The sequence below is a fragment of the Pelodiscus sinensis genome, chromosome 31, assembly GCF_052426305.1.
Source record: "Pelodiscus sinensis isolate ZL-2025 chromosome 31, ASM5242630v1, whole genome shotgun sequence".
NCBI lineage: Eukaryota > Metazoa > Chordata > Testudines > Trionychidae > Pelodiscus > Pelodiscus sinensis.
Window position 1 is genome coordinate 2,047,473 of NC_143082.1, and position 135,257 is coordinate 2,182,729.

Consider the following 135,257-nt stretch of genomic DNA (forward strand, 5'->3'; position numbering starts at 1 on the left):
CACCCCAAACCCCCTCCCAGAGCCTTAGGCAGGTGTGCGTGGGGGGGGGGGGGACTGGACCTATTCTGGGCACCACCTAAAATGATCCAGACCTGCCGCCCCAGCGTTGCCTTGGGCAGGGTCGCCCGCGGGCGCCGGGGGTCCAGCCGAGATGACCCCATGGGCCTCCTAGCGCAGTGCCAGCAGCAAGGGGCACCCCGGTCCCCGGCAGGCTCTGGAGTGGGGTGTGGGGGGGTCTCTCTTGGACAGAGGCTGCAGACTAGCTCGGAAAGTGGTTCTCAGCCTGTCCCACGCGGGCACCCCCCCCCCCCGCAGCCCTTGTGAGCCCCCTCGCCCTGCGCCAGGCCCGGCCGGTCGTGGCAGGCCCCCCGGGGGGCTGGCAGGGTGGCCCGGCTGGACGGCGCCTCCTTGCAGCGGGGTAGGGGTCCGCGCTCCCACCGGCCGGGTGGCGGAGCAGGCAGGCGGCTGAGAGGCAGCCCAGGAATGCTGGTAAATAATTCAGCTGATAGCGGCTCTCGCCCGGACCCAGGCTCGCGGGCAGGGGCCCGGGCTGGGGGGAGCCGGGGAGCTCTCAAGGGCGTCCAGACCCGGAACCGCTCCAGCGACCTCCGGGAAATCCATCTCCCTGCCTCTGCCTTTCGCCCGAGCCCAAACCGGCCTAACCAGCTCTCCCGAGCCGCCCCCCCACCTGAGCCGCGCCGGGAGGAGGGAGGGAGTCAGCGATGCCGCGCTGCTGACTTGGCGAGCCGGACGGCGGAGCGGCGGCAGTCCGGCCTAGCAGTGCCTGCCGGCTGGACGGGGGGAGGGGACCCCCGCCCGGAGACCCCCTCACGCACACCGGGGAGAGCCGCAGCAAGCGTAAGTGGAGACGGGGGGTCTGAGGCACCTGTTCGCTGGGCCGGGGGCTCCGGAGCCGCCGGGGAGAGAGCAGGGCGCGGGGCCGCGCTGGAGGGACCGAGCTTTCCCTGGGGCGCCCTCCGGGGCGGGGACCTCAAGGCCCGATGCAGCCCAGGGCCAGAGCGAGCCGCCCTCGGGGCGTGACGCCGGCTGGTCGGGGCTCCGGCCGCGTCCCAGAGGCCACACAAGGGGAGTTCACCCGGCCAAGGCCAGAGCGCCCAGTGGATCACGGAAAGTGAGCGCATGCCCGGGGGGGCGCTGGGGGCCCATAGCAGCACTGGCCAGGGGGGTAGAGGCAGGCAGAGTATTCCATTGTCCTTCGAATGCTGTAGAGTCCTGGCCCCACCATTGCCTGCTGTAACCACTGGGCCCCGCTGCCCTCCCAGAGCAGGGAAAGAACCCAGGAGTCCTGCCCCCCACCATTCCCTGCTGTAACCACTGGGCCCCACTGCCCTCCCAGAGCAGGGAAAGAACCCAGGAGTCCTGCCCCCCACCATTCCCTGCTGTAACCACTGGGCCCCGCTGCCCTCCCAGAGCAGGGAAAGAACCCAGGAGTCCTGGCCCCCACCATTCCCTGCTGTAACCACTGGGCCCCGCTGCCCTCCCAGAGCAGGGAAAGAACCTAGGAGTCCTGCCCCCCACCATTCCCTGCTGTAACCACTGGGCCCCGCTGCCCTCCCAGAGCAGAGGTTAGAATCTAGGAGTCCTGCCCCCCAACCATTCCCTGCTGTAACCACTGGGCCCCGCTACCCTCCCAGAGCAGGGAAAGAACCCAGGAGTCCTGCCCCCCACCATTCCCTGCTGTAACCACTGGGCCCCGCTGCCCTCCCAGAGCAGGGAAAGAACCCAGGAGTCCTGCCCCCCACCATTGCCTGCTGTAACCACTGGGCCCCGCTGCCCTCCCAGAGCAGGGAAAGAACCCAGGAGTCCTGCCCCCCACCATTCCCTGCTGTAACCACTGGGCCCCGCTGCCCTCCCAGAGCAGGGAAAGAACCCAGGAGTCCTGCCCCCCACCATTCCCTGCTGTAACCACTGAGCCCCGCTGCCCTCCCAGAGCAGAGGTTAGAATCTAGGAGTCCTGGCCTCCCACCATTCCCTGCTGTAACCACTGGGCCCCGCTGCCCTCCCAGAGCAGAGGTTAGAATCTAGGAGTCCTGCCCTCCACCATTGCCTGCTGTAACCACTGGGCCCCGCTGCCCTCCCAGAGCAGGGAAAGAACCCAGGAGTCCTGCCCCCCACCATTCCCTGCTGTAACCACTGGGCCCCGCTACCCTCCCAGAGCAGGGAAAGAACCCAGGAGTCCTGGCCCCCACCATTCCCTGCTGTAACCACTGGGCCCCACTGCCCTCCCAGAGCAGAGGTTAGAATCTAGGAGTCCTGGCTCCCACCCCTAAATCCGGAGCGGCTCTAAGGAGCAGCACTGCCTCCCAGGAAGCGCAGTCCCGCCCGCTGCCACGGAGCCACGTGGGGGAGACAGAGAGCCACGGTGCCCCCCAGAGACCAGGCCTCCAAGCGGGCGGAGGGGGGGCAAATTCCTTCTCCTCTCTCGGCTCAGGGACCCCCGATGTTTGCTGGAGGGTGCAGGGGGAGGGTGCCGAGCTGGGAGAGGGATGCAGCTAACCTCCAAAGCCCCCTCCGCGGCCAGGCAGGGAGGGGGAATCGGGGCTGGATCCCGTAATCTGGTTCGGTTCCCTGGGCCGGGCTCCTGCCACACACGCTCCCCACAGGTTGCAGCCGTTGGGCAGGAGCAAATCCAAGGTAATTAGTCGGCCTAGGCGGCCTGGCTCCGTGCCCTGCAGGGGCTGGCGGGAGGGGCGGCCGGCTGCCAGAGCAGGCCCGAGTGGAACAGGTTTTGGGGGACACTCCCTCTTGGTGTCTGGGGCGCCCGGGTGGGAGCTGCCGGATGAGATCTGACACGTCAGGGCTCGCCCTTGGGTTGGGCTGTCTGCTGACAGCGAGCGGGGGGCGGGGGGGAGAGCCACGGCCCTGCGAGTCACTGCAAGGATCCCTCTCCGACTGGTTAAACCTGTGGAGTGGTTCCTCATTGATCGGATGGGGGAAACCGAGGCACAGAGCGGCGAAGAGGCCTGCCCAGCCTCATCATGAATGAGCTGGGAATAGAACCCAGGAGTCCTGGCTCCCATCCCCCACTGCGCTAGCCACTAGACCCCACTCCCCTCCCGGAGCTGGGGAGAGAACCCAGGAATCCTGGCTCCCAGGTGTTTCCTTCGGGCACTCGGCTGGGCTGCCTCCCAGCCCCTTTTGCCCTGAAGAGCCTTTACTTCCAAAAGGGAGGGGCGTGGGCCAGCGCCATCCGGAGCTGTCTGGGCAGGGGTCTCCCATCGATGCCCCAGGAGAGAACCCACCCGGGGTCCCTGCTGCGCTCAGCGGCAGTTGCTTGAACCACAGAACTGTGTGGGGCTAGCTGGAGCGAGTTTGGCAGGCCTCAGCCCAGCTCAGCAAATCGGCGGCGTCCCAGGCAGCTCTCAGACCCTAGGATCCTCCAGGGGTGGGACACGGCAGCTGTATAACAGCCCACAGCAACCCCGCACCGGCACAGCTTACCCAGCGCTGTCAGGCAGCCACCTCTGGGGTGGGACACGGCAGCTGTATAACAGCCCACAGCAACCCCGCACCGGCACGGCTTACCCAGCGCTGTCATGCAGCCACCTCTGGGGTGGGACGTGGCAGCTGTATAACAGCCCACAGCAACCCCGCACCGGCACAGCTTACCCAGCGCTGTCAGGCAGCCACCTCTGGGGTGGGACGTGGCAGCTGTATAACAGCCCACAGCAACCCCGCACCGGCACGGCTTACCCAGCTCTGTCAGGCAGCCACCTCTGGGGTGGGACACGGCAGCTGTATAACAGCCCACAGCAACCCCACACCGGCACGGCTTACCCAGCGCTGTCAGGCAGCCACTTCTGGGGTGGGACGTGGCAGCTGTATAACAGCCCACAGCAACCCCACACCGGCAGGGCTTACCCAGCGCTGTCATGCAGCCACCTCTGGGGTGGGACGTGGCAGCTGTATAACAGCCCACAGCAACCCCGCACCGGCACGGCTTACCCAGCGCTGTCAAGCAGCCACCTCTGGGGTGGGACACGGCAGCTGTATAACAGCCCACAGCAACCCCGCACCGGCACGGCTTACCCAGCGCTGTCAGGCAGCCACCTCTGGGGTGGGATGTGGCAGCTGTATAACAGCCCACAGCAACCCCGCACCGGCACGGCTTACCCAGCGCTGTCAGGCAGCCACCTCTGGGGTGGGACGTGGCAGCTGTATAACAGCCCACAGCAACCCCACACCGGCAGGGCTTACCCAGCGCTGTCATGCAGCCACCTCTGGGGTGGGACGTGGCAGCTGTATAACAGCCCACAGCAACCCCGCATCGGCACGGCTTACCCAGCGCTGTCAAGCAGCCACCTCTGGGGTGGGACACGGCAGCTGTATAACAGCCCACAGCAACCCCGCACCGGCACGGCTTACCCACTCTGTCAGGCAGCCACCTCTGGGGTGGGACACGGCAGCTGTATAACAGCCCACAGCAACCCCGCACCGGCACGGCTTACCCAGCGCTGTCAGGCAGCCACCTCTGGGGTGGGACATGGCTGCCCTAGGATGGAAAGAAGGGAGGAGCCAGGTTAGCCGGTTGGTGGGCGCGCAGGCGCGTCTCACGTGCTGCCTTTGTGGCTAGCTCTGTCTGCGTGGATACAAGGGGACTTCGCTCCCTCGGGCCCCTCCCTTGCTCCCACCCCGCTGGCCTGCGGCTGGGGACTGTCAGGAAGGCAGATGGGTTGGCGCTCAATTAGCGGCTGGGGACAGGACAAGAGTAAAATGGCGGGAGGTGGCGGGAGGCAGGGCGAGCCAGGAAGAAAAGGATAAGGAGAGAGAAGGCTGAACCCGGGCCAGGACCTTATGTCTCTGGAGTGTTATCTCGGAGCATCTCTCTGTGGAGATGGAGGCTGCTTTGTGCAACACTGAAATGCGGCCACCTCTGGGGTGGGGCACGGCAGCTGCGTGACAGCCCCCGGCAATGACACACGGGGCTTGCTTCCCCAGCATCACCGTACTGCCGCCGCCACTGGGGAGCGTGCATGTGGAAATGGACCCTGTGTGCAATTGGAGTGAGCGGGGGGGGGGGGCTTAACATGCATAGACCCCGCACACATGGGGGGGAAATGGACTTGCATGGAAGATGGACATGTGGGGGTGGACATGCATGGGGGGGATAGACACGTGTGGGGAATGGACACGCGTGGGGGAGTGGATATGGATTTGGGGGGTATACGGGTTGGGATGGACACACCTAGGGGATGGATAAGCGTGTGGGGAGGTGGATACGTGTTGGGGGTGGACATGCCTGGGGGATGGATACTTGTTGGGGGGGTGGATACATGTTGGGGGGTAGACACGCGAGGGGGTGGATACATGGGGAGGTGGACATGAGTGGGGGTGGATACATGTGGGAGTGGATATGTGTTGAGGTGTACACGCATGGGAATGGATACGTGTTGGGGTGGACACGCGTGGGGGTGGATACGTGTTGGGGGGGTGGACATGCGTGGGGGTGGATATGTGTTGGGGTGGACACGCGTGGGGTGGATACGTGTTGGGGGGTGGATATGTGTTGGGGGGCGGACACGCCTGGGGGTGGATACGTGTTGGGGTGGATACATGTTCAGGTGGATACGTGTGGTGTGGAGATGTGTTGGAGGGGTGAACACGCATGGAGGTGGACATGCATGGGGGTGGATACGCGTGGGGGTGGACACGCGTGGGGGGGTGGACACGCGTGGGAGCCAGCCCGTGCAGGGGGTGGAGGCGTTAGGTGGGAGGAGGGAGTGACTCCCTGCCCCCTGCTGTCTGCGGAGCCCCCGCCTGCCTCCTGGCTCGTACCCACGGCCCCTCCCGCCCTGGGTCCCTCCGGCCCAGCTCCCTGGCTGGCAAGCGCCGGGCTCTGTCCCCTGGTGCTGCGGTTTGCCAGGGTCCATTATTAACCTGGCTGTTGCTGGGGGCTGGACGAAACAACCTCAAGTAACCCCAGGGGCAAAGGGGCCCAGCTCCGATTGGCAACTGCACTTCCCCGGGGCAAATCCCCCACCCCTCTCCCTGCCGGTGCCTGCCCTGGGCCACCCTTCTGGGGGTGGGGAAAGGGGGCGGGACTGCGCCAGCATGAAAGCCCTGCCAGGATGACTTACCCACGCCGGCTGCTCACGCCCCAACACTCCCCAGAAGCAGCCGCATTTCGGAGCTGTGGGAGCGCTCCCTGTCCCGTGCCGCCGTGCACCGGGGTACAGCTCTCTGCACAGCACAGGGCGCATGAGGGGCTCTGGGTTTCCTCCTCCCCCACCCTGCTGATCGCTGCCTCTGGGGCGGCCGGGGAAGCATCACAGGGGGGCAGCGGATCGGTTAGTAGACCCGGGCACTCAGCTGCAATTTCAAGCTGCCAGTCCCGGCCATGGGGGGCCAGGAGCACCCTGCTCTCTGCACTGCCCCCTGCTGGAAGAAGCCAGGACTGAGTAACCCCCGCCCCCCGTAGCCCCTCAAAACCAGCACCTCCTGGCTTTGCAAACATGAAGACTTAGATTTCACTGGGGAAAAAAAGCCCCCGAAAAACCCCAGGGGCAGAGGGACCTTTTCGCACCGGAAGGCCTGGTGGGGGGAGTGGTGACCCCCCCAAACTCCCGGCCACGCCCGGAGCTCCAGAGCGACTCCGCAGCCCCCCGGCCCTGCCCGGACTTGCTGCTGAGTCCCGCCAGGGCGCCGGAGCCAAGCGGAGGCCGGCGCAGGGGCCGGGAGCCACGGCGAGGGACGGGGAGCGGGCGGGAGGCGAGGGAGGGAAGGAAAAGCAGCACGTGAAGGGCCCGCTGGCCCGACCTTTGGCCACATCCCCAGCCTGCCTTTGCCTTTCAGAGGGAAGATGGCCGAGAGCTCCCTGTACGCCCAGCGCCTGGAGGCCATCGTGGTGAGTGGAGCCCTCCCCACGCCCAGCCCAGTGCCCCCGGCCGGTCCCCCGCCCCGCGCCATCCGGCCTGGGGCCTCCCTTAGTGCTCCTTGCACCCAGAGCCCCAGGGCCCCACAGCTGGTGTCCCCAGGGGTAATATCCGGAGCCTGGCAGCAGGCACCTGGCCAAAGGGCAAATAGGCATTAAGTCCCGAGCGTCGCCCCGAGTTCCCTCCCGAGCCAACACGCCTGCCCCTCACAGCGCCCCCTGCGGGGAGAGACTGGCCCGGCCCGGCTACGTGCCCCCCGCCACGGCCAGCCAGGCCTCGTGTGCTGGGGGGGGGGTTAGCCCCCTTTCTGGGCACTGGGCTGAGCACTGGCCCGTTCATCACGGCTGTGAGCTCCTGTGTGTGCGGGCCCCGGGGCTGGGCTGAATTCCAGAGCCAGGAAGCTCTGAGCGGCGCTGGGGCCCAGCAGCCTGGGGTGTAACATGAGCACTGGCTCCCCCCCCCCAGCGCCTGGCATTAGCAAATCAATTATTCAGCAGGCTCCAGACGCAGCTTTTCTTCCGGCCAGGCCTGTCAGGCTGAGAGAGGGACCTGGCCGCCTGCCCAGCCCCCGCGCCACAGCAGGCCCCGGGAAGGGGGGTGGGGCCCAGGCGGGCGTGTGCACGGGCCCAGGGAGCATGGACATGGGTGTGAGCAGTCTCTGTAACACGCGTGTGCACTGGGGAGGAGAGTGTCAGGGACACACGTGCGCACGGAGCTTGGGATACAGAGGTGTGTGCGTGGGCACCGGGGGCCTGAATAGTGGCGGGGACACACATGTGCACACAGGGCGAACTGGGACACGCATGTGCATTTGGGAGTGAACAGTGTCAGGGCAACATGTGTGCCCAAAGGATGACCAGTGTCTGAGATACACATGTGCACAGAAAGTGACCAGTGTCAGGGGCGTGTATGTGCAGGGAGAGTGAATAATGTTGGGCACACACATCTTCAGGGAGGGTGAATTGTTTCAGGGACACGTGTGCACACTGTGACCAGTGTCAGAGACACACGCGTGTTCACGGACATTGACCAGTGTCAGAGACACACATGGGGTGGCCATGTGGCCAGTGTCAGGGATACACGCGTGTGCACACTGTGACCAGTGTCAGAGACACATGCACATGCACATAGGGTGACCAGTATCAGACGCACAAGCGTGTTCAGGGACGTTGACCAGTTTCAGAGATACACACATGTGCAAGGAAGGTGGCCAGTGTCAGAGACACACGCACGTGCAGGGAGGGTGGCCAGTATCAGAGACACACACGTGTGCATGGATGTTGACCAGTATCAGAGACACACGCACGTGCATGGACGTTGACCAGTGTCAGAGACACACGCACGTGCAGGGAAGGTGACCAGTGTCAGAGACACACGCGTGTGCAAGGAGGGTGACCAGTGTCAGAGACACACGCACGTGCAGGGAGGGTGGCCAGTGTCACACACGCGTGTGCAGGAGAGTGGCCAGTGTCACACACGCGTGTGCAAGGAGGGTGGCCAGTGTCACACACGCGTGCAGGGAGGGTGGCCAGTATCAGAGACACACGCGTGTGCAGGAGAGTGGCCAGTGTCACACACGCGTGTGCAAGGAGGGTGGCCAGTGTCAGAGACACACGCGTGTGCAAGGAGAGTGGCCAGTGTCACACACGCGTGTGCAAGGAGGGTGACCAGTGTCAGAGACACACGCGTGTGCAGGAGAGTGGCCAGTGTCACACGCGTGTGCAAGGAGGGTGGCCAGTGTCACACACGCGTGTGCAAGGAGGGTGGCCAGTGTCACACACGCGTGTGCATGGACAGTGCCGGCGGGCGGGGGAAGCCGGTGACGGGCCGAGTCTGTCCCGGGCCAGCCCCGCCGGGCCCGCAGCGCGAGGGTTAAGTCCGGGCCGCCCGCGGGCCGCACGTGGCTCCCCCGCCCCGGGCCCTTTGTCCGCGGCTCGCCGGGGCGGCGGCTCCAGCCTCACTAGGCGCTCCCGGCTGCAGGGGCGGCGCCAGGTGCAGGAGCGGATCCTCCGGACGCGCCGGGAGCTGGAGGAGGAGAAGCTGCGAGCGCAGCAGCTCAAGGTACCGGGGCCGGGAGCGGGGGGCAGGGAGTTGTGGGGCCGGGGATCGATCCCTTGACGGGCTGGGGGGCTGCGGGGCCTCGGGGACCCCTTGCCGGGGGGGGGGAACCTCGGGGATTCCTGGCAGGGCGGGGAGGGGCTCGGGGACCCCTTGCTGGGGGGGGGCTCGGGGATTCCTGGCAGGGCGGGGAGGGGCTCGGGGACCCCTTGCTGGGGGGGGGGGGGCTCGGGGATTCCTGGCAGGGCGGGGAGGGGCTCGGGGACCCCTTGCCGGGGGGGGGGGGACCCCTTGCTGGGGGGGGGGGCTCGGGGATTCCTGGCAGGGCGGGGAGGGGCTCGGGGACCCCTTGCTGGGGGGGGGCTCGGGGATTCCTGGCAGGGCGGGGAGAGGCTCGGGGATCCCTTGCCGGGAGGGGGCAGGCGGGGAGAGGCTCGGGGATCCCTTGCCGGGGGGCGGGGAGGGGCTCGGGGAACCCTTGCCGGGGGGGACGCTGTGGGGGGGGGGGCCGGGGAGGGGTTGGGGGATTCCTTGCCGTGGGGGGGCGCTGCGGGGGGTCGGGGATCCCTAGCTGGGGGGGGCACGCTGCAGGGGGAGCCGGGTGGGACCAGGGAGCCCCTGCGGGGCGGGGGCAGGTCCGAGCTGGGCTTTCCAGGGGGAGACCCAGCTGCACCCTGACACCCCAGCATCCCATGTGCTGTGGCTACATAACCCCTTGGCAGCTGGGCCCCCTGGCAGGGCTGCTGGGGGGCATTTTGCTCCAGGGGGCAATCAGCTCCCACCTCCCCCATCCTGGGGCCACGGGCTGGCGGGCGCTGAGCCTGGGGCGGAACCGTGTGCCTCCGGCTGGCTCCAGGACACCCTGCTGCGGTGACACACACGTCCCCGTGTGGCCAGGCACACGCGTGTGCGTGCTGTGGCTGTAGGGACACGTGCCTGGAACCCGTGAGCCAGGCCGGGTGCAGACTGCGTGTCGCCGTGTGTGGACCCGTGGGGAGGCTGATGGAGGCCTCTGCCCTCTCCCCCAGAGGAAGTCGCTGCGGGACCAGTGGCTAATGGAGGGGGCCGGCCCGCCCCCGGAGAACGACCCCACCTCCCCGCTGTGGCAGACACAGTCCCGCATCCAGGAGCTCGAGCAGGATCTGGCCAGGTAAGGAGCTGGCGGTGGGTACGTGGAGGGGGAGGGCTCCCCCCAGCACGGAAAGGCAGCCACCTCTGGGGCGGGGCTTGGCAGCTCTGGGACAGCCACACAGCACTGCAGCACTGGGGATTACTCATTCGGCACTGAGTGGCAGCCACCGCCCTGGGCCACTCCCTCACCCCCGCCTAGCAAGCTGCCCGGGGTTGCGCGCTCCTTGCTGAAATGCAGCCACCTCTGGGGTGAGGCGGGCAGCAGCAGCTTAGGGCGGGCAGGGGGCGCCGAGGGGGGATTTTAGGGGCACCACGGGGAAGCAGCCAGATTTGGAGCCGGGGAGTCCCCCCCCCCCCCGCCCCACAGCCCGGGAGTCTGCCATTTACGAAGCCGGCGAAACGTCAGGAACCCCATAAGCTGTGGGGCCGGCGAGGCGCTGAGGGGACGGGGAGGTGAGCGACTGCCAAGTCAGCGCAGGATTAAATCACCGCTCAGAACCGCGGGCAAGATGAGCCGCAGCCCAGCTGGGAGCAGGGATTGAGCTCAGAAGGCTCCTTGTCTCATGCCCCTGGGGGACCCCCCGCCTCGGGGTAGGTCCGTCTAAGGGGGATGGGGAGCTCTGCCCGATCCGAGCTGTCCCAGAGGAAAGCGAGGGACGGAGCGGGGGCGGGGCAGTGACTGCAGACTGAGGCAGGTACAGTGCTGGGAACAGACCTCGGGAATCCCGGCTCCCAGTCCCTGCTCTAACCACTAGGTTTGACCATCACTCGAACCAACGGGGCCCTTCCCCAGCTCCCCCTTCCCCATCGGGTCAGATGTGCACTGCTTGTCTCCCCCGGAGCAGTCCTCTCTCGGTCACTCTTGAACTGCCAAGTTCCACCTCTGTCCTCCAGTGCGCAGCCGGCCCCCGAGCCCAGCCTCCAGTGCGCAGCCGGCCCCCGAGCCCAGCCTCCAGTGCGCAGCCGGCCCCCGAGCCCAGCCTCCAGCGCCCTGCCGGCCCCCGAGCCCAGCCTCCAGCGCCCTGCCGGCCCCCGAGCCCAGCCTCCAGCGCCCGGCCGGCCCCCGAGCCCAGCCTCCAGCGCCCTGCCGGCCCCCGAGCCCAGCCTCCAGCGCCCACCAGGCCCCCGAGCCCAGCCTCCAGCGCCCGGTTGGCCCCCGAGCTCAGCTTCCAGTGCCCGCCCGGCCCCCGAGCCCAGCCTCCAGCGCCCTGCCGGCCCCCGAGCCCAGCCTCCAGCGCCCGCCCGGCCCCCGAGCCCAGCCTCCAGCGCCCGCCAGGCCCCCGAGCCCAGCCTCCAGCGCCCGCCCGGCCCCCGAGCCCAGCCTCCAGCGCCCGGCCGGCCCCCGAGCTCAGCCTCCAGCGCCCGGCCGGCCCCCGAGCCCAGCCTCCAGCGCCCTGCCGGCCCCTGAGCCCAGCCTCCAGCGCCCTGCCGGCCCCCGAGCTCAGCTTCCAGCGCCCGGTTGGCCCCCGAGCTCAGCTTCCAGCGCCCGCCCGGCCCCCGAGCCCAGCCTCCAGCACCCGGCCGGCCCCTGAGCCCAGCCTCCAGCGCCCGGCCGGCCCCCGAGCTCAGCCTCCAGCGCCCACCAGGCCCCCGAGCCCAGCCTCCAGCGCCCACCGGGCCCCCGAGCCCAGCCTCCAGCGCCCGGCCGGCCCCCGAGCCCAGCCTCCAGCGCCCGCCCGGCCCCCGAGCCCAGCCTCCAGCGCCCACCGGGCCCCCGAGCCCAGCCTCCAGCGCCCGCCAGGCCCCCGAGCCTAGCCTCCAGCGCCCGCCCAGCCCCCGAGCTCGGCCCCCGAGCTCAGCCTCCAGCGCCCGCCCGGCCCCCGAGCTCAGCCTCCAGCGCCCACCGGGCCCCTGAGCCTGGACACGTAACACACAAGGGACTTGGCAGTGCTGCGATTTCAACATGCCCATTTACACGGAACCCACTTCTGCCTGCTGGTTAGAAAAGCCAATGAAACAGGCACGCACATGGGAATAAACTGGCTGGGACATGTGTGTGCAAATGAACATGCTGGGGGTGAGACACCCCCGCAGTCTGGCTGGTGGATTCAGAACTATTTGCCTATGTGTCTTAGCCCCTATACTGCTCCTAAATAAAGGAGATTTCCCTTTAGATTGTTATTAGTATGTGTAAATCAATCAGGGTCCCCTTGCGTTAAGTGCTGCCTAGACATTGTGGGGGATGGTCACTGACCCAGGGTATGTCTACACTACCCTCCTAGTTCGAACTAGGAGGGTAATGTATGCATACCGCACTTGCTAATGAAGCCCGGGATTTGAATTTCCCGGGCTTCATTAGCATAAGCGGGGAGCCGCCATTTTTAAATCCCCGCTGCTTCGAACCCCGTGTAGCGCGGCTACACGGGGCTCGAACTAGGTAGTTCGGACTAGGGTGCCTATTCCGAACTACCGGTACACCTCGTTTCACGAGGAGTAACGGTAGTTCGGAATAGGACCCTAGTCCGAACTACCTAGTTCGAGCCCCGTGTAGCCGCGCTACACGGGGTTCGAAGCAGCGGGGATTTAAAAATGGCGGCTCCCCGCTTATGCTAATGAAGCCCGGGAAATTCAAATCCCGGGCTTCATTAGCAAGTGCGGTATGCATACATTACCCCGCTAGTTCGAACTAGCGGGGTAGTGTAGACATACCCCCAGAGATGCATAGTCTCAATACAGAAAGGATGGGGAAGGGAAACTGAGGCACCATAAAGGGACACGTCTTGCCAGGGGCAGAACCCAGATGTCCTGACTAGCTTGGGCCTGTGTGTTAGTTTTTGCTCCCAGGGGCCCGGGGAAAATTCTACATGGCCGAGCTGAGCTCAGCTTCTCTGCTCTCCTGCCTGGGGAGAAGGGTCAGCCTGGGATCTTTTCTCTCCATCTCTCTGCAGCCTCCAGTCCCAGATGCAGCAGCTGGAGAACCCGGAGCGTCACAGCGGGCCACGGGCGGGCTTGGAAGAGGTGAAGCAGCCAGCAGGGGGCGCCTGTGAGGTAACGCAGTGGGGCAGGTGGGGCCCACGGGAGTGGGAGGTGGGGGAGCTGGGAGCACCAGCCTAGGAATGGGGGAGCTGGGGGATCCGGAAGGTGGCACCTCCTGGCTTGGTAGCACAGCCTGGCAGCGGACACGCTGCATGTGCAGGTCCCCTGCCCCCATCCCTCCAGGGTCTGATCCCTCTGCTTCCTGGCCGGCGCCGTTCAGTGAACCTGGCGGGTACAAATACAACTCTGGCTGCTCCCTGACATGGAAAAAATTCTGGCCACTGACTAGACGGGACCCTGCCACCTCTTGAAATTACTCTGAGACTGGCAGCACCGTCAGGCCACTTGGTGGAGAAGGCGGGCAGCTTTCAGCCTCGCCAGTCCGGCTCTGCTGAGCGGGCCACGTTTTCTCTCTCCCCCTGCCCCGATGGCCTTGTCTCTACCGTTAGTGGCCTGAATTCCTCCCCCCAGTCCTATGGCTGAGCCCCCGTTTCCGGACTCCTGGGTTCTCTTTGTGTTTCCTTTCGGCGTCAATCGCTTCTGTCTCAGGCCGAAAAAGAAAAGCCGCCCAGAGGAAGCAAAACTGACCAGTGTTCCCTGCAAGCTGTGCGCCTGGGCCCAGCCCATGCCCGCCTGCATGTGTTTCTCCTGGTGGTGCACATGTGCACGTGACAAAATGTATTCCGCACAAAGGTGGTCAAAATTAGAGGGGACATTGAAACTGACCCCTGGAAAATGGGGGCCAATGTGGGTCAATATATTCTCCCTCTCCCACCATACCCCTGCCCCCTCCCCCAGCAGTTGCTCCCTCCCCCTGAGGCTCGTGTGTCTCTCTTTCAGGCCCCGGCGGCTGACTCTGCTGCAGCAGGTGAGTTGTCTGGGAAGGCAACTGGCCCTGGTTTCCCTAGCAGGGGAGGGGACGTGGGGGGTTGATCCTGAGGCTGGGGCGGGGTGTGGCAGGGGCAAGGCGCGAGGGGGGGGCTCAGGGAAGGGGACAGTTTAGTGTCCGCTGCAGGGATGCTACCGCAGCCGGTGGGGTGGGAGCCAGACCCTGCTGCACAGGTGTGGCGGGGCACTGGGAGCCGGGGGGAGTACCCAGCTGGGCCCTGCGTGCCGGAAGCTGACCACATGGGCAGGAGAGGGGAATGGCCCAGCTCTGGGGGCCAAGGAGGCTGGTGACAGGGGAGGGGCACCCCAAAGTAATACCCACGTTCCTCCAGCGCCATCAGAGGGGGCAGGGGCCGACTGTGCCGGGCGGGTCCCCCTGGGGCAGGCGAGATGAGGGCGGGTGCAGGAGAGTCTGTCTCAGCCACCGACCCAGCCTCTTCTCTTCCCAGGTGGGGGGGCAGGCGGCAGGGAGCCGGAACCTGCCCTCCCCCGGGCCCCGGGCTCCCCCAAAAGGGCCACACAAGGGGCAGCCCGGGAACCCCTGCAGAATGGGCTTGTCTTGGACGCAGGTGAGCGTGAGCCGTGTGATGGCACCGTCATGCCGGGAGCCAGCCCTGGGAAGGGCACGGGGCCTAGTGGTTAGAGCAGGGGGGAGGGCTGGGTTCATTCCAACCACATCGCTGGGGGGCCTTGGAGTGGTGTGAGCCAGTCACCACGGGGCCCGGAAGGCCGCCATGCACTTCCCTCTGTACTACCCCCCCTCCGCCCGACGGCCAGTTCCCGAACCCCCGAAGACTGTCTGTGCATCGCCCCCGGCCCAGAGCATCCCTGAAACCCTCCTCGCGCGTACCCCACACTGGCGGCTTCCCCGAACCCGGGTCCTCCCTTGGTCCTCCCCTGGCCCCCTGCCAGGCCCAGCCCCGCCCCCCCGGGTCCTTCGACGGCCTCCTTCCCGGGTCTGGTCCCTCTCTCATCCTTCTGGAGCCCTTCAAGCCCCATGGGCTGCCCCGGCTTCTTGGTTGGCCCAGTGGGGTGCAGCTGCACCCCCATCGCAAGGCCCTTTAAAGGAAGCAGGGCCTCTGTGCCTCAGTTTCCCCACCATAAAATGGGACCAATCTCCCTGGTGCCCAGTGTGGGGAGGCTCAGTCCGAGGGGGGGGGGTCTGTAATGGGGGGGCGGAGAAGGGGCAGAGTCCACCACTCACTCCTGTAGTCATGACCAGCTCCAGCAGGGGACCCCCTGTTTGGGGGGTGATGCTGTTGCCTAGAGACCAGTCCCTCCTGGGGGCAGGAGGAGAGGTCCAAGGGGCTGACCCATGTTCTTTGCCTTGGCAGCGGACGGGCCGGGGGCTGCGGAGGCCTCTGCCAAGCCGCCGGGCAGGCTGGGCCTGGGGAAGGCGGAGCTGATCATCCGGAACCACCTGGGCCAGGAAGTGGGCAGCATGGACGCCGTGGGGCGGGTGTCGCCGGAGACGGAGGGGGCCTGGGCCAGCGGGTCGGCGGGGGAGGAGAGGACGGCGGGGCCGGAGCCGAGTGTGGCGGGGGAAGGCAGCAGAGAGGGGCCGGAGGGTGAATCCAGGGGGCCGGAGCAGGCCCTGCCGGCTGAGAGCTGCTGTCTCGATTCCCCCAGGCCCGAGCCGGACGGGGAGCTGACGGGGGCCGAGGGAGAGGGGGGGACCTCGGCCGAGCCTGCGGGGGCAGCCCCGGGAACGAAGGGGGAGGCTGCCCAGGCGGGTCCAGCTGGGGCAGCGGAACCAGTGAGGCCAGAGGAGCAGGGACCCGCCCAGGGGACAGGCCCTGCGTGGCAAAAGCCTGCCCCGGAACAGGAGCGGCAGGTGCCCCCTGGAGCAGAGCAACCCCAGGCTGCAGGGCGGGGGGGTGCAGAGACAAGTGCCCCCCTGCAGGGCCAGATCCCCTCCCCCCAGGAGGCTCAAGCATCTCTCCAGGACCAGACCCCTCCCTCTCTGCAGGAGGCTCAAGCATCTCTCCAGGGCCAGACCCCTCCCTCTCTGCAGGAGGCTCAAGCATCTCTCCAGGGCCAGACCCCTCCCTCTCTGCAGGAGGCTCAAGCATCTCTCCAGGGCCAGACCCCTCCCTCTCTGCAGGAGGCTCAAGCATCTCTCCAGGACCAGACCCCTCCCTCTCTGCAGGAGGCTCAAGCATCTCTCCAGGGCCAGACCCCTTCCTCCCTGCAGGAGGCTCAAGCATCTCTCCAGGACCAGACCCCTCCCTCTCTGCAGGAGGCTCAAGCATCTCTCCAGGGCCAGACCCCTCCCTCTCTGCAGGAGGCTCAAGCATCTCTCCAGGGCCAGACCCCTCCCTCCCTGCAGGAGGCTCAAGCATCTCTCCAGGGCCAGACCCCTTCCTCCCTGCAGGAGGCTCAAGCATCTCTCCAGGACCAGATCCCTCCCTCTCTGCAGGAGGCTCAAGCATCTCTCCAGGGCCAGACCCCTTCCTCCCTGCAGGAGGCTCAAGCATCTCTCCAGGGCCAGACCCCTTCCTCCCTGCAGGAGGCTCAAGCATCTCTCCAGGGCCAGACCCCTTCCTCCCTGCAGGAGGCTCAAGCATCTCTCCAGGGCCAGACCCCTTCCTCCCTGCAGGAGGCTCAAGCATCTCTCCAGGGCCAGACCCCTTCCTCCCTGCAGGAGGCTCAAGCATCTCTCCAGGGCCAGACCCCTCCCTCTCTGCAGGAGGCTCTAGCATCTCTCCAGGACCAGACCCCTTCCTCCCTGCAGGAGGCTGACATGCCTATGCAAGATCAGCTTCCAGGTCTCCAAGACCAGCTCCCATTGCCTTTGCTTGAAGTTAAAATATCTGCTCAAGGCCAGATCCCCTCCCCACAAGAGGCTACAGCAGCACTCCAGGGCCAGATCCCCCCCTCCCTGCAGGAGGCTCAAGCATCCCTCCAGGACCAGCTCCCATCCTCCCTGCAGGAGGCTCAAGCATCCCTCCAGGACCAGCTCCCATCCTCTGTACAGGAGGCTCAAGCATCTCTCCAGGACCAGACCCCTCCCTCCCTGCAGGAGGCTCAAGCATCTCTCCAGGACCAGACCCCTCCCTCCCTGCAGGAGGCTCAAGCATCTCTCCAGGGCCAGACCCCTTCCTCCCTGCAGGAGGCTCAAGCATCTCTCCAGGACCAGACCCCTCCCTCCTTGCAGGAGGCTCAAGCATCTCTCCAGGAGCTCCTCCCTTCACCCCAGGACACTGAACATTCACTCCACAGCCAGCTCCCCGCCCTTCATGGGCAGGCACCGTGTCCCCACGGGGAGGTGCCCTCTGGCGGAGCAGCCGAGCTGGAGCCGAGCCCGGCGCTGAAAGGAGGCGCTCAGCCTGGCCCGCTTCCATCCTCTGCAGCAGAAGCCACAGAAATCCTCCCCCCGGAGCAGCAGCCTCTGCTCCCGGCGGCCCCCGGGCTGCGGAGGAACCAGAAGGAGCCGCTGGACCCTGTGGCCAGGAGCCCGCAGGCGGGAGCTGGCCCTGGGAAGTCCCGGGCCCCGACGTACACCACCACCTCCGCCAACACTGCCTCCCCGGGCCAGGGCCGGAGCGCCAGCGCCCCCCGGCCGGGAGCCGGGCAGGAGCCGGGCAGACGCAAGCAGAAGACCTGCCAGTGCTGCTCCGTCATGTGAGCCAGGCCCCGCGGGCGCTGCCAGCCCTGGGACGGGGCGCCCGGAGCCCCAGCCGGAGACTGGCTGAGCGGGGGGTGGCAGCTGCAGCCACTGGGCAGCCCCCTTGGTGTTTTAATTCCCCTGGCCAGGGAGGCTGGTCACTGGGGCTGCCAAGCGTTTCCCTGGGGAGGGGGCTGGGGCAGGCGGGTCGTTGGGGGGGGCACCTGTCTCCTGCGGGTAGGACGGGGCTGCTGCGGCAGGGCTGAGTTCACGCCTGGCCTGTTCTCCCCATAGCCCCTGCACGGGGGGGGGGCTATAGGGCCCCCTTCCTGAGCTCCTGGGGGATGAGCAAAGGGGGCACAGGGATGGGAAGAGGGGGCAGGAGAATGTGCAGAGGGGCAGGGGCTGGGCAGAGGGGACGGGGGGGCCCTTTCCCGGGTGCTCAAGGCCCCAGTGCACACGCCTGCGTGACGGCGCGTCGGGTCCCCCCGACCCTGCACCCCCGTCGCAGCAAGAGCAGACTCGGCCAGCAGTCGAATGGGGGCGTTTATTGCTGCTCCCGGGTACAGCCCAGCACAGCCGTGATGTGGGTTCAGGAGTCAGGGCCCGGCTGCCTCAGACCCCTTGGGTTGGGGGGGTCCCTTGCTCCCCCCCAGACTCTGGGCTAAGGCTGCTTCCTTCATGGTTCCCAGCCAGCCACCGACCCTTCCCCCGACACCCCCCTTCCCTTGTTCCGTCCCCCCCTCCACTGGTCCGACAGGTTGGGTCTTTGCCTACGTCCTGCTGGGCAGTGCTACAGCTAGCGGCCAGTAGGGGTCACCCGTAGCCCCCACTGGATACCCAGCGTACACCACAGCCGTACACACCCCCCCATGGCTGCACACACCTGTGCACACGCAGCTGCTCGGGTACAATCCGCCGCGCCCAAACACGCGGACACGCGCCGGGCCTCATGCACACCCCTGGGGCCGCAGACAAGCTGCCAGGTGCAAACAGGTGCATGTCACGCTCCCAGGCCCCTCGCCCCGCCCCGGTACATCCCCACCCCCACGGCTTACACGGTACGCACGGACCCTCCCCCCCAGCGGTACACTGCCTGCACACGGGCTCCCCGGCAGCTGCCAGCCGGGAACCCCTTTGGCCTCTCCTGCAGCTGAGCTGGGCCAGTACCCTTCCTGGGGTCAGTGCCGCGCCGGGAAGGGGCACTCAGCTGGTGGATGGAGATGCATCAGAAGCCACCCCCTCCCCCCACGGGCCACAGCCCGCCCCCCCCGGGCAGTCTCCTGCAGGCTGGGGCCCAGCTTGGACTCTGGTGCCCTGCTCCCTTCCAGCTGGTCCACAGGCGGCCAGGAGCCAACTGGGTGTCACACAGGATCGGGGCCTCACAGCTCCGGTGATAGGCGTTAGCAGGAAACCCTCGTTCCCTCTCTGTTGGCCCATCCGTGTGCGGAATAAATTGTGCGCGCATGGAAGCCCGTGCAGATGTGCACCACCAGGAGACACACATGCTGTGGGCTCTGCCAAGTAGCGGGGCAGCACCTGGATCTCCTGGGTGGCTGCCCAAGCGCTCGGGCTAGCCCCCAAACCAGGTCGTGCCTCTGGCCCCTTTTTGGCTTGTGCCAGCCGGGCCCGCGGGTTAGCCCTGGCCGGTCCAGCCGGGGTCTGTACAGAGTCTCGATTAAAGTCGGTTTCAAAGGGCAGCCGCGTGCCTGTCGAGGTGGAATTGTCCCAGTTGGGGGTGTTACCGAGTTTTTTTTATCGCGGGGGCTCAGGGCTGCCATGTTCCACGCCCACCTCTGCCATTTAACCGGGGGGGGGGGGGGGGGGGGGGTGTAGCCTGGGGGAAGGGCCGTGCCCTCTCTGGCCTCAGTTTCCCCGCCCACTGCAGGAGCTTGGCAGTGCAGGGGGGAGGGCAGTGCCCTGCACAGCAGGGGTCTCTGAGCTCAGCCAGGATCTGGGCAGCACCCAGGGGACTCAGAGTCTGGTTTAATGAGATCCAAGCGGGTGGGGAGATAAGCAGCTTCTTGGGGGCAGCGAATAGCTGCCTCCCCGCCCAGCAGCACACCCTGGGCACAAAGGCGGGCGCACAGAAGCTGCCAGGAAACATGAGTCATTTCCTGCCCGTGCCTCCCCTCCTCCCCCACAAAGCATTGTGCACAAGAGGCTGCCTTCAAAGCCCCAGGCCCAGCGCTGGCAACGGGGCGCCTGGGCCCAGCTCTGGGAGGAGAGCGGGGTGCAGTGGTTAGAGCAGGCCTGGCCTGGGCCCTTGTGATGCCAGTTACACCCCAGAGCATCCGGGGAATGTCTGTGCAGCAGCTCTGGGTTTGCAGCCTTGAGCTGCCCCGGCGCGGCTCGGATGCCGAGTGTTTTACGTGCCGCCTGGCAGGAGCCACTGGGTGGATGGGGCCAGATTCCCAGCGTCGGTAGACCAAGCCGGCTTCACTGTCCATGGGGCTGTTTGACCCCTGCTGCGGCTCTGGCCCTTGCTGCTAAATGAACTTGGGCCGGGGGGGGGGGGGGGTTAGGCCCTTAGCAGGCCTCTGGCCAGCTGGATTCAGGGCTGTCACCTCCCTGTGTGACCTCGACATCGCTGCATGCCTCAGTTTCCCTTGGGGGTAGGGCTTGTTTCAGGGTGTGCATCCCTGCAGCGCCCGGCCTGACAGGGCCCCGTAAACGCCCGTCATGGCAGCTCCAAAGCACAGCCCCACCTCTGCCGATTCCACCCCTCCCTTCGTGGTCAGGGCCAGAGCCAGGCACGGAGGGGAAGTGGCTGGCCCACGGGGGGCAACTGAGGGTGCCAGGGACATACCCTCAGTCTGTCTGCTCAGGCAGCCTGTCGGGGGGGTGCCTAAGAAGGATCCTTCCTAGCAGCACACACAGCCCAGCCAAGGGGGCCTGGCCCAATGTAGGCTGGATTAGAGCCAGTGGAAGCTGTGTCCCCATCCTGGCCACAGAGATGGCCTGAGCTTGGAGCTGGTGCCCCCTATGGGGTAAAGCCCCGTGTCCCAGTCTCTGGGCTGTCAAGCCAGGCAGGCCCCCGCCCTGAGCAGTGCTCCCTTTACCTCGCTCCCATTCATGTGCGGAATAAGTGTTGTTCTGCGCACCGAGGCATGTGTGGATGTGCACCACCCACAGACCCACCTGCGGCTGGCGGTGGGCGCTCGGCCAGTCAGCTGGGCGGCATTTGAATCTCTCCTGGGCGGCCGACCACGCACCCAGCTTAGAGGGAGCGCTGTCCCAGTCTCCGGCCCATGGGCCAGGCAGCCCGGACTGTTCGCCTGTGGCAGCGCCGTGCCAAGCTGGACGCCGGCACCCGGCCTCCTCCCTCAGGCCAGGCCCAGCACCTCCTCCAGGGTGGGCATGAAATGCTTCTCGTAGCCGGAAGTGACCGGCGCTGGTTCTTCCCAGGCCTCCTTCCCGGCAGAGCTGCTGGGCCCCAGTTCCTCGGGCCGGGCGCTAGCCCCGCTGCCATGGGGAAGGGGGGGCAGGGGAGACTCCAGCTGAGGCAGAGTGGAGTAGTCCTGGGTCCCGGGATCCGCAGGCTCCTCAATATCCAGCAGGGTGAGGGGCGGCTCCTCCAGGTCTGGGCCCGGAGCCAACGGGCCCTGGTATCTGTAGGGATCCTGGAGGAAACAGCATGAGAGCAGCCAGCTCGCAACCTAGCAGCAAGAGCTGCTACAAGAGGAGTCCTGGCCCCCAGGCCTCCTCCCCGCTCTAACCACTAGACCCTCCTCCCCAGAGAAATAGAACCCAGGAGTCCTGGCTACCCCTCCCCGCTCTAACCACTAGACCCCCCTCTCCAGAGAAATAGAACCCAGGAGTCCTGGCCCCCAGCTCCCTCCCTGCTCTAACCACTAGTCTCCCCTCCCCAGACAAATAGAACCCAGGAGTCCTTGCCCCCAGCCTCCCTCCCCGCTCTAACCACTAGACCACCCTCCCCAGAGAAATAGAACCCAGGAGTCCTGGCCACCCCTCCCCGCTCTAACCACTAGACCCCCCTCTCCAGAGAAATAGAACCCAGGAGTCCTGGCCCCCAGCTCCCTCCCTGCTCTAACCACTAGACCCCCCTCCCCAGAGAAATAGAACCCAGGAGTCCTGGCTACCCCTCCCCGCTCTAACCACTAGACCCCCCTCCCCAGAGAAATAGAACCCAGGAATCCGGGTCCCCCGCCCCCCGCTCTAACCACTAGACCCCCCTCCGCAACTCTGGTTGCCCAGGCTCGGCTTGGCCAATGTGCCCCAGTGCAGAGGGCCGGGGGGGCCAGGCCCCCTAACCCAGGGCCCCCTCTCACCCCGTCCCCCTCGTGCAGTGGAATCCTGCTGAGGGTGGGGTCCGGGACCTTCTCCCAGCACCACCGGGGCAGCACCTTCCGGCACAGGTCCAGCAACCTGCGGGCAAGAGGGGGCAGGGGGTGGGGGGAGGGGCCGCAGCTGTGGGCCAGGCCCCCCCTTCCCCCTGGGGTTATGCAAATCACGGCATGCCTTGCTTTGCCCACCTGAGGACACCCATGGGGGGCGGGGCCTCATTTGCATACATTCGATCCTTGCACGAATCAGAGCCAGGCGTTACTTCATTTGCATATGTCACCTCCCGCAGCGGTGCCTCCTCCCATCGCTTTCTCCCCCCCCCCAGGTGCTCCCTCTTCCCGCTCGGTCCTCCTGGGGGCTGGGGAAATGAGTTTGTGGGGTCTCGGCCCCCCGCTCTGCACGGTGGCGGCTCTGGCTCGCCGGCGGATCGGGGGGCTCAGACCCAACCGTACAGAGAGGGGAGGACTCTAGCCCACCCGGGTGCTGGGAGGGGTCTTTCCCCCACTGGGGGGGGCGTGGTGGGCAGGGGGTTGATTCCAGAGCCACTAGGTCTAAAAGCTGGAGGGGCTCCGGTGCCTAGCCCTACAGCAGGGTAAGCCACCCCTCTCGGTCCCTAAACGCTGCCGTCCGGGGTGACCCAGGACCCTGCGTGGGGCCCGCCCCCCCCAGCCCTCTTACTTGGCATGGAGGACGGCTCCCACGATGCAGGCGAGGAAGAGGAGGAACCCCACCGCCAAGAGGGCAGCCAGGACGGCCTCCCAGCGGGAATCTGCCGGGAGAGGGGGCAGGGTTGGGGGACTGTCCCTGGATCCCAACCCGCCCGCCCCAGCAGGGAGGGCCACGGGCGGCCCAGAGAGGGCAGGACCCCCCAGCCCTAACGCGGCACCTTCCCGCAAAGGCTCGGAGCCCCGCACACCTGTGCCCCCCCCGGCCACATGACAGGGGCATGGGAGGAGACCGCGGCCCCGCTGGAAGGTGGCGGCTATAACTTCCTGGATCCCGGAGCATGAAGCAAATAGCTGGGTATGGGGGAGGGGAGTCGCACTGGGATGCAGCCACCTCTGGGGTGGGGCACGGCCGCCCCAATTGCTTTGCCAGTGCTGAGCTGCAGCCACCTCTGGGGTGGCACCCAACCCTGCACCGGCCCCACGAGCCCCCGGCGGCCCCCACCTGGCGTGTGGAAGAGGTGGATGGTGCTGGCGTTTCCTTCCCCGATGGAGGTGGAGCCGGTCATCCAGAGCCGGTAGGAGGTGCCGGGTTCCAGCCCCTGGAGGGTGTAGGTTGTCTCTGTAGCAGCAACTGCAGCGGGGAGGAGATGGGTGAGCCAGGAGGTCTCAGGCTCCCCCGTTTCCCCAGCCCCTCCTCTCAGCCAGCAGGGGAAGGGGCAGCTATCGCCCCTTCTCCGCTCCCAAGACTTGGCTCCCGTCTTCACCAGCCCCAGCCTCCCCGGAGGGTAACAGTCTCACTACTGCTGCCGGCAGAGGGAGCGACTCCCTTCGCTCAGACAGCCCCCAGGCCCAACTCCAGCAGCCCCACGGCTGGCACTTACTGGGTCTGGAGGCCCGTGGGCTCCCTGTGGGCGCGGCGAGGTAGAGGGTGTAGTGGGCGAGGTGCCCGTTGCGCTGCGCCAGGGGGATCGCCTCCCACGAGATGACGGATGCCTCCTTGGAGATGCTCCGATCCTGCAGGCCCTGAGGCCCTGCCGATGGCACTGGGGGGATGGGGACGGGCTGTGAGCAAGAGCCTGTGGTCCCCACCCCCCTGCCCTCGCGCCCAGCGTCTGTCACCTACCTCCCTCCTGAGTGTAGGCTCGGACGGGGGCCGAGGCGCCAAAGCCCTGGGGGTACAGCCCGTAAACTCGCACCTGGTACGGCACCCGGGGTCTGAAGTCACCTGGGGCGGGGGAGCAGCGGGAGACAGCCTCAGTTCCGGGGGGGGTCCCAATCTGAGCTGTTGCTGCCGAGTCCCGGCTTAGACGTGCAAAGCAGAAATTCCCTGCCCCCCGGAGGCACCGGACAACCACGCCCCAAAGTCCTGGGCCTCCACCCCCCCATCCCTTGGGGCAGCTGGCTTCTGAGTCTCATCTTACCAAAGGGGAAACTGAGGCACCCAGCAATTTCAGGCAAAGATCCAGGAGTTATGACCACCAGGCCTCCCAGCTAGCCCCTGCCCTAACCACTGGACCCCACTTCCCTCTCAGAGCTGGGGATAAAACCCAGGAGTCCTGGCTCCGAATCCCCGCCTCCTCCACTCTAACCGCTAGACTCCACTCCCCACTCCGAGCCAGAGAGAGAACCCAGGACTCCCAGCCCTCCTGCTCTAACCACTAGACCCTACTCTCACTTGCAGAAGGCCTAACAGTTGCCCAGGCCCTTTGTTTTCCCAGCAGTGCCAGGGGCTGGGCGGGGCGAAACAGCCCCCTCGCCCCAGAGTGCGGCGTGCAGGGCGTCTGTAGCTGGCTGCCCAGGTACCTGTCAGCCGGGTGCTGCGGGTGCCAGCTGGGCTGCGCACCCAGCGCAGCGTGGCCGCCTTGGCGCTGCCGCACTCCTCTGCCCACTCCACCAGGTACTCCAGGGGCTCCAGCCGGTCCTCGCTGGGGTCCCAGGTAACCCAGAGAGCCTGGCCCTGCACGGCCACCGCCCGGACCTCCGTGGGGGCGGGCAGATCTAAGGGGAAGCCACAAGATCCATCACTTGGCACAGCTTTCTCTGGGCCCCCCTACGCCGTGCTGGGGACGCGGCGGGGGAGGAGCTGGCTGGCTCCAGGAACAGGGCAGGGAATGGGACACGGATCCCTTTCCCAGTAGGGGGCGCCGAGCCGGCCAGGCCCCCCCGCGGCCGTACCCTGGCGCTCCAAGCTGAGGTTGGCGGGCGGCGTCCGCCCCACGTTGTTCTTTGCCGAGATCCAGACGTGGGTGGTGCTGGCGGGGAGACTCGCGCGGCAGCAGGGGGCGTCCAGGGAGCTCTCGGCGCGGTTGCTCCCTGCCCGGAAGGTGATGCTGTAGCCGCGAACGACTCCCCGGGCTGCTCTGGGATCCAGCGGCTGGGAGGGAATCGCAAACGGATGAGTCGCCACCATCCCCCCACCCTCCCTCTGGCCCCCCAGCATCACCAGGGCCCCGGTGCCTGGGAATAACCGTGGCCAACCCTGCAATGCAGCCACTTCTGGGGTGGGACGTGGCCGCGGATTAGCCGCCGTGTGGAGACGTGACCCTTCGGTTTAGGGCAGGACGTGGGGGCGAAGGCGTGTCCGGGCAGGAAAGACAATCAGAATGGAGCCTAACACCAGAGTGCCCACCGCGAGTCACGTGACAGCGGAAAGTAGCCAGACGACACCAACAGGAAGCTGCCTGCTGTACCCCTTTGGTACCCAGGGGATACGCCCCGGGAAGCCTCAACCCTACCACGACAGACCCGGACGGGTCTCACCTTCCACAGCAGCAGCAGGCTGGGCTGTCCGGGCTCCGGGGGGCTGGCCGCTTGCCACACGTCCACCAGGCCCTGCGGGGCTGAGGGCGACAGAGAAGCTGGGATCGCTCTGGCGGGGGAGGGTGAGCAGGGCAGGACAGGGGCTCTCAGGAAAGGGGCTTTCCTGGATCCATGCAGGGTCCTTCCCCGACTGCCCAGGCCAGGCCTCTGCATTGAGCACTGCAGCGAGACAGTTAAGAGTTGTCCCCGTTTAACGGAGAGGGAAACTGAGGCACGGCGCCATGGAGGAGTCACCTGCACAAGCTCACGTGGCAAGTCAGTGGCAGAGAACCTAACCAGGTAGCGGCTCCGACCACTAGACATCACTCCTTCGCCAGGGCTGGGAATAGAACCCAGCAGGCCTGACACCCAGTATTTTCATCTTCCTCCCCTCGCTAGCAGATCCCACGCCCCTCCTGCTGCCTCCTCATCCGACAGCGCCCCCCCCGGCCCTGCACAGGGCAGGCGGTTTGCCCCGGCTCGCTCAGAGCCAAGCGTACCGTCCTCGGGGGTCCGGAAGGTCAGGGGCGGGCTCCAGTCGCTCCAGAAGCCCTTTCGGTCCTCAGGGATGCAGCGAATCTGCGCCTCGTAGGCCGAGAAAGGCTCCAGGCTGGAGAACTCGTAGCTGTTCGGCTCCATGTCCTCCTCGTGCACCTGCCAGGGAGAACGGCGCAGAGAGAGATGGAGCCACGGGGCTCTGGGGACCCTCTCGCAGGTGGGAGGGAAGCAGGGCCCAGGGGTTAAAGCAGGAATCTTGGAGCCAGGATTCTTGGGTGCTGTCCCCAGCTCTAGGAGGGGAGTGGGGTCTAGTGGGTAGGGCAGCGGGGAGCCAGGACTTCTGGGAGGAGCAGGGTCCATGGGCAGGCCCGGGAGCCATTCAGCAGCTGAACCTGTGCGCCAGAGCCAGCCTACTGGAATTGTCAGGCGACCAGCGGCTCCCCATTGGTGGGCTAGAGGAGCCAGGGACCTGCGCCGCTTGAGCTGGCAGCGGTAGTAGGCTGCTATCCCAGAGGAAGGGCCCTCCCCCTCCTGTCACGCAGGCTCACCCTGGTCCAGTTGGGGGCCCCAGACATCCGGTAGCGAAGGTCGCAGGCCAGGCCCAGGGGGGAATGCTGCGGCCAACGGGGGTTTGTCCAGTTCACCGTGACCACAGGGGTGAGCTCCACTAGGCCCAATTCGGGGGGATCTGGCTTCACTGGAACCGACACAATAGATCAAGGCAAAGCAGGCGCCAGGCGCCCTGGCTGTCGTGTCTCACCACTAGCCCCCACTCCCCTCGCCCCCACTCCCCTCCCAGAGCCAGGAACAGACCCCAGGAGTCCTGGCCCCCCTCCCCCTAGTCTAACCCCGCCCCCACAAAGCAGCTGGGCCGGCGCTGGAGCATTCTAAGTGGGACTCGTCTGCCGAAAGCGACGCCCACTGGCAGAGAGTCCCGACAGCCCGGCGGGCCGGGCGCCTACCGATCTCGTGCAGGGTCAGGGTGAGCCTTGGGGCGATCTGGGTCCCGCCGCCGGCCTCCACCCACACGGCGTACTCCTCGTTGTGCCTCAGCCTGCCTCTTTCAATCACCACCCAGCGCCGGCCGGCCGGGGCCTGGGAACTCCGGCTCTGGTCGCGTACGCTGGCGGGTGAACCCAGGAAATACACTGGTCAGCCACGGAATATGACAGGGCAGAGCTAGGAACACACGCCAGGAGTCCTGGCTCCCAACTCGTGCTCTAACCACTGCACCCTACTTCCCCCTCCCAGGGCTGGGAATAGAACCCAGGAGCCCTGGCTCCCAACTCGTGCTCTAACCACTGCACCCTACTTCCCCCTCCCAGGGCTGGGAATAGAACCCAGGAGTCCTGGCTCCCAGCTTGTGCTCTAACCACTGCACCCTACTTCCCCCCCGGGCTGGGAATAGAACCCAGGAGTCCTGGCTCCCAGCTTGTGCTCTAACCACTGCACCCTACTCCCCCCGGGCTGGGAATAGAACCCAGGAGTCCTGGCTCCCAGCTTGTGCTCTAACCACTGCACCCTACTTCCCCCTCCCAGGGCTGGGAATAGAACCCAGGAGTCCTGGCTCCCAGCTTGTGCTCTAACCACTGCACCCTACTCCCCCCCCCCCCAGGGCTGGGAATAGAACCCAGGAGTCCTGGCTCCCAGCTTGTGCTCTAACCACTGCACCCTACTTCCCCCTCCCAGGGCTGGGAATAGAACCCAGGAGCCCTGGATCCCAGCTTGTGCTCTAACCACTGCACCCTACTTCCCCCTCCCAGGGCTGGGAATAGAACCCAGGAGCCCAGCTTGTGCTCTAACCACTGCACCCTACTTCCCCCCCCCCCCCAGGGCTGGGAATAGAACCCAGGAGTCCTGGCTCCCAGCTTGTGCTCTAACCACTGCACCCTACTTCCCCCTCCCAGGGCTGGGAATAGAACCCAGGAGCCCTGGATCCCAGCTTGTGCTCTAACCACTGCACCCCACTCCCTTCCCAGAGCTGGGGCAGAGCCCAGGGACGGCTGTGGGAGCCTGGGGCTGGCTGAGCCATGGAGGGGGAGGCCCCCACTCCTGGGGGTCATACTCACAGCTTCAGGCTCTGGTAGTGCAGGGTGTAGGTGGTGTTGGCCTCAGGGCCAGGTGGGCTGGGCCAGCTGCAATTCATGCCCCCGCTGGGGCCCATCTGGTAACACGCCATCCCCGGGGGCGCCTCGGGGTCACCTGCACCCAAGCACATGGCAGGTGGCAGCTGCTGGGGGGCTGGGCGACTGGCTTAGCAGGAGTCGGAGCCCCCGCCCCCGCTGCCTGGCATAGGGAGGTGCCCCTCGCGCACTCACACGCCCCCTCCCCAGCTGTGACCTAGCCCAGCGCTTCCTGCCCAGCTCGGCTCGGGCGGGGCCTGGAGCCTTCCTCTCTCAGCCTGCAGCCGCCGCGGTGCCGTTCCCGAGAAGGCAGGAGCAGCAGCCTCTGCCAGCGCCCTGCCCCCACGCCAAACCGTCATAAAGCACAGGGTGCCAGCGCCCCGAGCGCAGCATGGGGGGGACCTCCATCCCCTTTTACACCCCCCCATGCAGCTCCTATGCGAGCAGTCAGGCCTGCTGGATGGGAAAGTCCGGGGGCAGGGTGGAGGGCGTGCTGGGGGGCAGGGTGGGGGGCGTGCTGGGGGGCAGGGGGGGGGCGTGCTGGGGGCGTGCTCCCCTCTGGATGGAAAGTCAGGGGGCAACAGGGGCAGGATGTGGGCTTGCTAGGGGGCAGGATGAGGGGGCGCGCTCCCCTCTGGATGGAAAGTCAGGGGGCAACAGGGGCAGGATGTGGGCCTGCTAGGGGGCAGCAGGAGGCAGGATGGGGGGGGCGTGCTAGGGGGCAGGATGGGGGTATCTTGAGGGCACTCTCCCCTCTGGATGGAAGGTCAGGGGACAGCAGGGGTAGGATGGGGTGTGTGCTAGGGGGCAGCAGGAGGCAGGATGGGGGACTTGCTAGGGGGCAGGATGGGGGGGCTTGCCAGGGGGTACTCTCCCCTCTGCTCAGTGCTGATCCCAATGTAGGGGCTGGGGCACTGCTGCGGGGGAGGGGAGGCTGGTGCAGCTCCTTGGGGTAGTTGCTGTCTGGTCCGACCCCCAAATCCTGGCTGGGGACGGGGCCTGAGGCAGAGCAGGGGTCTGATTCTGACAGCACCCGGCCTGGCTTTCCATCCCCGCCTAGGGACAGACTTCTGAGGAGTCCCTCCTGATTCACCCCCGTGTAAACGCAATCAGAACCAGGACGGGGACACCGAAACGGAGCGCTCACCTTCCTGAAACCCAAAGGTCTTCAGGGCCAGCAGCAAGAGCCACGCGGCCCGCCCTCTCCTCCGCATGGCGCCAGCTCTGCATGGGAGCGCAGAGGCAGCGGGTCAGCGAGCAAGGGTGCGAACACCGTAAGCGCCTCCCGCATCTCTCCACCCAGCAGATCTGGCCCCCTCCCTCTGGCTTTGCTGGAGCCCTCCTGGGAATTCCCGGGTCGAGTTCCTTGAGGTTTTCTAACTCTCGGATCATTCTGCCGGCTCTTCTCCAGCGGCCCCACCCCCTCCTGGAAGCATGGACCCGGGACCTCGCCCAGCAGCGGTCACACCAGGGTCAAACGCGGAGGGCAAATCACCTCTCGGCTCCTGTTTGCAGTTCTCCCGTTTCTGCGTCCTAGCATCGCCATAGCTCTTTCGGCCACCCTGTCCAAGCCCCAAGTCCTCCTCCACTTCCCCAGGGAGAGTCCCTGTCCCACTGGCATGGCTGAGTTTCTGTGCCCCGAAGTGTAACAGCCATTCAAAACTGGACACTTTGCTTCCCTCCCTGGTTTAGCAGTCCTGACCGCCCTGGCCCAGTGACCTGCCCCCGTGTTATGTGTCCGTTCATGGGGGAACTCTACCAGGGATTATTTGGGTTTTTTTTCCAGATCATTCATAACATTAAGTAGCACAGTAGGGCCAAAAGCTAGAGAGTCCGTCGGTGTCAGTAGTTAATTGCAGGGTTTAACCCAAATCATTTTGCTCCTAACTGCTCCTTGGGCATTTGAGTTAAATAGGCACCGTTTAAATAAACAAATCAGCCTTTTCCCTGCTCAGTTCACCCGCATCTCTGAGGGCACAGGCTTCCTAGCCATCGATAGAGTCTTCTCATGGCAAAGTGGGAGAGGAAATCCCAGAGTAGAGATTTGGCCCCACCGAAAGGGGAAGGGCTAGAGACACTAGGAAATCCAGACGGACTATGGGTTTAGTGCGGGAGTGGCACAAGTTCCACGGGGAGGGGCAGCAGGATCAAGCTCTGACACGAAGGTGAGATCTGGACGTGTGCAGCAAAAAACACTCCATAAAAAAGAGAAAAAAGCAACAAAAAAAACCCAACCCCAAGATGGGGGGAGACTGATGGGAAACAAACGACGCGGTGACAGAACAGAGGCGGCCTCTGACTCATGCCTTTCCACAGCCTCTGCTCGCTTTCACGCAGACAGCGCAGCCAAACAGCTGGACCGGAGCAGGGAGCTTAACTAGCGGTTAATGGAACAGTCGAGCAACCGCACGAATTCCTAGCGGTTACTCGACTATTCGATAGTCCCCGGGGGTGGGGCCGGCAGCCAGTGCGCTCCGGCCCCACTGCCGAGGAGCCCCCCGCCTCTCCGCACTGCCGCCTCTGCCTCGGGGTGCCAGGCGGGAGCTGGTCTGTGTTGAAAAACTAACTCCCCTCGCAGACCAGCTGCTGTTGCCCTATGCTGCTGCCTCTGATACAGAGGCATGCGAGGCAGCAGTGCAGGGTGGCAGCAGCCCCTGTCCAGGGGGCGTGTCTGAGCTCCTGGACCTGGCATGAGCCGGGCTGCCTGCCCCCTAATACACTTGAAATGCAGAGCTGCAGCAGGGGTAGGTCCCGGACCCGTCGCAAGCCAGCACTGAGCCGGGCTGCTGGCCAGCCTGCTAACAAATTTGCTGGTGGGGGTGGGCAGAACACATGCTGTCCATAGCATTAACCTATAGGCTTTTGCTTGTGGGTTAATTGACTCCACTGTTACACCCCTAGACTGGAGCCCGCTCGCATGAGCCCACCCCAGCGGCACTGGGAGGGGATCACTGGCCCATGGGAAAAGTTCCTTCCTGACCCCTAATCGACTCCAGCTGGAGGACTGCAAATGTCTTGGGCTAACGGCCCATTGGCCAGGACGGCTCCCTGGGATGCTCTCCTTACCCATATGTCCCAGCTGGCAGTTTGGACCCACCTTGGCTCCAATCGCCATTGTCTGATTCCCGGCCCCCCGCTGCTCTAACCACTAGGCCCCTCTGCCCTCCCAGAGCTGAGGCAAGAACCCAGGAGTCCTGGCCCCCAGCCCTCCATGCTAGACCCCACTCCCTTCCTTGAGACAGGGGCAAACTGCAGAAATTCTGACTCTCAGGCTGTTGCGCCTCTAACCATTAGTCCTGACTCCCCCTCCCAGAGCTGGGAATGGACCCCGGGAGACCTGACTTCCGGCCCCCCTCAGCTCTAACCACTAGTCCTGACTCCCCCTCCCAGAGCTGGGAATGGACCCCGGGAGACCTGACTTCTGGCTCCCCCTCAGCTCTAACCACTAGTCCTGACTCCCCCTCCCAGAGCTGGGAATGGACCCCGGGAGACCTGACTCCCGGCCCCCCTCAGCTCTAACCACTAGTCCTGACTCCCCCTCCCAGAGCTGGGAATGGACCCCGGGAGACCTGACTTCTGGCTCCCCCTCAGCTCTAACCACTAGTCCTGACTCCCCCTCCCAGAGCTGGGAATGGACCCCGGGAGACCTGACTCCCGGCCCCCCTCAGCTCTAACCACTAGTCCTGACTCCCCCTCCCAGAGCTGGGAATGGACCCCGGGAGACCTGACTTCTGGCTCCCCCTCAGCTCTAACCACTAGTCCTGACTCCCCCTCCCAGAGCTGGGAATGGACCCCGGGAGACCTGACTTCCGGCCCCCCTCAGCTCTAACCACTAGTCCTGACTCCCCCTCCCAGAGCTGGGAATGGACCCCAGGAGACCTGACTTCCAACCGCTCCCTTTCTCATGCCACATCACCCCCGTAACGTGGGCTTCCCGCTCGGGCGCCTCTAACCACTACTCCCCACTCTCCTCCCGGCGGCTGTTGCCCCCCTCTCCCGCGGCCGCCTCCCTCGCAGGACGAGCCAAACGAAGGAGCATCCGGAGAGAACTCCCCCCCCCTGCAAAGCCCCCCCAACACATCTGGATGCGGGAGCAGATGCCCCCCCTTAACCCTCCCCCTCCATCCTCCCTCCGGCTTGGTCCCTCCCTGCGCCCGGGGCTGGGACACCCGCGCACCTACCTGCGCTGGGAGTCCGGGGCCGCGTTCACACGACACCGGAAAGTCAGGCGGAGGACCGGAGCCGAGGGGGAGGGGAAGCGAAGCTGCCGGAGCCGAGCCGGGCTCGGAGAGAGGCGGCCGGCTGGCGGGGTCAGGAAGGAGCCTGCGCCTGAGCAGGAAGCGCGGGGGCCGAGCACACGCGGAGCGGACGCACCGGAACAAGCCCCCGGGCAGAGTCTGCGAAGTTTGCAGCGGCCCGGAGCCGGCGGGGCGTTTCACTTGCTGTGGTTCGCCCCTGGACTAGTGACTCCGCCCTGCTCTGCCCACTACCCCTCTCTCCCCTCCCCCCGCGAGTCCTGCTCGAACCACGCGCCTGCTCTAACCACTAGAGAACACTCCTTTCCCATTGCGGGAGCCAGAACCCAGGCGCCTGGCTCCCTGCTCTAACCATTAGCCCATACTCTCTCCCCACAGCGACCCGTTGAGTCCGGGACCCGTGCCGTACCAAACCACTTCAGGGCCACACAATGTTCCCGGGGCATCTCCTGAAGGGGAGTGGGGTCAATGGTTAGAGCAGGAGGCTGGTGGCAGCCAGGGCTTGGGGCTTTTATTCCCAGCTCCGATAGGAAGCGGGTGTCGTTACTAGAGTAGGGATTTGGACCCCAGGACTCTCATGCTCTATCCAGGCAGCAGGAGCAGAGTGGGGCTGAGTGGTTAGCGCAGGAGGTTGGGTACCCAGATGCCTGGGTTCTCTAACTGACTCCATCAGCCTCGCTGTTTTAAGTTTGATTCTCTAGAATCAAGTTGATTTTCAAGTTTGGGAAAAGTTAGTTCCCAAACTTTTCGGCATCACGCCCCCCTTTTTGATTTTTGAGAAACCCTCCCGCCCCCCCCCAATAGCAGCCAAACTTGTTGAGCACAACTTGGGGGGGCTGGGTTGCCTCGCGCCCCCCCTGGAATTTCTTCACGGCCCCCAGTTTGGGAACCCATGCTCTAGAAAGACCAGTGTTTCTCAACCATGGTACCAGTACCCTGAGGGGTACTCGAGAGACGTCGTGGGTGGAGGGGGGAATACGTCAACACAGCTGAAAAGTGGAAAAAACCGAATGTTTGTATTAACTTTTACAGCACTTCCTTCTTTTTGTGCTTTTTACGCCCAAACATTTCATCTCCTGCCCGGCTCCAATGAAGTTGTTTAAACAAACGTGTTGCAATGGGAGAAAAAAAATGTGTGTGTCTGAGAACTGTAGGTACTGGGGGTACTTCTAATTTTTTGAAAGGGGGCACTTTATAAGAAAAGGTGGAGAAACGCTGCTCTAGGCCGCCAGCCGGAGAATCCAAGCTCTGAGACCCTGCCCGGACCCTGGGGTCTGACTGCGCCTTCCTTTGAAAAGTCCTGTCTTTTCTCTGAGCCCAGCCAAGAGCCGCGGGGCCCCCAGCTTGTGGGGGGATATGTGGGGTGCATCGTGCCTAGGTACCCCCGTCACAGAGCAGGGCACCGCTGGGCGAGGGGCAGCGTGGAGGGCATCCCCGGAACATGGCTTTGTGTTATCAGCCCTGCTTAACTAAACACCCTCTGAGAGCCCGGCCAGCGTGGGGCTTGCCAGGGTTACCCAACCCGCGCTGGGTGCATCGATTGCCAGGGCGGGCCAGAAGGCAGCAGGCAGGTTTCAGGTAAGAGGAAACTCATTCCTGGAATTTGCCACAAAAAATCCCCCTGCAGGGATGCGAGGAAGTGTCCCCCAGGGCTCCCCATGCCAGGAACAGCCAGGGCACTGGCTGCCCCACTCCCAGCCCCTCCCTGCAGCGGGCACCACAGGAATGGAGCAGGGGCACTGGCTGTTCAGGGAGCGCTCGGGTGCTCCAGTCCCAGCAGGAGGCGCTGCAGGGAGCAGGGCAGAACAGCAGAGGGGGAGCTCAGAGCCCTCTCCCAAGAGGGCAGGAAAGCAAGTGTGGGCAGCTGGGGGAGAGCACCGGGCAAGGCCAGCCCCAGCAGGGGGCGCTCTGGGGGAGAGCCCCTGGCAAGGCCAGCCCCAGCAGGGGGCGCTCTGGGGGAGAGCCCCTGGCAAGGCCAGCCCCAGCAGGGGGCGCTCTGGGGGAGAGCCCCTGGCAAGGCCAGCCCCAGCAGGGGGCGCTCTGGGGCAAAGCCTCTGGCAAGGCCAGCCCCAGCAGGGGGCGCTCTGGGGGAAAGCCCTTGGCTAGGCCAGCCCCAGCAGGGGGCGCTCTGGGGGAAAGCCCTTGGCTAGGCCAGCCCCAGCAGGGGGCGCTCTGGGGCAAAGCCCTTGGCTAGGCCAGCCCCAGCAGGGGGCGCTCTGGGGGAGAGCCCCTGGCAAGGCCAGCCCCAGCAGGGGGCGCTCTGGGGGAAAGCCTCTGGCAAGGCCAGCCCCAGCAGGGGGCGCTCTGGGGAAGGGCCGGCCCCTGCAAAGTAGCTGGGATTTCCCAACCTGCGGGAACTTGCAGCCCAGAACCCTCAATCCAAGTCCAGCTCACGCTCTTAGTTTCTTTTGATCTTTTATTGAACCCCGGCTACAACCGCAAGAGGAGGCAAAGTGGGGGTGACCCAACTGGACGCGCGCGCGCGTGTGTGTGTGTGTGGTGTGGGGTTTGTCATCTGGTTCCTCATAAATCGAAACTCAGCCTCCAATCCCAGCATGCCCCAGGACCCTGGAGTTCATCTCTGCCCCTCCCCGGGGTGGGGGGCACCGCCAGCATGACAGACATTTCCACAGCCCGATCCCTGCAGTCCTCACTCGGGCAGGGCTCCCAGGTTGCTGAGCAGCTGCAGGGCAGGGAACTGTGGGTTTCTACTTTCAGCCACCATCCCAGGGCTGGACCCTCCGTGGGTGCCAACCGGCATGGCCCCGACGCCCGCTGCGGGTCGAGTGCCAACCTGCGGCGCCATGCGCTGCCCCCTGCCCGCCTCTAGCACAGGGAGCTGATCTCGCTCTTGCTGCACCCCCACTTGCAGCAGGAGGTGCTCAGCCCCGTCGTGACGTCCCGGGCGGCGCGCTCCAAAGGCCAGCTGTCCTCGGAGAGGCTGCGGCCCGGTCTGCCTCGCCACCTCTCGTGGTAGTCGGAGGAGAGGGGCAGCATCCCGGGCAGGCGGCTGACGTCCCACTCGCTGGAGGCAGCTTCTGTGGAGTCTTCCCCGCCAGGGGGGCCGCTCAGGATCTCGAGGTCACCTGCAGTGGGAGGGAAGGGGTTAATGTGCAAAGAGCAAGTGAGGAAGACCAGGGACCGCACCCAGGAAGGTTACAACTTCCTGTAGACGGCAAGGCGAGTTCCCCCTACTCCGGGAGCATTGACCTCTCTGCTTGAGTTGAAGGGAAAATCTCCCTCTTACTGGTAGCAGTATGGGGCCTATGACTCACAGGTGAGCCGTGCGGAGTCCAGCCAGCAGGGGTGGCCACACACCACTGACACTATTTCAGTCTCTGCCTTCTCGTTCTGATACGTGAGGGATTCTTACATTTTGGGGTTTTTTTTTGCCCCCTTTGAAACTATTTCAGGCTGGTCCTGGGTCCCCCTAGCAGGGCCAGTGGCTGAGCTGGAAATAGCAGCCAAGGCTCAGGCTAGTGCCTGAACCACCTGCCAACCCTTCGAGTCCCGCGGCTCACTGGAGGGGACAGTCCTGGCCAGCTACATCCCAGTCCTGCCACCTTTGCTGCCGGGGAAGGTAGCAGGGCTGGGTGGCACCGGGGCTCACAACACCCCCCAGCACCTCCAGTCGGCTGCAAAGGCCAAGAGGGGTTAGAGCGCCCCCTTCTGGCAGGGCAGCACCTGCCGCGGGAACAGCAGAGAAGTTCCAAGTAGCAAATCCAACCCTAACCCCCATATCCCTTGCTGGCCTCAGCCTGGCTCCTCTCACGGAGCAGGCAATAGGGATCAGCTCCTCTTCCTCCAGCTGACTGAGCCCATGAGGCATGGCAACCCCCATTCCTGGCCCTGTGTGCTCCCCATTGCAGATCTCCCTGGCCGGTGGGCGACGAGGGGGAAAGGGGCAGAAAATTCCCCAGGGGGAAAAAATTGCTGTTAGCCGCTGACTTCTCGCTGGAGCAACTCTGATCTGGGAGCTGCTGGGGGGGGGGGGGGTGTTAAGGTGGGACACGAGACCTGCCCTCCTGGGCGACCCAGGCTCCCTGTGCTGCCCCTACTAACTGAACGGTGACCCACAACCCACCCCTGCAGCGCTGGGGGAGCAGACAGTCACTTCTGGATGGTGCCTAAACAAAGCATGCTGCCCCCAATGTTTCCCCATGTCTCATCCCCTTCCCCACTTGCCGGGGAGTAAAGGAGGGACATGGAGCCCTGTTTTCCAGAGGGGGAAACTGAGGCACGGGGCAGGGGAGTGAGCTGGCAAGCTGCAAGCCAGTGGCAGAGCTAAGACTAGAACCCAGGAGTCCTGAGGCCCAGCTCCCCGCCCCGTGCCAACCAGAAGACCCTGCTCCCCTCCCAGTGGGAATCCAGGCAGGGACCCCCCCATCCTTCTCACCTGTCCGTCTCCAGCGGGAGCCCCCACAGGTGAAGATGACGGCCCGGATGAACTCCCGGCCGCACAGCTTGACGCCATAGGGTGGGTTCCGGCCCTCGGCCCCCAGCCTCAGTTCCCAGAGCAGCGTCCCGAACGCCAGGGCCAGGAGGAGCTTCGGCATGGCTGCTTGGCGTGGCGAGACGGGCGCCCAGGCCAGAGGAGCTCCCAGCTGCCTCCGGAGCCCTGCCGCGCCCCCCTTTATACCATCCCACCCGCTCCCCCGCCGAGGAGCCCTGCGGAGAGGCCGCACGTGGGGTGGCCTTTGGCCGCCGGCTCTGGCATGCTCTCCCCTGATTAGGCGGCTGAGTCGCTCGAGTGGCACGGCGAGACCTTTCCGGGGGTGCGGGGGCAGGGCAGGGGGCAGCAGCCCCGGGTGCCAGGGAGCGAGACGCTGATAACCTTTTCGCTGGCTATCGCCGCGCCGGGCGGTGGAGGGACACGGGGGGGCGGTGAGTGACAGGCAGCCCCCGCTGGCCCTCCCTGCGCTGTCTCTCCCGCTCGCACACTCCCTCCCTGCAGGGATCTGCCGTTCGCACCCCTCTGCTGTTCCCCCACTCCTGCAGTGAGGGCGGCCGGGGTCGGAGCTGCCCAGGCCGCACTGCCCGGAAAGTCGGACGCTTCCGAGAGCCCCGCTCCTTTGGGCTGGATTCTCCCCCCCGCCCACCTCCGGAGAGGATCATTAACCCCACTCTACTATGGGGGAAACTAAGGCACAGAGCAGGTCAGGAACTCTCCTGAGGTGTCTCAGGCAGCTGGGATGGAGCCAGGAGTCCTGGCTGCTTTGTCCCTCTCCATCCCTGGGGTCATTATGGGGACTTGCTGGTTCCCCTAGGCATGTGCATGGCAGACGGACCATTCCCTATAGGGAGCGCTGGAAGAAAGCGGCTTGTGAGGTGCTCACAACTGCTGCAGTCCCAGCCTCTCCCTGCAGGGGGCGCTCTAGGGAGCAGTGCAGGCTCCCAGCGGTGGGGGAGTGGCTCATGGCTACTGCAGTCCCAGCCTCTCCCAGCAGGGGGCGCTATAGAGACAGGACAGCAGCGCTGGCTGCGGGGGGGGGGGCAGATCCCAGGTTCTGCAGTCCCAGCCTCTCCCAGCAGGGGGCGCTATAGGGACAGGGCAGCAGCGCTGGCTGGGGGGGGCAGATCCCAGGTCCTGCAGTCCCAGCCTCTCCCAGCAGGGGGTGCTATAGGGACAGGACAGGAGTATTGGCTGGGGGGGGGCAGATCCCAGGTCCTGCAGTCCCAGCCTCTCCCAGCAGGGGGTGCTATAGGGACAGGGCAGGAGTATTGGCGGGGGGGGGGGGGGCAGATCCCAGGTCCTGGAGTCCCAGCATCTCCCAGCAGGGGGCGCTATAGGGACAGGGCAGGAACACAGCAGGGGGCGCTATAGGCAGTGGGGCAGGAGTATTGGCTGGGGGGGGCAGATCCCAGGTCCTGCAGTCCCAGCCTCTCCCAGCAGGGGGCGCTATAGGCAGTGGGGCAGGAACACAGGCAGCCACAGGCGAATCACCCCACTCTCTCCATTCTCCCCAGCAATCTCATTCCTTCAGCGCATCCCCCGGCGCAGGCGCCCGCGCAGCGCCCCAGACAGCAGGAGCGGCAGCGACCTTTGCTTATCTCCTTTCAATTACGTCCTTTCTCCCGTGGGCGCGCGAGGCCTGGGGCCGTGCGGCAAATGCCAGGGGCCAGCCTGCGGCGCAGAGATAACCCTGCCTGCAGCGCGGCACCGGCCCTGCCCTGCCAGGTGACACCTGTCACCATTTCAAACTCCCGAGCAGCCCGCACCCTCCCCCCTCCACCTGGGCCACGAGCCGCAGCTCCCTGCACGTGGCTTATTCTCTGGAGACCAAGGAGCCAGCCTCAAAGTTCCGCTTTCCCCAGGCTCGTGTGCCGTTCGCTCTGCAGCAGGCTGGGCGCATGGGAAGCTTTTGGCACGGGGGCTGGAGCGGGGAGGAATCAGCCCACATACCCTGGGGGGTAACGACAGGGGTGTGTGAACGGATGATCCATGCACAGAGGGAGTGGGGGGTGGGCTGGTGCACCCCAGTGCACTATACCGGTAAGAAGATGGCAGTGGGAGGGCGATGCAGGTGGAGATGCACATGGGCCCCAGGCAAGCGCCTGCCAGCAGCGTGGGTGGGGTTCCCAGCCTGTCCTGGACTGACGGCTGGGCGAGGCAAGCCCCAGCACCGTCCCTGCCACCTGAGGTCCCACCTCTGTTGCCCAGGGCCCCCGTGGGAGCCAAGCCGCCCCCCTTCAGAGGGAGGCGCACAGCCCTAGCCGTGCCCCTGCTCTACCTCCAGCACAGGGAGTGCAGGCCGTACGCAGCCCCAGCTCTCCCTGGCCCCGGGAGCATGGGGATGGTGCGTGGAGTGCAGCTCCAGCCTTCCCTGCAGCACAGGGACGGTGGGCGTCTTCTCCAGCCCCAGAGCATAAGTGGTGCCTGGTCCCAGCTTCCATGGCAGGCCTGAAGCCCCAGGAGACTTCGGGGGTGGGGGGGAGACAGGCTGGCAGCTTAGGAAGTCATTGCCTTCCCTTGCCTCTTACACCCCCACCCCTGCCTGCAGGCACTGTCCTCCCACAGCCATAGCCCCCATTGGGCCAGGAGCAGGGTGGGAGTGGGAAACTGACGGGGGACTGGCCCAGCCTCTCCTCCCCCTGCACACAACCCCCAACGCTCTGCCCCACAATGTGACAACGGCACCTCTTAGAAGTTTCAGTTACTTTTACCCCTGGGAGGAACTCTACCCCGCCCACCCCACGGAAAACACCCTTGAGCCTCTGCCCTCCACCGACCGCCTGAGACTCGACGTCTAGAGGCATGTTGCACACAAGCTGCAGACCAAGTCAGCCCTTGCCCCAGCAGAGCTACGGCCACTCCACAGCAGCCTCTTTGGATTTACACCCCCTCGCCGAGAGCGGGGCTCACCGAGCAGCTCAGTTTTCAGACTGAAGGCAAGAGCCAGAGCGGGGATTTGAACCTGCGATGGCAGGATGTGTCACACCTGCTACTGGCATGCCCTGAACCCGCTCCTCCCTTGAATACTAGCCATGCTGCATGCATGAGTCAGGCCTTAAAGTATCAATTCAGGATTCATAGGCTAAGTCTACACTGGTGCTTTCTAGCGCTATAAATTTCTGGCTTGGGGCACAGAAAACCAGCAAGTTACAGGGCTGTAAAGCACCAGGGCGAGCCAGGCTACAGCATGGAGAACCACAGTCCCCACAGTGTTAGCTGCTCCCTTCCTGGAGGTGGTTCACATGCAGCGCTGGGAGACTCTCTCTGTGCTTGTGCTTTGGCCACATTTTCAGCTGTGCTCTAAACTTTTAAGTGTAGACAAAGCCTCGGAAACAGCTTCAGAGGGGGAGCTGAGTTAGTCTGTAACAGGAAAAACTTCAACAGTCTAGTAGCACTTTATAGACTAACAAAACACTTAGGCTGCGTCTAGACTGGCATGATTTTCCAGAAATGCTTTTAACGGAAAAGTTTTCCATTAAAAGCATTTTCGGAACAGAGCGTCTAGATTGGCAGGACGCTTTTCCGCAAAAGCACTTTTTGCAGAAAAGCCTCCGTGGCCAATCTAGACGCGCTTTTGTGCAAAAAAGCCCCAATCGCCATTTTCGCCATCGGGGCTTTTTTGCGGAAAACAAATCTGAGCTGTCTACATTGGCCCTTTTGCGCAAAAGGGACTTTTGCCTGAACGGGAGCAGCACAGCATTTCTGCAGGAAGCACTGATTTCTTACAGTAGGAAGTCAGTGCTTTTGCGGAAATTCAAGTGGCCAGTGTAGACAGCTGGCAAGTTTTTCCGGAAAAGCGGCTGATTTTCCAGAAAAACTGGCCAGTCTAGACACAGCCCTAGATGGTATCATGAGCTTTTACGGGTACTGCCCATTTCTTCAGATGACGGGAGTGTTGGATGTCCAGAACCAAGAATAAACGGAGGAAGAAGGGGGGGGGGCGGGGGAGGAGAGGCAAAAGAGGCAGTGGGTAGAAAAGTTTCAAAGGGAAAGCAGAGCCAGTCTGTAACAGGAAAAACAGCTTCAAGGGGCAGCCAAGTTAGTCTGTACAGGTAAACTGAAAAAAACAACAAATAGTCTGGTAGTACTTTGTAGACTAATAAAACATGGAGATGTTATCATGAGCTTTCATGGACACAGCCCACTTCTTCAGATGACTGGAGCGTTGGATGTCTAGGAACAAAATAAATAGGGGGGGAAGGAGGAGGAGAATGGAAAATTGGGGGAGGAGCGGAGACAAGAAAAGGCAGTGGGCAAAAAATATATCAAGGGAAAGCAGAGTCTATAAGCACCTAAAGACTAGATAGTCAAAGGGGAAGATAAGAACCATTAATTAGCAAACAGAGTCAGGAAACACTTAAAGACTGATGAAACAATGATATTCTTCAAAGACAAAGAACCATTGTCACTCTCATTGTTTGATAGGTAGGTAATGACCTAGTAGTCTATTAGCACCTCAAAGACTAGATAGTTCAAAGAGGCTGATAAGAACCATTAGTTTGCACTTGGAGAGGAGGAGTAACAACAGATTCTACACAGAACCATTGGTGTCAAGAACCATTGGCACCTTCATTGTGTGCTTGGTTGATAATGTCCCAGCCATCCAATATGGTGATTTAAACCATCTGCACAAGAATTAAACGTGTGAATGAAGTGGAGTTCCAGTCCTTCTCTGTGTATTTGGCTTGTGGAATTGGTCTGTAACAAAACAGCAACTTTTGGAGATCCCTTGAGTGTCCAAGGAGGTTAAAGTGTTCCCCAACTGGTTTTTGGGAGTTCCCTTTTCAGATATCTGATTTGTGTCCATTAATTCTTTGCCGTAGGGACTGTCCAGTTTGCCCAATATATATCGCAGTGGGGCATGGCTGGCATAGACCACATTACTGGATGTGCAGTTAAATGAGCCTCTGATTTGGTGGCTGAGGTGGTTAGGTCCAGAGATGAATTCCTTCATTGTCCATTTCAGCCGACAGGGACAGGATGGAAAGGGCTCAGAAACGAACGTTGACAGAGTGACCGGGGTCCCTACGGGCCAGGCTAAAGCACACAGGCAGAAAGGACCTGCCATGCTCAGTGGGAAAGTGGCAGGATCACTCTGTTTTCTGGAGGCCCCTATTGCCAGCCTCAAGATTTCAGCACTGGTGTGGTTTAAAACATAAATGATTGCAGAGAGAAGCCTTTGGAATGGGACCCAGCTGCAGATGACCAGACACTAAGGCAAGGGGCAGCTGCATAGAGCCTTAGGAAGGAAAGGATACGGTAATGACTGCAGAGAATCTTATTGTCCACTGTCGACCATTTGTGTATTTATTCTTTTCTGCAGGCCAAGTCAGCGTAAGACGTTGCCAGGTCAGTGCAGGAGCATAGCCCTCACTCTGAACAAGGCTTAATGGTGGCACATGGAGCAGGGAAGCAAGAGTCCGGCCCAGCGGCTTGGAGAAGTGCGTGTATCTCAGTGGATTGTTCCCTCTGAAACCTAATGATGGCTCTTAAAGGGTCAATATTGACAATAATTGCAGTGCTCACAAAAAAAGGGAGATACTGGAACCTGATACTATCTCATGTGTTCCTTTGACTTGAGAGAGAGAATACACATTCTGGGGCAGGAAGCATCTTTCTGGTCTCTCTTTGTATAGGGCCCAGCATGATAAGTTCCTGGCCTACGGCTGCAGCTCCTGGGGCTACCATAACAGCAGTCTTTCTTCCCATTGTCCAGTTTGACTCCTGACTATGCTAGGACAGACCAGAGGGCCAGCTAATAGCATCTGCCTTGCAGCAGAGCTTAATAGTCGGAGAGTCTCCTATGGGACCCTCTTTATGACAGCGACTGAATGCCTTGCAATCTCTTAATGCATTGATCTCGCCAAGCCCCTGCGAGGGAGGGCAGTGTGAGTAACGCCCTGGCACAGATTGGGAAGCGAGTCCTGGCCCGTTGCCAGTGGTCACACAGGGAGGCTGCAGCAGAGCAGGAAACGGAGGCAGCAACGCCCAAGTTCTCAGGTAGCAGCCTCACCCCTGCACCGTCCTGCCTCTTCATGCAGGCGGGAGCCGTGACGAGCATCCCAGGCACACGGGATCAGAGCAGCAGCCTGCCTCGAGGGGCCCCATCGCCCCGGCCGGGCATGCCGCAGGCACAGCTTTCGGGCTCTGCACTAGTTTAGGGGCACACCAGTGAGTGACATCACCACGGCTGCCATTACATCACTGTGGAGTTTTGCAATACCCGCAGGAAGCGCGGTGTGACATCATACCACGAGCAGTGACGTCACGGGATCAAGGCAGGAGAGGGACAGCGGCCCCTCCAAGCCGTAGCAGAAGCAGGCAAGGTAACGCTTGGCCTCTGGTAGACAAGGACTACATTTCCCATCACGCCACGGGCGCAGAGCGCGCACGCGCACTTGTCCCACCCTGGGGCGCGGTTCTACGATCCCCAGACGTTGCTTACCAGACAGCTGATTGACGAGGGCTGTAACCAATCGCAAGCCGCCAACTCCCTGACTGGCCAATCCCAACCCGCCTCCTCACCCCCCCCGCCCTTTCCCCAGACAGACGGCGGAACTGCCTAATCAGCGTGGAGTCAAACGTGGAGAGGAGCCAATCAGTACGCGTCCTGCCCAACAGGCCAATCCCATCCAGCGTGGGAGGCGGAACGTGATCTGAAGGGCACGGCCTCCAGCCAACCAGAGCGAGCGCGGTGCAGAGCGACAGCTAGGCCACCCAATGGAACGGCCAGCTCCGACCAATCACCTCAGGGGCCTCCCTTCTCCCCCCCTTCGGCCCCGCCCGCAGCCGAGGTGGGTAGCAACAGTTGCCCCGGTGAGGGAACACGGAGGGCGCCATAGCCACCGTAGTCGTGGCGACCAGGAAACCCGGCAACAACAACAACAACCGCCGCGAGCGGACCCCCTCCCCCCCGCCGGCTACGCGAGCCCCGCCAAAATCCCGGCCCCGCCGCGGCCGATGAGCGGCGGCTCCGCCCGAGCCCGGCGCGTCGGAGCCTGAAGCGAAGCGGCCTCCGCGGGGCGGCGGGACCGGGCCGCGGGGAGGGACCGTGAAGGTGGGTCCGACTCGAACCCCCCCCTCACAAAATGGCTGCTGGGGGGGGGGGGGCGCGCCCCGGGGGGGGGGGCACGCGGCCAGGGGGAGCCTCGGGGCCGCCCGCGCCGGAGGCGCCGCCCTCGCTCGACTGAGGGCCGGCCGCTGCCCCGGGATTAAGAAGGGCCCAGGCCCGGTGGGCGGGGCTTGCCGTGCTCCCCGGTGATTGGTGGGCGGGCGGGCCAATCAGAAGAAGCGGGGCGCAGGGGGCAGCCAATGGGGTCGCGGAGAGGGCGGGGCGCCGCGTGGGGGGGGCTACGATGGAGACCCCCGTGCCCGCCGATCTGGGGAAGGGGGCGGGGCTTCCCTGTGATGTCACGGCCTGTGTGACGTGTCAGGCCGATGATGTCATAATGTGAGGTGGGATGGTTTCCTCACCACTGTCTCGTGGTGACCTTGCACGGCCGCTCCTGGTGAACTACCCCCCCCCCCCCCCCCCCCCCGGCTGGCCATGGTGGGTCCCTGGTGTCGTCACGAGGCCTTGCCTGGCCAGCCGGGGGGGGGGGGTAGTGCCGATCGAATCACGGGGCGCCGATGCCACGGGGGTCACGAGGCCGGCCCGTGGCATCTGAACCGCTGTGCCCCGTGCAGAGAGGGCGGTGCGCCCGCACGGGCGATGGCGGCAGAGCACCAGTGTCGCAGGGGCAGACGATGCAGCGTCACATCCCGGGGACCCATCTCGGAGGGGTCCCCGTGCTAGTCTGAGTCTGCAAAAACAGCCAGGAGTCCTGTGGAGCCTTTCAGACTAACACATTTGTTTGGGCATAAAGTCAATCTCTTGGTCTTTAAGGTGCTACAGGGCTCCTCGTTGTGTCCATAATATCGCTGTAAGTTATCAAACCCCTCCTGGCCAAAGGGGGACTTGCCACAGAGCAGCATTGTGCCACGAGAGGCGACGATGATATCTTACCTCGATAGCCATCGTGTGGAGTCAAAAGGGGACAGGCAATGACAGTGCCCCTTTGGAACATCCACTCCACGAGGCAGCAGGCTGACGTCCCAAAGCGCTATCATGCCGTGGGTGACAGGTCACTCTTGTGTCAAAATGCCATCAAAGCTGCCGTTGCTCATGCTTATGTAAAATGTCATTGTGACTGTGTTAAAGCGTTATTGTGCTGTCATACTGTGGCACTGGGAGATGACAACATAGCATCAAAATATCACCGAGGAGAGACATCATGATCACATTTCCCAGGGCCCGGAAACAATTTCCAGACCCAGAAATGTTCTCAGTAAATTGAATCCTGTCAACAAAAGTGGAGCAGTTCACGAAAATTACGGCTAGGGACCATTCAACAGGGAACTTACTTGCTCTGTGGTGCTAAATTACCCACTCCCTGGCTTTACATATTCAGTAGGGGGTGGATTTGCACCTTTTATATGTTTTCCTGTGGTTCATGTGACTGCTTCATAACTTTATTATGATGCTGCGTTTATCTTGGTGTGTCTGTGAGTCCTTTGTGTGACTTGCCCATTGGCTTCTTTCTGGGCATTTCTCAAATAAATTGCAAGGGGACAAGTAAACAGGGAGGAGGGAGATGAGATGAGGCTTGGAGGCAATAGCTACTAGGAGCTGTATAGATATTGTTCAGTTTAGATTGAGTGAGAAGGAAGAGGAGGATCTTAAGCTGCAAAAGGTGAGATACAGGAACTAATCTTGTGAGGTGTTGAGTGCCCGCAACGTCTTTTGAAGCCATAGGCAGTGCTCAGCACCTTACAGGATTACACCATCTAATCAGAGATCTTTGCTGTAGATTTGTCATTCCAAAAGCCGAGAGAGTTTGAATCCATTCCTGTCATCCATGCCCTTTTGTATCAAACTGGCCCCAGCCAGTGTTGACTGGTCCCTTTTAAGCAAATCACATGTTTTGTGAAGACATTCCAGTACTTTATACAATGCATGTAGAGGGGAATCTAACTGGGAAAACAAAGTGCTGCTTTGATTACCATGCTGCTGTGTCAAACAAGAAAAAGAGACAAGATGGAATAGACCATTACTTTGATCTTGGGTGAAACAAATCTGTCGCTATAAAGGGTCAGTGGAGGAGCTGTGACCCTTTGTGTCATTAAATACTAAAATGAATACAAATAAAGGGGCACACACAGGTTAAAGATAATATGTTTTTAAGTGCTGTTGCCTTCCTTTGGAAAGGAAGGGTTTTGTGATCAAAGTACTGACTGTCTAGAGTTCTGGCTTCTATTTCTAGCTATATGAGAGACTTCCTCTTTGACTTCAGGTAAACCATATTAACCTCCCTGAGCCGCAGTTTCCTCCTTTATAAAATGAATATAATGACACCCACTTCCCAAAAGTGTTAAGAAGTTTAATTCATAAATGGTTACAAGGGATGGTGTGGTAGAAGTACAGAATATTATTTCCAGAGGCTGTGTTACTCATCACACCTTCAGTGAATAAAATGAAGATAATTTACAAATCAGATTCACTTCTCACTATTGATGCTGGGTCCAGGGCTGAATCTGGCCAGTGAAAACAGACTGGCCGCTTTCACTTTTATTTCTTCACCAATTTCATTTTCCGGTTCTTATGTCAGAACTGTGAGGAGGGTGGCCAGTGGAGCTTTTGCTGGGTGGTCCCCTCCTTTGTGTAGCAGAAAGGTTCTCGAGCATCTCTGTGGGACTTGTAAGCACAAAGAGCCCCTTGAGACCGGTCCCCCACCGTTATGAAATATGAGATTTAATCTTGAGGCTCGGGCTGCTAGCCCAGGGTCCTGGCCAGATTCCTGCTCAGGTGATTCCATGCTGCCTCCGGCATTTCAGCTGGATATGGGCTTCTTCGCTCCTCCTGTAGCCTTGCTGTGTGCTGTTAAACAGCTGCCATGTGCCCCCTTCCCCCAGCGATGGCTGCATTTTAGTGATAATGCCAACGTATAACGTGCCTGCCGGTTTGATAAGCTCCTTGGCATTCAGGAGAAGGAAAAGGCCTTACAGGCACATGAGATAGTTTTGTTGTTTGAGCTCACTTGGATCAGTCAGCTGAAGTTTGATACTTGGAAAGATAGTGGAACAAATTATTTAATAATCAGTTCGTAAGCACCTGGAGGACAATAGGGTAATGGCCAGCATGTATTTGTCAAGATCAAATCATGCCAAACCAACCTAATTTCCTTCTTTGGCAGCGTCACTGGGTTACCGGATGGGGGATGCAATAGACATGATATATCTGTATTTTAGTAAGGCTTCTGACACAGTCTTGCATGACAGTCTCATAAGCAAACTGGAGACCTGTAGTCTATCTGAATTGTACTCAGAGAGTACTTATCACTGGTTCATTGTCAAACTGGTAAGAAGGGGGGACGTGGCACAGGTCTGTCTGGGGTCTGGTACTGTTCAATATTTTCACTAATGACCTGGTTAATGGAGGGGTGTTTATGCTCATAACATTGGCAGATGACACCGAGATGGCAGAGATTGCACGCCTGAGAGGAAGGGATTAGAATTCAAAATGGCCTTGAGAAATTAGAGAATTGGCCTGAAATCCACAAGATAAAAGCCAGTAAAGACAAGTGCGAAGCACTGCGTAGGAAGGAAAAACCAAATGCACAGGTATAAAACGAGGAGTAAACGCCGAGGTGGAAGTACAGCTGAAAACGGTCTGAGGGGTAGAGTGGATCACAGGCTGAAATATGAATCAACAGTGCGATGCAGTTGCAAAAAGCTAATTCAGTTCTGGGGTGGTGTTAACACAAGTGTCCCATGCAAGGCACAGGAGTTAATTGTCTTGCTTTGCGTGACACGGGTGAGGCTTCACTTGGAGGCTTTCACTTTAAGAAAGATGCCACAGGAAAGTAACAAAAGTTTAAATAATCTGACCAGTGAGGACAAAATAGAGACCAGTGGACGTTCTTCGTTTTGGAAAGGCCAGTGGAGGGGAAGCCGTCTAACGGTTTCAGGTATTGGGGGAGCCGTGTTAGTCCGTTTCAGCAAAAGGGACAAGGAGTCCGGTGGCATTTGAAAGAGGAATACGTTTATTAGGGCATTAGGGTGTAAGTTTTGTGAGCTACACCTCAGTTCCTCAGATTGAAAACATATGCCTTAATGTCCTAATAAATGCGTTAGTCTTCAAAGTGCCACGGGACGGGTAAATTCAGGGCTGTTCGAAAGAGGATGGTGATCAGTTGTTCTCCATGACCACTGAGGGTAGGACTAGCAGGAGGGCTTGGTGCTCAGCATGGCAGGTTAAGGATAGATGTTAGGAAAAAGCTCTCTGACTATAAGGATAGCGAAGGACCGGAACAGGCTTCTACGGGCTGTTGAATCCCCATCCTGGGAGGATTTTAAGAACAGTCAGGACACAAATCTGTCAGGGATGGTCTAGGGCAGCGTTTCTCCACTGGTCTGTGGACCCACTCTGAGAAAGCTGCTAACTGGCCGCTCCGGTTTGTTTCTTTACTGGCTCCGTGGTTACTGGCTCCGCAGCCACCGAGCCTCACAGCTCCCCTTGGCTGCACACAGTGAACCGGAGCCAATGGGAGCCCCAAGGCGCTGTGGCTGCAGAGCCAGTAACTAAACACGCTGGAGCGGCTGGTAGCAGCTTTCTCAGGGTGGGTCCGTGGTCACTTTGAGAAACACTGGTCTAGGTTTTCTTGGCCCTGCCTCAGGGCAGGGGGCTGGATTTAATGGCCCTCTTGAGTTCTGTGATCCTACGAGATTAAACCATTATGCCTAGCGCAATTCAGGATCATTGTTTAAACAGGCTCCAGTCCCGTCTACCTCACAAGACCCCCCCCATCCTGGCCGTTGCCCCCACCCAGTAGGAAGTGGAATGTGAACAAGCCCTTTGCATGGTGACTAGGAATTGGCCTCTGCTCACAGGGGTCACTAAAGAAACCCCAGGTGCTGGCAACTTTTGGTCACTACCAATCTAGCCTGGATTGGCACCAGCAGCCTAGAACTGAGCCCTAGAACCAGCCAGTTCCTCCAGCACAGTGCAGCTGGGTTAGAACGTCCCTCTCGTTCCTGGTCGTCACTGAGTCTCCTGGCTGTGTCCGCCTTCTCTTTCGTTTTGTGGAGAGGAAGCTCTCTAAGCATCCTGGTGCTTTAAAAAACGCACCGTGCAAAGGTCGCCGCAGCCGCTCTAGGTGCAGACCTGCGAGATGCAGCCTTTGACCAGGGCATTCAGTGTCCCTTTGCTCTGGGGGAGGAGGACAGTTGACTGTAATCGGATGCCCTTTCCGAAGGTTTTATGTGCCTGATTTGAGTCTGGCCCTCTTGCTCTGCAGCATTCGAAGAATCAGGATCTTGTACCAGGCCTGGTCCTCAGAAGGGGCCATGTGCCCACATGGAAATGTGGGTTCTTGCCTTTTGGAGACTCAGGCCCCGGATTTACTTGCTGGGATGTATCTGGGGGTGGGAAATGGATCTAAAACCAGACGGGGTATTTCCAAGCGGGGCATGTTCCTGAAGGAGTGACCAAGGGAACTGGCACAGTTGGATTGGGCCTGGGGCCGTAAGCTGAATGCTGCGGCTGTGCACGGGCAGTGGCTGGAATGTGATCTTGGTTATCGCGGTGCGGGTGGTACGTGGGAAATGCCTGGCTAGCTGCGTGTGCCATGGCCGCAAAGGATCCCGAGGTCTACCTCCCAGGAATGGCAGAAAAGAGAGGGCTTCTCATTGGCTCAGAAGCTCTTCACGTCTTCACTGAGAGCTGCGGATTTTAACTAGGTAATTGTCTCCTCCCCCACAGGAGGCTAGAGGCCTCACCTCCCATTTTACTGATGGGGAAACGGAGGCATGGGGCTGGCTTGTTCAAGGTCACAGTTGGCACAGAATCCTGACATCTTGACTCTTCAGAGCACACACCTCAGAGCAGGGAAGAGAAGCAGCTCAAAGCTCTGCTTTAAGAACTGGAACTCCTAGGGAATAGTTTGCTCGTTCCGATGCTCAGACTGCTAAGCTGTCCCTCCCAGCTGTGGTTGTGACGGCACTCGGAACTGCTGCTGGGCGAAAGGGCCGTCGCCGGCAGCTTTTGAGGGCATGTGTGCGAGCGAGTGACAGATTTCAGAGTATTGCCTGATCCTTTTGAAGGGTTAATACTAACTGTGTTGCTTGCCAGTTGATATTGATTTACCAAGCGGGGGCTAATAGGGTTCTCCTCCCAGGGTCCAGCTCTGCAGAATTGAAACTGACAAATTCAATATCTTGTTGGGAAACTCGGCAAAGACTCTCCCCCTGAGGGCAAGGCCAAGCCTTAAAACAACCGGCAAGGCCTAGAAAGCTCTGAACCATAGTCACAAACAGCAGCAGCTCTGTAGGGGACAGTTCTTTGGTGTCATCCCTGGCATGTGCTCAGAGACCTGGATCTACCCACAACCTTCCTTGAGGACCTGGCAGTGAGAAGCAAAGGACCCGTTGGCATGCTCAATGGGGCTGACGGTCTGGAGCCCCTACACCCCAAGATTGGCGGTAGATAATAATGGGAAGCTGAAGGGTTGGAAACCTCGCCCCTCTTCCGTGGAGGCGTGGTCTATAATGGGGCCTGAGCCCAATCATGAATATTCATTCACATGCCCAGCCTTCCGTGTCCATATCTAGCTTCCTCAGTCAATATCAGGGTGCCCCCATCTATAGGCTAAGATCATAACACCTTTTAGCTCATTATCATCGAGGTCACCTATTGCTAAAGCAAGTTCATGGTTAAACACCTGCCAATAAGTCTGTCCTGAAATACCCAAGCCCGGCTCGGTTTAGCGGTCCTGAGGTTGCCTGCATGGCTATCAAGCAGTTCCTTCTCCGGAGCAAGCTGTTCCGCGGTCCCCAAAACCTAGGGTAACTGTCAGGCCGCTTGCTCCATGCTAAGGGCCACGGGCCTGTTTTCCTTACGCTAACCTGCTCGAGCCGGTGTCTTATAGGAGCCTGTGTGTTACCTGCAGTACTGCTGAGTCAAACAAAAGGCTGAGGTAGCTGAGTGGGAAGCCACCGAGGTGGAAGGAACAAGGAGAGCTGTGATGGGAGAGACATCTGGGAGGCGTGGAACTGCCCTCCCCCGGGCAAACAGGGCTGGGAGCTTTGGCAGATCAGAGTGCACATGAAAACTATTCTGGAAAAGCTTGCAGGCAGACTCCAGGGAGTCCTGAGTCCTCTCACTCGGGAGTCCGGGCTGTGGTCTCAGAGGCATCCGCTGGCCGCAGCACATGATTCTTATTACTCCTCCCTCTGACACCTTTGTGTAGGAGCACGCAAGCCCGAAGGGCTGCCGTCTGAGCTCCGGCCTTCTCTTTAGCCGAGCCGGAAATACTGCTTGGAGCATCTTCATGCACCTCCTCAAAGCACTTCCTGTCGGAGGATCTCAACTCGTTCGACTAAGATCAGGCCTCAGGGGGGTGGCTGTGTTAGCCTGTAACTTTAAAAATAACGAGTAGTCCTGTGGCACCTTAGCCCTGGTCTGCACTAGGGAGTCATTTTGAAATAACTCCCCTTATTTTGAAATAACAAGCGGAGCGTCCACACTAGCAAACCCGTTATTTCGAAATAAGGGGCTGGTTATTTTGAAATACCAGCTCCCGCTTTCCACGAGGAATAACGCTTGTTTAGGAATAGCGGTCGTGTGGACACTCCACTGCTGCTGTTTCGAAATAACAACTCCCCAGAGACATTCAAAGTAATTCCTCCCCAGCGCTTCTGGGGAGCTAAGTCGAGGTAGCTCATCCACATTAAGGGAGCCTGCCTTGGACTAATTTCAAGGCTTCCCTATAGTGTGGACGCGCTAATTCACAATAATTGGGAGTTATTGTTTTGAAATAGTTTCCGAGTGTAGACATGCCCTTAGAGACTAACAAAAATATATCTAGTATCATGAGCTTTCGTGGGCAAAACCCACTTGCTCACGTGTGCTTGAGTGGAAAAACAGGGGGACTATCAGAATTAGAACAGAAAAATAAGGGAGAGGAAAGAAAAAAAAGTACCTGTCAATAGTAGTGCAGGTGCTAAGAAGGCTCTGTTGATGTGAATCTGTGTGTCATTGATTTGCAGAATCTGGTCTAGTGGGTTTCGCAACTAAGCACAAAGTCATCCCTTCCCATGTGCTGGGCCAAATCCAGCCCTGATGGAGAATTGCCCTGGGTTGATGCAGGCACCTCTGGAAACCAGACCCACGGCATCTCGAGTAGGGCGCCCCAATCCGAGGCCGCTACAGAACATGCCAGCTTAAAGGCCTGCTTTGCCTCTCCCCCCGCCCATGGGCTTTGATGGACCCTCTGCAGATTTCCCTCCTTGGAAGCGAGAGCAGAGTCAGGCTGAGCTCTGGTTCCCATGTAGTTAAAAGCCTGTGTGGTGGTGGTGGGGATCTGGGGGAGAAAATTTCGCTTCGTAAATTGTAGCCAGTCACAATGTGGTGATTGGTTGGGACCAGGTTTCTCCAACACCATTACTTTTCCAGGCCTATTTCTGCAGTAAAAGATGAACTCTGCTAGTGCCTTTTCCAGCTGTAATTGACTGTAATTAGTTATTAACCATGGGATGTAATTAAGTTATTGCTTAACGAATAGAACAGCAGGGAGCTGTTTCTATCCACAGATCGCTTTACAATTGATTAATTGGTTTTTCTTTCTTTCTTTTTTTATTTTGTTTTTTCCTCTTTTTTTTCTCAACAAAAGGAAGCAAAAAAAAAAGCCTTATTTATTATCATTTTCCCCACTGTTGGCATGGCAACACAGGCGTACGTTACGGAATTACAGGCAGCTCAGCAACAGTCACAACAGCAACAGGCGCAGCAACAACCAACAGCGGCGGCAACAACGGCAGCACCGGCAGCAGCCCAGCAACAGTATGTAGCGGAATTGCAAAGCACCCAGCAACAACCAGCCACTCAGAAACAGTATGTCTCGGAAATCCAGGCCCCCCAGCCGCAGGCTCAGGCCTCAGGCCAGCAAACTCCAACGCCAGCCCCTCAGCAGTATATTGTAGTCACGGTGTCCGGTAAGTCTGGGAGGAGCGTGTTGGGGAAAGCCTCATGGCTCCTTCAGCCTGAATGGTTAGTTAATGTCGGAATTGGTTCAGAATTGATTAGGCTGAGGAATCCGTTCTAAGAGCCAGGTATGCTCTTGGTGTTATCTGCTTTATTTCCAAAATACGTCCACAGAGTGCTGTCCTCTGACCCTAGAAACAAGCAGCAGCAAGAAGTTTCCTTCCTCAGCAGTCCTTCTGCCTGCCCCTCCAGCGAGCTCTGTGCCCAAGAAGCTTAGACTCTGTCTCATCTCAGGGGCACACTTACAGCTTTTCTCCTGGCTGTTTTCTCCCACACACACAGGTTGCAACTGACATCCTAGCCCCTTGGTTTGCAACCAGGGAAACCCGTCAGCCCATACAATTTAGCTCTGACCTACCATATGCCCTAGTGCCTTGGGCGGGAGTGTCTATGTTCACGGCTGTCTCTCTTGGTCAAGGCTGTTCCCTACTCTGGCGCTGCAAAGTGCAGAAGGTGGGGGCCCGCAAGAGACTTTCAAATACCTGGCCACTAAAGGCTTCTGTTTAAAAAGGTCCCTAAGGCCCCAGATTCCAGCTGCTGAGGTGTGGGTCCTGCACCCCCCATCCTTAGCCAGATGTGACTCCGCCAGCAGGTAGAACAGAAGGTTTATTCCTCAAGAGGGACACAGCGTAGAACAGCCGTGTCAGCACAGTAACCGGAAGCAGGAAGTACAATCCATCGCCTGGGCCCTGGCTCTCCCACTGCCTCCCAAGCCAGCCAAAACTGACTCGCTCCCAGCTCCTGGTCTCAGCTTCCAGCCAGGCTCCTCCTCCTGGCCTTTGTCCTGCTTACCAGGCAAAAGGTGTCAGCTGGTTGCCCCCTCCTGGCCTCAGGATACGAAAGGCATTGGCCATTGCGTACGCCATCTAGGTATTAGTACAGTGCCCAGGGAAACTGAGGCACACACACAGGTTACTGTATAACATTAGCACTCCCTTGCAACATAACAGGCAAATAAATTCCACATTTTGTCGCAGTTCCCTGGCCCAAATGCAAAACCCCCTTTGAGAGCCTGGGAAGGTGCATTTGGGAATTCCTCCTTGTGAGGTACCCTCAAGCTTCTTAACCCTCCCTCTGGAGCGAGCTTAAAAACCTGTAATTTCTCTTAGTAGTATGGCTTGTAGTCTAGGCCCCTGCACACAGACCCTCCTGCCCTCTCGGACAGAGGAATCAGATCATGCTCTTAAATAGGTGATTTTTAGTAACAAAACAAATAAAACGCACTTGGTGAAACATTGCTTAGTTGCTAGGTGTTGCAGTGCAACTGAAAAAAAAGGATTAAAACACAGAGAATTGCTTCTCTAGGATCCAGTTAGGAAAGTTACAGTGTAAAGAGCGTCCCATGTAGGGATGTAAGCGACTAGTCGACTATCTGATAAGCAAAACGTATCGGATAGTCGACACATTAGTCAGCTAGTCACTTCCCCGCTCTTGCTGCCTCTATCACAGGCCTGCACAACTCAGAAAGTGGCGAGGGCCATATTACTCCAAAGAAAACAGCTACGGGCCGTAAGTAGGGAAGCTCTCCCAAAAAATACCGAACATGCAGGCTAAAAATTGTTGTTAAGCAAAAAAAAAAGCCAAACCACATGTCTCCATTTGGTGCCTTCCCCTTTCTCCTGACCTGCCCCCCTCCCCTCAGCACAAGCACCTTCCCCTCCCCTACCTGGCTTCTGCCTTCCAGTTTGCGGGGCTGCCGGAGCCTTTTGAATCCGGCGGTTGCTGGCCGTGACATCACAACGCCACGTCACGCCAGCATCCCGGCGTCTGCCAGTATCCCGCCTTCTGGCTCGCACCCTGCCTCCTCGCACTGGAGCTGCATGCAGGCAGCCCGGTGGCGAGAACTGCCGCATTTTCCCCTCCCCGGTGGTGATCCGCTCCTCCGCCCGGCCGGCGGATCGGATGGTGCTGCGCCGCCTGTAGTCGGCGCGGGCCACAGTGAACCCCTGCGGGCCGCATGTTGTGCAGGCCTGCTCTGTCACAAAGAGGCAGCAAGGGGGGGGAGAAGACGGGGTGCTGAGGGGAGCCGGGTTAAAAGCTGGTTCCCCCCAGCTCCATGAGAAAGGGCAGGGGCGCAGCGGAAGCGTTGCAACTTTGAAATGTACAGGAGTCCCTGTTGGGGCTCTTGTACATTTCAAAGCAGAAGTGCTGGAATCAGCCTGGGGCCAGCGGGGGACTCAAGAGTTCCCCACTGGCCCCAGGCTCCATGCTGCGCTTCCGCTTTGAAATGTACAAGAGCCCCAGCGGGGACTCTTGTATGTTTCAGAGTTGGACCACTGGGTGGAGCCCAGGGCCAGTGGTCCCCTGCTGACCCCAGGCTCCATGTGGCGTTTCAATCTGTGAAATGCACAAGGGCCTCTGCTGGGCTCCTGTACATTTCAAAGGCGGAATGCACTAGTTCTTAACGACTAATCAAATAGTCAATGGAAATCCCATCGGCTATTCGATTAGTTCATTACTAGAAATGTAACATCCCTGATCCCACGTCCAGCAAACTCCAAAATAAAGAAAATAACCTGATCGCGTTTGACTGAACATTCCCTGTTCTACTCATGTGTCTGTTGTTCCAAGATTTAGTCCTTGCCTAGGCAGGCATGTTGCTGGATACACCATGCTTGGGTTCCTGGCTCAACTCATGTCTCCAAGGCTCTCCTCTGGCCACACACTAACTGGAACAGGACGGTCACTGCTTCCAGTTCAAATGCCCACACTGTCTCCATTGGTACTCTTGGCCTCCTGCCAGCTCACTTCTTGCTTCCCTAGCATTCCTGGAGACTCTCTAGGGCCCGTGGTCTATGGGCTTAACCCTTACCGGCAGGGCAGTTAGGTTAGGGGCCAAGAGTTAACCCCCCGTGAAAAGACTTTACTTAACTGAATGGCTGGAATGTCCAGAAATGGATATTAACCCCCCTCCCTCCCATTCATCACACTGCTATGTAAAGAGTCTTGCTTCTTCTGTTGGCTCTGAAACTGCGCTTGCCACGCACATAAGTGTTAGTAAGATCTGGGCTTGTCTGTACATACAAGGCTCGCTGTGAACCCCTTTCAGCAGAACATTATGTATTTTTATTCCAGTCTTGTGGACCCAGCCTCTGGCGCGTGTTCAAACAGCAGCCACCTCTGCCGGCAGTAGATGGGCATGCGCTCCATCTTATCTGTTTAAGTCCATCTGCGATCTGCGTCCCGCAGGATCTGAGCCCCTCGCCGTCTTTCTTGTGTTTACCCTCAGGCGCCCCCCCCCCCCCCCTCCCCGGGAAGCAGAGAATATTTACCACCATTTTACAGATGAATAACTGAGGCACAGAGATACTAAGTGAGCTTGTGAAGGTTACATGGGGAGTCTGTGGCAGAGCAGGGAATTGAACTGGGGCTTCCAAATCCAGGGCCTGGCCTACTGGAACTTCCTCTCTACGGATCTTCCCTGTCAGAGAAGGGCAGGTTGAAACTCTCTAAACCAGGATTCTCTGGTCAGGCAACATCCAGAGAGTCCCAGTGGAGGCCAGCAGTAAGGATCCCTGTGGGGCTGGCTGGGCAGTGGGCTGCCCGCAGGGAGCTGATGGTGGGGCTGCCCAGTGCGTGGCAGCGGGGCTGGGAGCGCCGGCACGCGACACACAGGGCTGTTCACGGAGCCCCGGCACATGCAGCTTCTCAGGAAGCCCCAACATGTGGCACAGCAGGAGGTGGCAGGGGTCCAAAAATTACCTCCCCTGATCTGGCAAAATCCCTCATCCGGGACCAGTCAGGTGCTGGACCAGGGGTGTCCAACCTGTCGTACGGTTCAGCAGGCACACTGCCCCCAGGGACAGCTGACAGCCTCTCGAATTGAATCAGCCCTTCTCCTGATGATGCCTGAGTCACAAGAGTCCGTATCTAGCTCCCAGAACTCTCTTGGCTCCATGGGGCTAACTAGAGTGAGAAGCAGCCAAATCTGACGGTTGCCTCTACGGTCAGCAGGTAGGTCCTGCCCGGGCCAAGGTCTGAGAGATAAGAAGGAGCAATAGTCCCGCTTCAGACTTGAACTTGCTCTTTTCCATAAATCCAAGCTGCGAGAAAGGCTCAGGTAATCAGAGGAGCCTTTATACGGCGATCTGGAAGCTGCCTAACGCAACATGCTTCCAGCAAGAGATGGCTTTGTTCCAGTGCACTGTTGCCACTGAGAGCCTCTGCGCTAGGCTCCGCCTCCATCCGCTCCAGACACAAACCTACCTGCTTTTCCAGTAAAGAGCTAATTATTCCACGCCACCAGCCTGCCAACGCCCCCAGAGATCAGGGCGCCAAGCCAGGTTCTTTCCAGCCGACGCATCATCAGTTCCGATTTGTGTTTGGAACTCGGTGGATTCTGTTGGGGGCGCCTGCCCTGGAGCAGAATCCAGCTCGTTCGCCCAGCACCAGGTTCCCTCTGGAGGGCTCCCAGAAAGAAGAAGTAATAAAAATGTAGGTTAGTCCTAGTGCCAGAGCTGTGCCGCCGTGTAGCCGTGTGGTTTGTGGGCCTTGGTCCAGTCTGCCTAGGTTTCATCCACTGTGTATTTGAGAGTTTGTTTTGTTTGTCTGTTGGATCTAGAACTCCTAAGCGCTAAGAGCTGGGACCACCACCTTTGGGAAGCAGCTTTCTCTTGTCTCATTTAAAGCCATGGCAGGGTTTGGCTGGGTCAGGAAAACGGGATGTGCCTAGAATGGGATCGTCTCTCATAAAACCGTACAGAAGAGAGAGAGAATCAGGGACTGTCCCGGCCCTGAGCCTCCAGTCCCCCAGAGGCCCTTTAAGGAGCCCCCCTGCCCCAATTTGCAGGGATGTTGCTGGTTGGTCCCTTTTGTCAGGGAGCGAGGGGGAAGTGCAGAGTTGGCTGCATTCCTCACTCTGGCTGGGGGGCGCAGGAGACAGACAAACCTGGACCTGCCCCAGCTGGAGACACCCTCCCCCTGCCGTGCCCGCTGGAGCTGCAGTGGCCATGGAGAGGCACGTCTCACCTGGCCCCAAGCTGCTGCACTGAGCGAGGGCGGGGGCTGTCCTCTCTGCCCCAGGCAGCCTGCACCCTGAGCCCCCCCTCGCCAGCCCCGCCCCGGAGCCAGGGGTTCACTGAAGCCTGGACATTTTCATTCTGTTTTCCAAACAATGACCTGCGTGAAGGAGCTGAGCAAGGCCAGGTAACTGCTGGGAGAGCCTAAAGCCGAAAGAGACAGTTGTGATCCTGCGTCCACGCTATGAGTCTTCTCAGCAAAACAATATGCAAATGAGGGACTCATTTACGTGAGTCGCAATCTCATTTGCATATTTCCTGCCGCTTCGTTTTTGCGCAAAAACAAGCAGTGTGGGCGTTTTCTTTTTGTGCAAAATCTCCTATTTCCGCGAGGTCGGTAAACCTTTTTTGGGGCATAAGGATCTTGCGGGACAGGGGGTTTTGCGCAAAAAGAAAACGTCCACACTGCTTGTTTTTGTGCAAAAACCCCAGCGCAAAAAAATGGATCAGCAGAAAATATGCAAATGAGATTGCGGCTCATGTAAATGAGCCCCTCATTTGCATATTTTTTGGCCAAGGAAACTCGTCGTGTAGACATAGCCTCAGTCTGACCTTAGGCCACGGGACTTCCCTGACTTAATTCCTGTTCGAACTTTTAGGAAGACCTCCAGTCTTGATTTACAAATTGCTGGTGCTGGAGGATCCCCCTGCCCTATAGCTCTTGGCTCCAGTGGTTAATTACCCTGCCTGGTACAACTGTGTGTTTTGCGTCTAGGCTGTTTGTCCAGCTTCCCGCCTCCGAACTTCCTAGGCCGAAGGGCCCCTTATCACCATGTTGTTCCTCGTGCGGGTACTTGCAGAGACTGCGGTCAAGTCACCCCCTTCCTTGTTCCTGGCTAGGCCGAGTAGGTGGAGCGCTTTGACTCTGCCCCAGTAAGGCAGGTTTTCCAAGCTTTGCGTCATCCCTGGGCCGGATGACTGGCGAGCGAGCAAGTCCTCCCGCTGAGGAGCAGCCGGTTTCCTGTGGAAAGGAAGATTGTTACCAAGTAGCCGAGGGCAGGAGAGGAAAACAGCCGGATAATATTCCCACTGCCTTCAGTGGTGCGCTGCAGAGCAGCATGAAATCCCATCCAAAGAAACCCGGCTAGCTCGAGATAATAATCAGGCTGCACCAAAGCTGGTGAGAAATCTCTTGAGCCTTTTGACTCAGGCTCCGGTTGGGAGTTTTAACAAGATTGGATTTTCCTTGCAGTGGAAAGTTTAATTGGAGAAGCTGCCGGGGATCGGACTGTAGCTCCCTAGCCACTGCTCGTGAGGTCCAGAGACATCCACCCTCACCAAAGCTGGAGTTTATCTTTCTAGCAGGCTTCCCCCGATGCTTCCCTCCCCTCCACTTCAGCTCCACGAGGGCCCTCTGCAGCCGCTCGGTTTGAAAGCTGCCTTGGGTTTTGTTCAGAGGAGATTCGCTGTGGTTCTCCAAGGGGAATGTGAGCGAAGGCGGATTTTCCCTCATGCGGCCCACGTCCTAGGCTGACCCTTCTGTTCATGATCCTGGAGTGATGCAGGCTGGAGATCTGCCACGATTCTTGTTCTTTCTAGTTCACCGGCATAAAGGCCCGGATCCTCCCCAAGTGTAGATTGAGGCAGCTTGTGGATGTCAGCTGGAGCTGTGGGTGCCAGTACTGCTGAAAATCAGGCCCCGGGATTGAGTACTTGCCAGGCGAGAAGGGAAGGGGGAGGGGTGATGCACTGGCAGCTGGTTAGGTAGACATCAGTCACCTTCGCTCTTCCTGAAATCATTTCCTGCTGAGCCAGCTGAGCGCTGGGGCTGAGAGAGCCCCCGAGGCCGGTCTTGGGAGTGCAATCATCTAGTTCCCCGCTTTGCTGCATTGTGAAGGAGGCAGGGTGCCTCTCTCGGGCGCTGCGTCTCACCCCTGGGAAGCCATTCGGACGCTCCGGCGCCGTAAGCAGAGCGAACAGCGCCAGGCCCTCAGGGAGACACTCAGCCCCTCAGGAGAGAAATGGCAGGACCAGAGAGGTGCTGAGCTTGCCTTCTGCCCTTTGTCCATACCAGTGACCCTGGGGCAGTCACACAGGCCTCTCGGACTCTCCCTCCCCTGCAGTGTAGCAGTGGAAACAGTTCTAATAACACCAAATGCCTTGTAATCCCAGGAACCCACGCCCTGCTGCACTGCAAAAAAGAGAGAGGGGGAAAGCAATAACACTGAAAGGTTTACTTACCATCTGGCCTTTAGGTGAAGGAGGAGGGGTGAGGGTGACTTGATGCACAGATCTTGCTACCTAAGAACTTGTTTAGGGGTTGATTTCTTTCTGTATTCATCTCCCACTTAATCTAATTGAAATGGGCACAGATATGTTTGCACACAGCACAAGAGCTGGCTTTCCTTTGCAAAAGTTACGTAGGCGCCTGGCTTTGAACGGGAGTGAGGCATCGAAATAGCTTTGACGTTCATCTCTCCGCCTGCAAAACAGAGATAATAAGAGCGGCCAGACGGGCTCAGACCAAAAGTCCATCTCGCCCAGGGTCCTGTCTGCCCACAGCGGCCAGTGCCAGGTGCCCCAGAGGGAGTGAACAGACCAGGGAACCATCCAGTGATCCCTCCCCTGTCATCCATTCTCAGCCTCTGACAAAGACTAGGGACACTATCCCTGCCCTGCCTGGCTCATAGCCTGTCCATGAATTTATCCAGTTCTTTCTTGAACCCTTTAAAGTCCTGGTCTCCACAGCCTCCTCTGGCAAGGAGTTCCACCGGCTGACTGTGCATTGGGTGAAGAAAAACGTCCTTTGGCTTATTTTAAACCTGCTGCCTGTTCATTTAATCTGCTGGGCCCTGGTTCTTGTGTTATGGGAACAAGTCAATAACTTCTCCTTACTCACTTTCTCCACACCTGTCATGAATGTATAGACCTCTATCCTATCCGCCCCGAGTCTCCTCTTTTCTAAGCTGAAAAGTCCCAGTCTTTTTCATCTCTCTTCACATGGGACCCGTTCCAAACCCCTCCTTGTTTTTGTTGCCCTTTTTCTGAACCATTTCCAGTGCCAAGAGATTGGAGATGAGGCGACCACGTCTGCACGCAGGAGTCAAGCCGTGGGCAGCCCATGGATTTGTAGAGCGGCAATAAGAGATTCTCTGTCTTTCTCCTTTTTTAATGATTCCAAACTCACCCCGGGTTGCCTGGTAGCACAGTATCAGAGCTGGGAATCGTCCCAGTCCTGTGCTCTGCCCAGTGGGCCAGTGTGATGACGGGGGGCTTGGTGTTGCTGGACAGCACAGGGGAGCCAGGGGAGTTGGATTTCAGGGGGATGTTGACAGAGTGTCACCTAACTGATCCTTGTACAAACTCCCGAAGTCTGGGGTAGGAATGAGGCCCTGCCCTCCCCACTGAGTTCAGCGCGAGTCCACTCAAACAAGGTCTCCGGCTCTGGAACTTGCATCAGAATCCCGGGGACGGCGAAGCAGCTTCCTGTGTGAAGCGCAGAGTGCAGGGCCGTTTCCCATCTCGAGTGTGTCTGATTCTGTGGGGTGCAGAGCAGCCCACACAAATATGGTCCCTGTCAAGTGCTAGCTACTCTGCATCTCGCGGGGGAAGGGCCCCGGTGAAATGGTCAGCAAATACCAGAGCCCCAGACCCATAGGACCCATCACCCAAAAGCCTCCTGAAAATCCATCTCCACGGGTCCACAGAATCAGAGCTGTTCAAGCGGGAAAAGGACTCCAGCTGAGCCAGCCCAGTCTCCCGGGGTTACCCAGCAATGACACCCGGCCTTAGCGTTGACTTGTTCAAGCGCCCTACGGAAACAGACACATTCACCCTCCTGGAAGGCCGCTGAGCTATTTTTTTCCTCCTCTTCTGCTGATAATGTCAAATGAGACACCCATGAAATGTGATCTCCTGCTTCTCGATTAGAATCAGCCCCAGATGAGCTCCCCCGACCCCTTCCTGGAAGGATCAGAGGGTTGGGATCGTACCTCCTGGGATGGGCATGTTTATCAAAAGCAGCCTCGCTGTGCTTTGGTGAGAACTGACAGGGATTAGCTGGCCAAGGTTCCAGGTTATAAAAGCCTTGAGTCTTTTATTACCTGTCTCGCAAGGAAGGCAGCCAACGCAAACGCACACCCCCGTGCCCACCGCACCATGTATTACGATTGTCTCTGTACAGCTCCTTGTGATCGTAAGTACCTGGCTCGCTTGGCAGGGTCCCTCCAACAGGCAGACTGCATCAGAGACCTGTCACCAGTTTGCTCACTCATTTTTTGGTTATTGCTTTCTGTTAGAAGCAGAGGCTGAAATTCACCCGGGTGCTGCATAGTAATCAGGAGTTACGCCCGGGGCAGAGAGATTCATTCTTCACGGGCGCATGAAACGACTCAGACACAGGATTGGGAGTCAGGACTCCTGGGTTTCATTCCCAAGTCTGGGAGCCGCATGCCCCCCCCCAGCGCTGTGATTAGAACCCCGCATAGCCCAACACCCGTGCTGTGCTCCCGCCACTAGGCCCTGCTGCCTCTGTGCTACTCCCTTAAAATACACAGGTGAGATTCGGACCCTTTTCTGAATTGCCTTCCTCGGGCTTTTAATGGGATCTTTTCTTCTTCTCTTCCCAAATTCAGAAGGTGCCATGAGGCCCAGTGACTCTGTGTCCGAGTCCAGCCCGGGCTCGACGGCGACCCAGTCCGGGGTGCCCACACAGGTGGTGCAGCAAGTCCAGGCCACTCAGCAGGTAGGTGGAGAAGCAGGTGATCTTCCTGGGTGACAGGTGGGCGCAGTGAGGCTCGTCGCAGGGGGGATAAGTCAGGGTAGAAGAGGGCCCGTTGGATTTGTTTGTTGCTTCTGTGCCTGGCGAACGTGAAATCCTCCCACCTCTCGTGGGCTAGGGCAGGCTGGAAGTCTGTACTTCTGGGTTCTTTTCCCAGTGTGGGGGTGGGAAGTGGGGTCTAATGGTTAGAGCAGGAGGCGGGGCTCGGTTCCCAGCTTTGGGAGGGGAATGTGTCTAGAAATTGCAGTGGGGCAGCGTGGGAAGACCAGAGTTCAGGACTCCTGGGTTCTGTGGCTGGCTCTGTCAGTAAGTTACTGTGTGAACTTGCTCGGTGCCTTAGGACCAAAAAAAAGCTGGGGCCCGCTGCTAACTGGAGAACGTCTGGGTGCCATTGCTGGAGTCGCTCCTGCTTCCCTTGAATTCTGGGTGTTTTGTTTGGCAGAGGCTGTTGGTTCAAGCCAGCGTGCAGGCTAAGCCACCTTCGGTGTCCCCCCTCCAGCTAACAGGTGTGCAAGTGCCCCAGCAGGTAAGCCCCAGGCTCCGTGCTCTTCCTGGCCTTGGCAGCCTTGCGACGCGCAGCGTCTCTGTGTTCACCTGGCCCCTAGGCACTGCTCCCTGGCTGCACGCTGAGATCGTTCACCCCCAGCATTAGCAGCTCGACAGCCCGCTCTTCCTTCCCCTGCGCCCGACGCCAAGCAGGAGTAGCCCCTTGGAAATCGATGGAGTAAAAGCACGAGGAAAACCAGGCTGAGGGGCACCGGTCATGCTGGCTCGGGGGAGTACCTGTGCTTCTGCCACTCCCCCTGTGGACGGGGAGGAGAGGAGGAGCTAGAGGGGTGAGAATCATTCGGCTCACCAATCCAAGCTGTACAGGGGGAGCTTGGGCTGGGGGTCCACGTGCAGAGGGGCCTTGCATGGGGCTGGGCAGACAAGTGGACGGAAGTGGGCCAGATCTGGGCGTCAGTGCAGGGGCGCTGGAACAATTTTTATAGTGTAAACCCTGTGAAGGATAGAAACCACTTCAGCCAGCGGCTACAGGAGCCCCCCTCAGCCCCCGGGGCTAACGGCGGATTGTCTTACACGGCAGCGGGCTCGGACCTAGCTGCCTAAGGAGGCCCGGCGTAGGAAAAGCAAATCTCACGAGGGGGAAGATGAAAGGGGCACTGCCAACTCATTCAGTTTCCCCACCCCTGATTTGCTTCTCCTGCTCCTTCCCCAGGCCTTCTCCCTCCTTGGCGTGTAATTGACATGTAATGGACGGGCTTGGCATCTCCCTGCTGCGTGATTGTCACGCGTCTTGCATGGCACCCTCCCTTGTGGCTTGGTATCACAGATTCCCCCAGCTGCTGGGTGAGTTCTGCCTCTGCACTGATCCGACTCACCCGGTGCTGTGTGGAATGGACGTGCGTGTTGGAGGCCCGCAGACTGCCAGAGTGGCTTCTAGCCCCTTCCTCCATGCGCTCTATACCCTGCGTAGCTTACGCCATCCTTTATGGCCACGTCTGATTCTGGATCGGAGGCCATTGGTCGTGCTCGGCTTATTCCAGGGCTGAATGCTGCGCCAGGACTTAAGCAGTCACTGGACTCATTGGGCTCAGTTAATCCCAGACCCAAACATCATTGACACGAATGGGAGTCTTTTCACCTCCTTTAATGGGGTCCGTTCTGCAAGGCTCAGGTTACTGGATCCCAGCGTCCTTCTCAGGGAAACACACGGCAGCAAGATGGCGCAGACCTGGAATTGCGGCACAGGCGTCGGAAGACAGAGGCTCTGCCCGCTGCGCCAGGGGAGGGAGAACTCTGGCTTGAGGAATGGGCCTTCTAAACACAGGGATGTGTCCTTGGGAAGAAGGGAGATCATGTGACTAAAGCACAGGCTCGACTACATGTCAGGAGACGTGGGGTTTATTTCCGCTTTACCCGCTGTCTGACCTCTGGTGGGCCGTGAGGGCAAGCAGGAATTCTCTCCCCAGCTCTGGGAAGGGAGTGGGGGCTAATGCGCAGAGCAGGGGAAGCTGGGACTCTGACTCACTCCGGGACTGAACAAATCGCATGCTCTCCTGACCCCTTGTGCAGTTTCCCAATGTGCAGCCAGGGTAATTCAGGAGTCAGTCGCAGGGGCATGCTCGCTCTCTGAAGATGCTATCTCAAGTAAAGCCTTACGGTTGCCAGCTGTGCTTGTATGGACAGGCAGCTGGAGACCACAGGAAGGACTGTGAGTTTCTAGCATCTAGCCCAGTCGATGGGCCACTAAACACTGTCTCAGACAGTGACTTCATCCATGAGCACGCCCAGCACAAGGGAGTCTCAGTTCTGTGCACACTCCAACCAGTTCTGCCGCTGGCTTTTCCTTTCCGTGTTAAAAGCACTGCCAGGCACGGAGCTGTCTTGCCTTGACCCCATCAGTGAATGGCACTTGCGGCTCTGACAGCCACGCACTAAAGGGGGGGGAGTTCTGCAGACATTGAACTAGGCATGATTAAAGAGAGAAAGCAGCATTTCCATTTTTCAGCCTGGGCTTGGTTTGGCAACTTCCTTCCTCCACACACAGTAAATAAGATGTGTCTTGGAGCAATTCACAGACTACACTCGGTAGCACGGAAATGCAGCTGTCTGGGAGATAGCTACTAGCCAGAGGGGGCAGGGGGAAACTTTGGCCAAGGACAGAGTTAAACGCTCTTCCTTAGGAGGAGAAAACCACACCAAGAGATCCTTCTTCTCCCAGCACCTCTGCTTAGAGGGTCTTGTCTAAAAGCCCCTGAAGGATTAACATGTAAACGCCTCCGGATTTGGTGACCAGTCTCAGAGGGGTTGCTGGGTTAGTCTGATTCAGCAAAAAACATGGGGCGTCCTGTGGCCCCTTAACAGCTAACACATTTATTTGGGCATCAGCGTTCGTACGAACGCTAGATTTGCGTGGCTGAGTTATTTCTAATCCGGGGCCATCGGCTCTGCTGCTGTGGAGGGGACCCCTCCTGTACGATGCTGACGCGTACCAGCATAACGCGGGGAGCATTTGAGCAACAGGGGATGCTGCTTGAGCTAGCAACAGGGCAGGCCTCCGGGAGGAAGCCTCCGTAGCACATCACATGGGGCTCAGCGAATCATGGAAAAGTGCCGCTCGGAAGGCCCTCGAGTCCAGCCCACTGCACCGAGGCAGGACCAAGCAACCCCAGAGCATCCCTGAGAGGTGTTCGTCCAGCCTGTTCTGCAAGCCCAGGCCAGCGCTTAACTCTTCTCACAAGGCCGTTTTCCCTAGGGTCTAACCCAAAGCCTTGCTGCAGATTACGCGGATTCCTTCTTGTGCTCCCTTCAGGGGCTGTGGAGAAGAACTCCTCATTGCCCGCCTTACAGCAGCCCCGACCCCTTTGAAGGCTGGATTAGGGCTTCCCTCCCCCCAGCCTGCTTTTCTCAAGACTAAACGTGCCCCGGAGTCTCCGTCGTTCCCCGCAAGGCAGGGTTTCTAACCCCTCCTCGTGTTTGTCACTGTGCTGTGGCCTTCCCGGTCTGCTCCCCTCTCTCAAACTGTGGAGGCAGGACTGGGGCTGAGCTGGACAGCTACCTCCCGTGTCTCACACGCCCCTCCCGCCAAACCAGCCCAGAACGATACGGCCCCTTTGGCAACCCCATCACGCTGTTGGCTCCTGTTAACTGTTTCCTCGGGATCCGCTAGAAGCCCAGCACCTTTTCCGCAGCGCTGCCCTCTGTCCATCTGGCCGCTGGGCCCTGGACTGTCCTTCCGCGTAGCGCTTTGCGTTTGCCTTCTCGGAATTCCATCTGCTTGATTTCAGACCAGCTCGCCGGCTTCTTTCCGGAGCGGTTTCAAGTGCTAATCCCGTCCTGCAAAGGGTTTGCAACCCCTCCAGCTTGGTGCCCGCCAGGAAACTCCCCACGCCGTCATCCCAGTCATGGATAAGAGAGCGAAGGGCAGCCACTACAGATGGACGCCTGCGGGACCCCAGGGGATATCGCGTTTCCTGTCAAACTGGGGGAACGTAACTGCTGAGGCTGGTGTTTAAGCCCGTTTGGCACCCGTCGTATGGTAATTTCATCCAGACCTCCTCTCCCTTGCTCGATAGCATGGGGGCTGTCAACAGCCTGACTGAAAGCATCTCCTCGGTGGAGCAAGCTACCGGGACACCTGTGCTTCACAGCGTCTGCTGGCTCCCTGGTCGCTCCCAGATCCACAACGAGATCCTTGATGTCGATGCACCGTGACCTGAATGGGTCATGTCATGCCCCCTGCCACACAAAGCCTCGTGACATGCGAGGTGTCTGGCGAGTCCAGCGCTCACCACTTCCAGGGGAGCCCCAGGGCTGGCCTCTCCTGCAGAGCACTACTCAGTCAGAGCAGTGGAGAATCCAGACAGGTGAGAACCGTGCGGCCAGCAGCTCGCCCACAGACGTGGACAGAGCCTCGCCTGATCAGGACAGATCTTACTGGCCTTGGCAATGGGGGGGTGCAGCACCTGAAACCTCAGGGAGGGGGTCTTCCCACATGCCTGCTGAGGCCCATCTGTTTGCACTAGCATGGTGAACACAATCAGGCCATGGTGACTACGGAGACTTTCCCGTCGTGAGCACCTTGGAGCGTCTGCATGAGCGCCAAAGCAGCAGCACCTGGACCCTGGAAATGCCAGGAGAGCCCCCCAGTGCCTCATCCCTGCTGATTCAGGAATGTTCCCTGCTGGAAATCCTCTCCTGCTTTATCCAGGCTGATTTCAAAGCCCCAAAGGTTGGTGCTTCCATGCCTCTCCACAGCCAGATGGCCAAGCCACGACGCTCTCCTAGGATCCCGAGAGGGGCCAGCTTTCCCCCCCTCTTCCCAGTGCCCTGGCTTAGCCGTTGGCTGTTCCAGCGAACAGTCTGCTCAGGAATGGCCCGGAAAGCCTTTCCCTGGTCAGCACGGCTGCCTCGGCAGAGGACCACTCGAGGAACTGTGGCTGACCTAAACCCACGTCTCAGATTGCCTGCCTGCCTGCCTGCGGGCGGCACAGGCTGCCCCTGCTGCTGGTGGGATCCAGGAGGAGAGGTGGGGTGCAAATGCTGCTGCACGTCTCCGGTTGCCTTTGGGAAGAGAAGGAAAAGCCTGTGGCCAGCACTGGTGCGTGTGGTGGACGGCAGCCGAGCTCCAACGCAGAAGGAACGCTGCGGAGCTTGACCGCTGCATAGTGTTTTCACTGACCAGAGAAACCTGGAGATGGTAGAGCCCGGAGCCCCTCGGCCCCGTGTATTCCTCTCGGCCGCACCTGTCTAGTGTTCCCAGGCCCCAGGTGGCGCGCCTGGCCCGGCTGGCATGGTGCTGGCCAGACACGCGCAGGGAAGGGTGCTGCCGAGGGCGCTTTGTTCTGCGGCGGTTCAGTGCAGCCCAGCCCTGGCCACGCCGATAGGCAGCGGAGCGAGCCTGTGAGTACGGGACCCAGGGCCACTGGGGAGTGGTGTTACCCAAAGCCAGGGCAGCCGCCCGGCCCCCAGCGCCAGCAGGGCACTAACCTTCTGTATTGTCCCTTTGCAGCGGCTGGTGGTGCAGAGTACGGCCCAGGCTAGCAAAGGAGGCCAGGTCTCGCTGGCCGTACACAGCGTCCAGCAGCAGGCCCATTCGCCGCCTGAGGTGGGTGGAGGGGCGTGTCCCGCCTGCGCCGGGGGAAGCATGGCCGGGCCCAGAGCGGGCAAGGGGACGGTTTTCGGCATTGCTCTGTCGCTCATTCGGGACCTCCCCACCCTGCGGTTCCCCACCAGCACCCGTCTCCTGCCTGCGGCATTTCACGCTCCCACCAGGACACGAGCATCTTTCCGGGGAGCCAGCCAGCCGCCCCGGGACGTTTGGCTCTGGGCTTCTGGCTTGGCCCCGGATCTGGCCCAGAGTTCGATTCCAGGGTTTCGTTTGGGCCTAGCTCTGGACCAGGCCTCAAGCCAGGGCAGGGGCGTGTCTGTGATGGCCCTGAGTGCCTGGCAGGCCGTGGAGCCGCTCCCCATGGCGATTACTGGGGGTGGCTGAGTGCGGGGAACCGGCCTGTGCGCTGCAGGGCTCAGCCCAGATGAGCCGCTGGCTCCGAGGGGGTCTAGGCTGCTCTTGGTTTTGACACAGAAGGGCAATATGGGGGGGGAGGAGCAAGCCACCAGATTCAGGGGTGCAGCTGCACCCCTCCATCTCCCCCTAGCTGGGGTCACATCTGGGGTTGCCAGCCCTCCCAGAGCGGAGGGACCAGACCCCGTTGCTGCTAATGGCGTCCGGTCTGGGAGAGGTGACATCCCAGCCACCGCTGCGGGCGGCGGCAGGACCTGGAGCAGCAGCACAGCCTCCTGGGCCAGTGGCCTGGAGCCCATGGACGGTGGCTGCAGGGCCCAGGGGATGCTGAAGCCTGGGGGGCCAGCGGGACCCCAGAGGGGCCACCTGGAGGCTGGACCGCAGGGACAGAGGAGCTGGCGGCAGGGCTGGCCCCAGAGCGTGTGCTGCAGCAGCCCTCCTGCCCTTACTTCCCACTCCTGTGACCGTAGTGTGTCCTTGGCGTGGGCTCCCCTCCTTGTGGCGAGACCTGGCATTGCAGCTGCTCCGGAGTCCTGCGATGGCTCAGCTCTCGGCCCAGCTCAGGCTGAGCACCGGTGCCCCGCTGGGGTAACCAAGGCCCACGTCAAAGGGACGAAATCCCCCTTCCCAGGTTCCACCCACAAGAGCATTAGAGCAGCCAGACGGGCTCAGACCACAGGTCCATCTCGCCCAGGCTCCTGTCGGCCCACAGCGGCCAGTGCCAGGTGCACAGAGGGAGTGAACAGAGCAGGGAATCACCACGGGATCCTTCCCCTATTCCCAGCCTCTGACAGACACTAGGGACACCGTCCCTGCCCAGCCTGGCTCATAGCCATTGATGAACCTGTTCATGAATGTATCCAGTTCTTTCTTGAACCCTGTTAAAGTCCTGGTCTCCACAGCCTCCTCTGGCGAGGAGTTCCACCGGTTGACTGTGCGTTGGGTGAAGAAAAACGTCCTTTGGTTTGTTTTAAACCTGCTGCCTGTTCATTTCATTTGGTGACTCCTAGTTCTTATGTCATGGGAACAAGTCAATAACTTTTCCGTATTCCCTTTTCCCACACCTGTTATGAGTGCATAGCCCTCTATCCTGTCCGCCCTGAGTCTCCTCTTTTTTAAGCTGAACAGTCCAAGTCTTTTTTAATTTCTCTTCATACGGGACCCGTTCCAAACCCCTCCTCATTTCTGTTGTCCTTTTCTGAACCTTTTCCAACGCCAAGAGATCTTTTCGGAGAGGAGGCGACCACGTCTGTGTGCAGGATTCAAGCTGTGGGCGGCCCATGGATTTGTAGAGCGGCAATAAGAGATTCTCTGGCTTATTCTCCAGCTCTGTCCTAGTGATTCCCAGCTTGCTGTTTGCTGTTTGGATGCCGCTGCACACGGAGCGGCTGTTTCCAGAGAACTCTCCACAGGGACTCCAAGATCTCTCTCTTGAGTAGCTGTAGCTAAATGAGTCCCCGTCAGAGTGTATGTGCCGGTGGGATTATGTTTCCCAGTGTGGGTTACTTTACATTTATCAACATGAAATTTCATTTGCCACTGTGCTGCCCAACCCCCCCAGAGCCTTTGCTGCTCCGCAGAGTTCTGCCGCCCTCTGTGGCAGTTCTGTGCCCCGGGCCTTCTCCTCGCGGGCCTGATCCTCAGGCTGCTCTGTGGAGCTCTGCCTGCCCTCTGCCTTCAAGGATGGTCCCAGAGCACAAGCTGTTCCCTGCGGATCCCTTTTTGTTCTGTTCCCGGAGAGCAGAAACGCCCAACTTCCTGGCCCTGCAGCCCTTCCTGCATCTCCCCAGTGGCATCTAATACTCAGGGTCCTCCCTGTGCCCCAAGGGGGGGACTAATTGGGCTGTCTGGCTCCCTGTCACTGCCAGCGTGGGCAGACACCATCCTCAGCACGTTGGCCCAGACCCTCCAAAGAACACGGGCCCTCCCCCGCACAGACATCAATCAGTGAGGCCCCTACGTACCTCTCAGGCTCGGGGCTTGTGCTCCCCGTGCGCCGTGGCGCGAGTTAGATCACTATCTGCACCTTTCTCACGCCCAACAGCCCTTGTCCCCCTGCGCCCTCAGTGCCTGCGACCCAGCGGCTCTCCCTGACACTTGCGCCCCATTGGCTGGGGGAAGGACCTTGGAGGCTCGGGCCAGCTCCCTGGCAGCTGTCCCTAGCCCGTTCCTCGCCCACTATCACAGTGAGACCAGAGGTTCGTTTCTGTGGGCAGAGTAGGGACGGATCAAGATATTCCTTGCTCTGCTTCTACTCCTGCCTCAGTCTAAAGCGATTCATGAGTCAGGGACTTCGGTCCAGATCCACACAGGCCGTTAGGTGCCTAACTCCCCTTGGTTTCAGTGGGAAATAGGCGTCTAAGCCCCTTGAAGGAGCTGGCACCGTTTGGCTCCGGTCACTTGTGCGTGTGCGAAGTGGCGAAGCGGCCACGCGGGACGTCACTTTGCATCCGGATCGCACTCGGGCTCTCTGCTCGGGCCCGTCGCCGGCCTCTGCGTCCTGGCGGCTTAAAGCGAGGGCCTGGAACCTTTGTGCGAAGAGCGGATGTGCGTCCCGGTGCGGTGGCGGCAGGGAAGGACCCTTGGCAGGACGTAGCCCTCGAGCCTGCCTGCGGCTGTGACTGGGTGCTCTGGCAGATGGGGTCCTGGATGCAGGCTAGCGATTCCTGTATTCCTAGGGACGGGCGGCAGTCCGGTGGCCTTGCTGTTGTGTACCCCCCTTCCCATGTTGCTGGCACCTCCTGTTCCTGTCTTAACCTGCATGCTTTGCATCCGCTCCACCACGCACCATCCGCCGCTGGCTGTCACCTCAGCACACGGCCGGGGCGGGGCACGGCCAGGAGGGATCTGGTACCTGGCCTGTATTAGGGGCACACAGCCTGGGCTATTAAACGCCTTCTCCTTGTTTCCCCCAGCACTCCCCTGTCCAGAGCAACAGCTCCGCCGCCAAGCCAGGACAAGTGCAGCAGCTGCAGGTGCATGGCGTCCAGCAAGTGCCCGTCTCTCAAGAGGTGCTGTATGGTTGCTGAGCCCAAAGGAACCCCCCTTCCGCCCCGGGCAGGTCACTTCTCTGGGGGGAGGCAGAGCCCCGGGGGAGGGGAGCAGTTCGAGCTGGGCCGTGGTGCGGCGTTGGCTGTGAGCGCGGGTTGCAGAGCCGAGATCTGCAGTTGGTTATTGTGTCCCCCTCCGGCTGTGGCCAAATGCCGTTTTAGCAGCTTCCCCCCAGTACAACGCGTAACTGGCTGTCTCGAGAGGCTGCAGCTCAGACCTCCTCTGCTGCCGAGAAACAAGCACACACCTCGCCAGGTTGTGTCACTGGTAGGCAGAGAAGGTGGACAACAGCCGAATGATGTGCCAGGCGCTGGCCCCAGCCCTCCCTGTGGCGCGAGATGGGAAATTCAGTCTCCGGGGTCTGTTCCACCCCGGGCAGGAGGCTGCCCTCCCTGCAGCAGGCCTGTTAGCTTGAGCTAGATGATGACACTGGGGGGGAGGGGGTGTATCATTGAAGGCAACTTGAGAACTGATCAGTGGAAATATTTTCTCCCACAACACAGAATCAGACTGTGGAACTCCCTGCCACAGGAAGTCAGCGAGGCCAAGAGCTGAGTAGGATCTCTACTTCCATAGAGCACAGGGTAGCCAGGGTTGTTCTAATGAGTGACCCCACTGTGGAAGGAATGTTACATTTCCTCCCCAGGGTTGGGAGGTGGGGCCGCAGCACGTGGAGACAGACCTGAGCTCCCAAGGTCGAACTCACAGCAGTGACGGGCGTTTGAACTTGTAGTCAGAGTCCTGGGCACGGGGGGACTAGCCCGTGTTGTAGCCCATCCTGTCCCGGTGCAGTCTGTCTACACACGCCCCAGCCAGACCGCCTGCCTGCAGTATAGACAGACTCTGAGGCCCCGTCTACACTAGGAAACGCTTTTGAAATTAGGAAATTCGACGTAACAGATTCGAACTCGCGTGTCCACGCTCTGGGGGAGCCTGGGAATGAGTCTGAGGCCGGCTCCGTTAACGTGGTTGCGCTGCCTCGGCCTTAGCGCCCCAGGAAGCGCTGCGGAGCCATTAGTTTGAATCTCTGTGGAGTCGTTATTCCGACACAGCGGCACTGGCGCGTCCGCGCACCCGCTCTTCCCAAATGACTATTCTGGAATTAGCGCTGCTCCCAATGAAAAGTGGGGATTTCCCATTCCTCGGCTCGTTAGCTCATAATAACGGGCTCGGTCATGTGGAGGCTCTGCTTATAAATTCAACCTCGGGGGCGTTATTTGGAAATAATATAGAAGTCCAATGTCTGACTAACGCTGGAGCATTACAGTCTTGCCTCTGGGGGGCCCTGTTACCTGCTGCCATGGCGCTTGGCTGACCTCTGCGCCGCTCAGCCGGGCCGCCGCGGGGGAGCAAGCGGTGCAAGTGGCCGTTTAAGCTCCACGGTCCCCTTGTGCGGTTTGCCCTCGCACGGGGAGCACGGAGCCCAAACAGCCGCTTGTGCGGTTTGCCCTCGCACGGGGAGCACGGAGCCCAAACAGCCGCTTGTGCGGTTTGCCCTCGCACGGGGAGCACGGAGCCCAAACAGCCGCTTGTGCGGTTTGCCCTCGCTCGGGGAGCACGGAGCCCAAACAGCCGCTTGTGCGGTTTGCCCTCGCACGGGGAGCACGGAGCCCAAACAGCCGCTTGTGCGGTTTGCCCTCGCACGGGGAGCACGGAGCCCAAACAGCCGCTTGTGCGGTTTGCCCTCGCACGGGGAGCACGGAGCCCAAACAGCCGCTTGTGCGGTTTGCCCTCGCACGGGGAGCACGGAGCCCAAACAGCCGCTTGTGCGGTTTGCCCTCGCACGGGGAGCACGGAGCCCAAACAGCCGCTTGTGCGGTTTGCCCTCGCACGGGGAGCACGGAGCCCAAACAGCCGCTTGTGTGGTTTGCCCTCGCACGGGGAGCACGGAGCCCAAACAGCCGCTTGTGCGGTTTGCCCTCGCACGGGGAGCACGGAGCCCAAACAGCCGCTTGTGCGGTTTGCCCTCGCTCGGGGAGCACGGAGCCCAAACAGCCGCTTGTGCGGTTTGCCCTCGCACGGGGAGCACGGAGCCGCTTGAGACCGGTGAGAGCCAGCGTGGGGCACAGTAGCCACCAGCTGCTTCGGGGGGATTCTTAGGCTTCCCTCGGACACATCTGGTGCTGGCTCCTCTCAGCGGCAGGCCCTGGGCTGCTCGGCTCCTGGCTGGCTACTCCTATGTGCCCAGCTCCGCCCAGGAGTCTGACAGGAGCAGCTGTTGCTTGCTCCACGCTTGGGCTGGCTCCAAGTGACCCAAGTAGTGAGCGCTAGTTAAGCCAAGGCCTTTCTGGTCCCTCTGCTCCTTGCGTTGCGCTGACAGATCCCTTGGTCAGCAGCCGCAGCCCCGAGGCCATGGTGAGAGGTGGTTCTGACGCAGGGCGGTGTGCATGCCTGGGCAGAGCGAGGGGTTACTCTCTGGGTGGCACCGGTCACGAGCCCTGATTTCTCCCTGGGAGGCTGTTGATGGCCCCTTTGTTTGCCTCCGCAGCGATCGGTCGTGCAGGCCACCCCCCAGACCCCGAAAGCAGGCACGGTGCAGCAGCTGACAGTGCAAGGACTCCAGCAGGTTCACGTCACTCAAGAGGTAGAGCCTTCCCGTTACGCAGGGAGCCCCTGGGGCCTTTGGACATCATCTGCCCCATCGCTCCCCGCCCGCCGCGGGGGCTTCTCGCTCCCAGCACCCAGGCCCCGAGGGCTGAGCGGCTGGGCTCGGCGGGGGGTTGGCGTGAAAGGGTCGTACAGGGGCCAGGCTGGCGGGTGTATGGGGATCGCTTGGGCCGTGGCACTTCAGCCAGTCACCCCTGGACTGAGCGCAGGGAAGAACGAGCAGCTTCCTCGCTCGCTGGCCGCAGCTCAGAGGGGAGACCCGACGGGTCGCAGCCCATTCCCCCGCGGGGTCCGTGTGCACCCAGGCCCTTGTCCGATCTCCCCCCCAGGCTCCTTTCATCCCGTCATTTGTACTGGGGGGCCCCAGGGACGGTGTCGGCGAAGGGGCCAGGAATGGATCGAGGCTGCCCTTGATCTGCAGGTGGGGCTGGGCAGCGGGGACAAGGAGCGAACTCCTCCGGGGATGGGCTTTGCTCGGCGTGGAAATGGGCTGAGGTGGCCGGCTGGCCGGTGGCAGCAGGGGACCTGGGGACCAGGCTGTTCCTGCCAGTCCTGCATTTCCATTACCCTCCATGCCACCTCGCTCTTACTCCCCTCACCTGGTGCTGGAAACCCTGAATCCCCCCATCCCCCGGCTCCGGTGTACAGTGTCCTAGGGCTAAAACCAGCTCCCCGAACTTCACCTAGATCCCTGCCTCTATGGACCGCACCATCCCTGACCTTCCCTACAGTGGGCCTCCCTTCCTCCCGCTGAGGGACCTCCTAGATCCCTGCCTCTATGGACCGCACCATCCCTGACCTTCCCTACAGTGGGCCTCCCTTCCTCCCGCTGGGGGACCTCCTAGATCCCTGCCTCTATGGACCGCACCATCCCTGACCTTCCCTACAGTGGGCCTCCCTTCCTCCCGCTGGGGGACCTCCTAGATCCCTGCCTCTGGATAGACAGCGTGGTCTGGACATCCCTACAGTGGGCCCCCCTTCCTCCCGCTGGGGGAACCTCCTAGATCCCTGCCTCTGGATAGACAGCGTGGTCTGGATATCCCTACAGTGGGCCCCCCTTCCTCCCGCTGGGGGAACCTCCTAGATCCCTGCCTCTGGATAGACAGCGTGGTCTGGACATCCCTACAGTGGGCCCCCCTTCCTCCCGCTGGGGGAACCTCCTAGATCCCTGCCTCTGGATAGACAGCGTGGTCTGGACATCCCTACAGTGGGCCCCCATGCCCCCCGCTGGGGGACCTCCTAGATCCCTGCCTCTGGATAGACAGCGTGGTCTGGACATCCCTACAGTGGGCCCCCCTTCCTCCCGCTGGGGGAACCTCCTAGATCCCTGCCTCTGGATAGACAGCGTGGTCTGGACATCCCTACAGTGGGCCCCCATGCCCCCCGCTGGGGGACCTCCTAGATCCCTGCCTCTGGATAGACAGCGTGGTCTGGACATCCCTACAGTGGGCCCCCCTTCCTCCCGCTGGGGGAACCTCCTAGATCCCTGCCTCTGGATAGACAGCGTGGTCTGGACATCCCTACAGTGGGCCCCCCTTCCTCCCGCTGGGGGAACCTCCTAGATCCCTGCCTCTGGATAGACAGCGTGGTCTGGACATCCCTACAGTGGGCCCCCCTTCCTCCCGCTGGGGGAACCTCCTAGATCCCTGCCTCTGGATAGACAGCGTGGTCTGGACATCCCTACAGTGGGCCCCTCAATGCTGCACAGAACCAAGACTGCACCAGTTAAATCTGATCTTGACACTGAAGCGTCCTAAGCTGGCAACCTCCTCCAGCCCATCTCTGTGGCTAGCAGCCACCTGCCTGGTGTCTTCCTCCTCCCCCGCCGTTCCCCAAGTAGCCAGCATGTGGCCCAATGGTTAGAGCTGGGGCCTGAATCAGGACTGCTGGGCTCTGACCCCTGACCTTCCACTGGGTCAGTTTAACCAAGTCCCTGAGCCTCACAAGTATTTAGGTTCCCAACTTGCATTGAAATCGCTGGGAATTCGGTGCCTCTCCAGGTGGAAGCTCTCTGGTCCGGACCCTGGGGACCTGTCGGGTGCCCAACCAGAGAATTTGCCGGCCACGGCAGGGCAGTATCGTCTCACAGCGCTGCCACGGCTTGCTGGGCTCTTGCGAGACACGCAGGGTAAAGCAGAGCGAAAGAACTGCAAGGACAGCGCAGGAGAGCCAGGGCTGAGGGCTGTCCCCAGACCCCCTGGGGCTGCGGGAAGCTGGGCTGCCCCATGGTAAATGGACATCCAGCGAACCAACATCCCGCCGGATGCGGGGGTGGCTGGACCAGGGCATGCCGGACGAGAGGCTCAGCCTGCAGGCCGTTGAGGGTATGGGCCCGAGTCACCTCCCCTCCGGTGCCCCCCATTTCCCACCTGTACAATGGGAACAGTTCTCCTTCCCGGGCGCAGGCCGGGCCGTGTGACCGCCCGTCCCGGTGCGGCAGTGCGTAGCAACGGGGCTTCGCTCGGCGCCGGAGCAGGCAGCAGCGGGCGGTTGCGACGCAAGCTCCGATTTCCTCAGTGTTTCTGTTTGTTGTCTAGAGCGCAGGCAGTGAGGTCCCCGGTCCGGCCAGGAGCTGTGAGCAGCCGCGGCCGCAGGCAGTGCAGCGCCCTCTCTCCTTAGAGCGTGGCAGCGGGACGCATCCGCTGGCCGGCTGCTGTCTAGCCAGCCCAGAGCCCAGGCACCACTATCTCCACCCGCTCGAGGCCTCTTCGGAGCAGTGGGTGGAACTGGTCCGAATGCTTCCTCAGCACCTCCTCCTCCCGCAGCCAAAGGTGGTGATTGAGCAGCTGCCGTTCCTCTCCTCTCAGCACGCCAGTCCCGACCAGAGAGTCAAGATTCAGAGAGTCCCTCAGGTGCTAGTGTTTGGGACTGCGGCTACCGCTCTGAAAGTAGGTCCTGGAGCGCTCGCCCAGGGAGATCCACGGAGGGTTAGCTCTGCCTCCGGCCAGAGAGCAGCGCCAGAGCCGCCCGCCCCCGCCCCCGCCCCGGCACTAGGGCGCCAGCGACCCTCCCTCCTGCGGTAGCCAGCAGCGTTACACCAGGGCCTCCCTCCCGCGCCTCGGCCGGGCCCTGCCAGGGGCTCCTGAAAGCCGATTTGGTGTCTGGCTCGGGCTGGAGTGCAGTAGGAACCCAGGGCAGGGCGGGAGGGAGGGAGTACGGACAAGCCGGGCCCTGGGAGAATGGGCTCCGACTCCTTCCTTCGCAGGAGCGGTCTGATTTCTCTGGAAAGGGAGGGCGAGTTAGAAGCCAGAGCTCTTCTGGTCCCTGTAGGCCCCGTTTCACTGACCTGGCCAAAGTCCATGCTGCTGCCCCGAAATCGTGCTTGTAATGTCAGGTGGGTGCAGGGTCCTCTGAGCTTCCCGCCCTGCCCGCCCCTGCAGAGCTGCGAGCAGGCAGGGAGACGCCGCGGGCAGGCCAGTTTACCGTGTTGTAACCGTTTGAGGACTAACATGGCAGGGATATCAAGTAATGAGCTTTCATTGTCCAGGGTCGCTGTACACCGGGGGGAGGAGGTAAGTGTCCAGGGAAAAGCTGCAGCTTCAAACAGCTACTGCAGCTTGTTAGCTAGGAGCACCCCAGCTTCCTGGAGGAAAAGTCCCCTGCTCTTTAGAGTGGCTGTGAGGATTACTGGTTAGATCAGTGCCCGGGCGCCGCGGTCCCTGGGTTCTGGCCCTGGCCGGCTGTGTACTTAGCAGTGTTTATTGTTTGGATGACCATAGCGCCTAGGCCAGGTCCCTGTGTTCGGGGCGCTGTACGTTCTTGCTTGGGTGTGTTACAGTAGTGCCCGGCCCCGGTCGTTGCCCAGTACCCTGCTGTGCTGGGCGCTGGAGGAACGCAGACCAAGGAAAGACCCTGCCCCAAAGAGCTTCCAGTCTCCGTGTCGTTTTTCCTTCGAGTCGGTATTCAACTATCACGCCTCTGACTCAGTTTCCCCCGGGCTAAAGCGGGGTCCCAGGGACCCGCCTTGGGGGGGTGAGCTCAGTGGGTGCCCAGCGCCTCAGGAGGCAGTTTGCGTGGGGCAAGGCGCTAGCTGTACCAGAGGCCTCGGGCCACCCCTGATTTCTCTCCCCTGCCTCGCTCAGGTGCAGCAGCTGCAGCAGGTGCCTGTCCAGCATGTCTATCCCAGCCAGGTGCAGTACGTGGAAGGGGGCGACGCCAGTTACACGGCGAGCACCATGTAAGTGAGCCCAGGCCTGGCGCCGTGCGGAGACAGCACCCCAGCCCGGCGCGGCGCAGCCCAGCCCACCGCAGCCCGGCCCGTGGGGGCCCGCTGCCTCCTTTCCTGCAGGGACCGAGCATGAGGCTTTACTGGCCTGTTCAGCCGGTCTCCCAGGCCATCAGCGGCGGCAGTTAAAGGGCCGAGGCCTCCCGGCTCTGGCTCTCTCAGCTCCCCAGGGCCAGGCTGGCCCCCAGGAACGGCTCAGTTCTGCAGCGCGGTGGCCGATGTGCCTGCCTGCCTGGGCTCTCCTGCGCCCAGCTGGGCATGGCCCTGCCCCGAGCTGCATGCCCTGAAAGCTCGCTCCTGCGGCTCCCCTTGCAGGTCTGAGCCAGGATCAGTGGGAGGGGCAGTGCCGGGGTCACGCAGTTGCAGGCCTATTCTCGGCTCCAGGCTCACTCTCTCTCTGCAGCCGACTGCCTGGGGTTCCCCCTCTGCACCCAGCCAGCTCCCTCTGCCTCCCTCTGCCCCCCACTGCCGGGGGCTCAGCAAACCAGCCTTCCACTAGCGCAGGCACCCCCCATCACCCACTTCCCCCAGCAGCGGCCTCCTCTTCCCCACAGCTACCCCCGCCGCCACCTACCTGCCACCTGCTCCTGAGCCTTTTCCTTCTCCCCCTCTTGCTCCCGCTGATCTCGGGGGAGGGCTTAGCTTGGCTCGCCCCATCTTTTCCTGCTCCTCGTGGAGGGCTGGGAGAGAATCAGACTGAAAGTTGGCAGCAGTGGCACTGCAGGACGCGGCGTCCGCACACACCAACAGCCCCGTGCCCCCTGCTTTGCTGGAGGAGCTCTGTGCCTCCGTGTCCCCAGTGGTAGAAGTGGGAGACCTCTGCTGCCCACGTCAAGGCCCATGTATGGAAGCTGCTGTGTGAGGGTATGTTTACACTACCCCCCTAGTTCGAACTAGGGGTAGTGTAGATGTACCCTTACTGGTTTCTCCCTGGTGAAATGGTGGGCTGAGGTCCTGGCCCCATAGCCGTTCCGGAGACAGCTGGGCCCAGAACCTGTCCCCCCAACTCTGTTGTGTGTCTGCAGCTGTGGGATAACGTTGCTGTCCTAGGCGCAGGGGGCAGTACGCCGGAGCTGTGTCCACCCGCCGGCGGCTGCATGGCGGGGGGTGAGAGGTGGTAGAGAAACGGGAAATGTGTCTGCCCGGCGGCAGCAGCTCCGCTCCCAGCTTCTCTAACCCTGCCTCTTGTTTCAGACGGCCCAGCACTTACCCGTACACGGAGGCCCCTCTCTACACGCCCAACACAGGAGCGAATTACTATGAATCGCAAGCCACCCCGGCGCAGGTCACCACGCCTGCCACCTCCCAGACCGTGGCCAGCACCGGCTCTGTGCCCATGTACGTCTCTGGCGGGCAGATCATCGCCAATCCGAGCGGCGGAGGCGGCGGCGGCGGCGGCGGGGGGGGCGCAGCGGGGACCTACGTGATTCAGGGAGGATACATGTTGGGGAGCTCCAGCCAGTCCTACTCCCACACCACACGTGCCTCTCCAGCAACCGTAAGTCGCCTGCGGGAACGGAAACGATTTGCTCATCGTCCTCAGCTGTTTGCAGAGGCAGGGCCGGCCCGAGGAGTCACGGGGGGGGGGGGAGGGAGGGGCGTGGCCCCGGGGGTCAACATGCCCAGGCTAGGAAACAGCTCTGGCCTCTCTGCCCTGGGCTCTGTCCCGGAATGCAGCTCTGCGCGAGGCTGCCCCTCGGCCGCCCAGTCCTGCTGCGGGCTGGAACCGCCCCCGGGGTGGGAGGCAGAGGCCTGTGGAGCGAGGGCCTGGTTCACTGTGGCAGATTATTGTTTTTAATATTTGGATTTTATAAAATAAAACGTTGTTGAAGTCTGGGCGCTTGTAAAGCAAAACCAGGACTTCCCTGTATCCTGCGAGGGCTGGGCAGAGGGACGGTGCGGGCTAGTGGTTAGATCTGGAACTGGGAGTCAGGGCTCCTGGGTTCTGTTGCCCTTGTGGAAGGAAGTCCAGTGGATAAGGGAACAAGGGGACTACTCTTCTGCCTCAGTTTCCCGAGACACGCTGTAAGCAAGGGCCGGAGCGGAGGCCTTTCGGCGTTACTGCCGTAACGAGTAGCGATAAGTGTCTGAGGTCGGTGTAATGGTACTGACCTGCTGGGCAGGGGATGGTGAAGTCGAATGAACTATTGTTTGCAAGTGGCTTTGAGTGACACATGCTGCTGCCGTGCGACGTGTAGGTGCGATTATTGCTGGCTGGAAATTGCTAATTTGTGACAGCTCTGGAGTTGGAGATTTATCATGTATATTTATTAGGTGTGTTATGGTAGCAGACGGGCCCACTGTGTACAAACAGAACAAAAAGATGGCCCCTCCCCAAAAATCTTCCAGTCTCAGAGCTCTGGGACAGACATAAGAACGGCCACGCTGGGGCAGACCAAAGGTCCATCCAGCTCAGTAGCCCGTCTGCCGACAGTGGCCAATGCCAGGTGTCCCAGAGGGAGTGAATCGAACAGGTACTGATCAAACGATCTCTCTCCTGCCATCCATCTCCTCCCTCTGACAAGCAGAGGCTAGGGACACCATTCCTTACCCAACCTGGCTGAATGTATCTAGTTCTCTTTTAAACCTTCTCAGCCTCCTCAGGCAAGGAGTTCCACAGGTTGACTGTGCGCTGTGTGAAGAACTTCCTTTACTTTGTTTTAAATCTGCTGCCCATTAGTTTCATTTGGTGGCCTCTAGAGGACAGATCGTACACGCTCCTTGCATCTGATATCGCAAATCAAAGCTCTTAGATTTGCGTGTTTAGAGCAACAGAGCCAGATTTTGATGGAAATGACTCAAGTGTAAAGCTGGAGGATTGCCACTGGGGTGACGGCTGCGAGTGTAAACCCAGAGTCATTGGCTTCACGCTTGTTTAACTGAGGGAATCTAGCCCAGAACGTCAGGAGCTCAACCCTGCACTCCTAGAAAGCGTCTTGTTTTGTTACTGCCCTGCCATTAAGCCAGGTATTCCCAGTCAGTTGCCCACATGAACAGGAGAGTCACATTTGGGCTTTTACTTTGGACCTTGTCGTGTGAAAAGTGGCAACAAGAACTTGTGTATAAATCGATTCGGAGCGAACTGAAGGCCAGCAGAAATCCAATGGAAACATTTCAAGCAGCCAAAGAAACCCTACTGCATTTACAGCTCCACCGTGCAGCCAGTGCTAGTACAGGAGCAGCAGAAAGAACTCGGACCAGAAACAACCATGAAACGGACTAGTCCGACCTCACTATCCAAATCCACAGCAGGTCAGGACCCTAAACGACTGCAATCCGTGAAAAGTTCATTCGATTTGTAAAACCGCTGGGATTTGATCGTCTCCAGCGACACGCCGATGAAACATGTTATGGCCCATTGTGAACTCGGGTCCTGTCGACTAACACGGTGAATTCGGAACCGGGCCGTAGAGACCTGGGGCTGGCCCGTGCCTGTTCCATGGCTCATTCCCGCCGGAGTGGCTCCGTCCCAGGGTCAGGTGCTGCTCATGGCTCAGGCAGGCCGTGTCACTTTGAAGTCAGCTAGATCCTCCCCGAAGGAAGCGGAGCCACGGAATGGGGATAGGAAGAGGCAGGCGGGTGGGTGGACCGCCAGATGTTCAGGTGCCCCGCACAGCTGCATAGTCTGCGTATGGGTCAGGACAACCCTGGTTGTTACCTAGCAGTGTCACCACAGATCTCAAGGCAATTACAAAAGAACGTCAGTATCATTATTCACGTTTTACTAGTGGAGAAACTGAGGCACGGAGCAGCAGGGACTTGCCCACGACACCCAGCCGGCCAGGCACAAATGTGTGTCCAGCTAACGGGCAGAACCCACGTCTCCTGAGTCCCAGTCCCATTGCTCTCGGGGTGACGGCGATGCTGCTTTGGGGCCGTTGCGATTAGCGGGGGGAGAGTTGCTGGCCCCGAGGAAGCTGCATAATTGCTGCCTTGCTCCTTCTCAGGTCCAGTGGCTGCTGGACAACTACGAGACGGCTGAGGGCGTGAGCCTGCCACGTAGCACCCTCTACTGCCATTACCTGCTGCACTGCCAGGAGCAGAAACTGGAGCCGGTCAACGCAGCGTCTTTTGGCAAGCTGATCCGCTCCGTGTTCATGGGGCTCCGCACCCGCAGGCTGGGCACACGGTAAAGGCTCGGGCATCGCCAGCTTCTAGGGGCATTACCTGCGCCTGCTGAGCCGTCCCCGGCAGCAAGGACGGGACTTCTGTAGCTGCAGGGCACGGGGGCCCTGCTCATCCCCCGAGATCAGGGTGGGGCGGGCCCCCAGGTGAGCGTGCTCACGTGATGAACGTCTGTGCTGGCTGCTGCTTTGCTTCCCGTTCATCCGTGGGCGCGCTCCCCCCAAACGGCGCTGGAGCTGCCGCCAGCCTGCCAGGCTCCCGGGCCTGCTCAGGACCGCAGAAAATGGCTTTGCCTGTGACCCGGAAACACAGATGCCCGGTTCCCGTTCTGCCCGCATCCCCCACGGCGCTGACGGGCCGGATTCTGCTCTCGGCCATGCCCTGGGGAGATGGGAGGGGCTGGGTAAGCGAAGCCGAATCGGGCCTAAGGACCGGACGCAGACCTGCGTTTGCTCCGCGATACGACGCTCGACGGTGGGGTCGTGTTGCCCCGGAGCTCTTAGGTTTCCTGGTTTCCTTCCAGGGGGAACTCCAAGTACCACTACTACGGCCTCCGCATCAAAGCCAACTCGCCGCTGCTGCGCCTGATGGAGGACCAGCAGCACCTGGCCATGAGGCAGCAGCCTTTCTCCCAGAAGCAGAGGTAGGAGGGAGCGAGGACCGTCTGGTCCCCCCTATGCTCCTGCGCACCCAGTCCCCTCGGGGCCCACCCGTGGCTGGTGTCAGCAGAGAGAGGGTGACTGTCCTGTGGGAAATGCCGTGCCGCACCCTCCCCTGGCCTTGCGACCCAAGCTGCAGCCGCACGTCCCGGCCTGGCTCTCAGGCCTGCAGCTCTGCCAGCGCCTGACCTTTGGCTCCTCTGCCTTTCAGGCTCAAGCCCCTGCAGAAGATGGAGGGGATGACCAACGGGGTGGCGGTGGGCCAGCAGCCGGGCTCCGGGCTCTCTGACATCAGCGCTCAGGTGCAGCAGTACCAGCAGTTCCTGGGTAAGCACGTTTACAGCAGCCTGGTGCCTTGATTGGAGGGGGGTGGGCTGGCGGGCGCAGGGTCTCTCATCCTGCTTTTTAAGGGGAGGGAGGTGGGAACGGTCAGCGCTTCGAGGCTCCCCCGCATGGTCGATGCACACGGTCCAGCTGTGTCCAGCCCCTGGGGGCCGCCAGGCGGGTCTTACCCGTGCACCCTGCTGACTTACAGATCGCTTCGGTTTGCGTCCAGGGGCTGAGGGGAACGCGGAGTGCTGGGCATCCGGAGAGCAGAGCGGCCAGCTCGAATCAGAGGTCAGAGCGTGGCTCTCCAGGCAGGGTGTGAGGAGTGGGCGGCTCTCAGCCGACCCAGCCCAGACGTCACCGCCGCCGCCTTCACTGAGTGACTCCTGGCTGGTCGCGTCAGCAAAGAGGCCAGGGACTCACTGGGCCACAGAGTCCAAACTCCTGGGTCTGCCCAGGAAAGCCGGAGATACTCCCTGGCAAAGCCCCCTTGAAACACACGGAGCGCAAGCGTAGCAAGCCCCTCACAGGACGTCACGTTCTCACCCCACGCTGGCTTGGTGTCACCTTCCCCCCACAGACGCGTCACGGACCCTCTCCGAGTTCTCCGAGCTAGACCTGCAAGGGAAAGCTCTGCCTGATGGCATCGGGGCTGAGGACGTGAAGGCCTTCCAGCTGCTCTACCGAGAGCACTGCGAGGTACGGGGCACTGGCAACGGGGCAGAGGCCTGCTTGCCTCCAGGCGATTAGCGGAAATCCCGCCTAGGCTGTAGTGACAGACCGTGTTCCCGAACAGGGGAACGTTTTTCCATCAAACGTGTTCTTCAGTGGAGACTTGGGGGGAGCGTCTGCTTTGTGTCGAAACCTGCTCTCCACAGACCAGTCTTTTGAATTTGGCTACCCACCTGCAGTGCCCCATGGGCCCTGATGTCCTCTGTGGGCTGGGCTACCATGCTGGACTACATTTCCCATCCTGCACCTTGGTCTCTCCTTTCCAGAGAGGAGATGGTGAATATTGACTTTCCCTGGTCATGATGCATCATGGGACATGTAGTCTACTCGGAAGCCTGGCTCATAAGGGACATAAGGCAACCGTACTTCTCTATGGACTGGTCTCCCCAAGATTTCCCATGATGCACAACCTCCTCTCCAAAGGCTGTGAGTAATGCATCATGGGAGATGTAGTCCGACAAGAGCCCGGTGCCTAGAGCAGAACGGGAACATGAAGGTTCTGAACTACCACTCCCACAAGGCCCTGCAGCAGCTTTTCTGACTCAAAACCTCTAGATTTGTAGTCAACATATTTCAGTTTTCAAGGGGGGCAAAGCTCCATGCACCCCTGAACGGAAACGTTCCCCTTCTGGAGCAGGCTCCGCCTTATGTAGGCCGGAGCAGCGCTGACCTTCCAGCCCAACCCGTCCTCGCATCAGGAGCCCCCTGCCCTCCTTCCCAGAGCTGGGCTGTGGTCACACAGCCCCTCTGCCCCCCGCAGGAACCCCTCACCTGCAGCCTCGCCTCCGGCTTCCCACGGCGCCGTCCAGCGAGCATCACAGACAGGAAAGGGAGCAGGGCTCTTCAGTCTAGGAATAAGGGTCTAATGGGGGGGATTCTTTTTGGGTTGGAGGCCGCTGACCCACAGAAAAATCAGCCCTGGGCCGCACACAAGTGAGGAGCAAAAGCAGAAAACCCCAAACCGCACTGACGTGGCCCCCGGCCGAGACGCAGCAAGGCCCTCCCCCCATTCCCCGCGCACACCAGAGCCTGGGGGCCCAGCCCCACGAGGGGGTAGCGGGCAGGCTGGAGCGCCAGTGCGGGCTCCCCAGTGCTGTGGGGGGAGCCTCGGGGGCCAGATCCAGGCAAGCCAGGGGCCGCATCCAGCCCCCGGCCTGAGGTTCCCCACCCCTGGTCTAACACGGGCCGTTGGCTGGAAGCCGACGCTAGGCAAATGCAGAGCAGGAACAAGGCGCCTGCTTTTAACTGCGAGAGCAGCGGGGCGGGGCTGGGGCGGGTTCTCCGTTGCTGACAAGTTGTCCATCAAGCTGGGATGTCTATTTGGCACTTTCTCCAGGCCTGAGCTCCCCGGGGCTCAGACGAGTTGCTCCCAATGGTCCCTGCCGGCCTGGGAATCCCTTGGATCTGCTGCTTGCCCTGTTCCAAGATCCCGTTCAAGCCCCTGAGCCTCCCTCGGAGTCGGTCACATGATCGTCCAGTCACATGACCAAAACCATTCTCCCTCCTGGGGGGGCCCCAGCTGATCTGTCAAAGACGGGGCTGACAGGGCCAGCCACCCCGTGGCCGTCTGCCCCTAAGCGCCCCCTGCCCTGTGCGGTGACTTCCCCGGAGCTCCTGTGGGGCAGCACGAGGGGAATTGTGCGGGGCCCGGGCTGCATTAACTCCGCTGGGTCCTTCAACGGCCCCTTGGCCAGTTCGGCGTGAGGGGGGGGTCCCCTCGTCGCAGCCCCCACGTGCAGCGGCTGCTCCTGGGCTGGGCCTGCAGGGGGCGTCCAAGGGGGATCAGGGCACCAGGGGTCACTCGCCCCAGCACCGACCCTCCCCCCTTCTCAGGCCATCGTGGACGTGATGATAAACCTGCAGTTCACGCTGGTGGAGACCCTGTGGAAGACCTTCTGGAGGTACAACTTGAACCAGCCCAGCGAAGCCACCCCCATAGCCGTGTGAGTACCTCCGGGGCAGCGGGGTGCTGCCTCAGCCCGGCTGCGGCGGGGCCCCTGGGCTGGGGCCACACTGAAGAGTCAGCTGAGGATGACGTTCATTTCTAGCCCTCGGGGGGGGGGGTGTTTCCGGAGCCTGGGAGAGGCGTGAGCCCCCCCCCAACGCCTCCCAACATCTCGTTAACTGCGTCCCTGCTGCATGTCCGCAGAGCCGGCCGGCCTGTGCCCGGAGTGGACTTCGTGGCAAACCGCAGGGCAGGGGCAGCTCTCCGCAGACTGGAGCTGCTGGGGTGGGAAAGAAGGGAACCGAGTGCCCCCTCTGCATCAGCCCCAACCGCCTCTGCAGGCACTGTACCCCCGACCCCGCTGTCAGGAACGGCTCCAGCTGCCACCTGGCGCCTGGCCTCCGCAGATCTCAAAGCTCCCTCGGGAGACGGCAGCGTCATTCCCCCGTTACAGATGGGGAAACTGAGGCCCAGGGCAGGCCAGTGGCAGAGCCAGGAGGCCTGAGTCCCAGCCTGGTGCTCTAACCACTAGGCATGCAGAGTTTCTAGGCTGCTGCCCAACCCGCAAGGCCTGTCCTAGCTGAGGTGTAGCCCCCGGGGCTCAGCTGTGCGGTTACGGGAGGAGCCGTGTGGCTCTCGTATGCAATAACCAGGGCCCCTGCGTCCGTGTAGGCACGACGAAGCGGAGAAGCGGCTCCCAAAGAACTGCCTGGTGATACTGTCCAAATACGAGCCCGTCCTGAAGTGGACGAAGGACTGTGACAACATGCTGTACCAGGGGCTGGTGGAGATCCTCATCCCCGACGTGCTCCGGCCCATTCCCAGTAAGTGCCGCAGCCGTGTGAGAACAGCCCAGCCGGCTCCACGGGGCAGTGGGCACCAGCCTGTGGTTACCACACGGGAGTGGTGGCACCGCCACAGCGCAGCCGACCTCGCGCGCCCCGAGCCCTTCCCAGACCGAGGATGGCGGTATTGTCAGCTCCATTTAACAGGTGGGGAAACTGAGGCACGGAGCAGTTGCGGGGCTGTGAGACTTGCCCAAAGGCACCCGTAGGCCAATGGCAGAGCCAGATCTCCTGCGTCCTACTCCTGTGCTCTCTCCATTGCGGCACACTGACTCATCTGGTCCAGTTTCAGGCTCCAGGCCCCGCCACAGTCCGCGGGAGAGATGCTGGGGGCAGCCCGGTGTGAGGCCCGGGCTACTGAGCGGCTGGCCGGGCGGGTCTCACTGCTCCTCTCTGTCCCAGGTGCCTTGACGCAAGCGATCCGCAATTTCGCAAAGAGCTTGGAGAGCTGGTTAACCAACGCCATGATGAATATTCCCGAAGAGATGGTGCGAGTGAAGGTGAGGGGGAGCCGGCGGGGGGCAGTGCCAGGCTCCGCGCTGCGGGCTGTACCGGGCAGTGACTCAGCCCGAGCGCCGCGCTGCAGCTGAGCCGTGTGCAGCCTGACCCTGTCTGGCCTGCAGGTGGCAGCAGCAAGTGCCTTTGCCCAGACGCTGCGGCGCTACACCTCCCTGAACCACCTCGCCCAGGCCGCCCGGGCCGTGCTCCAGAACACGGCCCAGATCAACCAGATGCTGAGCGACCTCAACCGGGTGGACTTCGCCAACGTCCAGGTAACCCGACCCTCCGGCCCCCCAGCTGGGTCGCCAGCTGCCCAGCCACACGCCAGCGGAGCCAACCTCGGAGGCTGGCGTCACGCTGAGTCCTGGGGGACTGAACAGTAACACCAGAGCTGACCCAAAGCACTGATGGCAACCGAGGGCACCAGTGTCTAGTGGTCAGAGCAGGGGGTCAGGGCCCTGGGCTGCTCCCTCGCAGCAGGTCGTGAACCCCAGCGATTTAGCCCCACGCCCTGGAAAGCCGCCTCTGCTGCGGGCTGCCTGGCTTGAGCTCCTCCGGCTGGCTGGGTGGGTGGAGGGGCTATGCCAGCCACTCCCTGTGGCAGGGCACCCATGAGAGAGGGCCTGAGCCGGCCGGCCCCTCCCGCTCCGCTCGTAGCCCCTGGCAGCGGGACCGAGGAGCTGAGCTCAGCCCCTCAAAGGGGTTTAGGAACCTCAGTACCCTTGCGTGTCTGGGCCCAGAGCCGTGAACGCAGGACTGCCAGCGGCTAGGCCGGCCCCGAACCACTGCCCCAGGGTGGCCTGTGGCACGCCCCGTCCCTCCCTCGGCCCCCCAGCCCATCGGCCCCCGGCACGGTCCCGGGATGCCTCCGGCTGAGCGAGGGGCCCCGTGGGGACGGGCCTCCTCCAGTGCCCAGCCACAGCCCTGCCCCCGCCCCGGGAGGCTGCTCCGGTCTCTGAAGGCGCCGTTGCCCCCCCGCAGGAGCAGGCCTCGTGGGTGTGCCGCTGCGAGGACCGTGTGGTGCAGCGTCTGGAGCAGGATTTCAAGCTGACCCTGCAGCAGCAGAACTCCCTGGAGCAGTGGGCCGTGTGGCTGGACGGGGTGGTCACCCAGGTCCTCAAGCCACACCAAGGCAGCTCCAGCTTCCCCAAGGCGGCCAAGCTCTTCCTGCTCAAGTGGTCCTTCTACAGGTAGGCGCCTGCCCTCCCCCCCGCCGGGCTGGGCCTGGGCGTCTGACCTGGCGGGAGGTAACCCCAGCGCCCGGCTCTTCCCACAGCTCCATGGTAATCCGGGACCTGACCCTGCGGAGCGCCGCCAGCTTCGGCTCCTTCCACCTCATCCGCCTGCTCTACGACGAGTACATGTACTACCTGATAGAGCACCGCGTGGCCCAGGCCAAGGGCGAGACGCCCATCGCTGTCATGGGAGAGGTGGGTGCTCCGGCCAGGGCACCAGGCAGAGCCAGGCCCCGGACTGGAGGGACTGCAAAGGGGGCTTAACGGGGCAGTGGCTTGTCGCGCGGCGTTAGCCCAGCCGGACGCGAGGCGCCGGAGGCGGGAGCCGGGGAGGGCTCCGGCCTCGGTGCGACCAGAACGGCCCTGGCACACGGAGCTACTCCCCCCGGCCAGCCGCCCGCCGCCCGGGTTCCTGCTGCAGGATTTAGGGGCCTGGAAAGGGCTGGCGGGTTTCCCGTAGGGAATTCCCTCTCCCACCCTGGGGCAGCGCCTGCCTTGCCGTACGCCGGGCCAGACCCAGTGGGGCGCTAGCGCCTGTGGGGCGGGGGCCCTGGCGGGGTTTCTAGCTGTCTAATGGCACAGAACTGAGGCTACATCCACACGGCACCCTTCTTCCGCAGCGTATGCAAATGAAGCGCGGAGTAGAATATCGCTGCGCTTCATTTGCATAATTAATTAGGGGCCGTGTTTGTGCCTCGGGAAGAACGGCTCTTGCGCACGAGGGGGGTTTGCGCAAAAAGGAGCCGTCTACAGAGCTCCTTTGCACAAAAGCCTTTTGAGCAAAAACGGCCCCTAATTAATTATGCAAATGAAGTGCGACAATATTCTACTCCACGCTTCATTTGCATAAGCTTTTGCGGAAGAAGGGTGCGGTCTAGATGTAGCCTCAGCCCTTGTCCTGCTGGCTGCCCCCCCCCCCTCCTTCACTTTCACCAGGTTGGAGCAGGGGCTTGGGGGACTGGGGTGGGGCCAGGCTCTGGGGCTGCGGGAGGGGCTGGGGGTGGGGTACAGGAGAGGGGGCAGGGCCCGGGTGGCACTTACCTAAGGCAGCCCCTGAGCTATGTCCCTGTAGCTCCTAGGCGGGGGCCTGGCTCCGGGAGCTCCCTGCGCCTGCTGGCACCGCCTCCCCAATTCCCATTGGCTGCGGCTCCTGGCCAATGGGCGCTGCAGAACTGGTGCTGGGGGCGGGGCCTCTCTGGCCCCCAGGGTGCTACCTGCTCCCCTGTGGGTCGGGACCCTGCCTCAGCCCTCTGCGCTGCCCACCGGCCCCGCACAGACCCTCGTCCTCTTCTCTCTTCCAGTTTGCCAACCTGTCGAGCTCCTTGAATTCTCTGGACCCAGACAAAGGTAACCGCCCCCCTTCCGCGTCCCCCTCGGCGCTACGCCCCCCGGCTCCCGGGGGTCTGGCTCGCCCGGTCCAGCAGAGCCCTCAGGGCTCTGACCAGAAGGGTTCAGATGCCCCCCAGCCCCGCCGCAGGCTGCAGCCACGGGCCGAGGGCGAGGAATTGCCACGGGGGGACGGGGCCACGGGGGCAGCCCGGACACTCAGCCCCTCCCTCTCCTTCCGGCTCTGGTGCAGACGAGGAGGAGGAGGAGGAGGAGGAGAGCGACGACGAGATGCAGCAGGAGATTTCCCTCAACTCCAACGAATCCACCAGCCTGGCGGCCGAGGCCCTGGAGCCCCCCCCCAAGCTCTCACGGACGGACTCCCGGGGGATCTTTGTGCAAGCCCTGCCTTCCAGCTAGAGGCCAGGGAGCCGCCTGCGTGGGCCTGGGCCCGGCTCCCCCGGCTGCTGCCGAGGATAAAGATGAGCTTTTCCTTGTCTGCGAGTGGTATGCAAAGCGCTTTCATTCCCCGCCCGGCCTGGCCCCTGGGGGCTGCACCGGGAGAGCTCCCCCTCGGGGGGCTAGAACCACTATGCCCTCGGCGCCAGCTCCCCTGCTTTGGAGCAGGTGCCCTTTCCCAGGGCTGGCAGAGAGCATCATGGGACTTCTCCAGTACCCGTCTCCACCGCCGCCTGCCAGCCCCTTAGCTGCCCTGGGAGCCGCGTCCTGGGGGCGGGCCACTCGGACTCCTGCCAGGCAGAGCATGCCCCCCCACAGCTCCGAGAGCCATCCCCTGGGAGGCACCAAGTCCAGCAGCTCCTCCCAGTGCTAGCCTGGCTCCGTGGGTCTGGCCCAGCCATGCCGGGGCTGGGGGGCGTGTGCCCTTGGGCTCTGGCTCAGGCTCGGGGCTGGCTGAGCGGAGGGCATTAACGACGACTCCCCTTGGCAAAGGCCCCGGCCCAGCGCTCGGCCCCCCGGGGAAGGGCCCAGCCCCATCGCTGCCCCCGCCCACCCGTCAGCCTGCCAGGGAGCGCCGGGTCCGGCTCCAGCGCCGGGCCCGGCTCCAGCGCCGGGCAGCCTCAGGAGTCGCTTGCCGGAGGGGCGCGCGGCAGAACTCACGTGCCTTAGGGAACACGCGTGTTGTGCCACACGCGGCAGCTGCGAACGGGCTGGGGAGGGGGGCTACACAGATTTCTCCTCCCAGCCCTGGGAAAGCAGCCCCAGTCGAGCTCCCACTGCTGAGTTTTCCCAGCCCCACTGGGAATTGGCTCTGGCGGCTTCCCCCGCCCAGCTCCAGGCTCCTCCTCGCTCCAGTTGTGCAGAGGCTCTGGCTGTCTCCTTCCATCCGGCTCGGTCCCAGGGTGCGAGGGCGGGAGGGGAGCTCCCTCCCCTTCCTGGCCTAGGATCTCGTCCCTTAGTGCCCTCAGCACTGCCAGCCTCACCCAGCGCCGGCTCCGCCCGGGGGTGCTGGCGGCTGCCCTAGCGATCCACTGCGCGTGGTGGGTGCTGCGGCCGGCCCTGGAGCAGGCTGCCAGGGAGCAGAGCTTTTCCTCACAGCTCCCCTGGCCGTGGCAGCTCGCTGAGGGCTGGCCCGTTCACCTGCAGCACAACCCGCGTGCGGGGGCCCGTCGGCACAGGGCGAGTCACCCCGCGGAGGGGCCGGGCACCGAGTCTCACATGCCCCTGGCCCCAGGACACGGAGGTTTCCTGCTGCTCTCCCGACCGGCCGGCCGGCCCCGGGGGTTTGACACCAGTTGGCAGGGAGGGGAGCTTGGCCCCGTTGGCACCCTGGGGAAAGCCGTGCCCAGAGGCTCACATGCCAGGCAGCCTCGGGCCCTGCACCACGTTCCAGGCTGTCCTGGGCCCCTCCTGCCTGCTGCTTGCAGATGCTGGGGCCGGTCCCTGCCCTTGGCCAGTGCTCCTGAGGCCCCTCCGGTTGCTGCATTAGGACCTAGGGGCTCAGACAGGAGCCGGGCTGTGACCACGAGGGGCCCGAGGAGCAGGGCTGGGCAGCTCAGCTGCTTACATCCCCACCTTGGGGCTCCCCGGCCATTGTCCCCCCAAACCCAAGGCAACCTCTGACCTCGACTGCATGGAGACAATCAGGTGCCTGGTGCAGCGAAGGGGCCCTGCCCTGGCGCAGGCTGCAGCAGCCACGTCGCTGGGTTCACCCCGGGCCAGACCGGCGTTGGCGGCTCTGGCTCACGTCTAGCCGCTCGGGGAGCAGCGAGTCCCTACGGCTCCGCTTGGGTCCCGCCCGGGGCATTTCTACCTGACTCCAGGAGAGCTGCCGGTTAGGGCCGCCCTGGGGGCCCTCCAGCCAGGAATGCCAGAGCACGGGCTCAGCAGCCGGTAGGCAGGGCCCCCCCATGCTCGGCCAGAGCCCTGCCCTTCCCAGGGGCCCCGCTGAGCAGCTGCTTTGAATTTCGCCTCGGCCTGTTCCCCGGGGCCCCGCTCACTGGGATTGGAGTGGCCAGGCCGGCTGGGGAACAGGAAACTGCTCATTGCCCCTGGGCAGTGCCAGCCGGGGGCCAGACCGCAGCCGCCAAGGCCTCACCCTCCCGTGGGCCCGGCCCCAGCCAGCCAGGGCCAGCCCCAGTGCCAAATCCCCCCTCCCGAGGCCCTGGCAGGGAACCAGCAGGTGCTCAGGCCGCCAGGCCTGGCTACAGTCACGCCTGCTAGTGCAGGGAACAAGGCTCACAAGTCAGCGCCTCGGGCTCCCAGCAGGGCTCCTTGCTTTGCAAACACCGTGGCCGCTCGGCTGCCGTCGCGCCCCCCAGCCAGGCCCAGCGGTGCGTTTCCCACCGCGAACCCGGCCGCAGGCGCCGTGCCGCTCACTGTGAAAACTACTGACCCCAGGGCAGCTGCGCGTGCGAGGAAGAGCTCAGAGCCGTGGTGGGCTCCGGCCCGGCCCAGGGGCAAGCGAAGACACTTCGCCCCCTCGCAGGACCAGCTCCCTGCTCGGTCACTGGGGGGGAGGCAGCCGGTAGCTTCTCTTGGTTTGCTTCCTGCCCAGGCACGAGGACAGCCAGGGGCAGCTCAGACCCCCACGCGCCGGGGCGGGAGCCCTGCCTAGCCAAACCGGGGCGGGAATCCTCGCTCAAAGCCACTTGTGCTCTTCCGGGGAACGCTCCTGCCTTTGGTTTGAGTTGCTGCCTTATAAGTACCCTCTACCCACCAGGAGAGAGACCCGCGCGTGTAGCTTGTGGGCTGGCAGGACCGGGCGCTCGCTTAGCCCCGCTTTTCTCCCTGGCGGCCCCCTCCCTGCCAGCAACGAAGAGGCAATCCAGCGGGCCGGGCGGCACGCCGCTCCCCAGGAACCGAGCGCCGAGCACCCCTTTGTAACTGAATATTAGATATTCTAGTTTTGAAGAGGAAGAGGATCCTGTGCTTTTGTATGTAATTACTAATCCTTGCTCTATACACCACCTAAATATTGTGAGATTGGTGAAGATATAAATTACTTGATATTTTTGGGTTTTTTCAACCATCATGGCCTTATTTGTTCACTTTTTCAGTGGTTTAAACCTGTGAGATAGATGTTTATTGCAAAATCGACATATTGTATAAAATATATTTTGTGTCAATCTTTTGTGCGGAGCGGCCTTCACGTGGGGTGTGAAGAGCTTTTGTAGGTGTCCTGGCCCGGGCGCTGGGCAGTGCCTGTGATCGGATGGTGTGGACGTGTGTAGCTAGAGTGCAAACGCTGTTTTCTACCTTTTGTAGTTCTTTCTTAAGAGAAATAAATCCAGCTGTGTTCTTTGCCTCCCGCACCACCTGGTTATTGGCGGCAGGAGCCGTGCCCGGAGCGCAGTGACGCTCCAGCCCCGCACGCCGGGCCGTCAGGCAAACAGCCGCTGCTCACCGAGCTTGTCAGAATGGCCCAGGGGATTGAGACATCTGTGGGAGTCTCCTAGCCCCCATCGCCACAGGAGATGTGCCTCGATAAAGTATGGATCCCCCGGTGCCCCGTGGGCAGGGCTATTCTCTTCAGTGCAGGGGGAAACTGAGGCACAGAGCCCAAGGCCACACGGAATTCAATTCCAGGCTCGCACCTGAGCCACCCAAACCACTGGGCTGGGTGACGGGGGTTAAATCCCCAGACTGCTGAGAATTCCAGCCCCCCCCCCCCCCGCAGAAAGCGAGGCGAGCCGGCGCCTTGGAAATTAAAACGTTTATTACAGGGAAACGAAAGCCCATTTGAGGAGAACTAAATGATGAACAGTGGGAGGGGCGCTGTGGAATGACCCACCAAGTGTGCGGGGGAGGGGGGCTATCTGGACTCCCAAGGGAAAACCTCCTCCACTGGGAAAAGTGCCGTAAACACCGAACAGAGAATGACACTTAAATACCCACCGAACGGGACCGGAACCGGCCCAGGGGCACGCTGGCCGGGGGGCTCCCCTCCGCCGTGCTGCCTCCCCAGGCCAGGCGCGGCCCGAGCGGAGTTAACAATTCACCACCTCCAAAAGCAGGGGCGGAAGGCGGTGGCCTGACGCGGAGGAAGGGCCCCGCCCTGGCAGAGCCCTGCTGCTCACGCTGAGCGTAAGTCACCGCAGCTCACGGGGACGAGGGTCAGGTCTCCTCCCCCCGTCCCGCCAGCTCGAGTCTCAGCCAGACACGCTGCGCGCGGTCCAACCCCGAGGAGCCGCTCGGCCAGGCTGGGCCCGGGAGGAAGGCGTCCCCTCCCCCCGGAGACTCCTACGTCCAGCCCCTTCCAGCAAAAGCACGAGTTGCGCTAATTAAAAAAGGACGAAGAGAAATGAAAACCAAACGAGACTCAACCGGGAGGAGGTAGTTCAATCCGACGGCCAGGAGCCCGTCACAAGACGATCCAGGTGTAGCGCTCGTTGTCGGCCAGCACCTTCAGGGAGCAGCCTGCAGAGACGACAGCACAGAGGGGTCAGGACAAAGGGCCTGGGCGGAGGGGCCTGGCGAGCCTTCAGCTCCTGCTAGCTGAGGGGAGCACAATGAAAGCCCGGCCCGGCCGCCAGCCAAGAGAGCCCAGCCCCGGATCCCGAGCCTCTGGCCTCCATCAGGCGCCCGGGGCCCAGGGCAGCCACAGGCCCTGGAGAGACGGGACGAGGAGCGGCTGCGAGTCCCCCTCCCACTCCCATTAGGGGTTCTGGGCACGACCCAGTGCCGCAGCTGGGTCCAGGCTGGGAGGGCTTGGCCAGACACTGTCTGCACCAGGGCTGCTGGGGGCCAGTGTCTGTCTGACCCATCAGCCCAAGTTCAGCCAGGGGCCGGCTGCAGGAAGCCCTGGGGTGAGCGTGTCAGCGGCGTGACCCCAGCAGCCCCTAGGAGCACGCGGTTATTTCAGCTGCAGGACACAGCCAGGGGCCAGGCAGTGAGGGCAGAGAAACAGCCCCATGCAGGGAGTCTGGGGCAGGCCCCTGTCTAGAATAGTGTGTGTCAACCTTTTTTTATAAAGTATATTTAAAAAAAGGGGTAAGTACACCTTTAAAAAAAGTACCCCCAGTACCTACAGTTCTCAGAGGCACAAACATTTTTTCTACCGTTGCAACACATCTGTTTAAACAGCTCAATGGTAGCCGGGCGGGCGATGAAACGTCTGGAAAGCTGAACCCAAACATTCAGTTTTCTCCACATTTCAGGGTACTCGCCCCGCTGCCTGAGGAACCCTGCTCTAGAGACCGAGCAGCACAGCCCAGGCAGGCTGGGAACGGCGCGCTGGGAGGCCGAGCGCGGACGGCGATCTTCCATCTCGCGCACGCAGCCCCCCCGGGCTCCCCCCCAGCGAGGGGACCGGCCGTTACCTTTATGAAGTGCCTCGTTGGTCATCCTGTTGACGTATCGCCCGCTGCTCTCGGGCACCAGCCACTTCATCACCATGTCCACACAGCTCTTCCGGTAGGAGCTCCACACGCTGCCGCTGCGGACGGCACAGACACTGAGCTCGCGGAGCCAGGCCACGCCCTGAGGGGGGGGGTCAAGCCCCAGGCAGCCCTGGGATTCCGGCCACCCCCACCAGCCCAGGGGAGGCGGAAGGCAGCCGGGTGCCCAGCGAAGAGCGCCGGGAGGGGCACTTGGGTGGGGAAAAGGGGGGGTTGAACTGGGGCGGCAGCATTTTCGGGGCGCAGGGAGAGGCTCTGAATCTGAACAGCGAAGGGCTGAAGGAGCCAGGATCCAGCCGCCCTGCCACGCACCTGGTCTGCCCCTTGACTTCCGTGAGGTCTCCCACGCTGACGGTGACGAAGGTGCCGGTGTTCAGGTCCCAGGCCACTTTCAAGCTGGTGTGATAGGTCTTTGGTCTGGGGAGACACGGGCCTGGTTAGAACAGGGACCCTGCGGGGGACACGCCCCAGGCTCGCTCTGGGCAGGTACCAGAGCCCCCCGGAGCCCACTCAGGACAGAGGCTGGGTGGGTGGAGGGGATCTGTAAAGGGGGTTCCCCTGAAAGCCCCCTGGGCCTCCCCTCACCCGAGTTCCTGCCCTACTCTGGGGACTGGCTCCCCTAAAACATCAGGCCGAGGGGCCGGAGAGGCGGCGGCTGCACTCACCTCAGCTGGCCCTCTTCGTCCGGAGCCGGGAAGGCCAAGAGCAGCAAGCCGATGTTGATGATGACTTGGTTGGTTTCTGGACACACCTAGGGGGAGGGACCGGCCAGGTGACTGGGGAGGCGGCGCCATGCCGGCAAGGGGGTGAGTCTGGCAGAGATCACTGCGGAGCTGGGCTGGACACGGCCACCCCAGGGAGGCTGGATCCCAGTGCCAGGCAGAGGGAAGGGGGCCGGGCTGCCTTCAGCCCTGGATGGCCACTGCAGACCAGGGCTCTCTGCTAAGCCACCCCCCGGCTGCCCTCCCCGTCCCTCGGCAGGCTCCGGACCAGGCGTTGGCGTGCACAGGACGCCTGCCCACGGGATTCCCCGCCGTGCCCGGGCACTGCCGAGGCCAGACAGCGGGACTGGGGCCCCCGACTAAGCGAGATGTGAGGCAGCGACGCGACGGGGGGAGGCCTGTCCCCTCCGATTAGGTAAGTCCGGAGCAGTCGGCAGGAAGGTCAACTCCCCCCCGAACCGGGGCCAGCGCAGCAGCCGGGCGAACGCAGAGGCTGGCACGCCCGCGCCTCCAGGTTCCCGGCCAGACCGTCGCTCCCCACGGAGCCCCAACCGCCACCTGCAGACGGGACCCAGGAGGACACGGCACCCCAGGGCTGGCGTTGCTGGCCGTGCTGTGCCGCAAGAGGGCTCCTGCCGTCGGCTTCATTCCAGAGGGAGCCCCACATTCCTGGCCGGCGCCCTGCTCCGGGATGCAGCCACCAACAGGAAAGTTCCTTGATCCTTCTGGGGATGCACCCAGCAGAGCCGCAGGGGCAACCCCTGCTGGCTCCCAGCCCGGGGAGAACCCCGGGGCCCTGCAGTCACCCTGCCACACTCACGCCCTCACCTCTAAGATGACGATGTCGTAGTCGCTGAAGGAGCAGAACTGCCTGGACCAGGCGGCGTCGTTCCGGATCACCTCGTTAATGACATACTCGAAGTCCAGCGTCAGCTGCTCCACAGTCAGGTACTGGCCCTGCAAGGGGGCAGGGAACCAGACACCTCAGCGTCCGTTTCGCCAAAGCCCTGAGGGCCTGTCGCCTTGCGCCCGCCCTCGGGTGCACCGGGGGCCCGCTGTGTCCGAGGCACGTCCTCCCCCCGAGCTGTGGCTGCAGAAAGGGGCTCTGGTCTCGCCCCCTGGCTCTGCACTGACACAGACACAGACACCGGCTGCTCCAAGCTCCAAGCTGGATTCCGCTCCCGCAGTGCCAGGCCTGTGATGGCAGCTTCCCTGCAGGCTCACGCGCCGCCCTGTGCAAGCCCACGACCCCTCCGGGACTGGCAGCCAGGCTAGAGGGAGGACTCCCTGCAGGCTCTGTGGGGCCTCGCTGGAGCCTCTAGCCGCGCCGACAGGACGAGGTGCCCCAGGCGGGCGGGCCCACAGTGCGACCCTCCTGAAGCCCTGGGGGCCGGGTCCTTCAGAGCAGGGATCCCCCCCTCCCCACACTCAGAGCTCACCAGAGTCCTTAACAAGGCAACGGGACAAGGGGGCACCCACCCGGGGGCGCCCAGCAGCACAGCCAAGGCTACAAGCCAGGTCTCCCGGGTCCCAGGCCAGCACGCTGCCCTCCCCGGCCTCACGCGTCTCCCTGCGTAACCCCCCCGACGGAGCGGAGATCTGCCCCCAGCCCGTCGAGAGGGGACCCTTCGGTGTCTCCTGACTGGAGCCAGGCCAGCAGGGCCGGGCTCTGCCCCAGCTGCCAGTCAGAACGGACCCCTGAAAACGCACCACTCGGCGCCAGCCAGCGCGCACGTGGGGACCTGCTGCCCAGGGAGACGTCGCTATGGAACAGCTGCGGCTGACGCAAGCTTAGACACACCCGCGTCCGCCTGCGCCCCCGCCCCATCGGCGGTCAGAAACCAGGGCTGCCCAGGCCAGCCGGCAAATGGTGGCTCACCGGATTTCAAGCCGACAGCGCCCCCCATACCCACCCCCAGCCCGAGGCCGGGCCTGACCTGGAATATCGCTCTCTCCTTCAGTGGCTTCAGGTTCCGCCCTCGCAGGTCCGTCACGACAAACGGCAGCGAGATCTTGTCGTCCTCGTACTCTGGAAGGGAAGGCGGCGTGAGGCAGGGCTACGGGGCCGAACTGGAACAGGACGAGCCCCCTCCTAAGGGCCCAGGTCAGTGCAATCTGCTCCCAACGGCCTTGCTGCTCAGACCGGCGGCACGTGCCTTTCCGAGCCCGCCTGGGGGCCAGAGCCCCTGCGCCCGCCGGCCCTGCAGGCGCCACAGTGCGGGGGGAGGCAGCTGCTCGACTCCAGGGTTCATGGGATCATTCCAGCGGCAGCTGAGACCGTGGGCTCTGGGGGCCGGGGCTGGCTTCTTGCTGTAGGGTTCAGGGCCAGGCCTGGGGCTGCCATGGGACACACACAAATGGGGGGTTCTAGGTTGGATATTAGAACAAGCTGTGCCCCATGGCGGGTGGGGAGGTGCTGGGCTGGGTTCCCTAGGGCGGGGGTGGAACCTCCAGCCCTAGAGGTGTTTCAGTCCCGGCTGGGATTGCTCAGTCGGGCTGGTCCTGCTTTGGGCCAGGGGCTGGACTCGCTGAGCCCCGAGGCCTCTGCCAGCCTGGGGATTGATTCTGGGTCGGCAGCTACCCCCAAGGCTCCAGGCTGGGGGGGACGGGGAGGGGCCGTGAAAGAGGCGGATTCCGAAGCGGCCCCTCAGCGGAGGCGCCCATCCGCCAGCAACAGCAGCTGGGCCATTTCAGCAAGTGGGTGCATTGACTGGGGCACCGGGCGGGACCCTGCAGAGGGAAGAGACAAAGCCCCGGGCCATGGGGCAGGGGAGGGTCTGCAGCGACCAGAGCCACCGCACTGAGCCGCTCCTCCTGGCGCCAGAACCGGGGAGCAGCCCTGCGCCGGGATCTCCCCAAGGGGGACAGGGCCCCTCTGGCCAGAGGCCCCGGGGAACGGCGCGTGGCTGGGTCTAGCACGGAGGGCGGGCGGGCGGCTCGAGCCCACAGCCCTGGAGGGACGCTGGAGAAGAGAAACCTCGGGATTTTCCACCCTCCCCCACACTGAATGGCTGCAGATTGCAGCGCAGAGCAGGCCCCGCAGAACGGGCCCCGCGAGAGGGAAGCTGGGCCCGGCTCGGCCCATTCAGTCTCCAGCTCTCCACTCAGCCTTGCCACAAAAACGCAAAGCTGCCTCGCAGCCCACAGGGGTAGCACAGGGGTGGGCCCACTTTCGGGTAGGGAAGGTTGGGCCTCCCCGCACAGCCCCCTTGCCTCCTATCTGTCCCCCCAGACCCACCACCAGGCAACTCCTCCCCTGCTCCCCACCCCACGGGCCTGGAACTTCCCCACAACCCCCCATTCTCTGCCCCTTGAGTGGCTCCCCCGAGCCCCCTCCATCAGCCCCACAGCCCCAGGCTCCCCCGAACCCCTCCATCAGCCCCACAGCCCCAGGCTCCCCCGAGCCCCCTCCATCAGCCCCACAGCCCCAGGCTCCCCCAAGCCCCCTCCATCAGCCCCGCAGCCCCAGGCTCCCCCGAACCCCCTCCATCAGCCCCGCAGCCCCAGGCTCCCCCGAGCCCCCTCCATCAGCCCCACAGCCCCAGGCTCCCCCGAGCCCCCTCCATCAGCCCCGCAGCCCCAGGCTCCCCCGAACCCCTCCATCAGCCCCGCAGCTCCGCTTACCGTCCTCCGGCTCCGAGAGGTCGCTGGGCTCCAGCACGTACCGCAGCTTGGTGTAGTTCACGTAGCCGGGCTCGGCCGTCTGGCTCTCCAGCTCCGGGCCGGCAAGGGGAGAATCCTTCGGGGGCTGCTCCCCTTCTGGAGTTCGGTCTCCCCTGGGCGAGGAGAGGCCGTGGTGCAGGCGGCAGTCACTCCCAGAGGGCCCCAAGCACGGCCTGGCCTCCCACGCTGCCCCAGCCGGGACGCCCTGGGACAAGGACCCGTGCGGGCCGGTGTCCTTGGTGGGACAGCACTCTGACTGGCTGTCAGCTGCCTCCTCCTCAGGGGCTGGGCCTTTCGCCTCCTGGGCCCGGCGGAAGATGTCGGCCACAAACTCTTTGGCCTTGGCCACAGCTGGCGACAGCTCCGGGGGTTTGATGGGGCCTTGTGGGCCCGGGGCAGCTCTGCTGGCAGCCACTGGCGCAGCCCCGCTCCGGCAAGGGGAGCTGCCTCCTTCCATCCGCTCCTCCGCGCCCGCGGGGCCCGGCATGGCACCTGCAGCACCACACGCCCCCGCCCGGGGGGGCGGCGCCTGGGTCCTTCGCTCGTAGAGGATCTGACAGAAGCTGCTGTCCTCTAAAGCGGAGAGAGGGAGGAAGGGGTTAAAGAGGCCACGGCCACACAGACACAACTCAGCGTTTCCCCGGGACAAGTGGGAGCAGCCCCGCGTCCCCGATACCTGGGCAATGGGCGCAGCTCCCTGTACCCCAGGGGCGAGCGACACGCGCCCTCCTGTCCAAGGTGGCGGCTAGGCAGACCCCGAGGGCGAGGAGGACCGCCCGGCTCCTGTAGGGCGGGTCCCACGGCGCTTCCCGGGCGTTACGTGCTCCCGATCGCTCCTCGGGAGCTGGGCAGAGCCAGCGCCCCCATCGGAGGGGGAGCCACGGCAGAAGGCTACTGGAGCCTGAAGTCGCTTCTCCCAAACCCTAGGCTAGCGCACTAACCATTGGACCATCCTTCCTCTCCCCAGCACTGGGATTCTGGACTCACTCCCCCTTGGCTTTGAGGCCAACGAGGAGGCCAAGCGGTAATTTGCACAGCGGCGGCCCCCTCCCCGAGGTCGGCGCTTTGGGATCTGCGGGGGCTTTGCAGACATTGAGGAATGGAGGTGACAGGCCAGGTCACGCAGGGAGCCAGCAGCAAAGCCAGGAAACCCCAGCACCCGGCGTCTGCTCTGGCCTCCAGCACCCGCAGGAACCGCAACACCCCTGGAGTAAAATCCAACTGACCCGCTAGCTCCCCCGGCTCCGTGTGGCCCCCACCGCGTCTGGGTTTCTCCCACGTCCGCTGCAGGCTTCTCTCCCCGGGAGATCAGCCAGCGTCAGTCCCATCTGCTTTCGGGGGCCACCAAGCAGGGCCCGGGGCCTGAGTACACACTAACGCTGGGCCTGGCTTTTCTACGCAGAAACCCGGCTGGGGCGCAGGGAGGGTTTGCACCCTCCCAAAGGGAGGCTGAGAACCCCGATTCCCGACAGGTGCCTTGCCTGAGCGGCTCTTAAAACCTCCAGTGACGTCAGCACGGCCTTCCATGCTGCCCGAGGCATGGCACCCCACCATGGACCAAACCGACAGGGCCCCAGGAACTGCCGCAGCCGGGGGCCCCCCAAAACAGCCTGCTGCAGCAGCTTCTGGCCTTGGATCTCAAAGCACTTTGCAATCCCGGATTAACCCCGGCAGCCCCCGGCCGGTCTCCCAGCACGACACAAACCACTAGGATCAAAAGTGAGTCTCACACACGGCATCTGCTGAAACCCGGCTGTTTAACTCAGTCCCCTTTTTCAAAAAACAGACCGAGGGTTAACTTGAACGCGGCCGCGGCCGCCAGGGGACGACCTAACCTCACCGCAATCCACTCCAACGTAACTACATTAAAATACGCGGCAACAACGAGCTCTGTAATGTTAACGAGCGACCGTGCAGCCGTGGTTTGCAGACCTCTAAGAGACTTCGTCCATCTTCCCAGGTCGGCTCAGGCTTTCTAACCAGGCCAGCGACCTGTTCGGCGGGAGGCCCGTGTGTGCGGCCTCTACTGTGGGGCCAATGCTAGTATGGACGTAGCTCTCCGGCACGTGCGCTTTACAGCCGAGGTCAGGTCATTCTCCCCATTTTACAGACGGGGAAACAGACACAGGGAGGGGAAGCGACTTGCCCAGGCTCAGCTAGCAAGTCCCAGTCTGATGCTCTATCCACTAGACCACACTCTCTTCTGTAGTAAACTGAGGGGGCCTCCCCCTCACCTCCACCCCCAGCCTCTGCTGGTTTTCTTGCATTGCAAGCTCCTTGGGCAAGGAGAACAGGTTGTACAGCACCTAGCGTAACAGGCCCCTGGGCCCAAAGACCACCCCCCCCGCCAAGGCCTAGGCAGCTGCTTTGTTCCAGGTGAGCGAGCAGCCGCCAAGTGGGGAAGGCGGGTCCCACGTGGTAGCTGGGGCTCCGAAGAATGCCCTGTAGCTCTCTTATGGCCAGGCCCCGTGGCTTGCAGGACACCAGCCCTGCCCCGGAGCCCCTGACAGTCTAAGCTGCGGGAGAGCCAATATCCCGGCCAGGAGGGACCGAGCGAAGCAGCCGCCCGAGCACGGCCGGGAAGGCGCCCAGGCGCGGTAACGCTCTGCCGGCCCCGGCGCGGCGCCCACCTGTGGTGCGCACGGAGACCGCGCACGCTACGAGGGAGTAGCTGGTGTTGAGCAGCACCACCTGGTCCTTCTTGAGCTGGAAGGCTGGCTGGAATGTGGGAAACGGGTAGACCACCTGGTACTTGGTGTGCAGCATGAAGCCGTGCTGCAGGCAGTGGGCGTGCGGGTCCCCTGAGGAGGCACAAGCAGAGGGACCCGTGAGCCCGTCCCCGCCCGCAAGAGGAGAACAGCGAGGGGGGGCGGGGGGGTCAGACAGTCCCAGAGACACCCGCGGCGAGCCTGCTAGGACTAACTGAACGAACCCCACTGGTAACCTTGGTGCTGGCTGGAGGGGGAAACTGAGGCACGGAGCATGACAACTTGCCAAAAGCCAAGCAGCAAGAGGAGCCCGGAGTCCCAACTGCCCCCCAAGCCACCGGTTCTCAAACAAGCAACCCGAGGCCCCCCCCCCCCGTTTTGATTCGACTTTCAGGGACCCCCTGCCCTGTCCCTTCACCGAGGCCCCACCCCCACTCACTCCATCTCCTCCCCTTCCATGGCTAGCTCTTCACCCCCCAACGCCCTTTCACCGGGCTGGGGCGGGGGGCTGGGTGCCGGGTGCCATGAGGGATCCGACATGGGGCCATGGATGAGATGTTTGGGGAGCAAGGGAGGCTCTGGGTTGGAGCAGAAGGTTGGGGGGGATGCAGGACAGGACTCTGAGCTGGGACGGGATGGGGGGGGGGGATGTGCATGGTGGGGGGAGGTTAAGGTGCAGTATCCCGACAGCGCTTACCACAGATCCCAGGAAGCGGCTGCCAATCCCTGTGGCCCCTAAGTGCATGGGGGGCCAGGGAGGCTCCACACGCTGCCCCTCCCCCCACTGCTATAGAGCTAGCACTGGGGCACTGGCCATGTGTGGAGTCTCCCTGGTCCCATGCACCTAGGGGCCACGGGGACTTGGAGTTTTCCAGGGTGGGCAGGGAGCTGCCTTGGCTCTGGGAGGAAGGGCAGAGGGAGGAGCTGATAAGCAGTGCCCAGGGACCCCTGGGGTTTCCCTCCTGAATCCCGGGACCTGCAGACCCCAGTTTGAGAAACACGGCCCTAAACCAATCCGATCTCATTCCTTCCCGCCCCCAAGCGTATCTCCCCGCCTCCGCCCAGCGGCACAGCCTGCGCTGGTCCAGCAGGAAAACGCCCACCAGCGGTCCCCGTGCGCGCGGCTCCAGTGGCGAGGGACCGTCTGCCCAGCTCACCTGGATGTGCTAGGGCCATATCCCTGCAGCCGGGGCAGTACATGAGCGGGGGCATGGCCACCGTGCTGATGTAAATATCCCGATGGTTTTCATCGCTCATCATCATCATGTTCATCAGCAGCCCGTTTGCCGAGCGCGTGCTGCCGGGGAGAGAGGAGACACAGCGGGTCCCGGTCAGAGGTCAGGCATTCAAACCCTGTCTCACCCACATCTTCTGCCCCTGGACTGGCACAGCTTTCACACCAGGCTCCTCAGCCAGCCGCCATGCGGGAGCGGGGGCGAGGCGGCTCTGCGAAGGGCCCAAGCAAAACTGGCATCGCAACTATGGTCCACTTACTTTTCTTTGACAAGAGCCTCGGGGCTAAGGGCAGGACTGAACCGTGCTCAGAGCTCCAAGAGCGGGTTTCACAGGCGGTGACGTTACAGTCGAACTCCCAGCCACCGCTGGGGTGACGGAAACTTCCCCGTGTGCTTTGGCTGTAAGCTCTCGGGGGCAAGGGCAGGCTTTGGGTTCAGCCTGCGCAGCGCACGACACAAGAGGCTCCTGCCCTAGCTATCGCACCACACACAAACACAACGCGGAGGGAAGAGACACACATCGCTGCCAGTTCAACGGCACACAAAGCCACGTACAGTCACTGAAAACAGGCGGAAAACAAAGGAGGCTCGTCCTCAAAAAGCAAACAAAACAGCAAGGGAAGTGAAATCATTTTGCACGGCCGGGGAGGGGCGTATGCCAGCCCACGCGCACCAGTTAACCGTGTAGATGTTTACACTTTCACCAACCACAGCACACGCACCCCATCTCTCTCTCTCTCACTTGCCAAGTCAGGGAATCTGGCTCTTCCAACCTCAGGCGGGGAGAAAGTAACCAAGCCCTGGCTCTCCCCTTCCTACCCCAAACCCCCGCTCCTGACAGCCATAAGAAGTCTATCTTCTAGGGCGGAGGCCCGAGCAGGGAGAGGCTGAAGGGAAGACTTGGCTTGCGCCGGCCAGGCGAGGGTGAGGAACGCAATTTCGAAGGCCAGTCCCACACGTGTGTGTTAAGCGACGTAGCTGTGTCTGTTTGAGAGGGGCAGGACTGCTTCGCACACAAACCCCTCGGGGACGCGGCTGGCAGCGGCAATGAAAGATTTGCTGTGGGTCTCAATGGCCTGTAACCCGTTCCGGGGTGGGGTGGGGGCAGTTGGGGGGACAGCACGGAGATCAAAATCTACCCAAATCTCTCCTCCTCCCTCCACCCTGCCAGACAAGACTCATTTGATGGAACTCACTTGAAGCCAAAGACAATGACCTTGGAGGAGTCGCTGGGCCACTCACACACAGTCAGGTAAAGGTCACTGTAGATTTCTTCATCTTGAAACAAGCGAACCTGTCGTACCTATGGGAAGAACAGCGGGAACTGGACTGAAGCCCGATGGAAGAAAACAGAGAACCAAGGGAGTGGGATCTGGAATCAGAACCCCACCGGGAAAACACCTGCAAGGCCAAAGTTACTTGGGAAGGTCTTGGAAGAGGCTTGGCTGGGATCAGGCGTTCACTGAAGATGTTCGGTTGGGCACAGACAGGACTGAAATGTAAAATTACCTGATTCCCCCTTCTCTCAGGAGGGCCCCAAAATGCTTTAGACACAAACCAACTGCACACAAGAAATCACTGCGTACAGCTGCCTCTGGGGTGGAGCACCACATAGTTTGACAGCGCACAGCACCAGCATTTAGCACAGGAAGAACTGAAACCACGGGGAAAATGCGACAGTTTCATTAGGGATCTGGGGAGGCCAGCTTCTTAACGCGAGCAAAGTGCACCCGAAGGATTCTCCAATGGCCCAGCTGGGATTTCCTTCAGTCTCCCTTAAAGCGCAGACCACGCCAAACCCTGGTCAGCACTAGATCCCTCTGGATCTAGGGATGTAAAATAACATGCAAAGAGTTAGTGGCTAAGCATTAGCTTTAACTGGTTAATGGAAGTCCTGCAGGCGGGTACTGCTTGGACTGTGTCCAGCCCACCATACCACACCCTGGGCGGAGGACTGCTCCAGCCGGACTAGGCCGCTGGTTAGCCATTTACCCCAGAAGTGTGCCGGTAAAGTTAACCCTTCGCAGCCCAAAGGGAGAATATCTGCAGGAAGTGGGTCTTCATTATGCTCAGTTCCTTCCGGAGCAGGGATGTTAAATGTCGGTTTATTGAATAGTCTCCAGGGGCGGCCGGCAGCCAGTGCACTCCGGCCCCAATCCCGAGGAGCCCCCTTGTCACTCCACACTGCTGCCTCTGGATCAGAGGCTGCAGCCTAGGGTGCCAGGCAGGAGCTGGTCTGTGAGGGGAGCCAGTTTAAAAACCAGCTCGCCTCATCGACTGGCTGCCTGTCACCCCACGCTGCCTGCCTGGCTCCTAACACGTTTTAAATAGAGAATCGCAGTGGGAGTAGGTCCCGGAACCGTCACGAGCCAGGCTGCTGGCCAGCCTGCTAAAAAATGCACAGGCAAGGGGGAGGAGGGATGCAAAAGCTTATCGGTTAATTGACTACACCAGGTCTGCTCAACTTTGGAAGCCTCAGGGGCCTCAATGATACTCACAGCACATGCTGAGGATCGCAACTTAAGTGCGGTTGCAGAGACATGCAACTATTTATACAAATATATGCAAGGCTCTGCGCATGTGCAGATCACTCCGGGCCGGCTCTTCCGGGGCCACGGGCGAGTAGATTACACTATTTGTCAAGCCCTGACTATATGCAAATAGCTTCTTGCACACTGACAGGCATGAATGCAGAGATTAAGGCAAGACCACACAACACACTGGCCCCATTTAAGCCAGTTTTGCTGATACTCATAAAATGCGACATTTACCCGATTTGCACCCACGTGACATCACTTTTAATGAGCAACGACAGTCCAGGAATGTAACTACTAAAACGCATCTCAACCGAAGACCGTTCTACTGACTTGCCATTATGGAGCGTGTTCCAGTGGAGGCCATGTTCAAAGGATCCACCCATGGGCAGCACGTTAAGCCCCACGTAAACCCAAACTGCACCGCAGGTCGCACGCAGTCCACGGGCCGCGAGTTGAGTAGCCCCGGACTACACCCCTATTCTGGAGTCTTCCCTCCCCCCATAGCAGAGGGGGACGTGTACACACCAGCTTCAGCTTGCTGTGGACATTGAATTCCCACCAGTAGAGGTGGTAGATGTAGAAGGAGAAGTCGTCATCGCCGCTGTTGCTGGTATATGACAAGACGTACCTCCCGCACTTGGAGAAACCAAGGAAGATGTGTCTGGAAGGGAAGCACAGGACAGAGCACTCACAGCATTCACATCCCCACCTCGCCAAGCTTGCTGGGCCTGGCAGCTCCCCCTGCTTGTGTTTCACAGCCCCCTCCTCACCCCCCCCCCCCAAAACCGGAAGTCAGGTTGGCGCCCTCCGACAGGAGGGAATGCACTTAACAGACCATGCCACTGCTTACCCTGCACACAAGAAATCCTCGTCAACAATATTCTTCAGGGAGACGCACACCCGGGGGGGCAGCTTGCGGAAAAGGCGGGGAGAAAGCTGCCCGCTGATCTGGAAAGAGGGTGTGTGTCAGAGGCTCTGCGGTACGTCCAACAAGAGGCAGGCTCAGGACATCCATGGATGTGGGGGTACCCCAAACGCCCTGACTTGTGGCCTGGGGAGGCCTTCCGCTTGTAACCCCAGGGTGCAGAAGGAGCTGAGCTAGACAAGGGCTACTTGGGGCTCAGGGGTTTATTTTCGAGAACGGTGACCGCACTAGGCGCAGTCCTTGCGCTCTCTGTCGCAGCCCCCAGGGCTGGGCCTTTTGGGGCAGGGGCTGAAAGGAGCAACCTGGCTGCAGGCTGAGGGCAGCAGACACAAAACTAGGCGCCAGGACTCCCCCCGTTCTACCCCCAGCTCTCATAGAACCATAGAGCTGGAAGAGACCCCAAGAGGACATCAAGTCCAGCCCCCTGCCCAAGGCAGGACCAATCCCAGCCCCCCAACCCTCACCCCCGCCACTCCCTCTCCAGTCAGATCAGCCCCTTGTGTGGAAACTGCCCTCTCTTCCTTCATCGCGCCCGACTCGGCCTCTACAGGCTGAATGCCCACATCCCCCTGCCTCTTACTGCCCTCCCGGCACCCTCCCAGTCACACCCTGCACCCTACAACCGCCCCGCACAGCCCCCCGCGGGAAGCACCCCTCCCCCGCAAAGCAGCTCCCTCCCGGGAACTCCTCCCCCCCGCAGGGCCTCCCACCCCTGGCAATGAGCCCCCAGCCTGTCCCCACAGGACCTCGATTAGTCCAGACCCCATGCCCTGCGCACGCACCCCAGGACTCCCCACGTGCCCCCCCACGGCTCCCTCCTTCTCCCCCGCCCCGCCCCCATGTGCCCCCCCCACAGCTCCCTCCTTCCCCCCGCCCCGCCCCCATGTGCCCCCCCACGGCTCCCTCCTTCCCCCCGCCCCGCCCCCATGTGCCCCCCCACGGCTCCCTCCTTCCCCCCGCCCCGCCCCCATGTGCCCCCCCACGGCTCCCTCCTTCCCCCCCGCCCCCATGTGCCCCCCCACGGCTCCCTCCTTCTCCCCCCCCGCCCCCATGTGCCCCCCCACGGCTCCCTCCTTCCCCCCGCCCCGCCCCCATGTGCCCCCCCACGGCTCCCTCCTTCTCCCCCGCCCCGCCCCCATGTGCCCCCCCACGGCTCCCTCCTTCTCCCCCGCCCCGCCCCCATGTGCCCCCCCACGGCTCCCTCCTTCCCCCCGCCCCGCCCCCATGTGCCCCCCCACGGCTCCCTCCTTCCCCCCGCCCCGCCCCCATGTGCCCCCCCACGGCTCCCTCCTTCTCCCCGCCCCGCCCCCATGTGCCCCCCCACGGCTCCCTCCTTCTCCCCCGCCCCGCCCCCATGTGCCCCCCCACGGCTCCCTCCTTCTCCCCCGCCCCGCCCCCATGTGCCCCCCCACGGCTCCCTCCTTCCCCCCGCCCCGCCCCCATGTGCCCCCCCACGGCTCCCTCCTTCTCCCCCGCCCCGCCCCCATGTGCCCCCCCACGGCTCCCTCCTTCCCCCCGCCCCGCCCCCATGTGCCCCCCCACGGCTCCCTCCTTCCCCCCGCCCCGCCCCCATGTGCCCCCCCCGGCTCCCTCCTTCTCCCCCCCCCACCCCCATGTGCCCCCCCCCCGCGGCTCCCTCCTTCTCCCCGCCCCGCCCCCACCCCCCCCCGCCCCCCCCTCACCTTGACCCGCTCGAGCTGCCGCACCACGTGCTCCCGGCGGCCCCGGCCCCCCCCGGAGGATCCGCCCCCCGCCGGGCCCCGCTTCCCCCCCGGGCCGCCCCGCTCCGATTTCGAGCTGGGCGCCATTTTCCCCCCGGCCCCCTCAGCTTCCGGAGCGTCCCGGCCCGCCGCCGCCTCTCGCGCCCGGTCCCGCCCACGCTGCTCGTCCATTGGCCAGCGCCGCCGCCCGCCGGGATTTGAGATCACTCCGCGAGTGCCATTGGTCCACTCGGCCGTCAATCGCGAGCGTCCCGCCCCAAAGAGCTCGCTCACCAATCAGAACCCTGTCGCCTCGGCCCGCCCCGTCAGTTCGCGTTGTGTGATTGGTGGCGAATTACTGTCAGTCTCTGTGCCGTTTGGTTGCTATGGAGAAGCGCTTCAAGAGAGACCCGCCTCCAGGGGCGGCGGGAACAAGGGTCCTTGGGCGCAGGGGCACTAAGAGGCACCTGACAGACACGGGGGCCTGTGCACCGTCGTCATGGCGACGGGCTCCATATGTCCTTGGCGCACGAGGCCCTGCCATGGCATGAGAGAGACAGCCCACTGGCCAACAGCCGACAGCCCGGCAACCAACCGCCGACAGCCTGGCAACCAACCGCCGACAGCCCGGCAACCAACTGCCAACAGCCCGGCAACCAACTGCCGACAGCCCAGCAACCAACCGCCGACAGCCCGGCAACCAACCGCCGACAGCCCGGCAACCAACCGCCGACAGCCCGGCAACCAACCGCCGACAGCCCGGCAACCAACCGCCGACAGCCCGGCAACCAATTGCCAACAGCCCGGCAACCAACCGCCGACAGCCCGGCAACCAACCGCCGACAGCCTGGCAACCAACCGCCGACAGCCCGGCAACCAACTGCCAACAGCCCGGCAACCAACCGCCAACGGCTGACAGCCCGGCAACCAACCGCTGACAGCCTGCCAACTAACCACCAACAGCCCGGCAGCCAACAGCCTGGCAACCAACCACCGACAGCCTGCCAACCAACCGCCAACAGCCGACAGCCCGGCAACCAACTGCCAACAGCCCGGCAACCAACTGCCAACAGCTCAGCAACCAACCGCCGACAGCCGACAGCCCGGCAACCAACTGCCAACAGACTGGCCAGCCACAGCCGACAGCCTGCCAGCCAACCGCCGACGGCCCGGCAGCCACCCGCTGACAGCCCGGCAACCAGCCGCCGACAGCCCGGCAACCAACTGCCAACAGCCCAGCAACCAACTGGCTAATTGCCGACAGCCTGGCAACCAACCACCGGCAGCCTGGCAACCAACCGCCAGCAGCCTGGCAACCAACAGCCAACAGCTCGGCAACCAACCGCCCAACAGCCCAGCAACCAACCGCCAATAGCCGACAGCCCGGCAACCAACAGCCGACTGCCCAACGGGCAAACAGCCGACAGTCCAGCACCCAACGGGCAAACAGCCGACAGTCCAGCACCCAACGGGCAAACAGCCGACAGCTCAGCGCCCAATGCGGTAACAGCCAACAGCTTGGCATCTAGTGGGGTAATAGTGACAGCCTGGCACCCAATGGATCCAAAGCTGATAGCTCAGTGCCCAATGGGGCAACAATGACAGCCTGGCACCCAATGGGCCAACAGTCTGGCACCCAACAGAGCAACAGCATGGCACTCAACAGGCCAACAGCTGACAGCTCTGTGCCCAATATGTCAATAGCCAATTGGCCAGCGCCCAACAGGGCACGAGCCAACAACTTAGCACCCAACTGGGCAACAGTTAAATGGTAGGGCATCCAAAGGGCAACAGCCTGGTGTCCAAAGGTATAACAGCAACACCCTGGTGCCAGTGGGACAATAGCCTGGTACCAAATGGGGGGCAACAGCCTGGCACCCAAGGGGCAGCATCCAAAGAGCATGATGCCCAACAACAATGCCAACCAAACAACACGGCATCCCATGGGGCAGCTGCCAAATGACATGGTACCCAATGATGACAATAGCCAAATGGCATGGTGCTCTATGACAAGGACAGCCAATGAAAATAACAGCCCAGAGACGGCATAGGAAGTGGCATGGCCTCTGATGGCAGTGTGGCCCAACAACGACAGACAAACTGGATGGCACTGTGATAGGGCTCGACCCCAAGGCCCAGAGGTTCATAGAGAAGGCCTCCAGGAGGCTAGAGTGGCTGTGGCAGAGCCAGCCAATCAGGAGCCAGGAGGGACTACAAAAGGAGCTGCAGGAGCTCAGCTGCAGCCCAGATAGGGGAGGGAGAAGGCTGGGGGCTGGCAGAACCAAGGACAGCTCAGAGCGGGGAGCTGTTCAGGACACGGTCTCCAGGAGGAGAAGCCCTGGAGGCCTCCCTCTCCTAGCGAGGGGAGAAACAGACTGAGAGGCTGGACTCAGAGAGCCTGGAAGGCTGGGTGTCTTGACCCAAAGCTGAGTAGCCCGAAGGTTGAAGGCAGTGCAGGAACCCACAGTGAGCCAAAAGGAGGCGCTCGTGTGAGGTGAGGGCTGGCCCCGTTACCGGCACCCCTGAACAGCAGGGGGCACCCAGGGTATGTCTACACTACCCTCCTAGTTCGAACTAGGAGGGTAATGTATGCATACCGCACTTGCTAATGAAGCCCGGGATTTGAATTTCCCGGGCTTCATTAGCATAAGCGGGGAGCCGCCATTTTTAAATCCCCGCTGCTTCGAACCCCGTGTAGCGCGGCTACACGGGGCTCGAACTAGGTAGTTCGGACTAGGGTGCCTATTCCGAACTACCGGTACTCCTCGTTTCACGAGGAGTAACGGTAGTTCGGAATAGGACCCTAGTCCGAACTACCTAGTTCGAGCCCCGTGTAGCCGCGCTACACGGGGTTCGAAGCAGCGGGGATTTAAAAATGGCGGCTCCCCGCTTATGCTAATGAAGCCCGGGAAATTCAAATCCCGCTTCATTAGCAAGTGCGGTATGCATACATTACCCCGCTAGTTCGAACTAGCGGGGTAGTGTAGACATACCCCCCATGAGAATGCCTGCTCCATGGGGAAAAGGCACGATGCCCAGTGGGGTGGCAACTCAATGCATTGTGCCAGATGGTGCAGGCCAAAGACAACAAGAGCCGAATGGCTTAGGACCCAGTGGGGAAGCAACCCACTGGCCTGGCCCACAACGGTGGGCAGTCAGATGGTAGCACCTTGCCCCATTGGGCTGACAGCCAAAGCACGTCGCACCGGCGGGGCAGCCCAAAGGCAGCAGCAACTAAAGGGCGCAGCTCAATACCAGTGACACTGTGCCCAAAGCGGGGGACGCACTAAACTGTCGTTGTATCCCAACCAAATTGTGTCGCTGCCGTGCGCTGACGCATGCTGCACTACAACGGCCCCAGTCGGTAAAGAGGGAGCGTTGTAGATACTGAGGCCAAAAGAGACCTTTTTGATCAGCTGCTCTGTCTTCCGGCAGAAAGCAGACGGGAGAGTCTGACCCAGTGGTTCCCGAGTGAAGCCCTGAATAGCTGAGTCTAAGCGTCCCCTGTAGAAAGACAGCCACACTTGGTATATGTCCCTGGGAGCCCTGAAGAGAAATTCCTTCATCTCTGTGATGCGCTCTGTCTGGTGATGAGCACCACGGTAAAGGCCACAAGGAAACATCATCCACTTGCCCACAAATGTCACTGCTTCGGCCTGGGGCCATCCTGCCCCAACTGAGCATGATGTCAGACCCTCCACATGTGACATGGACATGAGGTCCGAAGCCCTGGATGGAAGCAAGGGGCCGCCCCTCCCTTGTGGAGTCCTAGAAGGCATGAGAAACGCAGGATCCTCCACCCTCACTTGGGCGTGACATACGTAAATGACCGGGGACTTATTTATGAAGCACATTGAAGGAATCGGTCAGAAAATGAGCTGAGAGCTTCCACCTGCTCGTCAACATGGGGGTGTTAATAACACCGTGACCATCTCCCTGCAACATCCCTCCGGCGCATTCAGGCACTTGACCAACGGGAATGGATTGAGTTTCACCAAACTCCGGGGTGGTAGGTCAGTCCAGTGCTTTTCAAACTCTTTTGTTGATGCCTGGGACCCAGTAGAATTTGACTCGAGTGTGGGCTCCGGGGTGGAGCTGAGGATGAGAGTTTTGGGGTGTAGGAGGGGGCTTTGACGTTGGGGGGCAGGGCTGTGGCAGGAGGGGCTCACCTTGAGCAGTGCAGCGGGGGGGCTAAGGCAGCTTCCTGCCTGACCTGGCCTCGCAGACCATGCTGCGCCCCAGAAGCAGCCAGCAGCAGGTTTCCAGCCAATGGGAGTGCGGAGCTAGTGCTGGGGCAGGGGCAGTGCGCGGAGCCCTATGCAATCTCCCTGTGCCCCCCACCTAGGAACCAGGCCTGTTGCCAAGTCGCTTCTGGGGCACGGCGCAGTCTGCGGTGCCAGGACAGGCAGGGAGCTGCCTTCACCCCCCCACTGCTCACCTGATCCCCCTGCAGCAACGAGCCCCAGCGCCCGACATCCCAACCCCCAGGGCTGGGTTGTGCCCCATCATTTGGAAACTGCGGGGTCAGCATGATTAACCCCTTTTGTCACGGGGAGAGGGAACCTGGGACACAGAGAAGGGAAGTGAATTGGCCAAGGGCACAGAGCCTGGGATGCCGTGTGGGGCTTTGGACTAATTGCTAGTCCAATATACTGCCTGAGACCGAACCCCCCTGAGATCTCCCCACTAGGCTCCTCCCCTCACCGGAAATAGAACCCAAGTGACTCACACTCATGCTTCTGCCCATCTGCCTTGTCTCCCAGACCCCTGCTCTGACCACTGCAGCACACTCGGTCCAGAGCCAAGAATAATCGTCACCCCAAGTTGGATCTTTAGCACTGTAGGACAAAATTCATCCCACTTGGCATAAGCAGGCATTCCACCGGTGTATGCCGGATCTTGGCTCAGCCTTGGCATTGAAATTCACCTGCCAGGAGAGCAGAGGATCAGGGAGGGGGAAACAGCCCCATTCCTCACATCCCTGGCTAGCTGAGAAACAGCTGGGACCTCGTCACAGGCTCCCTGCAGGAGCGGGGTAGTGTCACGGCTCTGTTCCCTGTCTGCCTCAGAAGCTGGCGGGACTCGTCATACGCTGGCAAATGGTCGGAATGTGGGGACTGCGAAAGAAAAGTCAGAAAAATATGTTTACAGTTTCATCCGGGCCGTGAGCCAGCCAAGCCAGGCTAGAGCCTGGCCTATAAATAGGGCTTTAAAACTAGCTTCCAGGGGTCGGCCAGTCAAATACCAGGAATACTTTTAAAATGAGCTCCGGAATCTTGCTACCGTATCCCATTGTTAGTGATGTAAGGCAAGATAAGTGTTAATCCACTGCCATGCTACAAGGCATCATCTGGTTGCTAAAGGGCCCAGGAAGTTCTTTAAAAAACCAAACCCATATTCCTCTGCTGTAGTACCCATGCAGAGAGGTGAATAAAGAAAAGTTCTTTACTTGTTCCCTAAATAGAAGAACTAGAGGACACCAAATGAAATTAATGGGTAGCAGGTTTAAAACTAATAAAAGAAAGTTCTTCTTCACACAACCTGTGGAACTCCTTGCCAGAGGAGGCTGTGAAGGCTAGAACTATAACAGAGTTTAAAAAAGAGCTAGATACATTCATGGGGGTTAGGTCCATTAAAGGCTGTTAGCCAGGGGATAAGGAACGGTGCCCCTGACCTCTGTTTGTCAGAGACTGGAGATGGATGGCAGGAGACAAATTGCATGATCATTGTCTTTGGTCCACCCGCTCTGGGGCACCTGGTGCTGGCCACTGTCGGCAGACAGGCTACTGGGCTAGATGGACCTTTGGTCTGACCCAGTCTGGCCGTTCATATGTTCTTATGTTCCTCCAAAGTGGCCGTGGGAGGGAATGGTAAGTTGCTCAGCTGTGGGTCATCGGTTCGGGATTGCTCCTGGCTAATGGCGACTTTCCTGTCGTTCGGGTTGGCGATGGCGGTTTTGGAGCAGGGACTCAGGTCTCTCCTCGTTCGTTCTGTGCAACAGAGTGACGTCTGTGATTGGAGGCTAGTGGGTCAGCTCCAGCGCAGGGGTGCGAGGGGTGTGAGACTAACTGGCTCTTTAGTGGTCAGTTTTTTGGCGTGCCTAAGTGATGTAGGAGGCTAGGTCCCATTTTCAAAAGTCCATCTGGGCTTGCAATCGGGTGCTCAGAAACGATGTGCACGAGCGGTAGATTATGGGGTGGAACAGAGGGAGTTGTGGGCCTTTGCCCTCAAATTCCCCTAGCCCACCAACCACCCACGTTCTTGGCAGTTTCATTGGTGGAGAGGTCAGAAGAGGTAGTAGTCCAGGACTTCTCGAGCTTCCTGGTCTGGATGTCAGATGGGGGACGCTGTCCTCCTTAGGAGGGGATCCCTGATGACCCCCACACATCTCCTCCTCTTGAGAGTGGTGCTCGTGGGATCCCCGCCTCTAGGGCAATGCATCCCATGCCTTCCAGCCGATGGGGGTCTCCTGATCCCATCCCGCAGGCAACTTTTCCAAACCATTCTCTGCAGTAGTACCCGTGCAGCGAGCCTGAAAACAGTTTCTTACCCCTGTCTGCACTGCGGGTACAGGAGTTCTCTTCTCTCTTCTTCTGGGCTCCACATGCTGCCAGTTCCCCCCGCTCTGCACTGCCCTCTCCGGCTCTCCAGCATGCTGCGCCTGCAGCTCCAAACACTGACTTCTGTCCCGAAAGTCTTCCCTCTCTGCTGCAAGGCCTCTAACCTTTAACCTTCTCTTCCAATATGGAGACCGGCTTGCATTTTGTACTGAGGAAGTCCCCACTGTCCTCTGGGAGAGAGACAGACAAGACAGATTGGTGCCTCACAACAGTGATCGCTCACTGTCCGGGTTGTCTTCCCTCAGAGAGCCTCTTCCGATGCGGTATTTGCTGCTCACGAGGGATGTGACATTGCATGAAATCAGCAAATCGAGTAGTCGATGTCATTTCCATCAACTTCCCGATTAGGTGATAAGGGAGGGAAGCTCTGCTGGCGGCTCTTAATCCATTAAAAAAGCCGATGTGCAGTGGGGGCGGGGGGGACTGGGAGCGAGCCGAGACAGCTGATTTCCAGCTCGCGCCTGGTCACCTGCGAGCCTCTGCCCCCCAGAGATGGTTCTGGGGGAAACCGGCTTTTAAGCCAGCTCCCTGCAGCACCAGCTCCTGCTCCCTCCTCTCTCTGAAAGAAGTGGCAAGTGGTGGTGTGGTGGGGAAGCGACCCATGGAGTGACTACCTGACTACCAGATAAGCCCGTGCTTATTGGCCAGTCGACCGGTCGCCGACATCCCTTCTGCTCACAGAAGCCTGAAAGGCAAAACCCAAAACCAAAAGAAAACCACCCCCCAAGCCAACCCACCCTCTGGGAATTCCCCTCAGGCCAATTCCCAGGCAAACTTCCTGTTTGCTGCTCACTCCCGTCCCAACTGGCTGGTTTCCTGTAAGGCTGCTGGCTACACACACACACACTCTCTCTCTCTCTCTCTCTCTCTTCACATTTCATGGTGGTATTGGAAATTGGAAATCTGGCCTGTGGCTTTCACAGCCTCGGTGCTTTTCAGTGACCCAGCTTGGTCTGGAGTGTCTGTAATTACAGGAAGTGTGTGGCCTTGAAAGCAGAGCTTGGGGTTTCTTAACACACAGCTACAGTTTCTCACGGATTCGGCTTTGGCAGTGCCTGGGGCAGCGGCGGATTTAGGGCAGGGCAAGCGGGGCGGCTGCCCCGGACCCCGCGCTTCCCGAGGCTCCACGCATGCGCCTTGGCACCACGGCGCATGCGCTGTGTCAAGGGGGGGGGGGCGCGAAATTTTGCTGCCTGGGGCTCCGCAGCACTGCCCTGGGCCCCGCGACACTCTCATCCGCCCCTGGCCTGGGGCATGTTCCAGCAGCCTCCTTGGATTTCTGTGCAAGGAATGAAAGAATCGAGGCTCAGACATGGCAGGAGTGGGGTCGACAGGGGACGAGTCTGATACTTCGCTCTCGGCTAGTGCATTTCACCTGCCCTTCTCAAAGCAGTTTTAAATGAGGTATTGTCACCCCTCACATCACGGGACTACAGGGAGCTGAAGTGGTCCCTCTGGTGTCCACAACAGACAGGGCCGGATTCATTCTCCTGTGGGCTGGCGACAATTTGATTTTGTGGGACTCCTGTATACAAGTATTTTTCCTAATTTAAAACCAAACGATCACAATTTTGACATCAAGGCTAGGAATGTCATGCTAAACGTGCCTTTTAATGAACAGAAAGCTGTTCTGTGGTTACACTTCAATCTTTAAACATGTAGAATGTCGGTAAGTTCATTCAAAATAGACTATTTCTTCCATATGAGTTTCTTTCTGGTATTCAGAGCCGAGCAATCCTCGATGCTACTGAAATCCAGTTGAGGAAGCAAGTCGTGCTCTGTTAATATTGGAGTCAAATTATTCAGTTTCATCTCATCCATGCTTGACCTCAACTTGTTTTTTATTAGCGCCAGTTTTGAAACAATCGTTCCTCTTCAGTATTAGTTACTGGCTGTGTCAAACAAACCCACGAGGCAATGTCTGCATTGGGAAACACAGACTGCAGACTCTGTTGTCTTAAAATCTAAGGAGTGTCACCGCCGTTTTGTATAACGCGTTTTTTGTGAACTCCCTACATTGAACCAGTTCATCTGCAAAATCCTCTTGTAAGTGGCTCCTATATTTGTTTAGTAGTTCATCTCCTTTCTGCCTCAGAAAGACATGATTCAGCTGTTGAAGATTGTTCATAAATCCAGAATAGCTGCATACCTCTTTGTATGCTTCATACCTACCATGCAACTCTGCAACAAGTTTATCAATAAGAACGTTGAAAATCTCCATGCAAAATTTCTCTCGGCCTGACAATTTAAGAGTCTGGCTCCCCAGACTCATCCTGGTTTTTTATGTTTCAGTTCACGGTGCTTTTCCCATTGATACTGTTCAGAAACTTGAGGTGTTGTTTCTTTAGTGGTAGTTTCCAAGCTGTCAAACCGAACTCATAGACCAGCCACAAAATCCTTTACAGCTTTAGACAAGACAGTTTCAACAGCCTGAAATGCAGTGCTTGCTGCTCGAAAGCAGTTTCCAGCTTGTCTGGTTTCATGATTGGTGCTCAAGCATCGGGGTGCATATTTGGGCTCCCATTTGGATTTGGGCTGGTTTTCCTGAATATTTTTACAATTCAACCATCGTGCTTTTGTATCTGGGGCATGTGCAGACCACCTCTGGTCTGAAAGTTTTCATCATCTTGGTTCACTTGCTGTCTTTTGGCACTAATCCTGCAGTAACAATTTGCCTTTGAGTGGTTGACTCCGAGAAGAAGTTAAAAAGTGACTGAGGAAAGGAAGAAAACATGTTTGCTTCTAAGAAGCAGTTTATGCTTGTTACCCCAATTAAATTGGGTGTGAGCTACGCAAAGTGCCCACTCTGTTAATGGGTTTATCTCCCAAATTCATGATTGCAGACCTTTGTATGCCCGTGACATGTTAATGGCATTGTCATAAGACTGACTTCTGCAATTTGCAGTGTCAGTGTCAAACTTCTGCAAAACTGTTAGAACTGAATTACAAAGCGATTCTCCGGTGTGACTTGTTATGGCGAAAAGTCTCAGGGTATGTCTACACTACAAAGTTAGTTCGAACTAACGGACGTTAGTTCGAACTAACTTTAATAGGTGCTACACTAGCGCTCCGCTAGTTCGAATTTGAATCGAACTAGCGGAGCGCTTAGTTCGAACTAGGTAAACCTCATTTTACGAGGACTAACGCCTAGTTCGAACTAGCTAGTTCGAACTAAGGGCTGTGTAGCCCTTTAGTTCGAACTAGTGGGAGGCTAGCCCTCCCCAGGTTTCCCTGGTGGCCACTCTGGCCAACACCAGGGAAACTCTATGCCCCCCTCCCGGCCCCGGACCCCTTAAAGGGGCACGGGCTGGCTACGGTGCCCGTGCCAGGTGCAAGCCTGCCAGCACCCAGCTAGCAGACCCTGCACCTGGCACGGCACAGAGCCACCCACCCGATGCCCCCCAGCCCACCCCCTCTTGCCGGGACCAGGCTGGCGGCTCCCGGGAGCTTGCCCTGGACCGCAAGAGGCGGGCACCTTCCTGGGCTAGTGCGGACATCGTGGACCTCGTCCACGATCTCCGCACTAGGCACAGGAAAGTGGCCGTCTAGGGCAGGAGAGCTGCCAGCCTGGCCACCCAGGACCAGGTGTGCATGAAAATCAAGGGGGTCCACTGAGACCCCCGACCCTGAGCCCTGAGCTTACAATGGCCGTCCTGGGTCAGACCAAAGGTCCATCTAGCCCAGTAGCCTGTCTGCCAACAGCGGCCAACCCTAGGCACCCTGGAGGGGATGGACCGAAGACAATGACCAAGCCATTTGTCTCGTGCCATCCCTCTCCAGCCTTCCACAAACTTTGGGCAGGGACACCACTCCTACCCTCTGGCTAATAGCACTCCATGGACCCAACCTCCATGACTTGATCTCACTTCCCTTTAAACTCTGTTCTAGTTGTAGCCTTCACAGCCTCCTGCAGCAAGGAGTTCCACAGGTTGACTATTTGCTTTGTCAACAACAACAACTTTCTCTTACTAGTTTCAAGCCTGCTACCCATTCCTTTCCTTTGGTGTCCTCTAGTCCTTCTTTATGGGAACTCAGGAAGAACTTTTCTGAATGCACCCTCTCCACCCAACCCCTGCTTTTAGAGACCTCTATCCTGTCCCCCCTCCGTCTCCTCTTTTCTAAGCTGAACAGTCCCAGTCTCTGTAGCCTCTCTTCGTCTGGGACCTGTTCCCAACCCCTGATCATGTTAGTTGCCCTCCCCTCTCCCAGCCTTTCTCTTCCCCTCTCCCACCTCCTTTTCCCAGTCTCCCCCAGTTTTTGTTCAATAAAGACAGAGTCAATGTTGGAAGAAACGTTATCTTTATTTTGTACATCAATAAGAAGGGGGGCTAAGGAAGGGTAAGTGGAAGGAGGTGAGGGAGGAATGGGGTACGAGCCCCCGATGGGGAGGACTGGGCTGGCTCTGCGGGCTTCTGGGGGTGGAAGTTCTCCTGCAGCCCCCCAATTACTCCCTCTCCCCAGATGGCAGCCTGCGGCAAGTGCACCTGGGCTGATGGCCGAGTGGTGTGATGTGCCCAGTGTGGGCACTCCGGGCACTCCAAGCCAGAACTTCTTTGCAAGCGGGGCACCCCTTAGAACTGTGTGTCCGGGGTGGGGGTCGGGACCCTTTAAGCGCAGCCCTCGGCTAGCCTGAGACAGCATCTCCATGCTCTAAGTCCTCCTTTTATGCCCTGCCGGCACTGCTTCCGGCCATCCTTAAGCCCTGTTCAGAGTCCACTCAATGTGGACTTGCTAGTTCGAACTAGCAAAACGCTAGTTCGAACTAGTTTTTAGTTCTAGACGCGTTAGTTCGAATTAGCTTAGTTCGAATTAACTAATTCGAACTAAGTTAGTTCGAACTAGCGCTGTAGTGTAGACGTACCCTCAGAGAGGTAGCTGTGTTAATCTGTAACTGGAAAATCTTAAAAAACAATGAATAATCCTGCAGCATCTTAGAGACTAACAAAACGTAGATGGTATCATGAACTTTCATGGGCAGAACAACTCTCCAAGCTATCGACATCCAAAACACAAAGCAGACCCTATCGATGGAGAAGAAAGAAGGCCCTCACGAGGTACAGATTCCCACTTTGAAGAGCCAAGAGGGTTTTTGATAAACACCGTTTCTGATGCTTGTATTGGTTTGCAAAAGCTGAAGACACAATTTTTGTTTCGACGTAGTGTTGGCCCTTTTGTGATCCAATAAGATTGCACCATGTCATTTGTCAGGGCATGCTGCATCGATGCTGTGTGGGTCAAAGTTCACTGTGTTTTTATCTTCATCACATGCAGCTATTTCACTCTGATCCAAAACCGGCTGGCTGACTGTGTCTGGGCTGTTGTGGCTGCTGTCATTCGCTCACATGGATTTGTGATGCTCATTGACTATTTTCCAAAGGATTAATGTCTGGTGCATTCGTTGGTGGTTTACTGAAATAGCCTGTCAGTTTTGGTAGTTTGTTTAGCACCTGTCCCTTGCAAATCGTTTTTAACTTCCGCACTTTCCTCTTCTGAGCTCCACTGTCATATTTTCCAGGTGCACTGTTAACTAACGTTTTTTGGAAACCCCTGCACAGGCGCACAGAGCCAAGCGATAAGAAATGGCACGGGATTGGATTTTATCACATAATAATTGTGATCAGGAAGTTGTTTTAATAAGATACGTTGGTAAAATAGATTTTATTCTACCTCGAACCATAGATTATACATTCTTATATACAGGGCTCGCAAAGCCGCGGCGAGCCCCGTTCGCCAGCTGCGCTGTCTGGCGATCTGCACATGCCAGATCGCCTGAACCCGGCTCTTCCGGGTTGTAATCTACTCGCCATGGGCAAGTAGATTACATAGATTGTTGAGCCCTGCTTATATATATTTTTTTCTTACCATTGGCCAGTGGCTGGCAACATCCAGAGCTCCTCCTCCAGCCAGCAACTTTCTTACTGGTGTGCTCCCCACCCCGGTCACTCTGAAATATAACTATCCCTCTTAACAGCCCTTCCTGAGATATGGAAAACAATCCCATTCCAGGCACCTCCCGTTCTCCTGGCACAACCAAACCCTGACCTTGCTTTATGATATGAGGACAGGAGCGGCTCAGGCCAGCTGCGGCAGCTGGTGCCCCAGGCAGAAGGCGCGATCGGCGCCCCCGCCTGCACGGCCGTCAATGGCTGTGATGTAATCATGGGCTGCCCCTGTATGAGGAAGCTGCCTACTGAGTTTGGTCTTAGCTCTTATTGTTTGAGGAGTTCTTGAGCAAAAGGACTCACAGACGGATGGATGGACACACAGACAGCATCTCCCTTAGCTTAAGGCTCTGGGCTGAAGCCCCTAAAACCTCTATGTTAATCTGATCCTACCAACTGGATGGAGCCAAGAATAGGGCCCAGCATCCGGAGTCCTGGGCAGTGCTGTAGCCGGTGGGCCCTGCTGCCTTGGGTGGCACGCTGTGCCTGGGCTAAGGATGCCTTATGAGAATTAGCCAAGGCAAAGGCACACTCAGCCATGCCCAGGCTTGTGCGGTTTGGTGGTTTTCTTAAAGCGCCAGCTCCTGGAGTCATGTTACGATGTGAGACTCTTGAGTTAATCTAGCCAGGGTGGAGCAGAGCAAAGTCCAGAAACGTGGCCCCCGTGCAGCTCAAAATGGCAGAAGAAAGTAACTCGACTTTTATTTATTACATTCTCGTGATTTGGGGGGGGGGGCCCACCTCCTGGAGTTGGAAGGGTTGGGCCTGGCCCTCTTACACGTGTGTTGTGCAGCTCTGCGCACCACCCCCACTGGGAGGGGACTGTGGGTAGTGCATTTCCTGGGCTAAGAAATACTGTAAAGATCCTACCACGAGAGGCTGTTGGAAACATGGTGGCCTTGAGTCCATGTAGGACTTTTGCTGCTCAATGCCCCAGAATCCTTTGCGGCAGCTGCCTTCATACTTCCGAACTGCTAATTCTGCAGGAGATGCAAAGAATTCGGGAGGCCCGTTTTGAACCCTCAAAGCCCCAGCTACAGCTGTCTGAGCAGAAAGCAGGCGGCCCCTCCAGGGAGGAATGGCCCAGACAAGGGGGATCGGTTGGGAGAGGGAAGCAGCAAGCCAAGGGGGCCAGTCCCTGTCCTTGCCTAGAGCAGCAGGTAGGGCTGGGTCCGGATGAGCTGGAAAAGGCAGAAGTCCGGAGACTGGGCCCTACCTCCCGCCGGGAGATCTGTGCCAGGGGCGTGAGTTTGGGAGGGTTTGGAGCAGAGGGGCCAGCAGCAGCGAGAATGGGAAGCAGAGTGGGGTAGGCGGGATGGCTGGGCCTGGAAAAATAGCTGCCTTGACTCCAAGGCTGCTCACTAGCCAGAGGGACGAACTTGGGGTGGAGTTGATTTCAGAGCCAGACCGGGGAGTCGGCCCCTGCTCCCTGGGCCCACGTGGCCAGCCCCGGAGAAAGCCCCTGCCTGCCGTCTCTGTAATGTGCCCGTGTGCTGGAAGCGGCTGGAGTGGCTCCCAGCTGGCCGGGGCACAAGCATTTCAGTTCCACTCATTGGTTCTTACCACTGGCTCCGCAGCACAATCCCTCCGTTCCCAGGGAGGGCTCTGAGGCCGGACAAATTGCATTCTCCACGGCCCATCGGGAGCCAGAAATGTTACCCCAGTTGGGAGTTGGGCAAAGGCCCAGGCTCTGCTCCTGGATAACTCAGCAGAAGGAGTGAGCAGCCGGGAAGCCGAATCCCAGGGGTCGGGAGCAGGGCGGAATCTGGGAATTCCCACCCCCCCAGCTAGTGGCAGAAATCCAGGGACCCTAGTGGGAGCAGAGCCCGGAGATCAGAGACGTGTGGTTCGATGGACATGGACCTGGGGGGGGGCGGGGAGTCTGATGGGCTTATGTTTCCTGCGGTGGGGGGAGTCCAGTACTTACCCCAGGGAGACTGAGGGCCAGAACTCCTGTGTTCTCTTCCCACCTCCAGGAAGAGAGTAAGGGCTAGTGGTTAGAGCTAGGGGGGCTAAGAGTCAGGGCTCCTGGGTTCTGTCCCCATCTCTGGGAGGGGAATAGGGGATAGTGGTTAGAAGAGTCAAAGAGACAGGACTCCTGGGTTCTATTGCCAGCTCCAGGGTGGGAGTGGAGTCTAGTGGTTAGAACAAGGGTGGGGGGACGACTCTGAGTCAGGACTCCTGGCTTCTGTTCCCAGTGTCGGACTGGGATGTGGGATCTAGTGGGAGAATTCTGAGGAAGAACTCCGAGCTTGGTTCCAACGCCCTGGGATGCCTTAGGCACGTCCCATCAGCGTGCTGTGCCTCAGTTTCCTCTTGGGTTCTGCGGCAGTGCTAATGCCAAGCCAGCCAGCCGGCAGCTTAGCAACTGAGAGTAGAACTGTACCGGATCAGGGCGGGGGCGGAACATGGCAGCTCCGACCGCGCTCAGGAAAAACAAACAGTTAACTCTCCCTCGAGTCCACTCAGCCTCTGTGCGTGGTTGGAATGCCAGACGCAGGGAACGTGATCCCTCCAAACATTCCTTCAGGACCTCTGCCAGCTCCAGCCCCATTATGCAACCCCAATTGCCGCAGACACCCAAGCCCCCTACTCATCCCCAGCCCACCCCCCTCCCTTGGCTTTGATCGGGCTGGAAGACAACAAGCAAAGACGCAGCGTCCCGGCTGCAGCTCACGCCCAGGCAGCGCCACGGTTCCTGGCAGGTTGTTTCTCCGCTTCCTTTCCCAGCGCTCCGGGAGGCGAGCGCGGGGTGCGTGGGGGAGGCGGGGGCCGCTGCGGGGAGCGTGCGAGGCTGATCCTGACTGCGGAGGTGAGCTGGGAGCGGAGGGACGCCGCAGCCCTGTGCAGGTCTGGCTTCAATTACAGAGCCTGGGGAGAATCTGCAGCGCGGCGCCTGGGACCTGGCTATGGTGAGGGAGAGCGTCGGCTCCGGCCTTTCGGGGACCCAGCGCAGTTCGGGCTTGTGGAGGAAGTGGCCCTGGTGACCCCCGGGGAGGGGCAGGTGACTGGCAGCGGTGCTGGAGGGGGGACGAGGTCTCCCAGGCCGGCTGAGATGTCAGCATTGGCCAAAGGGGGAAGGTGACGAGATTCACAAGGGTCTGGAGGGCAGGTTCCTGTGGGCGCGATGACACCTCCCAGTGCTGCGCCTCAGCAGTTCCCCAAGCACAGCCCAGGGGAGAGCCGGCTCTTGGAGGGGAGTGGGGACTAGTGGGCAGAGCAGGGGGCTGGCACTAAGGCAGAGGTCCTGCCCCGCCAGAGCACAGAGCCCATTCTTCGTGGCCAGTTCGTTGGAGCTGTCAGCCCTTTGCTGCCGGTCCAGTGGGCGGGTGTAACCTGCCTCCCACCTGGGAACTGGGCTGGGATCCCAACAGCTCTTTGCAGGCTTGGCTTAGATCATACCCCTGGCCGAGATCAGGGCCCGGCGGGCTGGGTGCTGCCCAGGCCCCGGCCGAGATCCAGGCCCTGGGGACGGGTGCCGCCCAGACTCCAAGTGCAGCCAGGCCTGCCTGGCCCTGATCTCAGCCCGGGTCTGGGCAGCGCCCTTGTCCTGTGTTCCTAACACGGGAGCCAGCTCCATCCCTGGGGCAGCCGGTGTGGGCTTCCCACTGCTCCCAGGGTGGGGGGGCACAGGCTGCCCCAGAGATGGAGCTGGCTCCCACATTTGGAAAGCAGGATAAGGGACCCTCTGAAGGTGTGTTGTAAGCAAAACTCATGAAGTCATTCTGCCGCTCTACTCTGCACTAGTTAGGCCTCAGCTGGAGTACTGTGTCCAGTTCTAGGCGCCACATTTCAGGAAAGATGTGGAGAAATTGGAAAGGGTACAGAGAAGAGCGACAAGAATGATTAAAGGTCCAGAGAACATGACCTATGAAGCCAGGCTTCATGAACTGGGCTTGTTTAGTTTGGAAAAAAGAAGATTAAGGGGGGACATGAGAGCGGTTTTCAAATATCTAAAAGGGTGTCACAAGGCGGAAGGAGAAAATTTGTTCCTCTTGGTTTCTGAGGACAGGACAAGGAGTAATGGGCTTAAAGTGCAGCAGGGGAGGTTTAGATTGGACATTAGGAAAAAATTCCTAACTGTCAGGGTGGTCAAATATTGGAATAAATTGCCAAGGGAGGTGGTGGAATCTCCCTCTCTGGAGATATTTAAGAACAGGTTAGATAGACATCTGTCAGGGATGGTGTAGACGGAGCTTGGTCCTGCCTTGAGGGCGGGGGGCTGGACTCGATGACCTCTCGAGGTCCCTTCCAGTCCTATTATTCTATGATTCTAAGGTAGGGAGGTGGGCTGGGTTCTGGAATGGACCAAGGGATAGGACATTCCCCTGGGATCGCTGCCCAGACCCCGGCCGAGATCAGGGCCCGTGGGGCCGGGCGCCCCCAGACCCCGGCCGAGATCAGGGCCCGTCGGGCCGGGCGCCCCCAGGCCCCCCCGAGATCAGGGCCCGTTGGGCCGGGCGCCCCCAAACCTCCCCGAGATCAGGGCCCGTCGGGCCAGGCGCCCCCAGACCCCCCCCGAGATCAGGGCCTGTCTGGCCAGTTGCTGCCCAGACCCCGGCTGAGATCAGGGCCCGTCTGGCCGGGCGCCCCCAGACCTCCCCAAGATCAGGGCCCGTCGGGCTGGGTGCCCCCAGACCTCCCCGAGATCAGGGCCCGTCGGGCCGGGCGCCCCCAGACTCCGGCCGAGATCAGGGCCCGTCGGGCCGGGTGCCCCCAGACCCCGGCTGAGATCAGGGCCCGTCTGGCCGGGCGCCCCCAGACTCCGGCCGAGATCAGGGCCCGTCGGGCCGGGCGCCCCCAGACTCCGGCCGAGATCAGGGCCCGTCGGGCCGGGCGCCCCCAGACTCCGGCCGAGATCAGGGCCCGTCGGGCCGGGTGCCCCCAGACCTCGGCCGAGATCAGGGCCCGTCGGGCCAGGCGCCCCCAGACTCCGGCTGAGATCAGGGCCCGTCGGGCCAGGCACTGCTGTGCTGTCACAGACGTGCACACACAGCCTGGCTGCGCGGCGAGGAGGTGAGACAGCCCCTGTGCCGCTCGGGGGGAGCTGGTCGGCTGCCAGGCCGTGGCTAAAACAACAACTGAGGCATTTCAGTGCTGCCGAGTGCTCTGTAAACGGACCAGCCTGGATCCCCAGCGGGCCCGGCTCGGTGGGGCCCCCCTCCCCCCACACAGCGGCCGGAGGGCTGGAGACAGAGCTTGCATTGATGGGGCTGAGCCGCCCGAGGCCTGGGCTGGCAGGAACGGGCGGGGGGCCGCTCTGCTGGGCTGCAGCGGACAGAGGGCTCAGTTACCCCAGAACGCACCGGCCCCTCTCTCTCCCCAGAGGCTGAGCTGCGGCTGCCTCTTGGTCCTCTTGGTGAAGATCCCCGCCCTGTGCCTGGTCGGGGGCCAGGATGATGATGAGGCCCCCCCGTTTCTCCAGCTGGCAGGGGGGGGGCTGCCCCCGAGGGACGCCCCGGGCTGCCCGGCCAACTGCACCTGCCCCTCAGAGGAGACGGTGGAGTGCGGGGGCCTGGACCTGCACGTCTTCCCCAGCAACATCTCCAGCGCTGTCCAGCACCTTTCTCTGCAGGTAGCAAGCCCCTGGCCCCGCCGGGCCCGTCCCCCGCTGGGAGGAGCCAGGGCCCATGGAGGGCGGCACCGCTGGGCTCAGAGAGCAGCCCGGGGGCGCCCCAGGGGTGGTGGGACCCCCTGCCAGAGCCCCCAGAGCCGTTCCCGGACGTTCCCCCCCCCAGGGCCTGACAGGGCGTGGGGTCTCTTCCTGCAGAATAACAGGCTCCGGGAGCTGCCCTGCCGGGAACTGGCCCAGCTGACCAGCCTGAAAACCCTCAACCTGCACAACAACCACCTCGTCTCCGCCGGTGAGGGGCCGTCGCGGGCAGGGCTGCGGGCGCCACCCAGGCGAGGGCGCGGTGGGCAGGGCCCCGCCAGCAAGAGCTGGGCACGTGTGGGCCTCCCACAGGAGAGCTCTTCCCAGCCTCCTGCGGGACAGAAATCCCCATAGCCCCAAATCAGAGCCCCCCTCCTTGCCCTTCCCTCCCCGAATCCCGGACGGACGCACTTGCAGGCCAGGCTCCAGTTCCAGCAGGAGGTTCTCCCACCTCGTCTCCACTCTCGGGCGGCTTCGCCCCAGGCATTAGACGGCTGCCACGCTCCACCCCAGAGGCAGCTGCATGTCAGCAGTGTGGGAGGTTATTTGGGCCCTGGCAGCAAAGCACTGCGGGGACAGGATGGCAGGTCCGGGGGAGCAGGGAGGCAGGGCCGAGCGCACTAGCTGGACAGAGCAGGGTCACACGCTGGCCTCCCGGCTGTGCCTGGACAAACAGTCTCAGCTCTTCTCTCTGCTGCTCTCCAGGCCTCCCGGACGAAGCCTTCGAGTCCCTGGAGTCGCTGCAGTACATCTACCTGGCCAACAACAAGGTGGGCGCGGGTCTGTCCTCGGGCAGCGCAGGGCCCGGTGCGCAGCGTTCCCCGCCACAGCCCCGGTGTTTCCTCAGGCGTTCACCCACAGGGACGGGAGTCTGTGCCCCGCAAGGGAGAGAGACTGTGTGTGTGTGCGTGTATGTGTGTGTGTGTGTGTGTGTGCCCCGCGAGGGAGAGAGAAACAGACATGTGTGTGAGTGTGTGTGTGTGTGTGTGTGTGTGTGTGTGCCACGCGAGGGAGAGAGAAACAGACATGTGTGTGAGTGTGTGTGTGTGTGTGTGTGTGTGTGTGCCACGCGAGGGAGAGAGAAACAGACATGTGTGTGAGTGTGTGTGTGTGTGTGTGTGTGTGCCACGCGAGGGAGAGAGAAACAGACATGTGTGAGTGTGTGTGTGTGTGTGTGAGTGTGTGTGTGTGTGTGTGTGTGCCACGCGAGGGAGAGAGAAACAGACATGTGTGTGAGTGTGTGTGTGTGTGTGTGAGTGTGTGTGTGTGTGTGTGTGTGTGCCACGCGAGGGAGAGAGAAACAGACATGTGTGTGAGTGTGTGTGTGTGTGTGTATGTGTGCCACGCGAGGGAGAGAGAAACAGACATGTGTGTGAGTGTGTGTGTGTGTGTGTGCGCCACGCGAGGGAGAGAGACTGTGTGTGTGTGCGTGTATGTGTGTGTGTGTGTGTGTGTGTGTGCCCCGCGAGGGAGAGAGAAACAGACATGTGTGTGAGTGTGTGTGTGTGTGTGTGAGTGTGTGTGTGTGTGTGTGTGTGTGTGTGCCACGCGAGGGAGAGAGAAACAGACATGTGTGTGAGTGTGTGTGTGTGTGTGTGTGTGTGCCCCGCGAGGGAGAGAGAAACAGACATGTGTGTGAGTGTGTGTGTGTGTGTGTGTGTGTGTGTGCCACGCGAGGGAGAGAGAAACAGACATGTGTGTGAGTGTGTGTGTGTGTGTGTGTGTGTGTGTGCCACGCGAGGGAGAGAGAAACAGACATGTGTGTGAGTGTGTGTGTGTGTGTGTGTGTGTGCCACGCGAGGGAGAGAGAAACAGACATGTGTGAGTGTGTGTGTGTGTGTGTGAGTGTGTGTGTGTGTGTGTGTGTGCCACGCGAGGGAGAGAGAAACAGACATGTGTGTGAGTGTGTGTGTGTGTGTGTGAGTGTGTGTGTGTGTGTGTGTGTGCCACGCGAGGGAGAGAGAAACAGACATGTGTGTGAGTGTGTGTGTGTGTGTGTATGTGTGCCACGCGAGGGAGAGAGAAACAGACATGTGTGTGAGTGTGTGTGTGTGTGTGTGCGCCACGCGAGGGAGAGAGACTGTGTGTGTGTGCGTGTATGTGTGTGTGTGTGTGTGTGTGTGCCCCGCGAGGGAGAGAGAAACAGACATGTGTGTGAGTGTGTGTGTGTGTGTGTGAGTGTGTGTGTGTGTGTGTGTGTGTGTGCCACGCGAGGGAGAGAGAAACAGACATGTGTGTGAGTGTGTGTGTGTGAGTGTGTGTGTGTGTGTGTGTGTGTGTGCCACGCGAGGGAGAGAGAAACAGACATGTGTGTGTGTGTGTGTGTGTATGTGTGCCACGCGAGGGAGAGAGAAACAGACATGTGTGTGAGTGTGTGTGTGTGTGTGTGCGCCACGCGAGGGAGAGAGACTGTGTGTGTGCGTGCGTATGTGTGTATGTGTGTGTGTGTGTGTGTGTCTGTGCCCCGCGAGGGAGAGAGACTGTGTGTGTGCGCGCGTGTATGTGTGTGTGTGTGTCTGTGTGTGTGTGTGTGTGCCCCGCGAGGGAGAGAGAAACAGACGTGTGTGAGTGTGTGTGTGCGCGCCCCGCGAGGGAGAGAGACAGACAGTGTGTGTGCGTGTATGTGTGTGTGTGTCTGTGCCCCACGAGGGAGAGAGAGACAGACGTGTGTGTGTGTGTGTGTGTGTGTGTGTGTGTGCGCCCCGCGAGGGAGAGAGACAGTGTGTGTGTGTGTGTGTGTGTGCCCCATGAGGGAGAGAGAGACAGACGTGTGTATGTGTGTGTGTGTGTGTGTGTGTGTGTGTGTGTGCGCCCCGCGAGGGAGAGAGACAGTGTGTGTGTGTGTGTGTGTGCGCCCCATGAGGGAGAGAGAGACAGACGTGTGTGTGTGTGTGTGTGTGTGTGTGTGTGTGTGTGTGTGTGTATAACCAGGTTGGGATGGGACCTCCCAGGAAAGCCCAGAGACCTGCAGCCAGTGGTGTGGGTGACTCTGTCATGGCAGTAGGGGGTGCTGTGCTGCAGGGACCGGTGTGTGGGGGGGCAGCGCTGCAGGGAAGAGGGCAGTGCAGCAGCAGGGGGCGCCGTGCTGCAGGGAACAGACTGGGAGGGGAAAGCAGCAGGGGGCGCTGTGCTGCAGGGAACGGGGGCGGGAGGCAGCAGCAGGGGGCGCTGTGCTGCAGGGAACGGGGCGGGAGGCAGCAGCAGGGGGCGCTGTGCGCAGGGAACGGGGCGGGAGGCAGCAGCAGGGGGCGCTGTGCTGCAGGGAACGGGGCGGGAGGCAGCAGCAGGGGGCGCTGTGCTGCAGGGAACGGGGCGGGAGGCAGCAGCAGGGGGCGCTGTGCTGCAGGGAACGGGGCGGGAGGCAGCAGCAGGGGGCGCTGTGCTGCAGGGAACGGGGCGGGAGGCAGCAGCAGGGGGCGCTGTGCTGCAGGGAACGGGGGCGGGAGGCAGCAGCAGGGGGCGCTGTGCTGCAGGGAACGGGGCGGGGGGCAGCAGCAGGGGGCACCGTGCTACAGGGAACGGGGCGGGGGGCAGCAGCAGGGGGCGCCGTGCTACAGGGAACAGAGTGGGAGGGGGCAGCTGCAGGTGGCTCCCCTCCAGGGGCTCTGCCTGGCGCTCCGGGCTCTGCCCTGTGGGAGGATCCCACATGGTCTCCCACAAGGGTCGCTGCTAACCTGGTGTCCTGGGACATCCCCTCCTGACTTCCTACCCTGCTGCTGGGCTCACTGGAGACGGGCTCCCCCTCCACGTCCTGTCCTGACCCTCGTGGGGGGCAGGGCTGTCAAACAGCTGCTGTGCTCCACCCCAGAGCAGATCCCTGTCTCAACAGCTGCGGTGCCTGCCTGCCAGTAACCTAGAGGCAATCACTGTAGGGACAGGAGCTTGTCCCATCCAGAGGTGGCTGCATGTGAGTGACGGGTGAAGCAATGTCTGGCCAAGCTGCAGCAGGACACACCAGCGCCTGCTGCATTCGGCCTGGTCCCCGTTGCTGTTTTCCCAGCTCACGGTGGCGCCGCAGACCCTGCCCAGCACAGTGCGCATCGTGGACCTGGCTGCTAACCTGCTCACCGCAGTTTACCCGCTCACCTTTGGGCAGAAACCCAACCTCAGGTAGAGCCGCCAGCCAGGCCCCTGCCTCAGGCCCCTGCCTCAGGCCCGCGGGAGGGACAGCACGGGGTGGGGCGCTGTCCCCGCGGGGGGCCACGGTGCTGCAAGGAGCGGGGGGGGGGCTCGCTGGGAGGTTCTGCCCATGGGGGTGGGACTGGGCACTGCTGCTGCAGAGCCTGGGGGATCAGCTGTTTGCGTCCCTCCTTCCATGCAGGTCCGTGTATCTTCACAACAACCAGCTGAGCAACGCTGGGCTCCCCTACAACGCCTTCAACGGCTCCGACGCCGTCAGCACCATGATCCTCTCCAGCAACCAGCTCAGCTACCTGCCCCAGAACCTGCCTCCCGCGCTCGTCCGGCTCCACTTGCAGGTGGGGAAGGGCCTGGGGCCCTGAGGCCTGACACACCCCCAGCCCCCGCCCCCTTTGCTGCGGGAGAGGTGGCGCAGGCCAGTGGTTAGCGCGGGGTGGGGGGCTCCTGGGTTCCCTTCTCAGCATGGCCTTTGAGTCCCTCTGGGACCCTGGGCAAGTTCACCCCAGCTCTGCCAGTCCAGTGCTGGGCGTCCTAGTGGTTATCTCGGTGCTGTACCAAGGGCAGCCTTTCCCCCGGCCAGCTGACTGGGCTCGGGAGCTTCTCCAGGCAGGAAAGGCCCCGTCTTTAGTGGCCTCGACCTCCCGTCCCTGCAGAACAACCGCATCTCCCGGATCCCCAGGGGGGCGCTGAGCAGCCAGGGGAAGCTGCGGGAGCTCTACCTGCAGAACAACAACCTGTCCAACCAGGGCCTGGACCCTTCCACCTTCAGGTGCGCCTGGGCGGGGGGCTCTGGACCCTTCCACCTTCAGGTGCAGCTGGGGGGGGCCTGGACCCTTCCACCTTCAGGGGCAACTGGGGGGAGGCCTGGACCCTTCCACCTTCAGGTGCGGCTAGGGGGGCCTGGACCCTTCCACTTTCAGGGGCGGCTGGGGGGGGGGGCTGGACCCTTCCACTTTCAGGGGCGGCTGGGAGGGGGCTGGACCCTTCCACTTTCAGGGGCGGCTGGGGGGAGGCCTGGACCCTTCCACTTCAGGGGCGGCTGGGGGGGAGGCCTGGACCCTTCCACTTCAGGGGCAGCTAGGAGGAGGCTGGACCCTTCCACCTTCAGGTGTGGCTCGGGGGGGGGGGGGCAGGATCCTTCCACTTCAGGTGCAGCTGGGGGGGTGCCCTGGACCCTTCCACCTTCAGGTGCAGCTAGGGGAGGGTAGAGCAGTTAGGGTAGGGAGATGGGATTGTCTGGGTTCTACCCCAGCTCAGGGCAGGGGACGCGGTGTCTAGGGGGCTGGGAGCCAGGATTCCTGGGCAATGTTCCCTCTAATTTTTCCCATACATGTGCAGAATAAAATGTGTTCTGTGCACCAAGGCATGTGCAGATGTGCACCACCAATGGAAACATGCCAGCTGTGGGTGCTCTGCTAATCATCTGGGCAGCAACTGCCTCTCTCCTGGGTGGCCGCCCTAGCGCTCAGCTTACAGGGAACACTGCTCCTGGGCTCTCCTCCCAACTCTGGGAGGGCAGAGGGGCCTAGTAGTTAGAGCAGGAAGGGGCTGGGGACCAGGCCTGGGAGGGCAGTGGGGTCTGGTGGTTAGAGCAGGGTGAACTCCTGGGCCCAGCACAGTAGGAGGCTATGGCCTAGCCCAGTCCCCTTTGCAGCAAGCTGAAGAGCCTGGAGTACCTGGACCTGTCTAACAACAACCTGAGCGAGATCCCGGCCAGCTTCCCCCCGAGCATCGTGATCCTGCACCTGGGCAAGAACCACATCGGGGCGCTGCCGCGGGACAGCCTGAGCCGGGCGCGGGGGCTGCAGTACCTGCTGCTGCAGAACAACCACCTGACGGCCGCCGGCGTCCACCCCGAGGCCTTCCTCAAGCTGCGCAGCCTGCACACCCTGCACCTCTACAACAACCGGCTGGAGCGGGTGCCCCCGGCTCTGCCCCGCCGGGTGCGCTCCCTCATGCTGCTGCACAACCGCATCGCCCACGTGGGCCTGCACGACTTCGCCGGCACCTACCTGCTGGCCGAGCTCAACCTGAGCTACAACCGCCTCTACAGCGCCCGCATCCACCGCCTGGCCTTCCGCAAGCTGCGCCGGCTGCAGAGCCTGGACCTGGCGGGTAACCTGCTCACCCTGCTGCCCGCCGGCCTCCCGGCCAGCCTCGAGGTGCTACGGCTGCCCCAGAACCAGATCAACTCCCTGTCACCCGAGCTGCTGGCCAACCTGACCGGGCTCAAGGAGCTGCACCTGGCCCACAACAGGCTGCGTGTCGGCTCCATCACCCCCGGCACCTGGCAGGAGCTGCAGGGGCTCAAGGTGAGGGAGAGGGCAGGGGGGTCTAGTGGTTGGTGGGGGGGCTGGTCTGGGAGCCAGGACTCGTGAGCTCGTACCTTCACGAAAGAGCCCTCTGGGAGCATGGCCGAGCCAGACTGGATCAGGACCACTGGCCAAGTAGACCTGTAACCTGGCTCTGAGAAGCCCACTATTAGATGCCTCAGCTGAAATTGTAGGAACCACCAGAGCAGGCAGATGTGGGATTCTCAGCCCCCCATGAAGGTCTCCTCCTACCCCCTAACCGGGTTTAATCCCCATTCCAGAACCGTTCTGTGGACCTACCGGACTTACTTGTCACCCACATAGGCATCCAGCCCCCTCTTTGAGCCTGTCTTTGAAGCCTCATTGACTTCTTGTGACAGGGAGTTCCGCCGGCTAACACCTAACACCCTGTCGAAAGGAGCAGTGCTTTGAATTTGCTCCCCTCTCCCAGGCTGTGTCTACATTGGCATCCCTTTCCGGAAAAGGGATGCTAATGAGACACTTCGGAATTGCAAATCCCCGGGGGATTTAAATATGCCCCATGGCATTTGCATTTACATGGCTGCCGCTTTTTTCCGGCTCGGGGTTTTTGCCGGAGAAAAGTGCCAGTGTAGACGCGATTCTCCGGAAGATCCCTTATTCCTACTTGAAAGCGGCAGCCCCAGTGCCTGACTCAAAGGCGTGTCCGGGGCCTGGCTGGGTGTCACCAGTGAGCAGAGCTGGAGAGCGAACACGCGGCCCTGAGAACTCTGCTGGTTAACCCTGCCCCTCCTGCTCCCCCAGCTCCTGGATCTCAGCCACAACGAGTTGTCCTACGTCCCCCCGGACCTGCCGGAGTCCCTGGAGTATCTCTATCTCCAGCACAACCGCATTGCCGTCATTGAGGCCGGGGCCTTCCGCACCGTCCCCGACATCCGGGCCATCATTCTCAGGTACCCGCCCCCAGCCCGAGGCCCTTCCAGGGCTGCTGGCTCACGGTAGGGTCAGGCGGAGCAGTGTGGGGGACTCGCCCCGGCCCGTGTCTCCGGCGAGCCGCCCCCTGCCCGTCAGGGTGGGCCAGGCCGGGCCGGAGAGAGCCTGGCGCGCGGAGCAGCGCAGGCTGAGGGCGGGTCCCCAGGACGCTCAGCCGGCACGGGAGCCCCGTCTCAGCAGAGCCCCAGGT

At 61.2% G+C, this 135,257-nt stretch overlaps 6 protein-coding genes across 21 annotated transcripts in view; 3 read left to right on the plus strand and 3 right to left on the minus strand.

Annotated features, from left to right (window-relative positions):
* The first annotated feature begins 543 nt into the window (after positions 1–543).
* PALM3 (paralemmin 3) lies at positions 544–19,253 on the plus strand. Its single transcript, XM_075917149.2, has 8 exons — positions 544–858; positions 6,814–6,865; positions 8,874–8,954; positions 9,980–10,101; positions 12,971–13,070; positions 13,899–13,926; positions 14,396–14,515; positions 15,281–19,253. Exons 2-8 carry the CDS (start codon positions 6,821–6,823, stop codon positions 17,572–17,574), a joined length of 2,790 nt encoding a protein of 929 aa, XP_075773264.2. The 5' UTR covers positions 544–858; positions 6,814–6,820; the 3' UTR covers positions 17,575–19,253.
* IL27RA (interleukin 27 receptor subunit alpha) lies at positions 18,082–32,420 on the minus strand. 3 transcript variants are annotated; one of them, XM_075917150.2, is made up of 15 exons: positions 32,131–32,419; positions 29,097–29,173; positions 27,896–28,028; positions 26,789–26,949; positions 26,375–26,523; positions 25,829–25,982; positions 25,290–25,369; positions 24,705–24,903; positions 24,333–24,527; positions 23,653–23,754; positions 23,411–23,572; positions 23,032–23,160; positions 22,540–22,630; positions 21,846–21,942; positions 18,082–21,176 (listed from the first exon to the last, which is right to left on the minus strand). In XM_075917150.2, the coding sequence occupies exons 2-15, from the start codon at positions 29,161–29,163 to the stop codon at positions 20,880–20,882; spliced, it is 2,016 nt and encodes a 671-aa protein (XP_075773265.2). In that variant the 5' UTR covers positions 29,164–29,173; positions 32,131–32,419; the 3' UTR covers positions 18,082–20,879. The 3 variants fall into 3 exon arrangements, with proteins under 3 accessions (XP_075773265.2, XP_075773266.2, XP_075773267.2); XM_075917152.2 differs by having other exon boundaries at positions 20,961–21,176; positions 23,032–23,128; positions 32,131–32,420; XM_075917151.2 differs by lacking the exon at positions 24,333–24,527 and having other exon boundaries at positions 32,131–32,420.
* A 2,192-nt stretch (positions 32,421–34,612) lies between these two features.
* Positions 34,613–37,792, minus strand: RLN3 (relaxin 3). Its single transcript, XM_006113766.5, has 2 exons — positions 36,602–37,792; positions 34,613–35,291 (listed from the first exon to the last, which is right to left on the minus strand). Exons 1-2 carry the CDS (start codon positions 36,759–36,761, stop codon positions 35,032–35,034), a joined length of 420 nt encoding a protein of 139 aa, XP_006113828.3. The 5' UTR covers positions 36,762–37,792; the 3' UTR covers positions 34,613–35,031.
* Positions 37,793–43,377: 5,585 nt separating this feature from the next.
* On the plus strand, positions 43,378–90,579 carry RFX1 (regulatory factor X1). 12 transcript variants are annotated; one of them, XM_075917138.2, is made up of 22 exons: positions 43,378–43,715; positions 52,366–52,687; positions 62,329–62,438; positions 62,917–63,000; positions 67,990–68,085; positions 71,418–71,513; positions 74,042–74,137; positions 76,698–77,048; positions 78,243–78,337; positions 79,580–79,883; positions 82,333–82,514; positions 83,034–83,153; positions 83,381–83,496; positions 84,077–84,195; positions 86,062–86,171; positions 86,846–86,997; positions 87,421–87,518; positions 87,642–87,791; positions 88,501–88,709; positions 88,796–88,949; positions 90,056–90,101; positions 90,334–90,579. In XM_075917138.2, the coding sequence occupies exons 2-22, from the start codon at positions 52,414–52,416 to the stop codon at positions 90,498–90,500; spliced, it is 3,129 nt and encodes a 1,042-aa protein (XP_075773253.1). In that variant the 5' UTR covers positions 43,378–43,715; positions 52,366–52,413; the 3' UTR covers positions 90,501–90,579. The 12 variants fall into 12 exon arrangements, with proteins under 12 accessions (XP_075773253.1, XP_075773255.1, XP_075773258.1 ...); XM_075917140.2 differs by having other exon boundaries at positions 76,698–77,012; XM_075917143.2 differs by having other exon boundaries at positions 76,926–77,048.
* A 3,658-nt stretch (positions 90,580–94,237) lies between these two features.
* Positions 94,238–109,595, minus strand: DCAF15 (DDB1 and CUL4 associated factor 15). The gene is made up of 13 exons (XM_075917154.2): positions 109,411–109,595; positions 107,654–107,751; positions 107,329–107,464; positions 105,463–105,569; positions 104,189–104,328; positions 102,954–103,124; positions 100,285–100,896; positions 98,598–98,689; positions 97,489–97,617; positions 96,604–96,689; positions 96,251–96,355; positions 95,861–95,976; positions 94,238–94,958 (listed from the first exon to the last, which is right to left on the minus strand). Exons 1-13 carry the CDS (start codon positions 109,534–109,536, stop codon positions 94,903–94,905), a joined length of 1,974 nt encoding a protein of 657 aa, XP_075773269.2. The 5' UTR covers positions 109,537–109,595; the 3' UTR covers positions 94,238–94,902.
* A 10,975-nt stretch (positions 109,596–120,570) lies between these two features.
* The window catches only part of PODNL1 (podocan like 1), a 15,118-nt gene continuing 431 nt past the window's right edge, over positions 120,571–135,257 (plus strand). Inside the window, exons 1-9 of one of the 3 annotated variants that reach the window (XM_075917155.2) lie at positions 120,571–124,902; positions 127,317–127,565; positions 127,761–127,854; positions 128,349–128,413; positions 131,644–131,753; positions 131,965–132,121; positions 132,437–132,552; positions 133,438–134,095; positions 134,879–135,027. In XM_075917155.2, coding sequence (XP_075773270.2) covers positions 124,900–124,902; positions 127,317–127,565; positions 127,761–127,854; positions 128,349–128,413; positions 131,644–131,753; positions 131,965–132,121; positions 132,437–132,552; positions 133,438–134,095; positions 134,879–135,027 — 1,601 coding nt within the window. In that variant the 5' untranslated portion in view covers positions 120,571–124,899. The remainder of the gene's footprint in view (positions 124,903–127,316; positions 127,566–127,760; positions 127,855–128,348; positions 128,414–131,643; positions 131,754–131,964; positions 132,122–132,436; positions 132,553–133,437; positions 134,096–134,878; positions 135,028–135,257) is intronic. The other 2 variants (XM_075917156.2, XM_075917157.2) reach the window with 2 other exon arrangements.

Coding starts and splice junctions, on each gene's coding strand:
- PALM3 (XM_075917149.2), top strand. CDS start 6,821: ATGGCCGAGAGCTCCCTGTACGCCCAGCGCCTGGAGGCCATCGTG. Junction 13,071..13,898: donor CAGCAGGGGGCGCCTGTGAG/GTAACGCAGTGG, acceptor TCTCTCTTTCAG/GCCCCGGCGGCTGACTCTGC. Junction 14,516..15,280: donor TGGGCTTGTCTTGGACGCAG/GTGAGCGTGAGC, acceptor TTGCCTTGGCAG/CGGACGGGCCGGGGGCTGCG.
- IL27RA (XM_075917150.2), bottom strand. CDS start 29,163: ATGCGGAGGAGAGGGCGGGCCGCGTGGCTCTTGCTGCTGGCCCTGAAG. Junction 26,950..27,895: donor CACTACCAGAGCCTGAAGCT/GTGAGTATGACC, acceptor TTCACCCGCCAG/CGTACGCGACCAGAGCCGGA. Junction 24,904..25,289: donor GCCTGCTGCTGCTGTGGAAG/GTGAGACCCGTC, acceptor ATTCCCTCCCAG/CCGCTGGATCCCAGAGCAGC.
- RLN3 (XM_006113766.5), bottom strand. CDS start 36,761: ATGCCGAAGCTCCTCCTGGCCCTGGCGTTCGGGACGCTGCTCTGGGAA. Junction 35,292..36,601: donor CTCCCGCTGGAGACGGACAG/GTGAGAAGGATG, acceptor CTCCCACTGCAG/GTGACCTCGAGATCCTGAGC.
- RFX1 (XM_075917138.2), top strand. CDS start 52,414: ATGGCAACACAGGCGTACGTTACGGAATTACAGGCAGCTCAGCAACAG. Junction 74,138..76,697: donor AGGTTCACGTCACTCAAGAG/GTAGAGCCTTCC, acceptor TTTGTTGTCTAG/AGCGCAGGCAGTGAGGTCCC. Junction 84,196..86,061: donor TCTACCGAGAGCACTGCGAG/GTACGGGGCACT, acceptor CCCCCTTCTCAG/GCCATCGTGGACGTGATGAT.
- DCAF15 (XM_075917154.2), bottom strand. CDS start 109,536: ATGGCGCCCAGCTCGAAATCGGAGCGGGGCGGCCCGGGGGGGAAGCGG. Junction 97,618..98,597: donor AGGAGAGAGCGATATTCCAG/GTCAGGCCCGGC, acceptor GCCCCCTTGCAG/GGCCAGTACCTGACTGTGGA. Junction 96,690..97,488: donor ACGACATCGTCATCTTAGAG/GTGAGGGCGTGA, acceptor CCCTCCCCCTAG/GTGTGTCCAGAAACCAACCA.